The 138,920-nt window shown below is 32.5% G+C and overlaps 9 protein-coding genes across 12 annotated transcripts; 5 read left to right on the top strand and 4 right to left on the bottom strand.

Annotated features, from left to right (window-relative positions):
• The first annotated feature begins 9,509 nt into the window (after positions 1-9,509).
• LOC108914161 (Krueppel homolog 1-like) lies at positions 9,510-14,890 on the top strand. Of its 2 annotated transcripts, none has more exons than XM_018719893.1 (2): positions 9,510-9,730; positions 12,918-14,890. In XM_018719893.1, the coding sequence occupies exon 2, from the start codon at positions 12,929-12,931 to the stop codon at positions 14,396-14,398; it is 1,470 nt and encodes a 489-aa protein (XP_018575409.1). In that variant the 5' UTR covers positions 9,510-9,730; positions 12,918-12,928; the 3' UTR covers positions 14,399-14,890. The 2 variants fall into 2 exon arrangements, with proteins under 2 accessions (XP_018575409.1, XP_018575408.1); XM_018719892.2 differs by lacking the exon at positions 9,510-9,730 and adding an exon at positions 11,834-12,012.
• Positions 14,891-21,175: 6,285 nt separating this feature from the next.
• LOC108914165 (phosphorylated CTD-interacting factor 1) lies at positions 21,176-30,504 on the bottom strand. Its single transcript, XM_018719898.1, has 6 exons — positions 29,661-30,504; positions 28,280-28,599; positions 27,922-28,206; positions 25,455-25,744; positions 25,134-25,403; positions 21,176-24,326 (listed from the first exon to the last, which is right to left on the bottom strand). The coding sequence occupies exons 1-6, from the start codon at positions 30,313-30,315 to the stop codon at positions 24,113-24,115; spliced, it is 2,034 nt and encodes a 677-aa protein (XP_018575414.1). The 5' UTR covers positions 30,316-30,504; the 3' UTR covers positions 21,176-24,112.
• Positions 30,505-30,671: 167 nt separating this feature from the next.
• Positions 30,672-34,485, top strand: LOC108914156 (probable elongator complex protein 3). The gene is made up of 7 exons (XM_018719885.1): positions 30,672-30,877; positions 30,987-31,231; positions 31,286-31,763; positions 33,051-33,220; positions 33,275-33,492; positions 33,695-33,925; positions 33,976-34,485. Exons 1-7 carry the CDS (start codon positions 30,859-30,861, stop codon positions 34,415-34,417), a joined length of 1,803 nt encoding a protein of 600 aa, XP_018575401.1. The 5' UTR covers positions 30,672-30,858; the 3' UTR covers positions 34,418-34,485.
• A 4,293-nt stretch (positions 34,486-38,778) lies between these two features.
• Positions 38,779-39,651, bottom strand: LOC108914154 (alpha-soluble NSF attachment protein-like). Its single transcript, XM_018719882.1, has one exon. The coding sequence runs from the start codon at positions 39,649-39,651 to the stop codon at positions 38,779-38,781; it is 873 nt and encodes a 290-aa protein (XP_018575398.1).
• Positions 39,652-39,787: 136 nt separating this feature from the next.
• Positions 39,788-41,543, top strand: LOC108914153 (cAMP-dependent protein kinase catalytic subunit alpha-like). Its single transcript, XM_018719880.1, has 6 exons — positions 39,788-39,871; positions 39,927-40,079; positions 40,355-40,590; positions 40,697-40,862; positions 40,953-41,224; positions 41,327-41,543. The coding sequence occupies exons 1-6, from the start codon at positions 39,788-39,790 to the stop codon at positions 41,541-41,543; spliced, it is 1,128 nt and encodes a 375-aa protein (XP_018575396.1).
• A 2,644-nt stretch (positions 41,544-44,187) lies between these two features.
• LOC108914155 (proline-rich protein 2) lies at positions 44,188-49,676 on the bottom strand. Of its 2 annotated transcripts, none has more exons than XM_018719884.2 (4): positions 49,322-49,676; positions 47,853-47,986; positions 47,570-47,796; positions 44,188-45,356 (listed from the first exon to the last, which is right to left on the bottom strand). In XM_018719884.2, the coding sequence occupies exons 1-4, from the start codon at positions 49,526-49,528 to the stop codon at positions 44,707-44,709; spliced, it is 1,218 nt and encodes a 405-aa protein (XP_018575400.1). In that variant the 5' UTR covers positions 49,529-49,676; the 3' UTR covers positions 44,188-44,706. The 2 variants fall into 2 exon arrangements, with proteins under 2 accessions (XP_018575400.1, XP_018575399.1); XM_018719883.1 differs by having other exon boundaries at positions 49,304-49,675.
• A 1,105-nt stretch (positions 49,677-50,781) lies between these two features.
• On the top strand, positions 50,782-51,841 carry LOC108914160 (rRNA-processing protein UTP23 homolog). Its single transcript, XM_018719891.1, has 2 exons — positions 50,782-51,069; positions 51,130-51,841. Exons 1-2 carry the CDS (start codon positions 50,950-50,952, stop codon positions 51,760-51,762), a joined length of 753 nt encoding a protein of 250 aa, XP_018575407.1. The 5' UTR covers positions 50,782-50,949; the 3' UTR covers positions 51,763-51,841.
• On the bottom strand, positions 51,760-98,934 carry LOC108914158 (breast cancer anti-estrogen resistance protein 3 homolog). Its single transcript, XM_018719887.1, has 5 exons — positions 98,757-98,934; positions 58,848-59,368; positions 55,189-56,166; positions 54,571-54,739; positions 51,760-54,037 (listed from the first exon to the last, which is right to left on the bottom strand). Exons 1-5 carry the CDS (start codon positions 98,757-98,759, stop codon positions 53,507-53,509), a joined length of 2,202 nt encoding a protein of 733 aa, XP_018575403.1. The 5' UTR covers positions 98,760-98,934; the 3' UTR covers positions 51,760-53,506.
• Positions 75,770-98,809, top strand: LOC108914159 (aquaporin AQPAe.a-like). 2 transcript variants are annotated; one of them, XM_018719888.1, is made up of 8 exons: positions 75,806-75,833; positions 80,227-80,292; positions 83,203-83,393; positions 90,510-90,653; positions 90,714-90,797; positions 95,628-95,765; positions 98,263-98,343; positions 98,566-98,809. In XM_018719888.1, the coding sequence occupies exons 1-8, from the start codon at positions 75,821-75,823 to the stop codon at positions 98,641-98,643; spliced, it is 795 nt and encodes a 264-aa protein (XP_018575404.1). In that variant the 5' UTR covers positions 75,806-75,820; the 3' UTR covers positions 98,644-98,809. The 2 variants fall into 2 exon arrangements, with proteins under 2 accessions (XP_018575406.1, XP_018575404.1); XM_018719890.1 differs by lacking the exon at positions 80,227-80,292 and having other exon boundaries at positions 75,770-75,833.
• Positions 98,935-138,920: the final 39,986 nt, after the last annotated feature.

The raw sequence follows: 138,920 nt of genomic DNA, 5'->3' as shown, positions 1-138,920 counted from the left end.
GTTTTGAGTTGCATACCGTGGCTGGGGAAACCGTGGATAACATCACACAAACTTTTCATTTTTCGGTAATGAAATAAATATTTTATTCGGAATCGATCCTGAGGTACTTTTGCAGCATGGAACTATACAATATTTGTACAATCCTCGGTTTCGACCTATTTAGAAATAAAAACAATGATTAACGAAACTGCCAAGCGAACCACACACCGTATGTATTAACACAGAATGGTATGAGAGGGAGCGCGAGCGCGAGCGGAGTGCTCTGCTAGTCGCCCGTACCGGTATTATGACGTCAGGCAATGGTTGCTCAACGTTTTTCCGCGCTCTGTTTTCATTAATTTATTTCACACATTTCTCGTTGAAACAAAAAATTTATTTTTGGCATACTAACTAATAAAAGGGTAAACTTTTGGAATATGCAACAAAAAAATTCTACTGAATGGGCCTATTATCCATACTGTCTAATAGCGTTTGAATATCTAGCCAGGCCAGCAGTAGTAGCTAATAAATACATGAACACCCAGTACCTAGATAATATCGAAACCTCATCTCATCAGTCTGCCCGTATTTCCAATTCCCACGCGCCAAACGCGGTACATTAAGTTACGTTGAGATTGGTCAAGGTGGCGATAGCAGTCGTCCGCTCTCGCCGAGGCTCGGCCGATGTCGGAAATGCAAACTTTCCCTTTCTCCAGATAAAAATACTCAAATGTCCAGCAAATTTGCGAAACTATTGAAATAAATAGATCCACGAGGCGTTCTTACAGAAAAACAAATAAATGTCGCAGTTTTTACGATAATATCGAAGGATATCAGCGGCGATCAATGTTTTATGCCATAGCCCGTGGCCGCGGTGGGGGGAGCATGTTCGTTGGCCTCGATGGGAGCGCGCGAGGAGGCGAAGCACCAGGGCTTTTCGATCCGGGCACGTGTAGAAGGTTAACGGCCAATACATTGGACATTAAATTTTATATTTATAATTTATTGTTTATAATTTGATATTTTGTAAATTTAGATAGCCGCCCAAAGTGTCATTAATTCAGATTCGGAAAGGTCGGAAAGTTACCAAAACATGGACGGCATAAGTGATTGCTGTTTTTATTTACTTAACATTTCGGATACATAGGTACCTATCAATATTTTTGTTTTATTTTGAATTAGGATGTACGGTGATAAACCAAACGATAAAGGGATTATACACGACGAAACTACGACAATATTATTGTTTATTGCACACGCTTCCAGAAAACAATACCTCCTGCTCTATAAAAAAGAAACAAACGCTTTGGGAAATAAAAAATATCTCAGACAGGTGTTTATGAATACTATTCAGTCTGAAAATAAATAAATAAATTATCTACGTACCAAAATGTAAGTAGGCACTACCTGAATAAAATAACAGAAAGAAAGAGCACCTAGGCGTTTCCAACTCTGAAATTCCATATTTAAAAAAAAATAAAATAGTAGGCCTAGGTACCTATACCAACATTTTGCCAAGCAACGCGAAAATTTTTTAAGAAAAAAATGGATATGATTAAAATCTAGTTTGATTTTTACTTGCCCTACAGATTTTTTTGTTTAAGCTTTCAACGTAAAGTAAAAAATCTGACGTAAAGACAAAACAACATTTCAAATAATAACTCACTCAGCTAGTGGTAGGTACACCTTAGAGATACACCTATACCAGCGTGATCGGTCTATACGAGGAGGCTAAATGTAAATTGATGGTACTGACACTTTGCAATTCATAAATTATTCTTTTTTTGAAGCAGCATTATAATATGTGTATAAGTCAAGATAAAATCGAATAGATAAAAGGAGAATTATAAAGAAGCATAAAAAGTAGTTTCTCTTCACTCCACCGTGCAATTTACAAGTCCATAATCATGCATAAATAAAACGAAAAGAGAATCAATATAATATGCCTAAATAAATACTTATATATCTTGGTTTAAATAAATGAGTAAAAAGTATTGCTCAACATAATTTCAAATTTTAGATAATATCGTCAAAACAGCTTCTACCAGAATAAAAATTATATTTCGAAAAAAAAAATTAAATTTCGATAGTGTCTGCACCTCTATTTCTCGAATATTCGAATGTAGTCCATTATATTATTATGTGTTACAGAACAAATAGAGAATAATATTTAATCACAAAAAAGCCTAATTATACAGACCCACAAAAAAAATGTTGAAAATACCAGAGAGTAGACTCACCTGTCCTTATGTATTTTGACGCGCTGAAACCGAATCTGGAGTCAAAATTGCTCCATCACCCTCCAGTTTTTTTTAAATCGCGAAAAACTACCCCAATTCTCGCTTGGCAACGGGTCCGAAGGTAGAGATAAACGTGAGAACCAGCACAATAAGACTATTTTATACGTATTTTGACGAGCTAAAACTGATTCCAAAGCCAAAATTGCTCCATCACCCTCTAATTTTTTTTAAATCGCGAAAATCATCCCAAAAACACGGAAAATCTTCAAATTCTCGCTTGAGCACGGGTCCGAAGGTTGAGATAAACGTGGGAACCAGCACAATAAGACTATTTTATTAGTATTTTGACGAGCTAAAACCGAATCCGGAGCCAAAATTGCTCTATCACCTCCAGTTTTTTTTAAATCGCGAAAGTCATCCCAAAAATACGGAAAATCGCGTGTTATTGTCTCGGATCTTAACATTTTCTCTTTTTTTATCGTAATGTAGTGGATACCTTTTTCTTTTTCTGCTATCTGGCTCGGATTCCCTTTTCTTTTAAACATCCAACAAAAATCTGCCATCATATTAAGATCTCATCGTCCTTGGTGCCGGCGTTCCATTTCCTTAATGTCTTAAATAAAGATGACTTATGTTACATTTATGGTAAATTTGAATTTTCTAAACAGGGATTGTATCTGGGGATTCGGTTTTAGCTCGTCAAAATACATATAAAATAGTCTTATTGTGCTGGTTCTCACGTTTATCTCAAGCGAGAATTTGAAGATTTTCCGTGTTTGGGTTTCAGCGCGTCAAAATACATAAGGATAGATGGGTCCAGTCTCTGGTATTTTCAACTTTTTTTTTGTGGGTCTGTTATTATTCACTCGAAACCAAATGATCAACACACACCCCGCACATATTAAATTTAATTGTAAGCAGAATCCTTTCCTGATCCGAACGGAATGGAGGCTAGCCTCCCGTCGCTGTTAGAAAGCCATATCAAGTTTGTCCAGTGGCTTTAAATAAAATGAAACATCAGAACGATTTTCAAACCACTGATTTGTTTACCACAAACAGCAACGCTCGGCTCGAAAATCGTATAAACAATTGAACATGAGTTTATAAGCTACATTTGAATATATCNTAAAACAATGAAAGCTAAACATACAAAGAATTATTATCATGAAACATCTATAACCATCTCAATCATAAGATTATATAGAACAATTAACAACAAAGTACTTAAAGAATATTACCTGCTAACTAATACCGGTTAAACCCTTAATTTTCCACTACTTCTATATTTTTCACACTACACTGTCCGCCGAACGTCTTGCTACCTATCTGCACAATGTTCTCACTGCAACTGCCTATCTTCAACTCTTTAGGCTTCCTTCCAGAATTTCCTACCTAAGTGCCTGTTTTTTGTGCTTCCTTCTACCGACCGTATATTACTTTTTCACTGTTATACAACACCTATGTAACAGGTGACGTCGAAGTTGATAAGATAAGTACGGTTTTGCACAGTTTATAAGCTAGATTTGAATATATCGTCTAAAAATATGCATATTTATTAAATTATTTTTATCTGATATAAAAGTTAACGTTCTGTATAACACTGACAGCTTGAATAGCTGATCTTCCATTCAAAAGAAACAGAGTATGTTGAGCATAAATACAACATTGAAGTCAGCGGTTCTCAACAAGTTTCTGCTAAAAAACCGCAAATAGTTATTTTAAATGTTTTTTTATATTTATTTTTTCCCAAAAAAACTATTAATTATATATGTCCCGCACAGTAATTGTATTGGTATTTAAAATATATGTACAAACATCCTGTTAAAATTACAAGAATCTGAAGGCATCAGTTAAGTACATTTGGGCAACTGGTCAACTTGTTTGAGACTTACTAAGTTTGCTCTACTTGCTGTGTCTGAGATTTCCATGTGAGCATCATTAAATGAATCACCCTGTACAGAAAAATTCAAATTAAAGACGCTATTCCCGGTCCAATAATATGTAATTTTAACAGATATTTATAATAATACAATACAACAAAATAATTTTTGTAAATTGAAATAAGCACTTGTTGGTTTACACGTGCCTGATAATTTGCGCATAAATATTATTTTTGCTTTACGGTGCAAGGTGAATAGCAACTAATTCAGGTGATAATACCCATGAAGTACACGTGTAGATTAATAATCCAAAGGTCATCCACACGCTCATGAAAAACTTGTCTTTCAAAATCGTACAGACCCACTGGCTATGCCTGCTCGTCGGCAGATATCAAAAAAAGTTGTTTTGACTATTATGTCCAAGGATTTTAGAGAGGAGAGAGGGTTAAGATTTTTTGGGATGCAAAAGTTATAAATATTCGATAGATACTTTTTTAAATAAGCAGTTTCTTCCGTTCGTATGTTTTTAGGTTATTTTCTACGTAAAATTCCAACGTTTATGTATACAGTGTGATAAACTTGGGCAGCGCGGCCCTCGTACAGGGTGTTTCAAACTCGATATTATGGGCCTACTGTGAGGGTACAGAAAATTTAAATAAAATTGGGGACACGTGGTGTTAAATGGGATGAGCTAAGCTCCATTTTCAATCGAAAGTATTTGGGATTTGAATGAAACAACTCTTTTTTCTAACAATCTTTTATTAGAGAAATGTTTCTGTATTACTTCCCGATTAAAAGTTATAAGCAATATCGTTCTAAAGAGTCTCAAAAAAAATACCACCTAAAAATCACATTTGCTGTGGAAAGATCAAGTAGTCGTTGGAAAATAATTGAATGTACGTTGTTTAAAGTGCATGTCACAAAATACTTGTCATTACTCAATACGAACGTCAAACGTATAACTTTTGTGCTTACAAAATGTTTTCTCATTCAGAAAAAGTTGATATGTTGCTAATTTACGGCGAGTCACAAAAAAATTCAAGAAGAGCTGTAGACTTATATCGAGAAAGGTATCCAGAGCGCCTCATTCCTGATCATAGAACTTTTCAAGATTGGAGGCGACCTTGCGACGAAATGAAGATGCAGTTTCTGTTCGGAAAAATCAAATAATTGACCGAAGGGTAAGAAACAATGTTAATACGGTTACGAATTACGGTTTGAACTGCTTGACCATCCGCCTTACTCACCAGATCTAGCCCCAAGCGACTTCTTTTTGTTCCCTCATCTAAAAATTGCGCTCGGAGGACAGAGATTTTCGTCAAATGAAGAGGCAATCACCTTCGTGAACAATTATTTTGCAGAGAAAAAGGCCGAGTACTATTTGGACGGGTTACAGAGATGGGAGCATCGCTGGGAGAAGTGTGTAGAGTTACAAGGAGACTATGTTGAAAAATAAAAAAAAAATCTGAAAAAATGTCTTGTATTTTTGTTAGGTCGGAAACTTTTCAGACCACCCTCGTATAAACGGCGAAATGTTAATAAACGCAGCACACAAAGAAGTCAGGCGAAGATCGGATATGGGTCTTGAAATGAGGGGTCATATAGAGAATAGATTGTAATATGCATGCAGTATGAAAGCTTACGACTTACTTTTAAGTTTAGTTATCATCACCTTTTGTTTTAAGTGTATTAAAGAATTATCGAGTTTAATCCTTTTATTTATTCTTAATGACATTTATGCACTTTAAACTGCGAACATTCAATTATTTTCCAACGACTACCTGAACCTTGAACCTTCCACCGCTAATGTGATTTTTAGGTGGTATATATTTCTTTTGAGACTCCTTAGGGCGATATTGCTTATAACTTTTAAACAGGAAGTAATACAGGAAAATGTCTTTAATAAAAGTTTATTAGAAATAAGAGAGCTTTTTAACAGGAAAAAAATTTGGGTATGTTTCTGGAAAATATATAATTGATGACGTCATTAGTCATTTCTGTTAAATCCCAAAGATAATACTTTCGATTGAAAATGGAACTTACCTCATCCCATTTAACACCACGTGTCCCAAATTTTATTTAAGTTTTTTGTATAGAGCTCATTGAGTTTGAGACAGTCCAAGTAAGGAGAGACCTAATTAAATATTACAAAAAGGTAACGATTTCGTCAAAAAATAAAAAATAGGAGAAATGTGCTTCTTATATTGGAACACTGTAATTCTCTATTTAGATATATTTTTTTTAAGTTTACAAGAATATAGTCGAATTTTAATAGTACAGAGCCTTTTTTGGAACAGTAATTGTATTTCCCTTATGAAGGCAATTAAATTCCGGTAAAATTAAAACAATAAGATCAAGATTACTTTAAAACACAAACTTTCTGTTTCACCGACTGTTATTGATGTAATTTTTCGCGAGATTCTATTCAACCAATCAGCGATGGCATTATCTCGAGAGTAAACGTAACGATTTGTTCATTGTAAACGAATCATTAATATTAGGGATTTTTCGTTGCCAATACCATCTCTGCAGTGTTGCCTAAGTTCTGCAGTCACGTGACTTGTAAATATTTATGAATGCTCTGTAGACACCTGTTATTAATTTATCTTGCAATTTATACATTTAATTAGATTTACATTAAATAAAACGGAAATTACATTCATTAAATGGCAGTTTTTTTATAAAAAACTGTAACCATTCGACTCAAAAAAAATGCATTAAGAAGCTATTACCATTTCTAAAATGTTGATAGGTCTGTATTAATTTATACATTTAAACTCTACCATTTGCTGTTTATTAATTAACCATGACCTTTCAGTAAAATCCTTTATTTTAAGATAATCATTCAGTCCAATTTATAGCCAGTGATATAATAAATTACTACCTATCTTGTGTTATGCAAAATGCAGTACATTGATTAATATGGAATCAAGCCGACTGAGACTAATGATTATTTATTACGGCATGCAAAATTAAAGCGTAAAATGGAATTAGATATTCTATCTCTAAAATTGGAAATAGAAGCGTAATATAAGATAAGACACTTTTTTGGGTTAATTTTTGACAACCTTTGCCTCTGTAACTTTTTCCCATCAAAATAGTGCAACTGAGAAACATAACAATTAATTTAATGACGTTTTAATTAAATAATTAATTTTAATTCATTAATTTAAATTCTTAAAATTTTGATAAAATTATATCAAATTTGTCGGACAATCTTCTTTGATCCTCATATCGCGGCTATATTTAAGTGTTGGTCTTTGTCAAAAGTGATGTTAGAACAACAAAACAGACATATTTTTTGAAATATTACATTTTTTAATGTAATATTTAATTAATATTTTTAATTTTTATTTTAGATAATTAGTTATTACTATAATATGTTTTAAAACAGTAAACCTCAAAAATAAATTAAACCTTAATTTTTACAAGTTTTTAATCTGATAAAATAATTTTGTGTATTCCCTTCATGGAAATTGTAATGTGCCGTTCATTTCGCATATTGTACCGATAATATTATGTTCTATATTTTATTGTTACAAGTGCCCATTTCTAATTTTGCTTAATGTGTACAAGAAGGGACAGCCTGCTTTCTAGATGTGTAAGTTTCCAGCTTAGGCGTTTTCTTTGGTGTCATATGCGCGCATGTGGGAAAAATGTGTCATGATTTTCACATTTTTGTTATTCCAAGGTGTCTTTAAAAATGGATTTGTATGCAAGTGTTAGAGGTCAGTCTGTTGATAATTAAGGTAGGTAACCGTAAACGAGAGAATTTTACACATGATCAACAATGTTTATCAGGGAATTCGAACGCGAAATCCGGATATGTTGTGTGATGCCTTAGAAATATGTAAATCTTTAAAACAGTGTCAGAAGAGTTGAAAAGTGGTGGAAATGTAAAAAAGTTAAATAATTGGCAGGAAAAAATTGAAATTAACAATAACATCAAATATGTGATCCGTTACAGGAATATTCAGTATTAAAAACGAATGCCTACCTAACATTAAACAAAATACAAATTGCAATCGCAGAGGATGATTTGCTTAGATTATCCCGAAAAGTTTTACTGCATTTATTATGCATAAATGCATGCTAGTATTTAGAAATAATAATAGAATATCGTACTTCGGCAACGAATATTTATTACCATGTCTAGACGAAACATGGATAAATGAAGGACATAGCTACGGTCTCTAAGGTTTAGCAAGATTTAATCATTTGGGAAAGAACCGATATTAGTATTAGTAGTAAATGCGGATTTTTAGTAGATTTATGATTTATTGGTTTTGGTGATTTTTGTATGACCATACATAAATAAACTGGCAAAAGCAACTTTTCCATCGAAAACGCTGGCTGCGTTTCATTCTACAAAAAGAGGCTATAAAATATGCTACTAATAGTTTTAGCATAATTAAAAAAGTACGTGTTTTCCCGTTGCATATTTGGATATGCATGAACATGATATAGGCAGGTGTACAGCTGTTTACTAGATATTGCTGGTGTAATTTAATGCTTGAGGGCATGCAGTCCATAAAGCAATTGTTTCCCGCAAAATCAGTCAAGAATCTTGTCTATGAGGGTATCTTTTGCATACCCAGATTTTTGGCAGGTGTCAAAAAATATTATTTAACTATGGGAGAGGATTTTAGGAACAGTTTTTGATTTTATCTGAAGTATTTTAATACTTTTAATATAAAGTAAAAGTAGCTTAATTACCTAATTTACGATTTTTTACATGAGGCATCTGAACAAACTTCAGCTTCAATTTATTTCATACTTACAAAAGGGAATCTATTGAGCAGCCAACCTGTTTTCCCAACATCAGACCACCAGACTTTTAAAATAAACGAACTATGCTTTTGAATGTGAGCGACTAGGTAGGTACCTACGGCAGATCTTTGCTAACCTGACCCACCCTAGTTTTTCACTTGATTCCTCATTCAGTCAATCTATTATAGTAAACCTAGGAAAGTATTTCTAAAGGCTTCGATTTGATAATGTCGGCGCTTTGGTGTAATGTGGTGAGACAGGCTCGGTAAGTACCTAACAAACCAACGAAATCTTGACCCAGGCCATGAGAAAATTGGCTATCTAAATCGGTTGACGCTTTTTATTTAGATAACATCGCTAGGAAAACCTCGACTATTTCAAGGATCATTATTTTTGAAATTTGCACAAACAAAGATAAAAACAAGTCTAACGAAACTGCCTTATCAAAATTGTAATTAATTTAAAAAAATGTGCTGGAACTTGAAAAACAATAATGGCGAAACGAAACTCCTCAGTCACTCGCCTCCACGTGCCTCCTTGCACGAGCCAGACTCTCGGCTTGGGCCAGGAGGAAGGAGGGCGGGTGTTGCGGGTTTATCGTAAGCGATCGGACTCGGCCGCACCGCCCGAACGAAGAGGAGGTAAACATTTAGTTTGATTTTAGCCCAACGTAAGTGTGGTCCTAATAAAAATTTGTTTCGAAAACTGAACAGTTTACATACATTTATGACAAACATAGACCCTTGATATTGTATATTATTATGAAAATAGTAGTAGTGCGAAAAATTAGCTTGTTAGTTATTTAGTTTTAATTATTAATTTCACTGAAAATGAAATTCTAGTGATCCCGAATCGACTTTGGTAAGTAACATTCTTTTGTTTATTTATGTAAATAAAAGTTACGAACGCTTTTAATTAATTTTGTTTTTGCAAATGCCATTTTCAAATTTTAAGGAATGTCGATTTCAGTTTTACATTTATGTAGGTCATGTTCTCGCGTAGGTACATACGTGATTGTGTTAAATGTAAAATTAGAAATGTGTATTACATTTTTTCCAAAGAGAACCGAGTGTTGGCAAGAAAATTAGAAAATTCTTACCTGTGCCTATCGCCCAAAATAATATCTAGTTTGATTTCGCAATATTTTTGTAATAAAAAAAAAACATTCCCACGTCATATTCCAAATTGAATACCAATCTTCCATTTTTCAAAGAAACCCAGCCGCCAGTAAAAAAAATCACTATAATTGATATAAAATGCCATTAAGTAAATAATATGATTCTCCCGATGGTCTACACGGGTGTCGGCGGGGTGACGGGGGTGACCTAAAGCACGACCTACGTCTCTGTGAGTTGTCGAGGTCGGTGATCGTTGTAAAAAAGCAGTGAGGAACTCCACGTGGAGGCGAATGACTGCGGTGGACACGCTCGTGTACATTAAACATGGACCTCCGTAAGCCGACGCAGCGCGTGATTGAAATCGCCCAGTCACTCGCCTCAATGCATCGCCGCCTCGTGTAGCTTTGTTTTTCAGTTAAAAATCATACATGATTTAAAAATAGACAACGGCTCTCTTGTCGTAAACAATTGATATACATGCACTGTAATAAATCCAAACGCTATTATTTATCTTATTATCAGTGGGATTTTTCAGAATGGTAATTTATTTTTTCATGACCTTAGTTAAGTCGCAGGATATTCGTTGGCCAATTTACGCAATACATTCGCGGTTAAACGACCGACTAGACTGAGTAGACTGACCTGTAGACATTTCAATGAGGTTTTTAATTTTCTATTTTAAAGTAGGACGACCGTCTACTCACGTCCTAGCAATTGTTTATTGTCAAATGGAAACTAGATGTATGTTTTGCATATTGCCTCGACATTTTGCTACAAACTTTTACAGATAGGTACCTAATTAATAAAACCAAGTTTAGCAAATTCCGTTTGTACCTGGGCTGGTACCTAATACACAAGTGTTTATTATATCAAAATATCTGCTTAAAAATAAAGATAACGTTGCAACAGATCAACGTTTCAGGGTTCTTTGACCTGAAAATAAGTTAATAGACGATACCATTTTTTGTAACGTATACTGATAAGTATTAAGTATTTAAACTTCATTACAATTGTTCCGCGAAATAAGAGATGCAACAAAAAGACTGGAATTCGAGAACGACCTGTACTTCACAGTTAACGTTTCTTTGTGTTATTTAAGTTTGGAAATTCCAAACGGTTTCGTATATCCCAAATAATATCCGTCACAAAAACTTCAATCTTTTTTCCAAGAATTAATGTATTTACGTTGTTTTGCTTCCATCCACTTGCCTATTTATTGAAACTTGATAGTGTAATTAAGTTTGTTATACCTACCACCTATCTAACATATCTATAAAAACGGTTTTACAAATTTCGCAAATGGGTACTATTTCGAAAAAAATTGCGAAAGTAATAAGTATAAGGCGACCAATGTAAATCACTGTAATATCACTAAATTTTTTTATATAAGTGAAGTGTCACTGTTTTATTTGATTGTTTAAGAAAGAAAGACCAGAATTAGTTGGGTAAGGCTTCTATAAATTTCGCATTTAGCTCTTTTTGAATTTTATGACGATATCAGTAATATGAATAAATATTTTTCATATTTAAATATATTTCTATTAACTTTCTGATCTATCATCAAAAGTGTCTATACCGATTCTCGGTTATTGTTAGTGTTGCAAAATCATAACTTCTGGTACAGTTATCTAATAAAAACTATCCAAACTGATGGGATTGGTACAATAATAGTGCAGGCATTAATATCAATCGCTTTATCTATACGAGTGACGTTGAAAGTGAGGGTGCAACGACTCCTGGTAGTGTCGGTTCCTTCGTTTTTGGCTGTGGGGTCAAAAACCGACCCAAAGATCTACCCCCACCCACGCACTGCACACGCACAGGGCGGGGCCAGAAACCAACGCACTCTCACACTTGTCAATTCTTGCACTGTGTTGCACTTTGGGGCCCAGCTCCACGTAACTTTGGGTTAGTGCCTTTTTGTCCGCCGTGGTGACGCGATGGCCCAAAACGGCGACAAGCTTACCGAAGCTCAGGAAAACTTCATCAAAAGTCTGCTCATGAGATGTAAGACTGAACAGAATGGTGCGTTTTTTTTTTAATTTGCTCTTGTATTTGTGAATTCGTCGCTTTTTCCGTAGCGCTTGGTCCTTGTTTTCAAATTTGTGGTGTCGATGGCGGAATAGGTTTCTAACCGATGCGTAAATTTCCTCGCGCGTTCTTTTATAAGACTTAAAATTTGTGAAAGCGGTTTTACATAAAAGTTTTTTTTTAGTGAAATAATATAAAAGGAAAACGTAAAATAAAAATATTTGTACCGTTACGATTTTCTGAAGTGTTAATAAATATGGCCGTTTCTTTTATTGCGCAGAAAGGCAAAGGGTTTTTCAGGATTTTGAATGCAGTTAAATTAAAATTAAAAATATTCGCTGGCTATTTATAAGTGCGACTGATAGTTTAAATTATTGCGTGTAAAATCGTATTTATATTAATACCTATATTCAAAATAAAATTTTTCAGTTTATCTATATTTAATACTTATGTACTTAATCCAGTTTATTTTTTAATATCTGAAATTTATTTAAAAGGGTCAATCATTTCATAATTATCACATTAAAATATTAAAAAGGTAAATTATATTTATAAGGGAAATTGAGAAGTATTTCTTTGGGTGTTATGGTACTTTGCAAATTAGATTACAAGAATCAATCGGGGATTGTTTATTACATATTTTTTTTAAATTTGTTTTTGTGACGCAAAATATTAAAAAAGAATAATAATTTTTAACTGTTTTATTATTTTTTTAATTATGAAAAGTAAATCAGTACACTAAACATATTTCAGAAAATAAACTAAAGTTAAATTAATTTACTACATTATTATGCTTGTAAGGAAATGTATTACGAAATTTGAAAATGGCGTTTTATTTGCATGATTCTAGTTTATTTTATTATTGTTTTGTATGTTTCAATTTCCAATTTTTGTTACAGAAACCTGGTCAATGCCAGAAATGGTGGGATATTACAGTGAAGCTTCTCTTCCTGTAGCCCAAGTCCGAAGCACGGAAGAAACCCTGTCTGTAAAAAAACTAGTGTGCAGCCCCGATTTTCCCATTTCCGAATTTCCGGGCAAGATTGAACAAGAGAATTTCCATTGTCAAATCTGCAATAAAATGTACACCTCAAAGTCCGCTTTCCAAGCCCACCAACGGACTCACGCTAAAGAAGCAGAGGATCCCTACCGTTGCAATATTTGTTCCAAGACATTCGCAGTCCCCGCTCGTTTAACTCGTCACTATCGCACGCACACGGGAGAGAAACCCTTCCGTTGTGAATTCTGTAATAAGAGTTTTAGCGTCAAGGAAAACCTGAGCGTCCATCGGAGAATCCACACGAAAGAACGGCCCTACAAATGCGAGGTTTGTTCAAGGGCATTTGAACACTCCGGAAAGCTTCACAGGCACATGAGAATTCACACTGGAGAACGTCCACATAAATGCTCAGTATGTTCCAAGACCTTCATACAGTCCGGACAGTTGGTGATCCATATGAGGACGCATACCGGAGAGAAGCCTTATGTCTGTACGGTCTGCCAAAAGGGTTTTACTTGCAGCAAACAATTGAAGGTACACTCCAGAACGCATACTGGGGAGAAACCCTACTCTTGTGAGATTTGCGGTAAATCATTTGGTTACAATCACGTATTGAAACTCCATCAGGTCGCCCATTATGGAGAGAAGGTCTACAAGTGCACAATATGCAACGATACATTCAATTCGAAGAAGAGTATGGAGGCACACATCAAAAGTCATTCTGAAAATTCTCCTCCTCAACCCCCCACACCACCAGCGTCATCCACATCTGACCTGTCTTGTTCCAGCAGCAGCGACAAGGAAAACTTTAAAGATTCTCCGATTGCAGTGGTGAAAGACCCGAACCCAACCAGTTACGACTCGGATATCCATTACTATCTGTATACAAGGGATCGTTTGTCTCCATCGAGCTGCCCAACTAACTATTCAGCGGTACCTACAACAGGTGTAGAACTGTTAGCAGCAGCCGCATCAGTAACGGAAGATGATAGATTTAGAAATTCCCCGAACGTTGTATTTAATCTAATAAAAAATCCCCAGGAAGTTGTGGCTGCGTTGACTCGTCCGGCCTACTTTACATCCCCTGTCGTGCAATATACCCCACTTAACGCTGGGGATGATATAAGACGACGAGTCGAAGCAGCGCTAGCTGTCGAGGAGAATCATTCTGAAGAAGATGCGATCATAACTCCTCCAAGTTCTAATCCAGTTTCTCCAGCTCCTTCAGTGTCTCCTCCAGTGTCCCCTGCCCCCGACCCAGAGCTGAGTTTGCCTCCAAGGAAGCGATCAAAAATGATCCTAAAATCCATGGAGGCCACCATAGACTTGTCCTGCCCAGTGCGGTATAATTCCGTAATCCAGTATGCTCGAGCCTCTTAACTATTTATTTAAACTAACCAAATATGATCGTACTATAAATAAGCTTTATATTTTTTTGTTGATATAATTTACAGACTTTTATAGGCAGTGAATTCTGTTGTAAAACAACAAAATGGACTTTTGTTTTTTTCTGTGATAAGACTGTATGAAATCAACGTTTTACCTCATGGCAGTGCCTAGGGCTATGGCCTTTGCAATATTGTGTCGCCTGTTTACGTGCAGGTGGCATCCATCTCATATTTTTTATTTTTACGTAATGTTAGTATTTTTATTCTATTTTTCAATGTGATTGGAGAATAGTGTAAAATGTTGTAGTCGTGTTTTATATTGTTTTTTAATGTTTTCCTTTTCTATTATGTAAAAGTGTACTGTACTTCTAAGTCTGAGCTGGGGGTTTTTGAAACCACCGGTATAAATTATTGTATTCCTTTATCATCAATGTAGCTGTATATGGATAACCGATTCATATAATAAAACATATATTAATTGAATTTTTATGTAATTTTATTTCTCCTAGTCTCTTATAAGATGAACAAAGGGAAAAAATTGAGGACAAACAAATTAACAGTTCAAAATATTACTGTCTCAACTATGAACTGCCAAAAATAAAGAACATCCCCTTCAAAAGTGTATTTTTGTGACAAAACAATAGTGTAAATAAATAGCATCATGTTTTATCTTAAAAAATTGCAATTTATTTTGTAATTGAAATTGAAAAAACTTATATTTGAACCTCGTATGGTCTAAAAATTGCACCTTACTTCATTTTAACAAAAAAAAAAATGCAAAATTGCTAATACCGAATTTGTTCTAATAAGTGTTAGGTATAATTTCTATCACTCATAGTTAAAGCAGAAGTGATACAGAACTGGAAAATATTTTCATAATAACAAATCAGATAAAAATAAACTAAAGATGTTTTCCTGTATACAAAAATTTTTACTCTTCACGAAACGTGAAATTAATAGTTTTCACCATTTAACCTGTAATCAAGGCCTATAATAAAATTACCCATGACTCGCATCCAGCCCAAATATCGAATTCATATTAATAAAAGGTTACTAACAAGATGATGATTTTCATCAGTGTAGACATATTCATTGTGAAATTATGACAGATCTTGTAAAGATAGTTTTAAACTTATCACTTAAAGAATTTTTTTGTTAAAATTTATATTTATTTCGTATAAACCGGCAAAAAGTTACTGCAGTTCTTGTACCTACTGTGACGTCTTAGATCTTGGATAACCTATAACCTATGTCCTGAGACTCCTGAGTTACCAGATCAGTATTTATTATGTTGGAACAAATTTGCCAAATAATCTGGACAAAATCTGATCATATTTTTCGAATATCATGTAAGTACCTACTATTGACCCGGTTTGCATGGGCGTAGTTAGGATTTTTTTCTTGGGGTGGGTGCAAGCTCTATTATAGAGGCCTCAAAAATATTTCACGCAATCAGCGACCGATGTAAAATGTCAAAATCTAAACACTGACTCTAAAATAAAAGGTCACGTACCGAAATGAGAAAGCCCANGGCCGCATTTGCGGTCGGGGTAGACGACGGATGGGGCCCACCTACGAAGGCTGTCCAGGCCTACACGAGATGAGGCAGGATAAAGAGGGATAATCCCCCTCGATCCCAAATCATTGAGGCCAATTTCTAGCCATAGAATAATGGCGCGAGGTATAATTTCTATCACTCATAGTTAAAGCAGAAGTGATACTGAACTGGAAAATATTTTCATAATAACAAATCAGATAAAAATAAACTAAAGATGTTTTCCTGTATACAAAAATTTTTACTCTTCACGAAACGTAAAATTAATAGTTTTCACCATTTAACCTGTAATCAAGGCCTATAATAAAATTACCCATGACTCGCATCCAGCCCAAATATCGAATTCATATTAATAAAAGGTTACTAACAAGATGATGATTTTCATCAGTGTAGACATATTCATTGTGAAATTATGACAGATCTTGTAAAGATAGTTTTAAACTTATCACTTAAAGAATTTTTTTGTTAAAATTTATATTTATTTCGTATAAACCGGCAAAAAGTTACTGCAGTTCTTGTACCTACTGTGACGTCTTAGATCTTGGATAACCTATAACCTATGTCCTGAGACTCCTGAGTTACCAGATCAGTATTTATTATGTTGGAACAAATTTGCCAAATAATCTGGACAAAATCTGATCATATTTTTCGAATATCATGTAAGTACCTACTATTGACCCGGTTTGCATGAGCGTAGTTAGGATTTTTTTCTTGGGGTGGGTGCAAGCTCTATTATAGAGGCCTCAAAAATATTTCACGCAATCAGCGACCGATGTAAAATGTCAAAATCTAAACACTGACTCTAAAATAAAAGGTCACGTACCGAAATGAGAAAGATGACATTGGATCTTTTTTTCTGGGGTGAGCACTGGGCCTTCTGGGGTGGGCTGTGTACACCCCTGCCTTCCTATAGTTACGCCCATGACGGTTTGCAAAATATTTGATGAGATGACAATTTCGTAGGGGCACATATCTAACGGGTATGGGACATAACAAATGAAGTGCAATTTTACTATTTACAAAAACTTAAGAGATATATTGATATATTTTATTATTGGAAAAATAAAAAATACTTAATTATAAAATATTTTGCAAAAACAACTAAAACGTGACAATAGGGGTGTTTTATTTATTTTTTATTAGATTAAATCCCAGCTAATCTCAGCTATTCTGAATGCTGATTGGTCGATTAGGTAAGATTAACTGAGATCTCAGGTAATTAAAACACTGCTAATGTTAGCAACGTAATAAGTACCATAAAATAAACAAACAAAAATGCGTGCACTTGCTTTGGGTATCACGGTCAAATATCGTTTGTGACAAAGGTATTATTACCGAATAATATACAACTTAAGTAGAAATAGAAAGTAATAAAAGAAAAATTCCGTGATTTTCTGATATTGAAATAAAACGCGGGAAAGGCAAACTACTGAGTGGAGCAATGCCGCAACGTGTTGCAGCGCGACGCTTAACTTAAGCCATTCTATCACTACCCTCCCCACTCACAGATTATAAACAAAGATCAGTGGAAGCGAAATACTGTCCTGTTTTCCAACATTAAAAATGTCGATAGACCAGTTCCGGACGTGGATAAAAAATCCGCCCGATGTAATAGCTAAGTACCTACCCGGACATGACCGGTACAACCGGACAGTTTTTAGAATTTCTCCATTGAAACTACAAAAACAAAAAAAAGCACTAAAATCGCACAGAGAATTGAAAGTACTAGTAAAACTCAGAACACAATTTTCAACGCCGTGAAAGAAACCACAAAACTCTAAAACAAAACGGAATGAGAAACATTAGATATTCAAAATTATAGAATAGAAAAGTAATTAGAAAAATAAAATGAGAACGTGGTCAAAAAAGGACAAATTGTAACATGCAGCAATCTCTATTGATTTGTGGTGAAACTAAAGGATAGTATCCTATAAATAAATACTTTCAGTATTTAGTCACAGTAATGTAGATAGATAGCGGTAACTTTGTCGGTGAAATTTGCGGACACCCTGTACATGTAGGTAAGACTGTAAGAGACCCAATTTGATGAGCCGCTCGTGGATATAATTTCATATAAGATCATATGAAATAAAAATGGACACTCTTATACTCCACGGTAGAAATTATAGAGTAATTCATCGCTAGCTTTTGGACTAGTAAGGGGGATGAAGCGTGCCGGGAACGAAAATCCATTGGCGTGTCTGCGTAAAAGGCAACAAGATATAGAAAATATTGAAAAAATATAATAAAACATAACATCTAATATTTTTTTACGCTTTGCTATAACCGGCACTGATCCATTTTAATTATTACAGCATTTTAAAACGTCCCAGTTGTGTTTTTTTAATTTATAAATTTATTATAGCCACGGAATTAGACACCTCGTCTACGCTTATGCTATGACGTTTCTCAGGACGGGTAAATCAAGTCCGTTTACACCCACTAAAAAAGTATTTCTCTATTCCCTACCAAGTGCAAAAGACAGAGATAGAATATAGATCGACGTTCAGTGTAACTCAGTCTATAGACGATTAGAGATTTTACCGACGTGCGTAGCGAGCGGCACAACGATAAATAATATTGAACTGTTATAAAAATCATTTTATATTTTATACGCGTTATAGTAATAGTGTTTTTATATTATGTCTGAGTCACTCTCTATAATTTCTACCGCGGAGTATAGTTAGGGACAGTTGTTTCATTTCGCGCCATTATTCCATGGCTAGAAATTGGCCTCAATGATTTGGGATCGAGGGGGATTATCTCTCTTTTTCCTGCCTCATCTCCTGTAGGCCTGGACAGCCTTCGTAGGTGGGCCCCATCCGTCATCCGCTTTGTGGGACCTCCTTTTGTCCTGGCTGGGCCCCGCCGGCTAGGGCCCTTTCTTCTGGCGCTCTTCTTGCTTCGCCTGCTCGTCACTATTGTTTTGTTTTATGCTGTGCTGTTACTGTAGAAACCATGGAGACTACTCAAGGAGTACGAACTGCATGTAAACAAATCAAATTAGAGTGCGCTAGTATCCCACATACCCCGAAATAGTGGAGGGGAGATAATGAAAAGCGGCAGTTTGAATTAAAAATTAATCGTGTCGTTTTTTTGATGTTAAAAATTTTAAAGTAAATAATGTAGTTTACTTTGAATTAGATAAATAAATATGTAATGAAAATGTCAGTGCACAAGGAACACTAGCGACCCTTGTGGCAAAGAGTAGAAGTAATGTATACTATTACATTATCAAATTTTGTCAATTTTTCCCGTACGAGTTCGTACTCCTTGTATAGTCTCCCTGGTAGAAAATTCTAATGCATAATTACAAATTCATGGTAGATCTATTTAGTCAAAAGGGTTGTTTAAGAATTGAAATTAATTTATTTTTAATTACCTATTTTGAAGGTATATTTTTTTAAATGTTTGCCTATACTGCTTCTCCGAGCTTTGTTTCCAGAGCAATCCAAAACAGTTTTCAACAGTTGGACTCATGCACATTCCGATATAATGCTTACATCTGGTTCAAAATTCATTAATTCGAATCAAATGAAATTGCCTTGGTCCATTGCAAACTGTTTCTAATGCACTAGCAACAATGCTATTATTGCCCTACTCAAATCCAAAAAACGAGCGGCAAACATTTCTTCATTTGTGCAACCGTCTAATGTTTGGGGAAATAAGTTAGGCATTTAGGAGAATNCCGTCGTCTACCCCGACCGCAAATGCGGCCGGTGTTGGCGCTTTGTGGGACCTCCTTTTGTCCTGGCTGGGCCCCGCCGGCTAGGGCCCTTTCTTCTGGCGCTCTTCTTGCTTCGCCGGGTCGTCACTATTGTTTTGTTTTGTGCTGTGCTGTTACTGTAGAAACCATGGAGACTACTCAAGGAGTACAAACTGCATGTAAACAAATCAAATTAGAGTGCGCTAGTATCCCACATACCCCGAAATAGTGGAGGGGAGATGATGAAAAGCGGCAGTTTGAATTAAAAATTAATCGTGTCGTTTTTTTGATGTGTTAAAAATTTTAAAGTAAATAATGTGTTTACTTTGAATTAGATAAATAAATAAATATGTAATGAAAATGTCAATGCACAAGGAACACTAGCAACCCTAGTGGCAAAGAGTAGAAGTAATGTATACTATTACATTATCAAATTTTGCCAATTTTCCCATATGAGTTCGTACTCCTCGTCTAGTCTCCCTGGTAGAAAATTCTAATGCATAATTACAAATTCATGGTAGATCTATTTATTCAAAAGGGTTGTTTAAGAAATGAAATTAATTTATTTTTAATTACCTATTTTGAAGGTATATTTTTTTAAATGTTTGCCTATACTGCTTCTCCGAGCTTTGTTTCCAGAGCAATCCAAAACAGTTTTCAACAGTTGGACTCATGCACATTCCGATATAATGCTTACATCTGGTTCAAAATTCATTAATTCGAATCAAATGAAATTGCCTTGGTCCATTGCAAACTGTTTCTAATGCACTAGCAACAATGCTATTATTGCCCTACTTAAATCCAAAAAACGAGCGGCAAACATTTCTTCATTTGTGCAACCGTCTAATGTTTGGGGAAATAAGTTAGGCATTTAGGAGAATCTCAAAAAGGATACTTTTTTCGTGTACTGCAGTATATTTTTAATCTGTCAATACTAAAACCTTAGAAAACCTATCTTATTCAAAATATAAAACAAGCAGTAAAATTACACAACAAATTATCTTGTTACTAGTTAAATATGCTTTTTACAAAGCAAAATATAAAATAACTATATTTTTTTAATACATAAATCTTATACAATAATAAAATTTCATCTATATTTATATATTTATAATACATATAAACTCCTATATACATGAGATATAAAATCGATCGATATAGTAACCGAATAAGATACATTTTAAAAGAAATAAACTGGCAATACTTAACACAAAATTTTCAGGTACCTTGATAATAAGTGATGTTTTGGTCAACTAATGTGTTTTAAATTCTAAAACATTGTTTTGCACTTTTCAAATTACAGCGGTTAATATAATAAAGTATAAATAAAAATTTATATAAAAAAATAAAATTTACTTTTAACCCTGCACGGGAACCATAAAAACTTCCATGAATCACATACTCTAAATATTTTCAGATAGGGACTTTTCGTTACGAGTATTATTAAAATTTCAAGTATCCAATTGTAATCATTTTTGAATATTTACTTAAAAAAAATAATAGCAAAGACAAGATCTTTAACAAATGCTTAAAAAATTAGAAATATTTTCAATTAGTAACATATTTAGTGAAATGTTGTATTATGAACTGCATACTATTCAATATAACATTAATTACATTTTTTTTTAAACATGAACACTATATTTTTCAGTTACTTGTCACACGGTGACTACCTACCTTTAAATGAGCTACAATATATTCTTTAATTATACTTTGCCATCAATAACGAAGTATTTAAGAAATTAAACAAAAAAAGATACTAGTCTTCAATTTCATCAGGATGCATTAGGTACCCACAAAGGAAGACACATTTTGGCCGAACTGATGTGCTGCGGACATTTGTCGTTATGGCAAGATTTTTTACTTGCTATCGTACAATACAATATTTTTTTAATTTGTCGGAGTATTTTGTACTAGCTATAATTACAGGTCGCATCAAATCTAAAATATTTGACCACTAATTCAAAGTGAAAATGAAGAGCTATGTATTTGTAAATCTAATCATTCATAGACCAAGTTGGCCAACCTGATGTGTTAGACTTCGCCAGTCGATGCCATTAGCCGATAATGCCTTTCCAGGTGTGGGTACATATTGAAAATTGAAGTATCACACTATTATAACTTGCCCACCTTCTGACGAAAACTTTAACACGATTTACCTTTATACAATTTCGCAGAAAAAGGGATGATGACAATTTTTTTAAATTAATCACTTCATTAAAGGTCACATTAACATTATTTTTATTTTAATATTTGTAAACAAGCCCAAAATTTTAAATTACAAATTGAACCATAATCAAACTTGATGGTTTGGTAAATTCAAAATACAAATATCCATAATTGATTTTTTTTTTAAATAAATGTTCACTACTAAAAAAAAATATTATGGACTGGAAAAAATTAAGTTAAAGAAATGAATATTGCACAGTTTTAATTGATCGTTTACATGTTGTACAAATTAAATATAATGGGTCTCTTCATATCTCATTTTTTTCTAACAGAGTTTAACCAATGAATAATGATTAAGGAAATTTAGGTATAGTACGTTTTTATCATTGTCCTTAGTTATCCACAATTTTTGTTCCTTCCAACAATATTAGAAAAATCTCTAAAAATATATTACTTATTTTAGAACAATTAAATGTTAAAAATTAGATTTTTTATAAACTTTAAATCGGTAACAATAGCATATTACAAAATAATTCTACATCCCTTATTATCACGTTTTCATACCATGATCAGTTAAGTATGTGCAACAATAATTTGTAGGAAATTTTCATATTTCAAACTTTCCTTGTATATTATACTAAAATTTGATGGCATATTTTACGTTTAGTCAAATATGCTTTAACGAAATGTCGCTCTTTTTCAATCCACACGATGCCAGGGTTTAATAAAAACTTTGATGTTTCGACAACCGTTTCATCAATTAAGCTGAAAACTTCAACGGTCATGTTTTTTAAGGCGATAATTACACTTTATTTAAAAAAAGAAATAGTATATTGTGCATTAAGTGCGCTCATCCGGTCAAGTGGGCAGTAGACAACCGCACGAATTGCACATACTATTTTTTACTACGAATGCGGTGCAATCTTATGGTCCAGGGGCGAAGCCCCGGTAGGGTCCACAGACTTTTATTCAGTTTAGATTGACATAAATAACTGTCATTTAAATGTCTTTTTAAAAATAATATTTTCGAGTGCGTATTTAAATTTTTCGTGTTTTATTGTCAATTCACCGGCGATAAGTGTAATTACCGCACGCAAATAGAGTAAGCAAACTGCTATTTACCGACCTAAAGAATATGTGAAAAGATAGGACTTATCCCTTATGAGTAATAAAAACACTTTTATTCTTTGACGCTGACATTGCCAGAACAGCAGACGAAACTCAGAAGACACTGACGACAACCTGACAAGGTCAAACAAACCTCGGATTCGGACTCAGCGTCCCCAAAAACATATAATAATCATGTATGCCTCCACCATAGGGGATTTTTTCGGTTTGACCTTGAAATGACCTTTAACCTGGCCTGACAAGGTCAAACGAACCTCGGATTCGGACTCAGCGACCCCAAAAGCTTATAATAATCATGGTTGCCACAATAGGGGATTTTTCTCGGTTTGACATTGAAATGACCATTAACATGACCTGACAAGGTCAAACGGATCTCGAATTTGGACTCAGCAACCTCGAAAACATAAGGATATAGTGGTCTAGTTCAATGCACAGAATTTTTTTTTTTTGTGGGGTTGTGTAATCATTGTTTTTTTTTTACTGTGAGCTAGTAAAAAAATTTTAATAAACATTAGTGGTTACATATTTTTTTGTTTGAATTTCCAATATGTCAAAAAACGAAATGTTCAGGTTAGATTTGTTCCACCAGTAAGATGTAACTAGCGTTCTCTACCAATGATATTTATTTGAAATGCATAACTGCTGAAATTTTCAATTTGATTGATGAACAGTTCTTGAAATATCACTAGAATTCAAAGATTTTTTTCAAATCTTTCCATCTTTCTTCTTCAAGAATCTCTCATTCTCAATAAAACAAGCTGAATTTCAGTGTCTTTCTTTAAATGTGTTTCGCACCAATTCGAGAAGAATCACAATATCAAAATAAATTATTACAAAATGACCTTCAAAAATTTACAACATGCGAAACACGACACTTGCTACAAAGCCGCTTTTTTTTTTTTGACTAAACTGATATGTTTTTTAGTACCGATACTAAAATAAAAAATTTAGCATCACAATATTTCTAATTTCTTAAGCGTCTTTTTGTTGTCATTTAACCACGACTGAATTCCTTATACATAAAGAAATGAAATTGTAAATGCGGTAAATTCAATTTCATTCTCAGATCGCAACAGGGTTACTACAATAACGTATAAATAAAAAGTGATCGCAGTCAGATATTTCGAGTTCAATATGAACCGAACATATTAATGTACAAGCACATCCTTGCTGTCAGATGTGCTGCCTTGCCTCGTCGGACTCAGTAGTTCCTGTCTGTCACGCTCTCTCTCCCTCCCGGGCCTGAAGGCCTCCAAGAGCGCCTGGACCCTGTCCTCGGAGGGCTCCCACCTTTGGTGGCCAGCACTGTTCTGCAGCCAAACGATAACCGTGCCGTGCACTGATCGAACGTTTAGCTCTGATCTAAAATACAAGGAAACATAACTCTTACGAAAAAAGTTTTATAGGTAAGGCGACAAAATATATAAAACCACTAAAATCGAAGAAGTCATTTCATCTACGTGTGTTTGATTTTCTTTTTTTTTTGTGCAATTGCTAATAATTAATAACATTTATAACATTGTATATTTATATTCTGTATATTTTCCATTCAACAATTTCAGGATTTCTCCTTTTCTCCATGCAGATGTTGACAATTTTTCTATTAGTCGACTATGATAAGACCTATTATCCATGACAATCACTGTGTCAGATTCAATGAAAGGCAAAACAGATGTAAACAATTTTTAAAACAACCCACTTTTCATATCCTCCCGTTCGTCACGACTCGAATATATTATGCTGTTCTTTCCTAGAGGGTGCATTTAATTCTGTAGAAAATACTTCTAAAAACGCTGGTACCGATGTTTAAATCTTACCAAACTTTGGAGTCTATATTGTTATTAATTATTGGAATAATTGTGAAAATATGTCCCACTTGTACGCTTATGACATGCACTGATACAGAAAATGGGACAGGGGAGATTTCATGAGGTCAAAACATGCAATCCACTTGTATATATTTTTATACATGATAAGCAAACATTGAATTGGCTACGAACAATAAAACTTTCCAAGAGAAAGAGCACAGGGTCAACATATTATCGGAACATTAGTTAAAATTTTGGTTTGATTTGTGACTCACTACCTACTATCTCGGACTTGGAGTATATCAGATGATTATGGCAATGTAAATACCAAAATGACAATTTTAAAATAAATATTACTCACTTATTTAAAACGTGCTGAAATCCGTGTCGAAATTCATGTTCAAAGGCAGGTATAGTCACTTGTTTCCTTTTAAATTGACTCGATTCGAGCCGTTCAAGTGCGCTGGGTGTAGGTTCTCTATAATCGGGCATAAGAACTACAAAACTAAGAGGTTCCGGGCTGTCGCCAAGCAATCGTTCCATGTGATTCACGGAAGCTTCCATCAATTCCTCACTGTAAGGCGGATGGGCCTCGAAAGAACCCGACACGGCTTTCAATTGTAAAAAAGACCTAAAAACCTAATTGAATATACTTGCTTTTTTTTTAAATCATAATCATTACCCCCTACTTCCAAAATATGAATCACAATCCGCAAATGCGGAACAAAATTGTTTGAAGTAGCAATTCAGTGGTGAGGCAAAGCATTCGAATGTAACACCGAAAGTTCGATTGAGACATTCGAATACCGTGACTGGAAGGGATTGTTGAGTGTCCTGAACGTCTGAATTTGCATTATTCGATGACGGGTTTAATCCCAGGAAGGTGGCGTACCTCTTCAGCATGACCCAGACCCTGGGTATGAAAAGTTCAAATTTCCTATCATCGAAGCAGCTATGCCTGTATAAATGTTCCTGAAATGAGGAGTATTAATTTTTTACACATCTTAATTTTTTTTTATTTGCTTATTTTATAATACTGAAAAAACTAGAGCTGCAGTTTTTTCTTTGGGATTTTTAAGATTCTGGAAAGTATTTAAAAAGACAATCAAGGCATATAAAACACTTGTCTTACTAGCAGTAACCAATGAAATAGATGACATCGAATTGTAGTACAGCATTGCTTACTTTACTCTTGCCATTTAGCGCCTTCACCTATTCTCTGTAATCTGTCATGTTACAATTACCAAATTTGGGGCCTCTAAAATATTTGTATTTCAACATGTCTTTAATTGCGTTTCGTTGGTATGTAAACGACAGTGAACAATATGGCAAAAGCACGAAGAGCAAAACAATGGCGTGAGTTTTAAATTTGCCTTAGCATTTTTACATGTGTTAGGTATCGTACCCTGTTAACATTAAAAACTTTATTTATAACTCGAAATGAATATAAAAAGTATCTGTGCCACATTAATATAAATAGGTTAGTGGCGGCTCGTCAGGTGATGCACCACTTCATACAAAATTCCCGTTTGGTTGTACAATATAAAATTATTTTTAATTTTATATAAATTTTATAATTTAGGTGTAATTCTATATTGAAAATGTATTGTGTTTGTTTGTTTAATACGCAGATATAAACAGAATAGTTGGGCGTGAACACCTTCTAAAAAAACATTGCCTTCGTTGTCCTCAATTTTCCAGATGGAAAATTGAGGACAAAAAGGATTTTTTAAATTGCGTGAGACCAATAGACAACGTGTACGTTCGAAAGTATCTGTGATGTTATCTCTTCCACCAACTTCTACCGATACTACTGATTTTTTGGGTTGGAAAAAAAGTAGTAATATAGAATCAGAATAATCTGCAATAAAACGCTGAAATTTTGTACTCTGGTAGCAGTATTGTGGGAATAAAAGACAGTTTTGACTAGTGTTGTGTATTTTGTATATACAGTATGGTTTTTAAAACTTCCCGATAATAAAGGGAGTGATTTTTCAGACAAATTTAAGAAAACTGGCTAATTTTTAAAATACAGTGTTAAATTTTTCCAATAATATTGCAAATATGCAAATAATTCCAAAGATAATTTGAATTGATGTAGATTAGTTAAATAAAGGTAGGAATTCACTGAATTTTTACTACACCGATCGTGGAGCTACTGAGAGAACTGGCATAGAAAATTGTTAGTTGCATTTGCAATATTTCCGAAAAACTGACGTTGGTGAGAAGCATTTTCATTTAGATTTTATAAAAAATATAAATATTAGTTCGGCTCCTTTTTGTCCCCAATTTGCCACCTGGAAAATGGCGTTTCCAATAAAATACATACTGGATCATAAATAGGAAACATTTCTACAATTATTATACAAAACAAATATTACCTAAGAACAGTTACAATCGAGCACTGGGCGACGGGTATTGTATAAACTGGTTAAAGGCAGGCGATGGGCAATGCCGTGATGCCGATGACAATGCTGAATGCTGCTTCAATATCCGCATCACTCGCTCCCCCAAGCCGTAATTTTCTCCCATGTTGGCAGCCTCGTTGCCATGACAACTGCCATAAACCATGCTTCGAAGAGAAGCGGAATTCAGACTGATTCGATCTGCATCACTTGCGTATACTAAACGTTGTACGGTATGAGGTTGATGATCGCACTCAACGAAGGCAATGTTTTTTAGAAGGCGTTCTCCGCGCAACTATTATGTTTATTTCTGCGTATTAAACAAACAAACACAATACATTTTTAATATAGAATTATACCTAAATTATAAAATTTATATAAAATTAAAAATAATTTTAAATTGCACAACCAAACGGAAATTTTAGGTGAAGCGGTGCGTTACTTGCGTCATCTGACGAGTCGCCACTGATATGATCTAAATAACGAATCACCCCCTTTATTAAAAGTTTTGTGAAAATGGAAATAAATCTGCCACAAATTGACAAATTGTCGACAACGTTTAGGACATGCAGAAATTAGATTTTGTTGATTAACTCTGAACTATTCCAAAATTGCATTAACATTTTACAGAAATAGTAAAAATTCAAAATTAGAAGCAATCGCAACTGTAACTATACACACAAATTTGGTTTTTAGACTAGTGGGGGAGCGTACTTCAATTCTGTAATAAACAACGTTACTTACCAATTTCTGCAAGTGTGTACTATTAATAACAAGGGTATCTCCCTGAAATCTAAGCAAAGCTTGATCCCTGTCGGGCAGATATTCAACGACTGGCAGTCTTGGACAGCCAATGGCAAACTGAACGGGATAACACCACACTTTTCGTGTGGTGTGCATTGACATTGGCGGGGGTAACTCCATTCCGTGTTCTTTTAATATAGCGTTGGATTTCTCTTTTACCTTCTTTGCATATTCTACTGACAGATTATATATTTTTAAACAGATTCCTTCAACAGATGCTTTTACCTAAAAATCGTAAAAACATAAAAGTGATGGCCCTGTCTTATCATCTGTTAAATGCGATAAAACGTTTGCTTACGGTTTCCGTAAGATGGGGCTGACACTGCTGTTTCAGATGGGCCAGCCTATCTTGAAAGTCGTCATATGTCGCCCCTACAGTTTTCCTCAACCACTGGAATGTCTCGTCGACGTTCCATTTTACAACTTTCCTACTTTCAGCCTCTGCGTTTCGAGATTCCATAATCTTTTTAGCTGCCTCTGCATATCTTGATAACTGTTTCCTGGCATCTCCAGTAAATTTTGGTCTAACTAATTTTATAGGTATATCATTCATTATTTCCTTGTACATCGATAATGAGACTTCAGGATAACAGTTGCTTGGTAAAAGAGGGTCATAGCCTATAAACAGATAATTTCTAATAAAATGCATTAAACAAGTAGACCAGTAATTATTAAACAATATACTATTTGTTTTATAGGTGTCCATGGCAGCTTTCAATGGCTGGACAATTTCTGGGCTGATTGCCGTTGATGTTGTTCGTTTAGACTTTTATTTTGTCTTGAGAGACATATCTCTCCCTTTTTCAGTAGAATATGTGAAACTGGAAATTAAGTCCCTTGATTTGAATTGAATTTCAGTGCCTGATTTTTAAATATATATCCAAATTCTAGGTAGTTCTAAATATTCCTCTAGATTCAAATTATTTAGACTTTTCTGTATTTCTGTTGCTTCTCTATAGTCCGACTATTTTCTAATGGTTAAGTCAAGAATGAAAGTTATCGTTACCAAGAATATATAAATTCACATTTGACAAATTTCTATACAAAAAAAGTAAATTTTTAACTTGCAATTGAAAAACTATTGAAGTTATGTATACATTTTATCTCGTAATTTTTTCAGTAACAATTTAATTAAATTTAAAACCTTGAAAAAAAATAAGATTTTTTAAATTTCCCAATAGTTTAGCAAGGAAGGTTTTATAATCGTTAGATATACAGGACTAGAGAATCTGTATCATTGTTAACATTGCCCGGTTTTGGTAAACGCAGCCAGGAATAGCGTGGTCAACATCGTCAGATCTAAAAAAGTCTGCCATCGACAGGCAATTTGTTACTTGAACTTTTACAGTAGGGTGATACATGGAATAAATAATAATAAACGCTTAATTCATCAGATCTGAGGGCATTGATCGCAACGCCCCCTGTACCCTGATAGTCTACAAACGTCAAAATTTGTGGGCGTCAGCCCTTACTTTTACCTCTCTAATAATATGTATTACAATTTAATAAGCAATTACTGTCTTTGCAAGGTGTAAGACGTCTTTTTGCATTTTTCAATTCAGTCGAAAAATTTAATCTCAGCTGGGGGACAGAGATTTGGTCTAAAAGTCATATTTCTGCTGAAAATGGACATCTGGCAATCTCAGTAATACTTGTATAATATAAAAAGTTCGTCTAACCTGTATCGATAACTTTCCTTTCCATAAGCCACCTATTAAAGGAGTCCTTAGGTGCATCGATTGATTCTCTAGAATGACATAATTCCTGATAGCACTGTCTCAGTTTGGCAAGCAAACTACATCGATAAGCTTCGACTTCCGGATGAGAATGCATATATGAACATGGAGCTCGTTCAAGTATAATCACATTCGTCGGAACATCTAAGTCCCAGGGTCCCGCTAACACGAACTTTTTAACTTGTGGTCCGCCTATTTCTTCAGAAGCTCTTCGTTTGGCTACGGGAACGGGAACAGAGGTATTAGGCATATGAACAACAGGAATAACAGGTGCAGGGGGAGGTGGAGCACAAATGCCAAGCGGATCGGTTATAGGATCAAAATGTGGCTGCGGTTTAACCATAGGCATTTCCCATAAACTTTCTCCAGTCAATTTATTCCAAAAATAAGGGCGGTTTTCTCTCTTGGACCAAAATTTTTTCCACCCTTGTTGCTGTAATTCAAAGGGAAGCTCATACTCTACGCCGTGGCTTAGAGGTGCTCCTTGAGGAGAAGGAATTGGCATATGTTGAGGAGGTATCTGAACTGCACTATGTTCAAGAGGAGGCCACAAAGGCCTTTCCTCTGGAGTTACTTTAACGTCTATTTCTTCGTTCATTCTTTGTTTTTGTTATAAATCTGTGTTGTTTAATGATTTAATACAAATCAAACGGTAGTTAACATCTGATCTGTTGTGGATTAGATTTAGTTTGAAAAAACATACCTTGGATAGTACATTTCATACAAAAATTTTAAGTTTTATAACACGTAAGAACATTCAGTCATGAGCTAGGTAGAAAAATTTAGTACACTGCTTCTTAGGACGCCATTTGCTAACTGAGAAAAATGCTAAAAACAATCGAGAATTGCGCATCGTGAATGAAGTACGACGGTGGCGACCCTTAAAAGAATGTTTGAATTATCAATTACCTATTTAGAATTACAGGAAACTTCACAAAAATGTGACAACTGACATTTGGTGATGTGATACATTCTAACCTTACTTTATCATAAAATATGTATTTTATGTTGTAAATGAACGAGCCTTTACTTTAGAAATTATCAGAAAGTATTTATGAAATATATTCGTCGTATAAACTGTACAACTAATAACTTTTTTAACTTATCAGCTGTGTTGTAATCATACATTATAAGCACCATCATGGTTCGAAAGAGGAATGGTGAGTTGGGGCTCATTTTTTATATTGTGTGTAAAATTGTGATACATTAAAAAAATTATTATTCAATGTTTTTTTATTAAAATGTAAATGCGGAATTTGCCTTTTTTAGAATTTGATCATCTCACGCTCGAGGAAAGAAAAGTTATTACAGTGGCAGAAGTTGTCCAGGAGCTAATTAAAGCACAACAAAATAAGAAAGATGTCAACTTAAATGCTTTGAAACATAAAATTGCCTCAAAATATGGTATTGAGACAACACCTCGATTGGTAGATATTATCGCAGCAGTGCCAATAGATTATAAGAAACTTCTAGTACCAAAACTAATGGCGAAACCTATTAGAACCGCCAGTGGTGTAAGTTGTAACAGATATTTTGAACCATGTTATAAAATATGCTTTTTTTTGTAGATTGCAGTAGTAGCAGTAATGTGCAAACCACATAGATGTCCGCATATAAATATGACTGGAAATATTTGTGTATACTGTCCAGGAGGTCCAGATTCTGATTTCGAATATTCCACTCAGAGTTACACCGGTTATGAACCTACTTCAATGAGGGCAATAAGGGCTCGTTATGATCCTTATCTGCAAACGAGACATCGATTGGAGCAACTAAAACAATTAGGACATTCCGTTGATAAAGTCGAATTTATTGTTATGGGGGGAACTTTTATGAGCTTACCAGAGGATTACCGTGATTATTTTATTAGGAATCTTCATGATGCGCTGTCAGGCCATAAAAGTAGTTCTGTTGAAGAAGCTGTAAAATATTCCGAGAGATCTAATACAAAATGCATTGGTATTACTATAGAAACGAGGCCAGATTATTGTTTAGAAAGGCATTTGTCTGATATGCTGAAGTATGGTTGTACCAGACTCGAAATAGGTAAGTTTTAGAGTATAAAAAAATATAGTTCACAGAAATATGTTTTGTTTAAATTAAGCTCCAATTAAGCTGCAAAGAAAATTAACAATGTTGAAATACTGAACAACAACTTTTTTATTGCTACTAGAAGTGGCATTGAAAAAACATAAAAGTCTTCTGTCTCTTTTACATGAATATTTTTGTTTCGTTTCTCTGTATACATGATGTTTTGGAAAAGAGTACTATAGAGTAGAGTAGTAGAGTAAATTCAAACGCTGATGAAATATCAGGAAAATAAGAATATACAGTGAAAATCGGTTATAACGACCTTCAAGGGACCGTTTGTTTACGGTTGTTATAACCAATAGACGTAATAAGCAATTATATATATTATTTAAAATTTTTATTGAAAAAATGAGAAAGTTACAATATAAATCTTCAAGTATGTATATGTATTGATTTATGTTCAGATCTCGCTTGCTTCATTTTTAGTGAATTGTTTTTGAATAGACTTTATTTTATTCCTATTCTTCTAAATTATTGAAATCTTAGTGTGACTCGTCACTTTTTTTTGTTATGCTTGCTTAGTTTTTCCGTTTTCTAGTCTCCATATTATTTGTGATTTTTCTTTATTAAACACTGTTCTCTTCGACATTGTGATAGAAAGTGGTAATTAATACATATAATATAACTGTATGTGTAGATAAGTCATAATTTGTCCTAAACGTACTAACTGGTGTCAAAAGCGTGGATGCCGGCAGGGCAGGCAAAGAGCGGTGTATTGGTTTTAAGTTTTAATGCCGTATTTCACCATTGGTCGCTATAACCGATAGATTCTATGGTAAATCCGAGATGTTGTAAACGGTATTGAAGTAAACGATATTTTTAATATGATATTTCTATAGAATTTTATCGGGACCTCCAAATTCAGTCGTTATATCCAATAGGTCGTATAAAGCAATGCCATTATAACCAATTTTCACTGTATTTTCCTACGGATTATGGGCCTATCATCTTTTGTTTTTGAGGTACAGGTCGTCTAAAATAATTTTTTTCAATCAAATTTTCTCCATATCTTTTCCCACAAAACAATCTAATGCAATAAAATTTGATATGGTACATATAAGGTTTTGTGGAGTTTTAAACGCGTCAGTGTTATTAGTTTTTGAGCCTTTGCTAGAGGTCGCTAACTTCAAATTTTAATATTCAATATTCAATAAAGTGACTGATAACAATAAAAATGTTGAATTTAGACAAACTGTTATACTCAATTTTCTTGTGATCGGTATTACCTATATATTTTTTAAGGTGTTCAATCTGTGTATGAAGATGTAGCTTTGGACACTAATAGAGGACATACTGTTAAAGCCGTTTGTGACACATTTAATTTAGCAAAAGATGCTGGATTTAAAGTCGTTGCCCATATGATGCCAGATTTACCCAATGTTGATCTAGAAAGGGATATTGAGCAATTTATTGTAACTATATTATAATAATTTTATTTTATGTTATAAATGTTTGACCTATTATAGGAATTCTTCGAAAATCCAGCTTTTAGAGCTGATGGTTTAAAAATTTACCCCACTTTAGTTATTAGAGGAACCGGTCTATATGAATTATGGAAGACTGGACGTTACAAGAGTTACCCGCCTTCTGTTCTCGTCGATTTAATTGCTAAAATTTTAGCCTTAGTTCCTCCATGGACTAGAGTGTATAGAGTTCAAAGGGATATTCCTATGCCCCTGGTCAGGTAAATGAAAATTATGATAATAGCTTTGTTTGCGGTAGGGATCCTGTACATGTTCGGCACAAGCACAAGCTTAGTCCCAATTTCGAATGATCATATTTAAACAAAGCTTAAACTCATCCTGAACTAGTCCGGGATTGGTACCGCGAACAAAACGAATATTAGCTTTAACATATAAAGATATAAAAAATGATGTTATTTCTAGTTCTGGTGTAGAGCATGGAAACCTTAGGGAATTAGCACTCAGCAGAATGAAGGATTTGGGTTTAAAATGTAGGGATGTGAGAACTAGAGAAGTTGGTATAACAGAAATACACGAAAAAGTTCGTCCAAATGATGTGGAACCTATAAGAAGGGATTATTATGCTAATGGTGGATGGGAAACTTTTTTAAGTTACGAAGACCCTGAACAAGATATTCTTGTGGGGTTATTGAGGTAAAGCAGACCCCTATAATTGTCACGTTTAGTAATTTGATGGTTTTCAGATTAAGGAAATGTTCAGAGAAAACAACGTACCGCCCAGAATTATTAGGAGGTTGCTCCGTAGTTCGTGAATTACACGTCTATGGAAGCGTGGTGCCTGTAAGTGGGCGAGATGACACCAAATTTCAGCATCAGGGTTTTGGAGCGTTGCTCATGAATTGGGCAGAGCAAATTGCCATCAAAGAGCATGAATCTGTGAAAATCGTCGTGATTTCTGGTGTGGGGACGAGAAATTACTACAGGAAATTGGGATACGAGTTAGAAGGCCCTTACATGGTAAAAAGTTTAAAGTCTGGGGAATACAAGAGCTCACTTGAATTAGTTGATGGAGATCGTCTACATCTCAGTGAAAACGCAAATCCTCTGATTATAACGGATGATGAGGATGAGAAATGGTTGGAGGAATTTGACAAAAATTATGCCGCACAGCACAATGTCTCTTAATATATGCGACTAATTTATATGTAACTTGAGTTTATGTTGCAACAATATTTAATTTAATTTGTTTGAATAAAAATATTAATCACATAAATTGCTCAGTTGTTTATACAGAGTGTTTGCAAACTAAGGGTCGTACCTAATACTTACTAAGCAGAATATGTATGGTAGTATAAATGTTTCGTGAAACTACATCTTAAAGTTGGGTTCATACAATTGCAAATTATAAAATGCAAGTATTATTCTGATAGGCTGATTTAACGAGTATTTTTTTTTTTTTTGAAGGAAATTTGAATATGAAGAAACAAAAAAAATCTTAATCTACATGAGTATAATAGGCGAAATATGTAGGGGATTTTGAAAACATTAATTTTTATGTGATTGTCGAGCATTTCAATTTTTGACAAAAAAAGATTGTTTGAAAATGCTTCTAATTGAACACATTGAACTCCTAATGACATCTGTTAGTATTAGAAAAGTTAGAAATGAAACAGTAGCCCATTAGGCTGTATCTATGTGCCATAGGTAGTCATTTCAGAGCAGCCTGACAAGCCTAGAAAAGCTTAGAATTTTAAAGAAAAAAAAAATTCTCCAGGCATAAAACTTTCCCATTTATTCTAGAAACATCAAAGCATCTTTTAAATCGATAAGAAAATATATTTTTTCTGAAAATTAGATATATAGTGATCTTGCCTTCATTGAATTTAATTCGTGACTATATTAACCCTGCTCTTAAGCTATATCTCTTTCGATGTTGAACTTTGATTAAAGGTAAGTTAGTCTAATTCGTAAAAAATATTTAATGAAACTTCAAATTCATCAAAAAGATTAACTTTAATTAGATTAAAATGCTCCCAAATAATTTAGTTGCCTGTAATTGCCAACCGAAGAAGAGAATTGAAATAAATTTTTCTGTGGAATGATTTATCTTACGGATATGCAATAAGTCAACCTTTCTTTATTTAAAATGAAGTGAGGTTTCATAAAATATGTTCATACATATACCATACCAACAAAAAAAATTGTCAAAAAAACTGTTTTAGTTATTATCAGTCACCCTTGTCACTTGTCAAATAAGTCTGTTCTTTTTCGATTGCTCTGAAACATACAAGTTTTATTGAAAAAAAAAAAAAAAATTAAATAAATTTTTTTGAAGGTCTGAATGATTTTAAAGAAGCAAAAATGTGCTGAGAGCCCATTTGTTTCTAGAAACTTTGTTGATGATAATATGAATGCTACATACAGGATGTCCGCAAATTTCACTGACAACGTTTGACTTCATTCATGATGATAAATAAATACGATCTATGAAAAAAAAGTTAAATAAAAACTTTTTATGAAAAAATTATGAAAATTTACAATGGACGGCCCTTGTAAAACAAGATTCGTCGGTACAAAATAATTTTTGAAGCAAATTATTATCTTCTGCGAAGCCATTTACCAATCAACGGCAAAATTGTAAACGTGCGTTGGGATTTAAATTTTCAAGTTCGTGAGCAGGAGCTAATGAAATGGTCGAAGAAGTTGCTTTTTTAAAGTTTTGTGAACATTAGTTTTACAAACATTTAATTGTCTTCATACACTGCGGATACTTCATAATTTGCATGTGTGGAGTGATGAGAATCCTAAAGAAACACGACAATAATGACATTACCTGATAGTCACAGCAATCAACATCTTGTTTTCATCTTCTACTGAATTTAAAGTTTTAAATCTGTGACACTGCTACGCAAACCGAAACATACAGACCTGCAAATAATGCAATTTTTCTCAAGAATGGCTTTCTGTAGGAAATTTTCTAGACAATTTTGTTTTTAAGTAAAACGACCTTCTCAATGTTGCTGCCCGATTTAAAAAATACGACACTGTAAAAGTTGTGATCACTAAAAGGGAGAGGTAACCGGATAAAACTATCACCCAGTATATCAATTTGACTAAAGCTTTAAGACATAATACGCCATAATAGTCCAAATAAATGTGTCAAATTTTAACGCGATCGGTAAAAGGATTATGAAGTTATTAATTAAATTTTTTTATTTCTTGACAACTTTGAAGGCCTGTAACTCAAAAACCAAAAAGTTTTTATTTAACTTTTTTTCGTAGATCGTATTTATTTATTGTCGTGAATATGCAATCAAACGTTGTCAGTGAAATTTGCGGATACCTTGTATATGAATGAATTATCATGGCGTCTCAGTAATGGTTACAAAAATTAAATGATGGAATTTTTGTTCAATTTTGGAAAATAAAGTCCCCATAAACTTATATTCTAAACAATTTAATTTTTAATGTACAGCATGTTAAAGCTTTTGAAAAATATTAGAAAAACAAAACAAACATTTATTGAGTTTATATGCAATTATCTAATAACAATATTAAAAATTTAAAAAAATTATTAGCAAGAGGTAAATTTCTACATCAATGACTTTTTCGGACTTTAAATGAATGCTTATTATTTAAAATAGTATCTTCAAGAAAAAATCCCCACAATGGTTTTTGAATTATTTTCTATATATTCTATTATGTGGCATTTACTTTAGGCTAAAAATAAACAGTAACTCGAAAATGACTTGTTTTACAAATAAAATGCAGGAGATATTTTTTCTTTAAAATATGTACAATAATTGCAAATCAAATAAATTTTTTAAATAAAATTGTGTTGAATTTCCAAAATTCTATGACGTTGAAATTCTGGGTTACTTAGTAATGAGTAATGACGTTTTCTTATATCTCTGCATTATTTTATGTCAAATATCTGTGGAGATCGTGCTTTTGTGCTCTCAAAAAATTTAACACCCTGAATATAAAGAATTAGGCCATTTAGGATATTAGGATACTCATTTTTTTCAACCATTTGTAAGACACTAAACAGGCTGTTACAAATTCGCTTCTCACTACAGGGATCTCAGAAACGGTAAGAGATACGAAGTAGCTCAAATGGGAGCAAAGTTGCATAATCAGGGGATTGACATTATGCCTCCAAAAAATCAAGGCTAACATGATTAATTTTCGAAATATTTGAGAAAAACTGAAATTTTGGAAATCCGTTTTTGTTTCATATCAGCCTTGTTTGAGGTGATATTGAAAAAAGAAGAACACTTTCTCATGGTAACTTTTTCCCCTCTATCGAATGGCATAATCAATTTTTATACGTAACTTCATTTTCTTAAATATGACCCTAAAAATTTTATTACATTTTTTGCAAGCCTGCACAACCCCCAATACTGGCAGCATCCTCAGCCCGAACCAGATTCAGACGTTTTGTCTCGAAAAATTCATCTTCAATGTATTCGTTCCACTATTTTTTTTTTAGATTTCTATGTTTATTGAATTATCGTACACTCTAAGTGTCGTTAGACCCTGTGAAATCCACAGGGTCTAACGATTACATCACATTACAGTAAAACATTATTAGTTTTAATCCCGTGCTCATAGTTATTTCTAGGTTTCTCGAGTGCTCAAAATTGAAACAAATTTCGATCTAATTTTTTTCAGGATATGCATACACATAGATCTGGCATGCTCTTTCACAGTTGCGGTTACAGGTATAATAAATTTCGATCATATTATGCCTATTTTCATTTTCAACATTTGCCAAAACGGAAAAGTTTTTGAACATTTACTGTAATTTTTTAAGTATAATATTCATTTGGAGTTTTGGTTGTTCATATGCATTTTTAAGAATTAATTTGTCATAATGAAATTAAAATTGAAATAATGTTTTAATTTTGACGCAACAACTTATCGAATTATTTATGACCAGGTGATGGAGATTAAAACTCCACTGTTTTATTGTAACGTGTGATGGTAATAGTTTAAATAACTAGGTGGATTTCACAAGGTCTAACGAACTTTCAGTGTACGATAATTCAATAAACATAGAAATCTAAAAAAAAATTAGATAAATTTGGAACGAATATATTGAAGTGGAATTTTTTAAGACGAAATGTCTGAATTTGGTCATGAAGGCTTGCAAAATATGTAATAAAATTTCTAGGGTAGTATTTAAAAAAATGAAGTTGATGATGGTCTTGGAGAGACGAAACGTTACATACAAAAATTGGTTATGCCATTCGATAGAGGGGAAAAAGTGGTCATGAGAAAGTGTTCTTCGTTTTTCAATGTCACCTCAAACAAGGTTGAAATGAACCAAAAACGGATTTCCAAAATTTCGTTTTTTTTCAAATATTTTGAAAACCAATGTTAGCCTTGATTTTTTAGAGGCATAATGTCAGTTCCCTAATTATGAAACTTTACCCTCATTTAAGCTACTTCATGCCTGTATACAATTCTATAAACAATAATTTTAAAAATTTACAAATAAATGTAACATAACTCCAAGGAAATTAAGGACATTTATTAAACATTTATCTCAAGTCTGGATAGTCCATTATTTGATTTTTTATACGAAGTAACATGGTGATATGCCATTGGCTCAACTTGGTAATGGAGTCATATGTTTTAACAGCATTTGCAAATCCCTCAGGATCTCCATGTTCCATGCACTCCAAGAGGCATATAATGAGTTGATATTCTCTTGAATCCTCGAATGCTGGGTGCATATTAACATAAGTTTGCAGTTTTTGCTTGATCTCAGCTTCTGAACATAGCAGACAAATTGCAGCTCGAAACAGGTAATGTTTAGCACAGTACTTTAATATAGAACTTGCCAGATCAAAGCAAGCTATTTCTTGAAAAATGTTTATAGCTTTGTGGTAGTCTGCGGACAGAGCAGCGTACTCGGCAATTTTCTCCAAGCATTTATTGGCGGAGGAAAAATTGCACTCCTGTTTGTATAAGTCTGCCGCCTTTTCGTAGTACGAAATGGCTTCATCAACATCATATTCGTCTTCTAGTAGCTCCGCAATAATTTGATTGTATTTGGCAGCCATCACAAACTTACCTTTATCGCAGTATATAGCAATAGCTTTCAAATAATATTCTATAGCTTTACTCGAATTACATCTCTTGAAACAATTTGCAGCGTCAATATAATTTGTAGCAGCCTCTACATAGTTATCATTACGAAAGTTCAGGTCTGCAGCGTCCGAGAAGGCAAACCCTGCCTGTGTCCAGTTTTTAGCCATTTTAAACAGATTTCCGGCTCTGGTGTAATACTCGATGGATTCTTCTATTCGATTAAAGTTCTTTGAAAATAAAGTTTTGAAAAATCCTCTGGAATTCATCTTCTTCTCAGCTTCTTGGCGAAGTTGCTGGGCTTTTAATTCAATATGAGTCATATTGTTACAAAATTTTTCATTAACAAAAGCTAATGGTGCCAATTTGGATAAATGTCAAATATTTGTCACAATTTAAAAAATCAAGTAGTTTCATCCATTGATGTATGTTTTTGGCAAACTGTCTTAATTTGATGGAATGGAGAAACTGAGAAAAAAAGATGATATCGAACAGTCTGCTAAAATCATTCTGTCTTCAGCTAATGGAGCCCCAGGATTAACTGTTTGTATATTGCATAACTCTTTTTTAATTATAATTTCATGAAAATTTTATTTAGAGAAACCGATACCGGTCTGCCTATGCAGAGGTTTTAGATAAACTGAAACAGGAGTTTCTTGAAAGGTATGAGAAAAAATCGCTTTCATCCGGCGACGGATTGGACAAATATGTTCCTGTTAAGACATTAGGAAAGGGTTCTTTTGGACATGTGGTAAATGTTTCAGTATTCTGTAAGAATTTAAAAAGATCTTAATTCTTTCAGTTAGACATAACTATATCCAGCACTTGTTACTAAAGGCTAGTATTAAAGAAAATACAAGAATATCAATATCAGTCAAAAATTAACAATTGTCGTTAGATATTTTGTTGTTCATAGGAAATAAATTCATTGTTTAATTTATAAAATTTGAAGCAAAGCTCGTGTAAACAAATAATTTAAAAACATTAACTGTAAAGATACTATGAATGTATTAAAATTTGTTTTAGTTCCTTGTAAAATATAAAGAAGGTGACGTGGAGGCTTTCTATGCCATGAAGGTTTTGGATAAAAGAAGAATGATGAAACTCGAACAGGTTGACCATTCTCTAAATGAAAAAAAGATTTTGGAGTCAGTGCGATTTCCTTTTATTGTGTCCATGAAACAGTGTTTTAAGGATAACAGTTATATTTATTTTATCATGCCATTTATTAATGGTGGAGAGATGTTTACTCATTTAAGGAGGTATTTTTTCAACTTTTTTTCAGTTTAGGTAACGTAATTTTTAATGAAATAAAATACTTTCTTAGTAGACTATAAATTTAGTTTCAGCAATGTGTATATTTTTTAGAATGAAGAGATTTACAGAAGTTTTAGCAAAATTTTATGCAGCCCAAGTTGTATTATCATTAGAGTTTCTCCATTACTGCGACATACTCTATAGAGATTTGAAACCTGAAAATATTTTGATTGATCAGAAGGGATATATAAAAATAGCCGATCTAGGATTTTGTAAGGTAATTTTTCTGAAATGTACTAAAATAACTTCACCAAAATGCACGCCTATAAAATGTATACTAGTATTGTTTTTTATCTAATCCCAATAGATTGTAAAAGGACGTACATGGACTTTATGCGGCACCCCAGACTACATTGCTCCAGAGATAATCCTGAGTAAAGGTTATGGCAAGGCTATCGATTGGTGGTCTTTTGGTGTGCTGATTTTTGAGATGAATGCTGGATACCCCCCATTTATTGCTCGAGATCCGATAAGGGTATATGAAAAGATAGTATCCTGCCAGTATAAATGTCCTGGAGCATTCTCCTCAGACTTACAAGATTTGGTAAAAAATTTGCTGCAGCTAGATTTAAGTAGAAGGTACATCTTAATTTTGTGATTTTATTGGCTTCCATAATTATTTACTTAAAGTAAATTCAGATTTTTATAGTTCTAATATGAATATTATATAAATTTTTACAGATATGGTAATTTAAGAAATGGGGTTCAAGACATTAAAACCCACAAATGGTTCAGAGACACCGACTGGTTGGCAGTTTATAATTGTCAAATTCAGCCACCGTTTGTACCACAAATTAAATCGATAGGAGATGTAGCTAACTTTGACGAATCTACAGAAGAAAATAAACTTAGAGTAAGTGAACATATGTGGTATAAGGATGAATTTGAAAGTTTTTAACTTGTTTAAATGTTTTAAATAAATATTTCATTATACCAGTCCCTTATTCCAAAATGGTCAGAAGTAAACTCTTTACTCCAGTGCTTGTAGCCATAAATAAATAAATCAAACCATAATTTTCTTACTTCTTAATCTGACACAATTTTGTGTACTTTTTGCATGTTAATTGTCGTTCATTTCGCATAGTGTTCTACCTGTGTGTTTGGAACATTATATTGTTACAAAAACCTACTTCTACCTTTGTTTATCATGAACAAAAATGGGGAGGACCGAGACTGTATGGTTTAACTTTTTAAAACTCTCTGTGTGTCAGCGGGAAGTGGGAAGTATTTTAGTTATTCTTAAAAGTTGTTAAAAATGGAAGCGGGTGTTAACGGCTGATCTGATAATAATCAAGGGAGTCATACACGATTAAATTTAATAGATCAAGAACATCTACTTTTCACTAAAATTGACATATCTATTGTTCTATAATTAACAACTGTTACACCCATGGAATCAAATTTTCAACGTCTCACAGGTCTATATGTTGAGAATAAGTTACTGTCTATTATTTTAATACTAGACTAAATATATTTTTTTCAACAAAGACTGCTTTGGTATAGTTGTTACGATGTCAATTGGAACTTGTAAATGTTAAAGCACAGGACCGTATGCACTTCTCCTGAAATTTCTTCCTATGCTTTGACCATGATGTGTCTCGTAATTTATACTCGAATAGCAATTCGGCGAGTTCTAGCAAACTATATTGGTCCATTAGGTCGTAAATAATTTTTTTTGTATGATACACGGGTTCACTTAGCTTTGCCAGTGCAGTGCAGAGCATTGGCGGGGTATGTTGTTGGTATAATAGGTATTATTATTTATTAGTTGATATTATTATTTGTTCATATCGTAACCAGTAAAGGGTAATAGTTATTAAAATAAATGTTATATGCAATTATCTAGTAATTTAGCGTGGCTCTCTGGAGACTCTTTGAAGTGAAGGATAACGAAATAACTCCTGAAAATCTCCAAATAGTGGAACCGGTTTTTGTTGAAAGTATCGAAACAAACTCAGTTTTAAAAAAAAAGATTTACACATAAAAAGTCAACGTATTATATTAAATATATATGAATGTTTGAAAATTGAAAATAATGAACAATGTGATAAAAAAGTTAGGAAACAGATTAACGAATTAACTAAGATATCAAAAACGACAATTTATCCCGTGATTAAAGAAGGATTGATCAAGGTACAGGGTGATTCACTATATTTTGACCCCCCCCCCCCTTTAACTTTTTTGTTTTAAGAGATAAAAAATTTTTAAATATAAAAGTTGCACGAGTTTTTATGAATTTTTCGAAAATGATAGTAGAAAAATAAATGATGTCCAAATAAAATGGCCGCGGACTTTGTTAAGTTAAATGGAACACCCTGTATATTTTTACATATTTGGATAGAACGTTCCCTGTTGAGCATAGTCATATTGGGTTTGTTGGGTCCATCTCTAACAATTAGAGAGATACAATTAAAAAACGAAAATAAAGTTTTTTATTAAGAAAATAAGATATTTTGTAATTGTTAAAACCTCTTTCAGGCATTTCTGCCTTTTTCCAATTACGTAAGGATTTACAGTTTTAGTTATAGTATATTTTGACAGATCGGACATTGATATGGTCCAAAATGCGCATAGGTACTTTAACTAAATCTCACTAATTAGGCCGTGAGAGGCCTAATTACTCATGGACAATGTTATATGGTAGGCTGTGACAGTGACAGGTAATGTCATGAAAACAGTGTTATTGTTTGACAGTTTGTAGTATTATTTAATTAAAATGGGTTACACAGAAGTAGAAAATTGAAATATTATAGGAATTAAAATAGAGCAAAGTTCTCCATACTCTATTTTAATTCTAAATAATTTTCTACTTCTGTGTAACCCATTTTAATTAAATAATAATACAAACTGTCAAACAATACGTTGTCAAGACCTTACTACTTGTCACTGTCACAACCTACCATATAATGTCCATGAGTAATTAGACCTCTCACGACCTAATTAGTGAGATTTTTCTACATTACCTACTCATTTTGGACCGTATCAATGTCCGATATATCAAAATATATTTTAACTAAATCTGTAAATCCTTACGTAATTGGAAAAAAGGCTGAAATGCCTGAAAGAGGTCTAACAATTACAAGAAGTCTTATTTTTTAAATAAAAAACCTTTTAGTTTTTTAATATTATCTCGCTTATTGTTAGAGATGAATCCAACAAACCCAATATGACTATGCTCGACAGGGAAGGTTCTATCAAAATATGTAAAAATATATAGAGTGTTCCATTTAACTTAACAAAGTTAACATCCGCGGCCATTTTATTTGGACATCATTTATTTTTCTATCATTTTCGAAAAATTCATAAAAACTCGTGCAACTTTTATATTTAACATTTTTTTTATAACTCTTAAAACAAAAAAGTTAAAGGGGGGTCAAAATATAGTGAATCACCCTGTACAGAGGAAACGGAAAAATACAAAATGAAAGAAAATTGACCATTTTACCAGATGTAATGTGGCCCACAATTTATAATATGTATAAAGAAAATAAAGTTCCTACTGTAAACATGATTCGAGATAAATTAAGTGAAAAATCTTTAGATATTTTACGACATGCTTTATTACAATGCAATTTTAGACATAGAAAACTTGACAATCATATGGTAATTATATGGTAATATAGCTCGGAATATAGTATATCTACACGAGACAGGGCTAAATTTTTCTGGACACCTATGGATTCTGTAGAATTTATGAGTTAAATTTTTTTATGCGGTTCCATTTGAGATCGTAACAACTATAATATGATTTGACATACCAAACGGGAATGGAGGAAAAGTTAATTAAATCTAATTTTAACCGATTAAGAAAAAAATATAACTCAAAATCTGTTTACGAGCGTTTTATTAATTTTAATCCATACAGTCAAATATGTTCTTATTAAGAAAAATTAATCTGAATTTCGTAATTTTAGAGAAAATGAGGATAACAATTTGATGAATCAGAATTAAAAGAACTCTACTGACACAGAATTAGTTCCTTCTTAAATAAAAACTATTATTTTGCACATCATAGCTTAATTTTCACCAGAAAAAAATATTTAAAATAGTTTAACAGAAATTTATTGAGGGTTGGGCTGAGGCGGATAGTTGTAGCCATATTGACCTTGTGGGGGTGGCCCAGGCGGCCCCTGTCCTGCTGGGGGCCTATACTGATAGCCTTGCGGTTGTTGTCCATACTGAGGCTGAGGCGGATAACCGCCCGGTTGAGGTGGATATCCGTATGTATTGGGCGGACCAGCTGGGCCCGGAGGATATCCTTGATTAGGAGGAGGAGTGTAACCAGCATTAGGATTAGACGGTTGAGAGTTGGGAGGGTACTGGGGTTGATATGGCTGAGAAGTAGCGGGTGGCGCAGGAGCCGCTGACGAAGTGACAGCCGGGCTAGAATTGTTTGTTGGAGGACTGGAGAATGGGGGCATCTGAGAATTATTTGTTGCATAATTTTGGGGAGCGGTAGGAGGCTGGTTGGAGTAGGGGGGCTGAGTGGTCTGAGGCTGGCTTGAAGGTGGCGGCACATAGCCTTGTTGCGGGGGATATCCCTGTTGAGGAGGGTAATTTTGAGGTGGAGTGCTATTAGGATATGGGGCACCGTTTGGAGGAGCTCCATATTGCGCAGGTTGATTTTGAGGAGGGGCGTTAGGAGGAGGATAAGGTCCTGGTGGAGCGCTTTGCTGTTGCGGAGCACCACTTGGGGGTGGTGTACCATAACCTGGAAATGCACAAAACCAGTAGATGATATTCTGGAATTTCTCAAAGTAATATTAAAATAGGAGAAAGACAGCTTACTCTACTAAAATGGATAATTAGGAATTTTAACTAAATACACAGAAAACTCTGTAAAGGTACCCAATTCTGCCGTCTAGAGATGGCAGTGCCAAGAACAACCAATAGTAGCAGGTAGTAACTTAGTGTGAATTTAATTGGAAGAAAACACCAATGCAAATAACTCGCTCTACTGATAAATCATAAGCTAGAACTGTTTACGTATATTAGAATTATGGAACAGACTATATTTGTTTTTAGTTATTATAAAAATGTAGTTCTAATGCTAGAGTCCCTATATAGAGAATACCGCAAACCTGTAATTTCAGCTACAAAAAATGGAACTAAAAGATGTTTTATAATAATTATTCCATCGTATTCTAAACAAAAGGAATTTTTTTTAATACATTTTTCTTATGAAGGGACAAATTTTCTAGTCTCCCTGGAGCAAACTATCAAAGCAAATTTGTAACATGTATACAGGGTGTACCATTTAACACTCTTGCTGCCAATATCTCCGAAATGAAGAAATTTATTTTAGTTTCAGAAACTGGGGTTGTATTTTGAAAGATCGTTAAATTTTGAGTAATTTTTGTAATATAAAGTTTTTCCCAATGTTTACTTGTTTTCAAGACATATCCACTTCAATATGCAATGTTTGATGTAACAGGAAAATCTATTTTAAGTATTTAAATCACACAGAGACAAAATATTCTTTTAAAATATGGTTAGAATGACTTTATTCACACCACATACTAACTAACAAACAATAAAGTATAAAAAAAAAACAAATGATCTACAAAAAAAAAAATTGTACGATGGTAAATATAACTAAATTGAAAGTCGCAAGCTGATAAAACTGTAATTATTGGAAAACTAATATGTGTCATCTGTCATATATGTTTTATTGACATGAGCCACCTATGACTGCATTTTTTAATAACATTTGATAAAATACGGTTCGTCTCTGCCTCTTATAAGTTTTGCCATTTTACAATTTTTTTTTCTGCAGTTGATCATTCGTTTTTTTTATAATTTATTGTTTGTTAGTGAATAAAGCCATTATAACAATATTTTGAAAGAATATTTTATCTCAGTGTGATTTAAATAAAATAATAGTTTTTCCTGTTCCATGATATATTGCATATTATTGAAGTTGACATATCTCGTAAACAAGTAAATATACGGACAAACTTTATATTACAAAAAATTACTCAAAATTTAACGATCTTTCAGATGGACTGCATTTCCACGTTCCAGGGATCAAAAAATTTTTTAGTAACGCCACGCCATCTATACAGAAAGATTTGAACTAACAGTTCTAACTGCAATTTAAGCTATTCGAGGGACCTAACAACCCCAGTTTGCGGAACTAAAATAAATTTCTTTATTTCGGAGATATTGACAGCGGGAGTGTTAAATATCACACCATGTATATCATTGCAATCAGAAAAAATAGACAAATAAAAAAAAGATAAAAAAAACAAAAAACAGTTTTTTTATAGATTTCTTTTAAATCATAAGAAAATTTCATATAACCTTGATCTTTACTATTTTATTCGTAGACAGAAAAATAAAAAAGATAGGTGGTGGGGAGGATGTGGAGGGAATGACCGTGTATAATGCACTAGGTAGAAGTACGAAAAAGGGGAATTAATATTTGTTTTATTACATATCTACATTTAAAAATATGTATATATTTAAGAATTCCTCTTTTTTATTTTAAAAGTAGAGAAAACACATTGATTTTTGTTGATAGCCATTTTCTTAGACATGACATCTCTTTTTCAATGCAGAATATTGTCTATTAAAACAAAGATAAAAGAGGCAAAATAAGTCATGCAATTCAATCATTATTCTAAATGATTGTACGTGGTTGCAAGCTATACTATTCACTAATATGGATACAAGTGCAGCAGAAACAGTTTACGCATGAAATTGTCTCTAACAATGAGTGAAGACATTTGTACTTTGTTGTAACAATCTTATTATTGTGATCTCATAATATTATGTTGCAAACAAAGTATTCCGATTAACCTGAATATCTGAATATTTGGATATGACTAATTTTTTAATACAATAATTGCAAAAATATATAATTGAAGGTCAAAACGGTGCAAACTGATAGGATTGTCTGTTACTAAAAATATGTATAAATACCTGGTTGCTGATAATTATTATGAGCAGCAGTTGTTGGGGGTTGTCCATAGTTTCCTTGTGGAGCACCAGCGGGGTAACCTGGTGGTTGATTTGGAGGAGGATATTGGCCCTGTGGATAACCCTGTCCTTGGGGTGGATACTGGTTAGGATATTGCCCTTGAGGGTACCCCCTTTGAGGGTACTGATGTGGACCAGGAAGGCCAGGTCTCTGGGGTCCTGGTTGTTGCCTTTTTTTGAATAAAATGTTTATTGTAAAAGGAAAATATTTCTACTATTATTTTACCTGTATGGGCCTCCTGGTCCTGGTGGTTGTTGCTGATGATTAAAATTGTTCATATGCTGCTGGTCGGTAGTGGGAGGTTGGGGGCCATGAGTTGGCTGAGGAGGACCCCCTCCTGGTCCTGGTGGCTGTATCATCTAAAAATTTAGTTTTTTGTAAAAATGATAACCAAAAAGGGATTTCTCCTTGCTTTCATGTCCAATATTTATAAACGATAATATATAATTTTTTCACAGGTGGTAAAATACCCAAAAAATAGGAAAAAAAAACAAATACACAAATAAATGACTTCAGCCAATACGATAATATATGTTTAGGAACCATTTTAAGTGCTGTTTATTATACAGGATGTTACAAATTTGTAGGTCAATTCATTAACCACATATTCTTTGGAGTAAAATAATGTGATTTTTCTTATGTCATTTTTCATTTCGGAGTCCGGAGTCCCATTTTCAAAATCCATGGTGTCAAAATTAAAATTTAAAAAATGATTTTTATTGATAACCCCGGTGATTGTAGAGTTATTTATTTGAAATTTAGCACATATTTTGATCTTAAGTCGGCACATTTTTGTGTAACTTTGGTTTAGAATATTAAAGCACGAAGGGAGGGGAGTGGGGTTGCAGTACCCATGGACTCCCCATTTTTTTTGAGTATGCCTATGCTGCTTTTTTTTTAGATAAAGCGGCATTTTATTCTATTTATTTCACTCTTGTAAGATCTTTATTTGGGGCCTCATTTACTAGATATTGTAAATATTTGGATACGCGACATCGATTTAGTCAACGTTTTTTTATATCTCTTCCAATTCAAAAGATAAAATGTGCAGTGAAAAAGTACTGGTTCCATCAAGTCTGTTACCGATTTTAACCGAGTTGCTGTGGAAACCAAGATACTTTCAATATTTTATTCACTACTCATAGGTATGTTTTATTTATTTTTGTGCAAATTTACTACTTCGGTAAAATTCGACATTAGTAATAGCTTTAGAGGCAAATAATTTATATCAATAATCAATGTAAACATTGTCAGTATCTTGTTTTCCACGGCAATTCTGATAAAATCAGTAACAGACTTGATTAAACCAGTATTTTTCTCTATGCATATCATGTTGTATGCCATAAATGGGAAGAGATATGAAAGAACCATCATATGATATAAAAAAGTATGTGTGGACATGAAACAAATGATTTTGATAACGCAGTTCTTAAGGCAATAAACTCCTTAAGATGGAATTTTAAGAAGACTGCTCTTAAGGTTTCCCACTTGCTAATCTCCAGTTTTCTTGTAATGGCTAACCAACAGTTCTGAATCACCCTGTATATCTAAAATATTTGTCAAAACTTTATAATGAAAACAGAGTTTTGAAGTGTGACAAAGTTTCCGTCGGGCAAAAGTTCAAATTATAATGTCACATAAACCCTCCAAGAAAAAAAAAAATTGCTGATACTCACAGGCAGCAATGTATTTACACTTTGTGCTGAATCTGCTAGAGTGGCCAGGAAAACCAGATTTCTGTGCAATTGAGTCTGATACTGCATAACTTCTTGAGCTTTTCCTTTACTTTGATATTCTTGTATGGTTTGAATGAGGTGTCCATTTTCGTCTAATAATCTCTGGATTTGTTTAGGATCTGGTGGAGGACGGGGGCCAGGGCGTTGAGCAAAAGTTGCAGACATTTATAAGTAGTTGCTAGTAACAAAATTTTAGTTCAGAAACAGGAAATATTTATAACTTTTATCAAATCTATTCGAGTTCAGGTCACCGATCACATCACACTTTTTCAGTTTTTTCGCAGCGTGCCACAAATAATAGCTTGTTTACATGAATCCATGGTTCACCAAAGCGTGTTGGTTATTGGTTGCAGTTTGGTTGCATTCAGGTTGGAACGGAATTCCGGAGATACTTAATGTAAAATATTTTAAACTGTAGAATAAGGCTGTAATCAATTACATATTCTTCTACCTATAGTATCTACTACTTACACTTATTTCTTCTTTGGCTATTGAACTGAACTTGAATTGAATTGAACTTGAATACTTGCTCACATTCTCTTATAGCGATTTCCATTGAGAAAACTGGTGCACACTGAGTGCACCATTTACGTTCCATTGGTCAAGTCGGTGCAAATTTTCAAATTCCATTGGAAATCTAGAGCAACAGTTCTTGCTCTGAGTGCATATTATTTCGCACGAGGTCTTGGAGTTGGTGCCGGTGTCAGTGCAAGAAAAAATGGCGGTAAATATGGACAAAGTAGTTGCTCCATTATTATCGTTTTTATCAAGTAGTAGTAGTGATGATCATGAAATGTATGTTATACCAGTTATACGCGAACAACTGCCAAAAGTGGAAGGATTAATTGAAAATGTCATCTACAAACTTAAATAAGTGATCTGTTTCGTCTACAGGAATACACAATGTAACTTCCTCGTCGTTTATTTTAAATTTCAAATTTAATTCTTGGTTCACTGTAACTACTTTCTTTAAAAAACTTCAACTGGTCAACTGTTACTTTGACTGAATAAAAATCAAAACAAAAACATAACCTATAATGTCAGAAACCCAAGCAAAAATTGTCATTCCATTGAGATTGCACCAGAGCATATTTCTCATACAACCAGTGGAGTGTCAGTGCTGCCCGAGTGCAGCCCCAGTTTTCCTCAATGGAAATCGCTATTAATTTTATTTGAATATCAGGGAGTTAGCATTAGAGAAAGATAGTAACCCAACTATGTCTTTCTCTCTCTGTCACTCGTCTAGACTGTCGCCGTAGAAGGCATGCCCCCTCCACGTAGTATATGCTCTAAGGTATAGAGATGCAAGGTACAAAACATATCATAGTACGGTACGATTTTTCCGGCTACTGTTTTTTTCCAAGGACGTTTAAATAAAGAATGTCCTTGAGTAAATATAACTGATAATATTCTAAGAAATATAAGGTCTATGGGTAGCTGGCTAAATACCCCCTGGGTGAAGACCAGAAAAAAAGAAGAAGAAGGACTATGGGTGGTGGTGGTAGTAAAAAAAAATAGTAAGGTTATGTTCTATGGTGAAGTGAAAACCATAGTTTTTAAAATAACTAAAATTAGAAACAACGAATATGAAAATAAGACGTTATAAAAAAGTCAATAAACGTTTAGGATTCTACATCAATAACTTTGGTTTCAGACAACCATATCAACTTTTAGTAGACGGCACATTTTGTTACGCTGCTTTAAATGTAAGTTTTGTAGATAAGTTAATACTGTCTCTTAAATAATTTTTTTATTTGTTAATGCAGAACAAGATAAATATAGCAAATAACATCCCAAGATATCTACAAGGTGATATAAAACTTCTAACAACGCAATGTGCTATTATAGAAATGGAAAATTTGGGCCCTAAATTGAATGGAGCTTTGTTAATTTTAAAGAAATATGTCATTCATAAGTGTGGACATGAAGGTAAACCGATATTAGGATCTCAATGTTTCTTGTCTATGTTAGGAAGCAAGAATGAAAATCATTATATTATAGCAACACAAGATCGTGACTTACAAGACATAGTCAGAAATAAGCCAGGTGTACCTTTACTCTATTTACATTCAAAAACTCCAATTTTGGAACAACCATCAGAATTATCAATGAAAGCAGTTAAAGATAAACTTGCTAATTTATGTGAAACTGAAAAAATCGCCTTGGAAGAATTGAAATTAAAGGGTGGTATAGTTAGTAATGAAGAGAAACCTAAAAAGAGAAAAAAGAAGGGACCAAATCCTCTATCTTGTAAGAAAAAAAGGTATAAACCAAACTTGCAGACTGTTACAATTAGTAAGAAAGAAAGTCGACCTGAAGTAGAAAAGAGGAAACGGAAAAGAATTAAAATACCGAAGCATGTGAAAGAAGAATTACTTAAAATTAAAACAAACGAGTAATATTGTTAAATTTTTATTTTGTTTATATATAGGAATATTTTTTAATACACTGTGAAATACACAGAAGTTTTCTACTATACATATTTGTTTACAATTTCCTTTCTACCTACTTATAACTGACATCATAGACCCGTTAATAAATTATTAAACCTACTCTTCTGTTTAATACATGTTATAGTTAGGTAGTATTATATGTGTATATTTGTATTTTAATCAATATACAATAACATCACATTAAAATATGTAAGAAAAATTGTAAAACCATTTTCGATAAAAAATTCAGTCTGTAAAAAGCTGCTAACTGTACAGTTCTTTATAAATAAATTAAAAACAGGCAAATTACACTTGTGATGCAGGTTGGGAAGGCAAATTTATATTTTTTATATTTAGAAATGCAAAGTAACCATAAAATGTAGGTCTAATCAAAATTATATTGAATCAGCGTACAAGACAGGAACTAGGAATTCTCGCTTACTTGTAGATTTATAATGTTTAGGTAGATTCGTCTATTTTGTAAAACTTTGATAGGTAACTATTGTCGCTCATTAAAGTTAAATACGCAACTTTTCTGTCGGTCCAAATTTGGAAGGCACTTGGTCATATTTAGCCATTCCTTAGTTGATACAAATAAATCTTAATAATATAACAAAATTTAAGGAAACATTAAATTCCTTACATCGATCAGTATGTTTAAAAAAAGGCAGAACTGTGTTTCACAAAATAGACGAAACTGTCGTAAGCTAAGCTACAGCCAAAATTTTAAGCAATTTCCTAGTTCTGAACAGATGGTTAACCCTTTCAATTTTTTTGTCAAATACGGTAACCAATTCAGTACGTCATACTAAAACCTATGCACAAGTTTTCATATCAAAATTTTGAAAAATGACAAGAACTTTGATGATTTTGTTACGGGAACTGTCCTAAACCAGTCTGGTGGCACGATACATTAATGGCTTCATGAAAGGGTTAATTTTTTACATAAATTGCATATCATTAAATAGCAATTGCTGCAGTCTTTATATTGTATTGTCAGAAATGTAAAGATAAATAACAAAAATTCTCAATCCGTTTTGATTTACATGTAATAATCTTTGATTATTTCCTTACATTAATATAATAAATGAGCACCTTTTATAAAATTCTAATTCTACTAATTACAGTTTAAAGCTTATTTTTTTACATGACCTAAATTTCGTTTAACCAAGCTGAATGGTGTTATCAAGAGGTTGTTTTTGGTTGTTTCAGCGAAATATCGAAATAATCATAACAATTTTGATATGTAAAAATTAAATCCATTACATAAAATAGTCAAACAAAAATTAGCAAACTTTTTTTTGTTCTATAAAGTCTAACATACATTTACTACCAAATTCTATAAACAGTCATATAGTATTGTGTTTCGGTTGCACTAATTTTATATAAATCTATAACTTGTAGGCGATTCATTCTAGGTATTCATAATATAAATAAAATATTGGTGGGAGTTTTAATTATCTTGAATATCGTAATAATTTATATCAGTTTATAACAAAATAAAAAAGTTAAGAGAACAAAATGATTAATTTTTGTTTGACTTATCTCCTTAACATATCACAAAAGAATTATTACCTAAAATTCTTAAAGTATATTTATTCAGCTTCATTTCATTTAATAAATAATGTTTCTATAAACTCTTTTGTGATTTTTTAAGGTTAAAGTTAATTTATTAAACAACTATATGTACATAATGATCACATTTAAATTTTCACACTTCAGTTTCACTTTTCAAATTACAGTACTTCTCCGCCATCACCGTAAGTACTTGTTCAAATTTGGTATGTCTTTCGTTAGCACTAGCGAAAGCTCCCCTACTGCCCCACAAGAATTTCAGTTGGAATTCTGTTTTAAACATATCTAAAGTCAGTTCATCCAATCTTGCTTCACTCAACACTATTTCGGCATTTCGTTGATAGGTGGGTATAAGTTCCATGTATTTCCTGGCAGTTTCCATGTGGTTTAATAAAGTACTAAGGCCAAAATCTTGAGTATTCGATTCCCACAAGCCTAAGCAACTCGCCGAAAGCTGGCTCTGGTCATTAGGCGCGAGGAAATCATCCAAACTACGTTCCAGCAGTAGTATAAGTGGCAGTAGGTGCGGGATCGTTGTGTTTGGGGCCTGTGGGTTTGAGCAACTGTTCATGTGTTTCAGTGTTGGGCGGAGTTTAGCTTCAAAGTTGAAGGCAGAATCGGTGTATTTTTGTCTTAGCATGTGCCATGTCGAATCCAACTTTTCAATCTGCAAAATAATTTAGAATACATGAATTCAGAAAATTATATTAACTTAAAGAAGTCAGATTATCCCGTTAACATTTTTTAAATGAATTAATTTATTTTCCAAGAAATCATCGATTAATGGTTTTTGAAATTTGTTAATTAGCCCTGTTGATTTTTTGTTATACTGTATAAATAAGTAATTAAAAAGTAGTTAATATTTAACTCATAATAATCATCTAAGTAGGCAGACGTACAAGATATTATTTTTTATTTTTTTGCTCAAAAACGTCAGCAGAAAGGAGAACATTGCAAGAGATAAAAAAGTTTCTTAACAACAACAAACAAGAGATACAAAGAAAAAACAGAGAAATTATTGTAACTTTAACACCCTGTAACATGGTAACAAAGCATTTACGGACATATGTTTGTCTGAACTTTCTTATTTAAAATCATGGGCATATTCACCTCCCTTAATAAAGACATATTATTATGAAACACCTTGTATAGAAAGATATTAAAATAACAAATAAAAAAAGGAATGAAATAAATTTTTACCTCTGGCAAACATAATCCTAGCATAATGCCGCAAAATCCAAATAGATTTCCTAAAGCTGTTTTCGTATCTATTGCAATTTCAATCCATTTATTTAGGGTTTCTGTTCTTTCCGATTCATCGGCACATGTTAGGATCGTTACCGCCACCAGTAATTTTAGGCATTCGGTCCTGAAAAAGAAAATTAAATTATAGAGATTTTCACAAGACAAAATTGGAATAAACAACTGGTTAAATAAAAGTAAACATATGTAAAAAAAATATACTGCTTTGAATCATTTAACTATAATGGAATAATTTGAGAGTAACGTCTGGATTTCCTAGACTACATGATTATTTTTCCATTATGGACGAGCTTAATTTCTGTAGAAGATTTCATCTGAAAAACAAACTCGCCTATAGATATTTAGTACTTTTTACTTTTAACTTTGTGGGAAAAAACTAAAATAATGAAAGTTACTAAAGTCGCTGCATTGTTGCTACTATACGCTAACGAATTCAGTATAACTTAACTTTAACAATTTAAGAAGAGGCTTTATTGTGTTATTCTCGGTACAATACTGGTCCAAACAGGTCTAAATGTCTTTATTTAGCATTAGCTACAATTTACAACCCCTTACCTTTCTATAAGATCGAGCCTAAACCTCTGTCCATGTGCCAGCATGCACATTACCATTCCTGTGGTCAGTTTTGACTGCACGAAATTCTTCTCACTCTTACTAAAAATTAAATCTAAATCAGTCCGTGTTAAATGGTTTGCCAGGATTCTAGGTCCTGACTCGAACAACGTCATTTTGATCCTCCTCAAGGCTTGGGCGTCCAAAGGCTTATTCTCATTAACCGGAAGCAACAAAGTTTGGAAGTTCTCTAGGTCAATCCTACTGGATAGATCCAGTTCAGGTTGTTGCATCTGGAAGAGTTTTTCTTCGGCCACTTGCCAGTCTATCTCGAAGTTCTTAAGCGTCGTTGAGGATTCAGAAGTCGACATGTTGTACCTGGGGTTTTTAATAATCACACCTGAGTTTTTCTGCACCTCGACAGGATCACCAGCTGCAGAGCTGAGTGTGGAATCGCCAGAACCGTTTCCGGAATCTGACCCAGACGCATGGTAGGAGGTGACCCTTTGGAGGCTTCCGTGGGTGAGGAAGCCGCTGTCTAGGCTGTGCCTGGTATCCGTCACATCCGAGTCCCTTGACTCTGTTCTTACTAAGCAAGGAAATCTTGAAGGTTTTGGGGGTGGTGATTCTGACAGTCCAGAATCGTTTTCGTTGAAAAATCTACGTTCAGCACAGGGGGACAAAGTGGAGTCGCTGGTTATTCTGCAATTTCGTCCCAAAGTGTTCGAGCTGCTGGATAAGGACAGTTTATTATGTGGGTTTCTTGGAAGTGAGTGTGTGGAGAATTTCAAACCAGCGGTAGTGGCGTCTGAACCTGCAGATCTCGTCATCAGAGGAGACTGGATCACCCCGTCAGCACTGTTGCATTTTTCTTGAGAGATTCTGTTTACTTCGTTGGGTGTAAGAGATTGGGATCTCTGTTTCTTCGAGGGCAACCTAGGTGGTCCATCTCTGGAAGGACGTGTGGGAGAACTGGAAGGTCTGTAAGAAGAAATTCACGACTTGATTTTCGAACTACTTGACTTGGCTTCGAGGGGCGATCCGCTAAGGAAAAAACGTACGAAGATTACAAAATTTCTGAAATCTCTTAATGTATCTGCAGATTTCAATATCGATTAAAAAAAAATTACAAATTTCATATAAATAATCAAGATTACAATATCTTTCAACCGATTACAAAACATTTCAGGAGATTTCAGAGTTATTTTAGTAGATTTCAATGATTATTTAAGATTTCAATAGGATTATTCGAAATTAAAAGAATATTTCAAAATTTCTTAATAATGTTTCAAGGAATACGGGAAGATTACAATAAGTTTTGAATGTCCATTTGAACAAAAATAATTGAATTAACTTCAACTGTCATTCATTTCATTCATTAACAGTAGTGCTTTGATTAAGAATTTCCAGTATCATTTTTACGCAAAAATTGTAACATTCTGATTAAGTTTTTGTTCGAATGAACGTTAAAAACTTTTTGTCATGACAAAAATGATAACGCCATTTTGAAAGTAGGTAAGTATATATTTTTATTGAAAGATAAAAATATAATAATCCAATAAACTAATAAAAATAAAAAAAAAAAAGTAACATAAAATAAACATTTTCCCAAAAAATAAATAATAAGAAATATTTTAAGCTTTTATTAACACTTGTATTTAATACTTTACCTGTATACAGTGTATTTAAAAAAGACGCGGCAATATTTAAGGGGGTGATTGCCCAGATCATTTTATAAAAAAAAGTTCCTATAAACATACGTCCGCAAACGCTTCGTTACCGATCTACAGAATGTTGAAATTTCATTAAAAAAACAGTAAAAATTAAATTTCTCCAAAACCTCTTGATATTATAATGAAATTTTAGGCCTGTCAATAGCTATGGCAGACGCGTACTTTGCAATACAAAACGATTTTTTAGTCTTACCAGTGACTAGCTATTTTTAATGAAAAAAATAGGACCCCGCTGGTTTTTCTAAAAATATAATTTTTTAATTCCTTGTTCAATTATGAAGAAGAAAGCTTTCCTCAGATTATACGCACCGTACGTCACACCGTTATTGAGTAAAAAAATAAAAAACATTTTATTGCGCACCTAAACCCAATGTTGTTTTAATTGAGAAATTTAAATTATTGAACAAAGAAATTCAAATTATCAAATTTGATTGATTTTTGAAATGTGGTACATACTGTTGTTTGTAGTAGGTAATAATAAGGGGCTGCGTTTTAGAGAAATTTAATTTTTACTGTTTTTTAATGAAATTTCACATTCTGTAGATCGGTAACGAAGCGTTTGCGGACCTATGTTTATAGGACTTTTTTTATAAACTGACCTGAGCAATCACTCCCTTAAATATTGCCGCGTCTTTTTTAAACACACTGTATACAAGTAAAGTATTAAATGCAAGTATTAATAAAAGCTTAATATATTTTTTATTTATTAGTTTTTGGGAAAATACTTACCTACTTTCAAAATAGCATTATCATTTTTGTCATGACAAAATGTTTTTAACGTTCATTCGAACAAAAAACTTAATCAGAATGTTACAATTTTTGCCCAAAAAATGCCTGATACTGGAAATTCTTAATCAAAGTACTACTGTTAATGAATGAAATGAATGACATTTGAAGTTAATTCAATTATTTTTGTTCAAATGGACATTCAAAACTTATTGTAATCTTCCCGTATTCCTTGAAACCTTATTAAGAAATTTTGAAATATTCTTTTAATTTCTAATAATCCTATTGAAATCTTAAGTAATCATTGAAATCTACTAAAATAACTCTGAAATCTCCTGAAATGTGTTGTAATCTTGATTATTTATATGAAATTTGTAATATTTTTTGAATTGATATTGAAATCTGCAGATACATTACAAGAGATTTCAGAAATTTTGTAATCTTCGTCTGTTTTTTCCTTGGCGGATTGCCCTTCGGAACACACCAATCGCACCATATAGGTTTCTGTCGAGGTTTCTGTGGCATTCTTTGGAAAATGAGGTAGGGGGGGGGGGTTGTATAACGACTACATCGACGAAATTCATTAGCTGATTACATAGATTACAGCGAGGATTACAGATAAGATTACGTAGATTACAGATAGATTACATAGATTACAGATAAGATTACGTAGATTACACATAGATTACATAGATTACAGATAAGATTACGTAGATTACATAAAGATTCCAGGGCAAACGTACGAAGATTACATCAGCGGATCGCCCCTCGCTTGGCTTATTTGAAATAAAATCATGTTCATATCAAGTAACAGTGAACGAATCAAGTAAGTCAAGTAATTATATTTCAAGTACTGGTAGATATTTGAAATTTTAAGCAGTTCTTCAAAACCACTTGGTTTTTTAAAAAAGTTTTCAAAATTCAATTTTGAATTTTAATTCACAATTTTAAAAATATGGTGCCAATCTGAAACAGAATCTAAAAAATATCATTTTAGGCTATAAGTTTTCTAATTTTCCATGAACAGAAAATCCAAAAATACTTAATAAAAAAAAGTTACAAGGTGGTAGTGGCTAAAACAAATAATTGATAGTTTTTTTTATGTAAAAAGATGTCCACTGTAGTTTCATTATAATAATAACATATTTTTTGAAAGAGTTTGTTTTTAAAAATACTCAGCCACTTGACTTGATGCATCTCTACCTGTAAGGTTGCAAAGGGCTATGCCGGTAGTGTCCCACTGGAGTGGTGGCTGGCGATGTCAGCCTACTCTGGGGTAAAGGCGTGGGGTACTTAGAGGCATAGAACGACAAGGGGTACATCCTGTTCTTAGGAAACTGTATCCTCGCGCCGGAAGCTACAGTGATAGGCTTGCCCGACCCTACATAGAAGGTGATGAGATCGGGCACCGTGTCAAAGGCGTCCTCCTCGAATTGGTACTGGACGCGTTCGTACACGGTGTCCTGTTGCAGGATAATCTTGTTGATGACGAAGTGCAGTGCGTGTGTCTTCGTGCGGCAAGTCAGTACGTAGTTGCCCGGTTGAGAGGTGCAGTCGCGCACGAGGAAGCCACCCTCCTCGCGGACAATGTCCTCGGCTCTGGAGCGGGGAATGGCGCCGTGATACCACGCGTGCGACCGCAGGTCCCTGCTGTCCAAGGAGAGTTCCCATTCCAGGGCTTTTTTCAGTTCGGTGGCGTTCATGGAGGGGTCCGCCATTGGTTCCTGTAACCAACAGAAATCGTAATTGATACGAATAAAAAAGATTTCTTTAGCGTCGGCAGCTGAGGGTGCAATTTTTTGTATTTTCTGTCGACAACGAAAGCCAGCAGAATTTATTAGAATCATATGAAAGTAAAAGTAAATTCTAGCTTTCACTATAAGCAATGAACGACATTTCATTGTTGATGTGTTTTCTGCCGGTAATGAACACCAGCAGAATATCTTATCTGTCGCAAATAGGCAACCAGCAATACATTTTTATAGCCTTTATTATACAGTCTGTCTAAATATGAATTACTGCACAAATAACAGACTTTCCCCCATTTTAACGTAGATTTTCTCTAGAATGGACTTAGTTTCAAACTCAAATAACGTTTTGGTGTAAAGAAATTTGTAATTTACGATGCCTTTTGTTCAAAAGCGGCAAATTACAAATTTCTTTACAACAAAAAGTAGTTTGAGTTTCAAACTAATTCCATTTTATAGAAAATTTGTATTAGAATGGAGAAAAGTCTGTTATTTGTGCAATGATTCATATTTAGACAAACTGTGTAATAAAATCTATAAAAATGTATTACTGGTTGCCTATTTGCTATAGAGTCCTCTTAACAACCGTAATCTAAGCTAGCGTTTTCTGTCAGCAGAATATTTAAAAAAACTTGCAAATAAGTAGCAAATTTATGTGTTTTTTCACTTTTTTTTACTGTTCATGAAAACCTAGACGACCTATCGGAATATTAGTCATTTTTCACTAATTTGTTAACTGTAAAATAAAGATCGAACGCGGAAATATTAGTTTTCGAAAATTGCGCATTAATATTGCAAAAAACGATGGATGTTGATGACATTTAAGGAAAAGACTGTCAATCCAATGACCAACATGTGTGTCAAACGCCGATTCGATTGACCTGAAATTGTTGCTGCAGCTATTTGTTAATTAATTTCGTTTATTTTTTTTTCAACTAATTGTTTAATTACTAAACGTTAATTTTAGAAGTTAGTGTCGTAGATGCAGGTTTTAATTCATCCAAAGGAACGTTATCGAAAAAGAAAAATTTCAAAAAGTTGAAATTAAATAGCCGTTTACAACTAACAAAGCAGGACATGCAAAGCAGCGTTATAAACAAATTGGCCCAGGGTCAGGCAAAAGCCGCTCGGGAATTGGCTCTTTTTGCATTAAATAGAGCATATTCTTTACGGTAATTAAAAAAAGCGAAATCATCGACGCCTCTTTGTTCCCGAAATAACTTTTTTTGAACGTTAACTATTAATTAACGTATCGGACCGGAATTTTAGAGTCAAGTAAAGAAAGGCTTAAACTTTTATTTTCAGAAAGTTTTACATTAAAGGTCAGGTAATAAACGTGATAGCAGCAGTAAAAGTTAACGTTAATGAATGATCCGCACGCGGGGGAAAGAGTGCCGGGCCTGCGTATGCGCATGAACGTAGCTCTCGTCGCGCGCGAGGTTTTGTGTCTTGAACGTTTCAAATTCGATTAAAAAATCTTGCGCGCGACGAGGGCAGCGTTTACGCGCGTGCGCGGGCCTGGCGCTCCATTCTCCGCGTGCAGGTGTGATATTCTCACTTTACACCCTTCCCCATCATAAATTGCAATAAAATGTCTACTAATACATTTTTTACATTCAAACTTCAGTTCAACTGGAGTATTACCCGTAATCTTGCATACACTTACGGCAGTGAAACGTCGGTAAAATAATACGACGTTCAATACCTACTTATAGTGAAAGCTAACATTTTTTGCAGGTAATGAACGTCAAAAGAATTCTTGAAAACCGTACTTAACTCATGTAGAGTTAGCAAATTATCATTTTTATTGATGTCAAATGTTAGATACTGATTTTTTTAATGAAACGTCCTAATATTTTTTACGTGTTCATACAAAATTTTCTTACAAGTTACCGTGACATAACGTTTCTTTTTCTTAATCTATTGTAAAAGGTATTCAAATTTGTTTCAAAACATATTTTATCAAATGAAGTCGAATAATGTTTTTCGATACCAGAACTCTAAGTATGCAAAATATCTTTTGCATAACTAGATTTTTGGTATCGAAGAACAATGTTTGACTTTATTTCGGCAAAAATTTTGAATTTGTTTGAATTAGCTTAATACTTTTACACTATATAAAAAAGATCTATCCCTAATATCAAGGGAGATACAGCCAAAAGAATGAATGTGTCATTAAACTAAAGGCCTAGTTAAAACTGTGATAATCTCTTTCTAACACATACAGCGATTTGAGCAAAAAACGTCGTGATTTTGGTTTAAAATTATGCACATAAATGATTGAAACTAACGAAAATGAGGAAAATAAATATTCGAATTTATTTTTATTATTACATATTACACAACAAGTTTTCGGTTCTTACATAAGTGTGAAATATGTAATAAAAATGCCGTGAAATCTAATCTACGCTTTCCATTTTACCTTCTCGTAAATAATTCTGCGACATGCATAATTAATTGTCATTTTATCTTATAAAGGTAATAAGCTAAATGTCAGTGTAAATTTTAATTTTACTCTTTACCCATTATGTACTGAACAAAAAAACCTTTTTCAAGATTTTCAGCTTGAAACCGTGGATGTCGGATGTTAAACATTTTCCGACCTACGTTGGGAACTTTTTTATTTTAAGAATTTTTCTAAGTATTACGTTTATGGCAAGCTATTTTGCTTTATTATTATAAAAATATTTTTTTTTCTGTAACGGGAAAAAAGTTTGACATTTTATCTCTGTTGACAGGTAACAAAATGTCACTTTTTATGAAATTGCTGTTTTCCCCGGGAAAAAAGTGGGTATTTTTTTCCCGGATATTTACAATATACATAAGTAAAGATAGATATTTAATTTTAGAATATTTTATTATATAGAAGTTACATTTCCTTTACACCAAAAGTACAATTATTAAATGTACATTGCATAAATGTTTCTTAAACTATTTGGTATAACAGTCGAACTTTCTTGTTTATTTTTTTCTGTCATGGACACAACAGCCGTTGATGTACCTGGTCGCAAATCGGATGTTATTTCAGCACTGGCACACGTTCTAAACATTTTATTAGCTATTTCTGTCCTGTGTGCTACCGATTCATCAATATATCCTTCAGCGACCGTTGATGACTTCCAACCGCCATGTTTCTTTAGTGTCATCAAGTCTCCCCCAGATTCAACTAAAAATGTAGCAGACGATGAATGAATGACCTGTATATGAGTTAGCATTGTAAAGTTGAAGAAAATTAGCTACTGTTTCAGGTACCTTATAAAACTGATTTTTACCCACAACCTGATTGATACATTTCCCATTGCGATATGCATAAAACAGGCGACGATCTTTTGCTGCTGCTGGACGAAGGGTTATGTATACATTAGGTAAAATTTAACATATTCTTCAGTAACTACAAATCTCCTGTTTACATCATTCTTTGTTTGCTTAAGTTTCACGATTAATCTAATCTTACCTGGCTGATTTCACAAATTCGACAAGCTCCTGCAATCCCAAATACAACAACAACCTTGGCCATTAAATAAACTTCATCAGGAGCATTATTTAAAAAATCATTAATTTGTATAATCGTAAAAATCGCAGATTTCTTGGGCGTATAATCTTTCCCATTTTGTTTCAGAAATGTAATTAGTTTGAAATATTTTGAAATGTCTATATTATTATTGGATTTTAACATACTTTTAATCATTGAATAATTCGACCACACTGTTGATGGCTTTTGTTGTTGTGCCAGTTCCACAAAAAAAGCCAATAACACCGTCTCCGAAAAAAAACTGCATATCTTTTTCATCTTCCATTCCATAAATCTTGAATACGCGGTTTCGTAAATTTCGCGCGATTTAGCTGGCAATAATTTTTGTGACGCTACTTTCGCTGCTTCTACTAACTCCGGTAGAGTCAGAGAAAACTCGGAATCAGACATTTTTTAACTTTGTATTATTCAAAATAACTACTAAACAATCACTAAGTTTGCAATTTTTAAATCAAATCACAGAATTAAATTCACAGATATTTGATTAATTTAAAGGTTTCTTTAGCAACGCAGATGTAATTGTCGCTATAAGTATAACAGCCTACCAATTTAAAACTTTAGTGACTAATATATTGTAATAATGTTTTTTCAATATTAAATCGTTGTTTTTTCCGTCACAGAAAAAAATAGTGTATTATACACGGGAAAAAAGTAGATTTTACCTCTCGGTCTTTTGTCTCCCTCCGCTTCGCGTCGGGAGACAACACAACCTCGAGCTAAAATTTAGTACTTTTTTCCCTTGTATAATAAATATCTATTTTTATATCACTGTGGTCCTAAGAACATTATCTCCCAACATGTCAAAATGGTAAAAAAATGTGTGTTAGGTCTGTATTTTAGGCACGATAATTACTTATTGTATTTGGCAATCTTCAATCAATTTGGGGGTTTCATGGAAAAAAACAAGTTTCGTTTATATCTTCGAAATGTAACAACCATCTTTTATGTAGTTTACATTTATTTCATGCTTTCGATGGAATTATCAAACAGATTCATACTAAACAGCGCACTCTTCAAATAAGTTTCACGTCGATATCGGACATTCGCAAAGAAAAGCTGAAGGCAATAGAAAGTAGGCGACGGCAAAAAACGATGAGGCAACAGAAAGTTGTTGTCTGTGCAATCATTTACCCTCCAGATTAAGTTTGCCTTGGCCGGGATATTTATTTGTCCGAAAACATTTGCCGTTTAACTTATAAAATATATGACCCGACCGCGGTTGGCACTGGAATACAAAATAAAAGCTTTTATGGATAGGAGAAGAAATGAGAAGGTCACACGAGGGGATAGAAAATCTTTCAGCGCCACCGGGAATAATGCCTTTTGCCCTGTTGAAACTTTCTAATATATATTTTTAAACGTTTCTATAATTCACTTTTTCATTATTATCAGGTCGATTGAAATTCTGTAGCTGTACCTAATAAGAATTAGTTACCTACCATGACATGACATCTAAAAAGTGATATTTCATCGTCTCAAAATGAGTTCGTAGAACTATTGATTATTATATAAAAGTTATGTAATGGTAGAACCGCATTTTACGGTAAGATCGACGGAAAAATATTTTTCATATACATAATTAATTATTAATAACAATTTCAAAGAGCATCTATGTAGGTACCCAATACCTATACAAATATTCAATTCTATAAAATGGCGAATGCGCCAAGCTCGACGCCTATCGACGTTAAAGGTGCAGTTTTAGTGACTGCTTTCAACAATAAAGTGTCACATTTACTGCCTAGGCATTGGAATCATTTTTATTGCCGCTAAATTAAAAATTAAAATAAATTATAATAAACATTTGTAGCGAAATTAGAACAGCCTGTAAGGCATATCCCTCGTCCTGTTTGTTTTGAAACATTTACTTCGACTATGTACATAGGTTGAAGTATTTTCATTAGTAGATGGTTTATGAACTATCGAATCCTCCAAAGTGGTTGAATTATTAAAAAAATAGCTTCCAGAGCTTCCAGCACTTGATGTACTTGCAGTAGGGAACATTTTTGGCTAACAACTGATTTACATGTTATGTAGCCTTCTGCTACCGTTGAACATTTCCATCTACCGTGCATTTTTAAAGTTTTGATATCATCAGTTCCTGAATTTATTAATAGTGTATACAAGCTGTTACAAATTCGCTTCTCACTACAGGGATCTCGGAAACGGTAAGAGGTACGAAGTAGCTTAAATGGGGGCAAAGTTGCATAATCAGAGGACCAACATTATGCCTCTAAAAAATCAAGGCTACATGACTAGTTTTCGAAATATTTGAAAAAACCGAAATTTTGGAAATCCGTTTTTGTTTAATTTCAGCCTTATTTGAGGTGATACTGAAAAAATAACACTTTCTCATGGCTACTATTTGCCCTCTATCGAATGGTATAATCAATTTTTGTATGTAACGTTTCGTCTCTTCAGGACTATCATCAACTTAATTTTTTTAAATACGACCCTAGAAATTTTATTACATTTTTTGCAAGTCTTCATGACCCCCAATACTGTACTGCCTCAGCTCGAACCAGATTCAGACGTTTTGTCTTGAAAAATTAATCTTCAGTGTATTCGTTCCAAATTTATCTAAATTTTTTATTTAGATTTCTTTGTTTATTGAATTATCGTACATTATACGTTAGACCCTGTGAAATTCATCTAGTCATTTAAACTATTACCACCACGCGTTACAATAAAACATTTATTATTATTAACTATTACCATCACTTGGTCATACATAACTCAATAAGTTGTTGCGTCAAAATTAATACATTATTACAATTTTAATTTTATTATAACAAATTAGTTCTTAAAAATGCATATGAACAACCAAAACGCCAACTGAATATTATTTAAAAAAATTCAGTAAATGTTCAAAAACATTTTCGTTTTGGCAAAGGTTGAAAATGCAGATCAGCGTAATATTATCGGAATTTATTATATCTGTAATTGCAACTGTGAAAGAGCATGTCAGATGTATTTGTATGAATATCCTGAAAAAAAAATAGATCGGAATTTGTTTGAAGTTTGAGCACTCGAGAAGCCTAGAAATAACTATGGACACGGGAATAAAACTCTAATAATTTTTTATTTTACTGTGTGGTCCCAGCTATCAATTGTATCTATTTTCGGTGAGGTAGCATAAATAGCAACAATTTTATTCAAATTGTTTATAAGCGAAAAACGCACGTTTTTTTAATGCACAATTTGAGAATGTTGGTGTCAAAAAAACGGTGATATTTTTTAATAGGTCGCTTAATTACGTCTTTAAGATTACAATGACGCTTTCAAAATCATGTTTGGTTGAAAATTAACGCCTGTACAGAGGCTTAAAGTTCATAACTTTTGGAGCCTCCGCTATAAACAAATGGAATTGTGCGAAAACTATTGCACCTACAGCGCCCACTTTTGACACATTTTTAAATTATGACAAAACCCTCAACTTGCCATAGGTTTTATAAAATTTTAACAATAAATGCGATAGTTATAAACAAATTAAAAATGGGCACTTTTCTTATTTTTTTGCAATAACTTTTTTGTTATTAACCGATTTTAATTTAACAAGTCTCACTTTGTAGATAATTTTACTCCCTACAAGCGGTCTGAGAGTCACTTTTACTTTTCGCTAAAATTGATGGTTTTCCCTGCAAAGTGAAAAAACTGTTTTCGTCACTTATTTGTTTAAATAGAAAAGTTAGCTAATAAATGCTAACATATAGCATGAGATGAGAGATGTCTTGTATTATGTTCCTTTAGACAATTTTACAATAATCTCGGGGATAGGACTTTTTTCGAGTAAAAATTTTATTTGCTTGGCCTATAGGCATTCTCATTTTTCCCGAGAAAAAAGACGGTGGTTATGAATTCCAGAAAAAATAAATAATTTCAACTTTTTAACGAATTTCGTTGATTTGCGATAGAACTCAAAACGATCAAATTTCCATCTTTGTTAGATCAAAATAATTTGATTTGACTGCATAATTAACTTTCATACCATCAAATTAGTTTGGTCAAACTGATTTATTAAAATAATAAAAGTAACTCTAGGATTACCCCAAAAGCTACTTGTTTATTTTTTCTAATAAGATTTTGTTTCCTACTCTACTGTTTTAATTAATCAGAAAAGAACCATCAATTAAAACAGTTTGGTTAGTTCGACAGTTTTATTAAGGTTGTAGTGACGTCAAAATTACATCTTCAAATTAATTTGCTTCGACAAATTTGATGATGGTCTAATACAGAACGACGATGAAAATAAAATTCGGTAAAAATTCCCTAGAAGTTTTCTGTAACATTTCGTTTTTATATTAATAATGGAATATGGTACGACCGTTGTTTTTCAGACTTCGCAAAAATATACTCACATTGGTTGTTACAACAGGTGCCAGATTTTAATACAACTGTAATAATAAATAGCAATATGTTATGTAATCTATACTAGTCCCAAAAATTAAGTAGGTAATATTAAAAAAATCCCAAACCTTTTGAGTGATTTTCAAACAGCTGTAATTTTGGGGGAAATGGTAGTAGAGAAAATAAAAAAAGGAAATTGGTGCTTCAAATCTCTAGTTTTCGGATCTGGAGTTTAACATTTTTTAGCGTCAGCAGTTTTCGAGTAATCATAAAAAATCAACGAAAATTTTTTTTCCAAATTAACATTTTTTGATTAAGAAAATATGGGTAGTTGCTAAAAAAAAACATTTTCAACTAAAGCTATGAATGAAAAGTGGAAAATTACTCGTTATATTGATTTTCAGCAAAAACGATAAATTTAAACATTCCGGGCACTAGAAAAAAAAATGGCAGCGCTTTGAAACTATCAGGGCTTCTTTAGAACACTTTGAGGTTGAAAAGTTATAGTCAATATCCTTAGTTTAACTATTATTTGCAAAGTTATTCATATATTCCTAATTATGCAATTTTTTGCCTTTTTTCCAACCAACATTTTCACTTCGATTTTTTTTTTATCAAAAACCAATAACTATATCTTGTAGAGAATACTTTACAATTTTTAAAACCCTACTTGGATTTTATGAGCATTATTACGAGTAATTTATTGCCAAATTTATGAATGACTTTTTTGCTTTGATCAAAGACAACCAAACATTTGGAAATTTTTTTTTTCGTTGGTTTTTCTTATGATTAGGTGGTACTCAAGTGAAGGTAAATTTTAAGCCCTAGATCCGAAAACTAGAAACTTGAAGTTTCAATTTACTTTTTTTTATTCTCTCTACGGCCATTTCCGTCCAAGTTAAAGCTCTTTGAAAATCACCCAAAAATTTGAGATTTTTAAAAATATTCCTTTATTTTTGTGAGTAGGTAGTGTGTTTGCTGCATAATCACGTTTTGTGAGAAAGTCGGTTTTATTGAAATAATATTAACGTGAATCTGTGCTTATATCTACAGCTACAATTAACAAAAAATAAAAGGGAAACAAGAAATATATAATATATTTATTTAAATGAATGTTAAAATTAACTAACTAGCAGTTTCACTGTTCACTCTGTAGTTCTTCTGGATCCAGATACATAAAATAGGCAACAGTTCCCAAGGCTTTGTGCAGAAGGGTTCTTGAAACGACTTAAGTCCCTGGCTCTGATCCGCTGTTTATAATTCAACGAAAGTATAGTGGAGAGATTTTCCACATTGTTTTCTCCGACCCCAAGTTAATACCTTCCCCACGGTACAGTCTACAGACTTCTCTTTATATACGCAACCAGAAAGAGAAGTATAATTAAATGTATTTCACGGATATTTATTACTTTTATGAATTATATTTAATACAATTTGGAATTTCATACAAAAACTTTTCATATTCCAGTTACATATTCTTATTGGAAGTCTATTTTCCCCCTCACAATTAAACTCCAGTATTTGCATTTAAAATATATAAAAAGTTATTTGTTGCAGCAATTTCATTAAATAAATTGTCAAAACATAAAAGCTTAACCTACCTGTGTTAAGCCCTGCCAAGTTTCTCGAATCGGCAATTCGAGACGACAAATAATATTAGTCGAAGTGAAACGTAATAGAAAATCGATAGGAGCTGTATCATTCAAGGGAGAGATTTGAACTCCCAGTGCGAAGTTCAAAGGCGTCGTGAATCTCTGGAATCCACGGCTTTCTTGATGCGGCACGTACGTATACAAAAATAAGGCAGATATACTGAAAGCAATAAGCCAATTCGCTTGCCCTTATACATGACGTTTTAGAAATTGGGGTACAGAAAAGATATAATATCATATGAAAGAATGAGTATATAACCCTCACATTATTTACATCATTTTCCAAAAGATTAATTTTTTGAAAAATACTGTTGTACATTAAAACTCCACACAACACTTATTTTTAATTAGGACAACAGATTTTGGGAAGCTTTTAATGTTGTCATATTCGTAATTACGCCATTAACCGTTAGAGAAGAGTTTTTAACAGATGCTTTTTTTTCTAATGGTGGCAAAGCATCAATTATTTCACATTTTAGTAATCCCACTATCTGCGTCATTGTACAATAACATGTACATGTCTACCTATGATCTGAAGCTTCGCATCGATCAATTTATTCGACACGTATCTGTCGGCCTAGCGTGTGGCGTGGGTAAATAATCCAGTTTTTTTGCTGAGGGACGTTTGCCGTGCATTTCATTGTCGTTTGTGCCTGTGTGACTGAGTTTGACGCTTTGTTTGGTAGAGTATATAGTACATGTTTTTATGGCAGTCAGTAGCATTATGTTGTGAGCATAGAGCGGGACACGGCTTGGCCATAGATTTAACCTATTTCTACTACTACAACGCGTATTGCCGCTTACTAGTATAATATAAACTCAGCGAAAAAATGAAGGAAGCAGAAACATTGCCAAATTTTTTTAGTGATTTTTTTTTCAAAATTGAATTTTTTTTGAAAATTGATTTTTTTTTCAAAATTTTGAATTTTTTAAAATTTAACGCGAAATTGTGAGGAAAATAACAATTTTTTTTTACATCTTAATCGTGATTAATTAATTGATGTTTAAGGAGCAATAAACCTGCTCCTTTTATTTTTTATAAAACTTTAACGATTCAGGAAAGGAAAACGGTCATGGGCATGTATTGAGTTAAAAAACCCCTACAAACATTGGTACATTTCGCAATATTCGCAAAGTAGTAAATGATTTTCCAAAACAGTAATTCTTTTGCACTTTTTCAAATTAATACTGAATATGCTCCTTTATTTTTTTTTGCTGAGTGTACATTCCTACTGTTTATTTATTTGATTGATACTACAAAGTTTCCGATGTCTAATAATCAGTTTTGGTGATATAAAACATAAAGTCCAAAAAATATGAGATAGGTTAATCTAAAAATTCAATGAATTTAGGGAAAAGCTTCACAAATTTCTGTAAAACCAACAATGACAAAATAAATTTTTCTTTTAAGGAATTTTGAGACTTGACATTATATTGATAATGAGTATTTGACATTATCAGTTTCATTAAAATAGAATAAATACTGTAACAAAAACATTGAATTATTTATTTAATCCTGTTTGCAATAATCTGTATTTTTATCGGCAATCCTTCGATTAAATTAGATATTAGAATGATATAAATTTATAATGGACGATGGACTAATTTTGACGCGACATGGATCAACTTTATTAATATATTATACTCTCAGGAAAAGGTTACTACAGTTCCTATTAAAAGTTATGTAAAGGAAGATAAAAAAAATAACAGCTGGTAATAATCATAAACCAGTACCATTGTTGAATTTGGTAACTACATTTATTTACTTAATAAATAATATATGACGTCTGTTAGTTCACATGTAAATAATGGGCCACGTGAAAATATTGAAATAGTTCCGAAAAGACAAGAAATGTTTGAGTAGAAACTATAAAAAATTTAAAAATAGACAAAAAATTAAAATATCAGCTGTTCTATACAGGGTATTAGAAGTTTGACTGCTTTAATTTTAACAGACGATAGAATACATTAAAATAAACAAAAAAACCTTATATAACATGGGTACAAAAGTTTGATTATAATGATAATTAAGGAATATTGACATAACAGCGTGCATAGGATACCATAAAATACAATGTTTATCACTTTTTTGAACTTTATTAAATTTAAAATTCGATAAAATTCATATCGAGCAATGTGACAACGGCGCGGCGGATAACACGAGGTACTAAGCTGTCCAGCCCAGTTCAGTTGGTATCTGGAATCGGACCGTGTCTGAGTGTTTTTTGCGTACCACTATTTAATTCTCTTGAGGTGTTTTCCAGCGAGTGCGCGCAAATTGGATTCGAAGGTGTCGTGCCTGCATCGAAAATGGTGGAGGACATTTTGAGCATATGTAGTTTGTTTTGTACTTGTGCGTTTAAAAATTACTGAATTTTGCTTTTTGGTAAGTACCTAAACTATTTTTACTACGTATGATCATTTGGACGACTTGAATCTTTGGGTACTTTTTTAAATATTATTATTTAAAAATGGAATGGAAAACAATTGCCTTGAAATTTAACTAAATGTTTTACAATAATAGTTGTTTTATTTACATTTTTTCCGTAAGACAAGTCTGCCGCGTGCACACGTGGTATACACCAGCTGTGTAGCGTTTGGTTAAGCGCTGTTGTCACTGTTAACCTTACGCCCCTGTAATATACAACTTTTTTGTTCATTTATGATTACTCTATTTCATGCTGAAGTAATGGCACTCAAACTTCTTACACTCTGTATATTTGCGATAAGATTACTTACTAGATTATCGTTATATGAGTCATTTCTATGTCCGGGCAAAAAACGTTTTTTTGCTGGCTGGAAATCTGCAAATTTGCAAAGAACCAATATATCATTTATTGGGGATATTCCAGAAGTGTTATTTATTTCTAAAAAAAAAGAATTTAGAAGAATTTTTTTATTTAGTTTATTAAAATGATGGTTAAATGTATTAGATTTATTATTTAGAAACAATCTTTAACGGAATTTTCACCTAACTCAATTCCATTTGTGTCGACTTATGAACTCATATATTTAAAATAAATTCTATTTAATAAATGATTGATACTCTTAATACATCACAGTCGCCATTAGAACATCCAAACTTCCTTGATTTAAGTGTCTAAAGGGCGAGGGAAACTCATTTTATGTAAAATAACGATCCGCAAGCAGCTGCCATCCAACTGGAACTCAGTCAGCACTCCCGTATATCTATCTACCTCTATTTTTCACCGAGGTGTTGGAATATTCGCTGAACCACTAGAGCCTCCTGGAAATCTAATATCCGTCATATCAGTGCCACTTATACCGGAAAGGGACTGAAAATGAAGTTTCCTTTTAACGGGTTTGACTTCTATTGAAGAGTGATTTTATAGATGTCTTTACTCTTATTTTTCAATAGAGTCATCTGCTTTGCGTTAGAATACGATATAGAAGCAATAAAAGTAGATTAAACTTTTGTCGTATTTTTATAGGATGTTCCTTAATGGCAAAAGCCAAAATTAATACAATATATTTTAATGAAATAAGGGTCACTTTTAATTCATATAATTAATGTCTTGAACATAATCTGTTGACTATGATGTTTTTTTAATACTTCTTATACCAGGTGACTCAAATTTATAGTAGCGAAAAATGGGTTGCATAGAACAATTTTTTTTTCATAGCATACAGAAAATGTTAATTTTTTTGTCTGTTGCAAAATGTAAATTTTGTGACATGAAAGAGTGATGATAATTGAAAAAAATATTACTCATGGAAAATTTTGATAACGAATACGGTTTTCGATTAAATTTATACATATGATGTTCATCTGTTCATGTAAATACATGTTTCTGAAGACTTCTAGTCGTAGGTAATCAAGTAGAAGAGAAAAAAATAGAAATATAAAAAAATGTATTATTTAATGTATTATTCTATTTAATAGCACTGTGTTCCTTCTTTAAGCAGTTGATAGAGGACTTGATGTTGAACAAAATTAATGGGAACATGCCATAAATCGCATCTTAATCAAGATACATAGTGACGACTTTATTTTTTTAACTTCTTTTCGTGGCTTTTAAAAAACAGCAAGTAATAAGGAAATCAAAATGGGTCTTTCTTGTGGTCACATAATATGTTTTAAAAATGACAAAGCAACAATAAATGACGAACGTTTCAATACAACTACCAGTGGCGTGGTAGACGGTGCCTTTTTTTAAACAGAATTTATACACCTATGGGTACTTTTTAAATTGTATGACAAAAGGGTTCTGAGTAAATGATTACACAAAATTTTTTGGTTGTTTGGGGTCATAACTTGTCAGGTAACTCAGAAATAAGTAAGTGTTAGTACTATTATTATATTTAGATAAAATGGATAGGCAGAGGAGGTCCTGTATTATGTCCTCAATGGTCATCCGACATTAATCCACTTGATTACTTTGTCTGGGATTGCATGAAGCAGCAATATAATATTAGGAAACATATCAAAGCACGTATTAATAATGGCCTTGTTATTTTTTGTGTATCAGTGGTTTCATTACATTCTCTGAACACATTCAGCCATCTTAATTTTATGCTGGGAATAGTTGGTAGGTAGTTAGATTATTGCAAAGATTAATAAAAAGTAGTTAATTATTTTAAGTAGTTAAACTTAGGTATAAGTACTTTTTCAACAACAATTTTTGAGTATTTTATGTAATTAAAAAAGTAGTTTGAGTACAACTACTTTTTAATTTTAAAAAGTTGCAATTGACCCTTAGTTTTGTAGCTGAGTCAATTGACGGAGGAACATCCTGTTTGGCATTCGAATTCAAGAGACACCCTGTATAACTAATTTACATGGAATTATCTTTAATAAATATCACTTCTAAGTGAATTAAAAATTGTTAAAAATCCCAGTAAGTTTACACATTTGAAAATCATGTCGGGGATAACAGATAATGTTTTAAATTTCTAATATAAAAATTAACTATTTATTTTAAAATTACCTTGAATCTAAGACTACATTGTTGTATTTTTTGCGTTAACTAATACTACTAATCAGATACTTATATTTATTTAGATCCATTTTATTTTATCCAGACTTATCTGGTTTTTCACTGCGAGGAGATATAATTGAACTAATCTTTTAACTAAAGCTCCTATTTCGCTAATGTGTGGGCTCTACAATAAAATTGCAAATAACTGAAATATTCATGATGCATTTGTAAGCTCGTTGCTCGTTCGGTTAACATTTTTAATTAGTCTTGCTGGTATTTAGTTGAAACATGCAATTCAGCTTGTTTTGTTTTATTAGCCCCTTTTAATTTTTATTTATACAGGGTGTTAGAAGTTTGACTGCCTTAATTTTAATAGACGATAAAATACATTAAAATAAACAAAAAAAACGTATATGACATGGGTCCTAAACTCAACCATTTCCGAGAAAAAAATTATTAAAATCTCCAGCTTGTACAAAAGTTCGATTAATTAAGGAATATTGACATAACTGCGTGCAGATAATACCATAAAATACAATGTTTACCACTTTTTCAATTTATGTAATTGGGTAGATCGCTTAGTAAGTATGAACAGTTTTAGTTGTTTTTTTTTTTTTTGTAATTAGCTGTAACAGACAATTCCGTTTTGTTTATTTCATCTTACTGTTTCACTTTATTTGTATTTAGTATACATATAGTGAGTATTTGTTAAACATCACACAATAATTATAGTTTTCTGTTCTTTTTTATTCCTGTAATTGGGTTTTTTATGTTGGAATAATAAATAAGTAAATTAATAAAATACATAAATATGTAAATTAATTTGGAATTTTGTAATAGGGCACAGAGAAAAATGCATGAAGATAGACTCTATTTTTAAAATTACGTGCATTTTGAATGAATGAATAACCGAATCCGACGAGTTTTTCAAAATATCAACATTGATATTTTGGATAATGTTAACACCAGAACAAGATGTACAGCTATGCCTACATCAAGACGGCCGTCATTTTGAAAACTTATAAAATTAAATATTTGATTTATTTTTGTATCTATTTTGTTATTTAATTTTCATTTAATAAATAAACTGTATCGTTATGTTCTATTAAGGTTTTTTTTTTATAAACAAATATGTTGTATAATTCAAAATTATTTTATAGAATAACTATTAACTAATAAAATCAAGTCAAAAAACCATCTCGTGCGACCGAAAATAAAGTTTTTTCAGAAATTTTGCTATATCTTAAAAACTAACAATTTTACTAGTAGAACATGCTTACTAAAAGTTGAATTGGACCGATATGTGAATAAAATAGAACAATAAAATAATGGGTGTTCCATTTGAGAAATTAAATTTTAGAAAACCAAGTTTAAACTTTCTAAAAATGATCGTATTATAAAAAATGCCCTGCAAAAAATATCGATATTAGCTAATATAGGAGCCTTTGTCTAATATTCTTGCTCCATGTGTTGAAAGTTAATACAACTTCTTCGAGGTCATGTTTTTTCCAAAATTCGAAGAATTTTCTACATAACTTGGCAACCTCGCACTAATATGTTAAACTGTTAAAAGATACAGGGTGTTCCATTTAAAAAATGTAATATTTGGCGTGTCCCGTATTTACTCGGGCGTCCTGTATGTTTCAAATTAATTATGTAGTTTAGGCTTCTTGATTCTTCTTGAGTAACAAAGGAGTTAATGTACTTTCTCACACTAATGGTCCGCCAAGTATACAGTTAAAAAACATATCTACTAAATATAACTTGTTTTACAGCTATTACATTATTGTCTAGCGCCACTCTGTATATTTTACCCAGTACTTACTTTAGATTAATAATCCTTAATTTTTAATTTAATATATTTAGATAATATCTTGAGAGATCTCTGTGCACTTCTGTGGCAACACTAAGCCAGGCAGTATTGTTTCAGTGTCTATCGAGAACGATAACATTCGTTATGTCTCAGACAGGTATGTTGAGTTAAAATTAACAACATCCATAATATCGTTTATTTTATAAATATATTTTTTTTCATAACAAGACATCAAAATATTTTTGGAAACAAAATATTGTTTATTAACTAATAAAAAATATGTCTAGTGTTTCTAATGGTCAAAATTGATTAAAAAAGTTCATTGAAATTTTCATTTATGTATACACCGTGTCCACCTAGTGCGCGTAAGTCCAATATCTAGGTTAATAAAAGATATCTTAATTTTTTTTTCTACAGAGTTGCCTACTTTCCAGAGCTGCACAAAATGAAAATATATTTGCATATACAGGGTGTTCAGTTTTTCCTGGGCAGGTACCAACTTATTTTTTTTTAAATGGAAACCTATATTTTTTACGGCATTATCGAATTCTACGTGAAAAATTAACGGGACTTTGCATTATGATCCCTACTAAAATATCGATAGTTTTCGAGATAATCGACTTTTAATTTTTTTTCTTATGTTTTGTCACTTCTAGTAGTTGACATAATTATGATTGTATGACAGCTAGAAATTATTTTTTCTCAGGAACTCTAGAGTGAAGATTGCTCTTTCAAAAAACATATCAAAAGTTGACCTGCGATATGCAGGGAGCAAAAAAAATCGTGCCAAACATGATAATTTAAAATTTGAAAAATCTCGACTTTTTCAAATAGAACACCCTGTGTTTTATGATTTCATTAGATGCCTTTCTGTAGACCCTACAATTTTTTAATAGCTTTCCCTATACCTAAGTTGCCTAGTTTTTGCAAAAAAAACATTTTTATGTAAAATACCGGATTTGTGCCCGTTCCTTTGTCGGGAAATATATTGTAAGGGTATTTATTTTTATTAAATTTATTAGTTGGTTAGCTACACTATTTAAAATAAAAATTAATAACCGAAAAATTTAGATATTTAAGTTTAATAAATAAGTCTAGTTTAGAAAGTTACCATTTATTTGTAAATAAAATCAAAAAACCATAAAATCGCTACAAGTGATTAAGAATTAGTAAAATAGGTATGGGAAATGTTTGCTAGCAGCACATATTTACAAAGCAAATAATCCAAATTTACAAAGATTCCTACTGTTTCGAAAATGTGAAGGAAAGGTTTGAATGAATGCGAATTATGAGAAAACTCCCAGGAGACATGAAAGTAACAACGATAATATTTAATTTAAATTTGTGGTGTTTTCAAATGCTTGACAAATAAAATATTGAAGAAGTTTCATCCGTATCAAATTGAAAATCAAGCACTGTTACCGTAGTTAGGAAAGTTATTAGTGAAATTGGAGATTAAAAAATTTGGATGATTAGAATTTTGAAAAAAGAATACTCCTAGTCGCAAGCCAACATAAAATAAATGTTCAAACTGTCCACCGTTGTTTTCTACACAAAGCATTAATCTACGATTAAAATGAATGTGGACATTTCTTAACATTTGAGGCGTTATAGTTAGAAACTCGTTTTGAATCTTTTCTTTTAAGTCTTGAATATTCGTATACTCGCTCCTTGATATAACCCCACAAGAAAAAGTCCAGACTATTTAAGTCAGGCGAACGTGCGGGTCAAGGAATTGGACCACCATGACCTAACCACTGGTTTGGATATACGTGATTTAGGTGTTCTCTAACCTGAAAGATAAATAGGTAATAGGAAAAGTATAATAACAATAAAATAATCACATTACAGCCAAAGTGGAATGTGGAGGGGCACCATCATGCTGAAACCATTGTTGAACCAAATAATCAGCGGGCATATGTACCTGAAGAAGGGGAAGTTCGTTTTGCAAAAAATGCAAATACACATTGGCATTTAAATTGCCTTCAACAAAGTACGGTCCAACAATATGTTCTCCACAAATTCCAGCCCACACGTTCACTTTGAAACGATGCTGATGATGTATTTCCCTCAATAATCTGAGATTATTGTCAGCGTGGTGAAAGTTGCGACGATTGGGTAAGCATGTGTTTGAAAATGTGGATTCGTCAGTAAACAAGACATGCATAAAAAAGTTTGGATTTTCTTGAATTTTACCCAGTGCCCAGTGGCAACATTGCAGGCGGTTTAGGTGGTCTTGAGGTAACAGTGCTTGATGTTTTTCAATATGATATGGATGAAACTTATACTTCTTCAATATCTTATTTGTCAAGCTTTTGGAAACTCCAAGGATTTTCAACAGCACACGCCACAACATTAAACTGAATATCATTATTGTTACTTTCATGTCTCCTGGTAGTTTTCTCATAATTCGCATTTGCTGTTCTTTCAAACATTTCCTTCACGTTTTCAAAACAGTCAGCACGTGGAATTCTCTGTAAATCTGGTTTGCTTTGTAAATACGTGCTGCTAGCAAACAATTTCCATGAGCTTCTCCTAAGGCATATACCACTAATTCTTCTTTTGAATAGTTCATTGTATGCACGTTTAGTACTTTTTCTGAACTCGCACGTGAATATTCAATAGAAGACGAAATGACATGTAAACTGATTGTCACAAATTTTATTGCTCGACAGGCGCTCACTGCGTTTTTGCCGACAAAGGAACGGGCGCAAATCCGGTACCTATTTTATATAAAAATGTTTTTTTTTTGCAAAAAATACGCAATTTAGGTATAGGGAAAGCTATTAAAAAATTGTAGGGTCTACAGAAAGGCATCTAATGAAATCATAAGTCACAGGGTGTTCTATTTGAAAAAGTCGAGATTTTTCAAATTTTAAATTATCAGGTTTGGCACGTTTTATTTTGCCCCCTGTATATCGCAGGTCAACTTTTGATACGTTTTTTGTCATACAATCATAATTATGTCAACTACTAGAAGTGACGAAGAAAAAGAAAAAAAAAAAAAATTAAAAGTCGATTATCTCGTAAACTATCAATATTTTAATAGGGATCATAACACAAAGTCCCGTTAATTTTTCACGTAGAATTCGATAATGCCGTAAAAAATATAGGTTTCCATTTAAAAAAATTAAATTGGTACCTGCCCAGAAAAAACTGAACACCCTGTATATGCAAATATTTTTCATTTTGTGCAGCTCTGGAGAGTAGGCAACTCTGTAGAAAAAAAAATTAAGTTATATCTTTTATTAACCTAGATATTGGACTTACGCGCACTAGGTGGACACGGTGTATACAGTACAGATTTTTTTATTAATTTTTCATCATTTTTCCACTTCCTCTAAAGTATTATTTCATTTTATGAGTTGATGGAAAGATATAATATACTATTTCTTTTCAATTAATGTTTCAATATATTTAGAACGTAAAAAAGTGTATTGTACATAAATAATTTGTTATCTTAGTAATCTTAGTAATCTTAGTTTCCTTCAAATACTGATTTCAACAACAATACATATTTAATTGTAGATACTTTTTAAGTGTCTCTCAAAGAAATTTTGAATTTATGATCATTCAAATTTGCCAGGCAGTTTGCACAATTTTCTCTTATTCTTCTCATCACTTTTGTCCTTCTTCTTCTTCATATGTACGCCATTTGAAATTCGTTGTTTTCTTCACATTTTTATTATCACATACACTTTTAAGCTAGACTTTGAATATACGTCGAAAATATTTATTCAAACCGTATAAAACTTCTTAATCAAATTTGCTATACGACGTAATATATGCTATCATAAATATTAACATAAATAATTTTAGAACATCTAAATAAAAGAGGTGTGCCGTAAATTTATTAAAGGATTATAACCTCTATGATGATGTTTAGTATTCGTTTATACTGTTAAGATGAAGTAAAAAAATTTCGAATTCTACTTTGAAAAATCATTATAAAGAGATTGCATATATTTCAACATTTTTAAACGTCTGACTAAATGAAGTTTAAATTTTCGACAAAAATAACAACTAACTGATATTAGAGAATTTTATCTAAACTAAAATTATTAAATAACCTGATACCAAAAGTACAATACGGTTCACCAAATGATTATTGGTTATTCTAATATCGAATCTCGCATAGATATACTCTGCTCCAGTATTACTCAAATTAAAAAAGTGTTCCTTTGAATTTTATGTTTGTATAAGTATGTTTTTGCATTTGTTTGTATTGTATTATAGCATTTTAATATTATATGTCTGTTCCCTGTTTGTTTTAGTTATTACGTTTTGTGGTATTTTTTTTTTAGTTTGTAACCTTATCCTGTAACTGGGCATTGCCCGTTGGATATTGTAATTAAAATAAAAAAAAATACAATAATAAACACATATTTTCGAAAAAGTTCATTTAGTTAGTTCATTTACTTTTCAATACTTTCTTCATACCTCAACTTTACCATCACCATATGTATGTTTTAGTGTGTGAGTACTTTTTTTTTCATAGAGTTTCCTGTTTTAAGTTTCGTGTCATTGTAATACTTCATCATTGGTTTTAGTTGAACTGGCTCCAATGACGGGGAATGAAAAATTTCAGGATGTTGAGTATACGATTGCCAACAAAGGTAATTAATAAGTTGACTAACCTGCTGCCGTGTTGTATCAACTAATATCTTCGATTAATTAAAGACGTAATACTACTAATCCTTCTCAATCAGTTGCTGATAGTTACTTCAGATCTATTTTTTTATAATGACACCGATTTATTTTATCAAGTATTAATATCACTTATCGTTGTAATGTTTTCTCAAACACATTTTACGAATTCTACAGATTTTTAGTGAAAAAGTAGATATTTGTTATGTGCTAAGTGAAAGAATTGTCACATTTTTATTTTCTCTGTTATTTTAATTCCGTTGTAAGGCATATTAGCATAAGGTGTTCATTTATCCATACTTATTTCTACAAACATTTCAAAGCGATAAAACAACAATTATTTCTAGATAAACATTATTGAAGGTGGTGATTTTTTTCTCCTGAAAAGGTTTGGGTAAATTCCAGTCATAAATGTGCAATTTCTTGTAAGTTTTAGTGCTATTCGCTGGTTCAGGTGTTCAGGTTGGGATAGGTATGTTTTTATAAACAAAATTAATTAACCATGTAACACGATTGAAATCTACGAGACTTTCTTAAATTTTGTCTTGCTTTTCTTTCATTTTTACGTTAAATATTTTCCTAAAATTCGCGTAAGAAGTAATTTTGATAGAAAACACAGGTTCTTAATTAAAAATTGAAATTTTTTTATTGATTTATAAAGTATACAGTATAGGGTCAATTCTGATCGCCAAAACGGGAAATTACACGACCAGGAAATGACTCAAACAGTAATTGAATGGTTTCGCGGGCCGTATGGCATGTGGCACCGTCTTGTTGTTGTTGAAACCGCAAGTCGTCTACATCCATATCTTGCAATTTAGGCACAAAAAACTGGATTATCATGTCGCGATATTTTCGAAGAAGAATGGTCCGATGATGCGTCCAGCCCAAAATCTGCATCAAACAGTGACACGTTGTGGATACATTTGTTTCTCAAAAATCACTTGTGAATTTTCTGAACCACAAATGCTACAATTTTATCGATTCATCAAGATGAAAATGAGCTTCATCGCTCAAGATGATTTTGTTCGAAAAATCAGTATCCACTTCTTGTTCCAAAATCAATTCAACGAATTCTCTTCGCGCTGCGTGGTCAGTAATCGTCAGAATATCCTGTAAAGAACTTCTCGAAATGTCCAATTCCTGACCATGGTGCGGAATTGATGTTCCTGGACGCTCAGCAACACTCTCACGAACTGCTTCGATGTTTTGTGTTGAACGACTTGTTGAAGGACGGCCAGAGTGTTTAAGATCACTAATTGATCTAGTTTCCCTGAAGTTTTCACTTAATCCTTAATCTCTTCACAGTTGATGAACATAAACCACTATTCCAACCATATTTTGTGCGAAAATTACGAACGCGTTGTTCTTTCGGGTAGTGCTCCATTTTTAATAATCCAGAACTGTCAGTTGTCAGCTGTCTTTTGTCACTATACGCAAATGGCGCAAAATTTAAATCTTGGGACACTCAATACTTAATAAAAAAGTTGTGAAATTTTCCGAAACTAACACCAGTAAACTGAAGATATGGAAAAAACCTATTTGTACCTAATATAATTATAGTACTTAGCGTAATGATACTTAGAGACATTATTACATTAAAATATCTTGAAATATCTGCTTCCTGGAAAATTAACACTCAAAATGACTCAAACATTCAGTAGAAAAACACTTAGTCACATAATGTGTCACATGATTTATATTTTTATAAATACATATATTGATACTAGAGCCGATTAGGATGTTACTAGTAAACGCTAAAACTGATACCATCAACAAAAATGCGGCACTGTAGTTAGATGATCCTGAAATTTCCAGTTCTATCCATTAACACCTTTCTGTGACACAGCTCTATGACAGATGCGTAAATATTAGATGCACTAATAACGATAAATTATTTTTCAAACAAAATTTTACGCAGTGCGTAAAAAAATTGACATCTACAGACAGAAAAACATTTCTTTGGAGAAATTTCTACAAATTCTTTCGCTGTTGAACAGACTTCATCAAAGTACAGAGGGCGACTAACAACCTTTATGTTTTCAAAAAATTAGGAGTTTGGAGTAATCGTTTTTTCATAATTGTACTATATTTTAATTCCTGCTGGGATTTTGAAAATTCTTAAATAATTCTAGAGGTAAATAGTAATGTTTTCTATTCTTGCTCGTAATTTTCTTCTTGACATTTTGCCAAATATTGTATTTCGATTATTACCATAATACTAGGTATATTTTATTCAATTATGACTTAGTCACTAGTTTGTCTCTTGAATGCCCACTCCATAATCTATTGGTTTAAGCGAATGTAAGATCATTATTTATTTTTTTAATGCTAGTTTAAAATGGATTCTAAAAGGAGAAAATTTCGAAGTTTAGAAAATATGAAGTATTAATTTTGTTTGAGTAGGCATTCTACACAAGCATCTCTCTATAAATATTTTCTGATATGACACAGATAATGGCCATCGAATGGTATTTTTGGGACACCCAATACACTATTTTCGACCTTCATACGGTAACACTAATTAAATTGTTAGGAACGTCAAAATAAAATGAAAATTATCTCACTGTTGCTTTGGCTTGTCTTGTGTACGGTTTTTCTAGTACAGCATATTTCCTATGGATTTCAAAACGGCATTAAAACAGGAGACAATTATGTCCAGCAGAGGTAACATTTGTTAAGTATTATCAACCATTAACTAAATGACTATTTAAAATAAATTTATAGCAATTCCTTTCGCGGTAGTGGCGTGAATTTCTGTGATAAAAAAGTCCATCGTCACCCAAAATACGGTTTTTTGTGCCTTCCATTTCGACACCAGCACTGTGAAACGTTACAACGATTGAAATGTTAATGTAGTCTCCTATTTTAATTTCTAGAAAGCGTGAGCCTGCATATTGGGGCCAAACCGAGTATATGGGACCACGTTTTTATAGTTGTAGCGGAATTTATCGGTACGGCGACGCTGCTATTTCTATCATGCATGGGGACAACTATGGGCATCCAGGGTGATATTTCAACGATGCAAGTCAGCTTCAATACTGGACTGGCAGTTATGGCGGTTATTCAGGTATAGTCCATCCAAAATGTGTGTTTTTGTTCCAATATTAAACATTTTTTCATAAGTAATATCGTTCAATTACCGTGCACTTCTATTTGGTAATTTTTTTAAAAACCTTGGATTTCAAGACCTTTTGTTTACGAAAAGCGCCGTGGAAATATGACTAATCAATTTGCTACAACAAATTCATATTAACTTTGAATTTTTGTTGAATATCATTTTAATACTTCGGCTTTTATGAAAATAAAATTGTAGACATGCAACTGTGATATTTTTTCGCAAAAAATAATGAAAAACACCCATAAAATGTTTCAAAGTCATAATTTTGATAATAAAAAAATTTGCTGTTTTTGATTATCCAGTTCATATATAATCATGTAAGTACTATGAACTAAATACTAAGTAAGTACTAAGAATTCTCAATAAAGTTATAAAATTTTATTATGATTAATTACCTTTTCCAAATTAAATGAAAGTAGGAAATTTATTCATTACTATCAATCAACAATAAAAATCTAAGCTAATTTGGATTTATTACATTATGACTAGTTTTTATTTAAAACAAATATGAACATACAAACATATCTCTGAAAACTGTGAAAAGCAATTTCATAGTTTTCATGAAGTATGAATGTATGGAAAACAACTCAAACTTACAAAAGTTGTACAGGGTGTAAATAAATAAGTACGAAAAAATTAAGAGGAAGATTCCCTGTGGAAAAATAAGTTGGGTATTTCACATAAAAAAAATATCATTTGAACTAATAGAAATTAAATGTTGAAAATGAATAACTGTAACGTTACTAATAACAATTAAGTTGCCTTTACAAAATGACAATGTGACAGCCGCCTACTAGATAAATTTCAGTTAAATAAAATTTCTGCCTTATGCTAATCACGCTATCTGAAATGAATTTTTAAATGGTAAGGTATAAGAAAAAAAGTTACGTATGAAACAAGCTTAGGGCTGTCTTTTTCTACCCCTTTTAACCATAGGGAAAGTCAACGAGTTGCTTAGTGAATGCCTTCTCGATAGCAGAAAATGTCAACTTAATTTAATTTCTGTTACTGTTTTGGCATTTCAGAAAAAAATTGAAAACTACTTCTTTCGCATCCTGTTTAAGCGGTTGTATCTTCACAGGGGATGTTTAATTGAGATTTTTTTATATGAAAGACCCACCTTATTTTTCCACAGGGAATCTGCCCGTGATTCTTTTCGCACTTATTTATTTACACTCTGTATACATTTTTTTCATGTTTGTATTTGATACCAAAAATTTAACTTAGCTAAAAAACTTTGACTTTTTTGCATATCTAGCTTTTTAGATATCAAATACAAATATGACTTCATTTGACAAGATTTTTAGAAACATTTTTAGAATTAATTCAAACTCAAATGTTTTATACCTACATATGTTTGTATATATAAGTAATTTGTTTTTTTTTTTCGTGGTAAGGTTATATTAAAATAAAAGGACCCAGTACCAAGTGAGGATACGAACGTTAAAATAACGGTTACTGATAACTTAACCTTCAGTTGAATAACCATTGAAAGGTTTTTCTACACTATGATAACTTCCATTTGAAGCTTCTATATAACAAGTTCACAGTTTGGAGCTACTTAAAACTTTAACTACATACATTTTATTGGTAATTTTTCTCTTCTTATAACATTTAAGATTTACGAAACTTATGCACTTTTTTTAATAAGTTATATTACGTTCCTTTAACGTTCGATTGAAAATTCGCGCTTCGCGCAACTTAATGTTATGCTAACTAAAACTATGTTATTTAATCTTTTATTAAACCATCTTGTCGAGTTATTTATATATTGATAATAATTGACAAATTCTATATTATGGCGAATGCGCTAGTATAAACAACATGAATGCTGTCAGATTAAATGTTTTAATTCCCTTAAATAACAACAGCTTCTATCGTCTCAGTAATGTATTTTAAATTATACCGAATTTAGTAATTATTCACAAATTGTTAAACACCAAATTTACTCATCAATACTGCTAAAATAGGTCCCTACTTTTGCAATTATAGTAAACACTTTGTCAAAAACAAAACTGTTACTGCGTAAAATTTAGTTTTCATTGTTTTAACGTCTAATTATAAATATTGACAGGTATATGGTCATATTTCTACTATAATTATATATAGTTAGAAAAAGACCTTTAGATTAGTCATGGATTATTTATTTTAATTTCAGTTCAAATATCATACTACTTTGTAACATAACTATGATTACATTTTCACCCTTTTAAAAACACCCAGCCATACGTTCGGTAAATATTATTGTGACTGCATGCAAAGGATAAAAGACCAACAAGAAGACAATATTTGGAAAAGGTAGATCGTATACAATATTTGAACATTTAAGATTTTTAGGATAAAAAAAAACTTTTCTACTCTCAAATAATCTAAGGAAGTGACGAGGAGCTATTTTATCTAGTTATTACTCTACGATTATTATAAACGAAAAATATATTTGGCACTTACTATGAGAAATGAAAGTATATTTTTATGCATAGATGTTTTCATTGAATTTATAGGCTATTGATTATATCCAAAAAAACAGGGTTAAAAGGAAAAAGGGTCATTTTAAATGAAAAAACCGCGGTATTATTAAATTAGAGGGTGGAAATTGGAGATAGAGGTGAAAATGCACCCCTTTCTTTTTTTTAATTGTAGCTCGAAAACGAAGCAAAATTTCGCTATAGTTCATAGGAAAAATTATTTAGAGAATTAAATTTCCCATCAAAATGGCTTATTTAAAAAATTTAAAAGGAAAATGTTATTAAAAAAATCGTTAATAAACAATTTGGAAAAAAGCAAAAAATCCGATTTTTTAATTATTTTTACTTTTTTGCCTCTAGTTTGAGTAAAGATAGGTATTGCTTCATAAAAAAAAGTAGATAAAATTTCCTTCAAAGAGAGATGTTGTACAGTATTTTTGGCTGAGAATTGACTAATATGGCCGCTCAACTTTTTACCGCGTTTACCTTTATACATTTTAATTATCATTTTTTGCAAAATAGGAAGGATTCGTTCAAGGATTTGCATCACATGACTTGTTCGAAGGGTTATTAAAAATGAAAAAACCGCGGGGTGCTATTAAATTAGAGGGTTGAAATTGAAGATAGGCGTGAAAATACACTTTTGCAGTTTTTAAAATACCTCTAGCACGAAAACGAAACAAAATTTCGGTATAGTTCATAGGAAAAATTTTGTAGAGAATTTCATATCGAAATAACTTATTTAAAAAATTTCCAAGAAAAATTTTATGCAAAAAATCATTAATAAACTATTTTAAAAAAGTAAAAAATAAGATTTTTTGATTCCGTAATTATTTTTTGCAACATTAGCCTGAAGCCAACAACGGCTAAAATATGTTTTGCTCACTTATTTTTATAAGAATTATATTAGATTTTAATTTTATTATTTTCTGCTTTATTTAATTAAACCTAAGTACGATCCTGACTTGCACGGATCAAGACACCCCTACTATACAGTATGTCTGGGAATTGAGTCTACAAGAGGACAAATGGACCAAAAAGTGAAAGATACGAAAAAAGGCATTCTTGATAAAAGTTTTTGCTTGAAAAATGAATACGGTTCACTTTTTGGTCCATTTGTCCTCTTGTAAACTCAATCCGCGGACATATTATAGACGTACCTAAGTTGTAAGGGACAATAGTTTGTTTTTATTTAATGTACTTAATCTTAATACCCATACACATATTTTTATATTTCATAAATTATACAATATATGAACAGTAAATTAATTACACCATAAATAAACTCTATATGTGTCTAAACATCACACCTATTATTCATACTACTTATTAGAGTGTAATTTCTACAAAAGACTCAATTCAAAATTCTTGTAACGTATTAATATATAACCTAAGTAACAGCTGTAATGGCATTTATTGCACACGTTTAGTGGAAATAAGCAGTATACAAGATTATCTTAATTAAAGTGCAAATAGATTAAGGGGTTATTATACTCATAAAAATAATTATAAAGTTGCTTGACACCTTTTTTGAAAACTCAATATTAACCCAGTTGCATAATCCCAGAAGTAATTTTTGTATTAATTATTATTTCGCCATAACATCTTTTTATTTAATTTTTTCTATGGATGGACCTAACTATACTTGTAATTTTCCTTATTTCGCATTTTAAGGAAAAAAGTCATTCTTCATAAAAAGTTTTGCTTATCGTCAAAAGTCATTAGTCATACTCAGACTTTCAAAATAACATACAGGATGGTTAGCAAATAAGGAAACGTGAATTTGTGCCAAGAGTAAATTATTAGTTTTTTGAAAGGAATTTAAAAATGTTACTGAAATAAGCTGTTTCCAATGTTAATAGTAGTTCAGATATGACATTTGAACGTCGTATTTCAAAGTTGATATTTTTGAGAAAATTATGATTAAAATAATTTTATAAATTTAACGAAAGCGCATAACTTATTGAATAATAACAAAATGATTCTGTGTTGTATCCTTAACAACATACACTCATATTTATTTATAAAAACGTTAAGTCCTTGTCAGAGAACTTTTTAATAATGTTGACTGTAGAACAACGAATCTATTTAGTTAAATGTTACGGTATAGGTGAAATATCGTACAAATATGCAATTGAACTTTTCAATAGAAAATATTCCGAGGTGTAAGTTTCAGTGAACTGCGTTCGAGAGTTGATTTTATAGTTCGATAATACTGGGGTTGTGAAAGATATAAAAAAAATAGAAACGGAGTCATGATGAAAATGATGCTGCTATACCTCGCTTGCAATTGATTCGGTAAGCAATGAACCCAAGAAATCACTAGATTTAAATGTTAATAAAAGTCATTTACAGAGAATTCTGAAAGACAATAAAATACATCCCTACAAACCAGTAAGATTGACATAAGGTTGAAGAAGGGAACGACGCCTTTCGTTTAGAATTTTGTACGTTAATTGGGGAACAAATTATGTTAGATTTTATTCAACATTTACTACGAATGGAGTTGTTAGTTACCAAAATTGTAGGCACTGGTCGGAAGATAATCCATATTTCAGTATTAAGTATAAATAAAAGTCAATGATATAAAAAAAGTAAATGTTTGGTGTGCGATACATTATAAAAAAATTATTGGACCATATTTTTTCGACGCAAACGTAAATCAGAACAGTTACATAGAGATGTTGGAAAACTTTTTAATGCCTGCTCTGGATGATATAAAACAGGACAGAAGAAATCTGTATTTTCAATATGACGGTTGTTCTGCAGTGCAATTTGTGTAAGGAACTGGTTAGATCAGCATTTCCACAATAAATGGATAAGACAGTCTGGTTCTATAAGATGGCCTGCACGCTCCCTAGACATAACTCCCCTTGATTTCTTTTTATTGGGTTATTTGAAGTAAAATGTTTATGCCCATGATTTACAAGATAATTTAAACCTTTTAAAGGAGAAAATATCAGAAGCAATAACCGACATAAACGAGGACACAACTTACTTAGTTCATGAAAAATTTAGAAAAATATTGGAAAATGTGTAGGAGGACAACACAGAATAGTTTTATCATTTTATTATAAAATTATTTTATTCATAATTTTCGCAAAAATATCAACATTAAGATACGACGTTCTTTCATATCTGGACTACTATTAACATTACAAACAACTTCTTTCAGTAACATTTTTAAATTCCTCTCAAAAAACTAATACTTTACTCTTGGCGCAAATTCACGTTTCCTTATTTGTTAACCACCCTGTATGTTATTTTGAAAGTCTGAGTATGACTAATGACTTTTCACGATAAGCAACACTTTTTATGAAGAATTACTTTTTCCCTTAAAATGCGAAATAAGGAAAATTACGAGTATAGTTAGGTCCACAGTATACTAATCAATTATACTGTGGTTAGGTCCACAGTATACTAATCAATCAGTAGGGAAAGTTACGTTTCCCGCGTCTTCCATATTTCCACCATTTTGTTAGCGACTGACAGTTATTACGATTTCCGTACTCATATTTTCATTCATAAATCTAGTATGTTTTCATTATTGTATATGTAACTAACCTCACTTAAACCTTCTTATATCTCAGCTTTATGCATTAAAAACCTTATTTTATGATGTTGGTCGAGTAGTTGTTCAGTTTAGTTATCTTGTTCTTGTGTATTTTATTAGTGATTATTTATTTATAAGTAATACTATACCCAGTAAATAGTTAATAATGAAATAAAAATTATAATAAACTTACATTTTAAAATATGTTTAGAAAATAAATACGCTTTCGTAAGTTTTTGAACAAAATTTATAAAATTCAGACCGATATAATCTAATCTAAATTATTTCTGCTGGAATTCAAATAACTAAACCTGTATTTAACCAAAAAATGTAAACTTCTCTTAATAAAAAAAAACTCAATTTACGTGTAACACTACTACATAGCTAACAATCTCTTTATTACCTCGGATTATAATAATTAATCAGAAATTAATGTATAATAATTAAAAGTATTAAAACCAGGAAAAAGAACAGGTTATGTTTACTATGCTACTAGAGGTAGCATGCCAATGCGAAAAGTGTGGCTGAGAGACAGACAATATCTCAGATATGCTGTCTCACTCTAGCACGCCGCGATTGGTTGAAGCATTCATTTCCAACCAATCGTGACGTGCTAGAGTGAGACAGGATGTACTGATGTACTGTCTGTTTCTCTCGCACACTCAGCCACAGTTTTCGCAATGGCATGCCTCTAGTAGTATATGCTCGAAGGATCCGCCATATTCTTAGCGACTTTTCCTAGGGTGGGGGTACTTAAAAATTGCCATACGGAATTCATTCATAAATTATTTAAGATTCCCTACTGATTGATTAGTATAGTGTGGTTAGGTCCATCCGGAGGTACACAGTATAGTACATTTATTATTTATAATTAGGGCTGTCAGAACTGAGACGCAGGACATAGGCGTACGCATTGATATTAAAAAGCAACAAATTAAATTGTCTACGAAATAAACTTATGAGTATTTCAATGTAAAAAAATAAAATCTGTTTCAATATATGTATAATTTCAGCAATCTTTCAGCTGACACTCAATTTCTTTTACAGATGTTCGGACACATATCCGGTGCCCACGTCAATCCGGTGGTGACTATGTCAGCTTTCATATTAAACGAAATAACCCTCGTGCAGGTGCCGCTGTATGTAATCTCTCAAATTTTTGGGAGTCTCGCGGGTGTTGGTCTTCAAGTGGTAATTTATTTCGGATTTACTTGGGAGTTTATTAAAATTTAAGCCAACTTTAATTTGCAGATGGTGACTCCCAGACGATATATCGATGTCACTGGACATGGGGTTTGCGTCCCGACACCCCACTCGGATATAACCCATTTGCAGGTGAGAAAAGAAAGTTGATTTGTTAGAAAATATTACTGAATTGAATTCACTATATTTTCGTTATTATGACGAGTTGTATAAAATCATCCGGTATTTTTTTTTTTCATTTCAAGCTATACAGGGTATATAATAGTGATGCTACGACAAGCTTTCAGGATTTATTTTTCTTCATTCAAAAACTGGATGTGAAACACAGTTTTTGAACAATTAAGATTTAACAACTATTGAAGATATAGACCCGAAATTAAGAGAGCTCTAGAGTTTTAGTTGTCTAAAAAAAAACCGTAAACATGAAGCCAAACACAGAAAATTATGACAACATGAAAGATACTACACCATTTAAAAATAACAAAATAAAAAATAACCATTTAGACCTAAATGTAATAAAAACAATTTTTCTTTTAAATTTGATTTTCGAAATGTCCGCCATTTGCTTCAATGTATTTTTGACATCTCTTTAAGAAATTTCTTCTAACTGTTACGAATGTCGGAAGGATATGCCTAATATCATTTGCTGCTGCCACTATTCTTTGCCACAATTTATTTCTGGTAAGTTGATTTAAATCACCTAACTTTCATCCAAGACAGCTAGCCTTAAATTATGACTCTTTACCCTGTATAAACCTATAATCTTTAATATAACATAAAAAAAAACATAAAACACACCAGAGAAATGAGACAACCCCCAAATCCAAAGCCAAAGGCTGTGCGGAAGGGGGCTACACTTGAAAAAACGCGGACAAACACCCATTATCCATCGACATTGCCAGTGACGACACCGGGGATCGAACCCGGACCAGAGTAGGAAGCCTGGCCGAGAAATGCTTGCCACCGCACTCTCGACCGACTGCGCTACCGTGGCGGTAGTCTATATGTAAATACTAAATTTTTATATTTTTATGAAATAAGCACGTGACACCGGCTTTACGTATAATCTTCAAGTTAAACAATAAATTAAATTTGGCCCAAATTAATTTTTACTCTGTCGACAGTCCTTTATATTTTTATAACTGGTTTACTGTATTGATTTATGACACTAACTGATATTGTAAATGTGGTGGAAAAATATATAAAGGGCAATTTATATATCTGAACTGTAATGATGACCTATTGGTCGGACACTATTTGAGGTAATTGGTTTGAAATCTGTATATTAAAAAATCGCCGAGAAAAGGACCCTAGTTACCGTTTTTTTTTTTTAGTTTTTTGATAATAACTTTTTTATTTTGCAACTGAAACTTACAAAAACGCGAGATAATGTAATTACCTTTCGATCCTTTTTTGATGAATTTCGATGTCTTGACTTAGGCAGAAGATATACGCACTCGCGTTTTCGACTTTATAATTTTACAATAGGCCGCCATATTGAAATTGAGGGGCCAGATTGCGGGTATTTATTGAGCACCCCAACAGTTATCTTTTCCTGTAGTTTCATCCAATTTCAGTCAAATTTGTTCTTTTTATTTAATTCTGAAAATTTTGCATATATTGTTTTTCACTGTTAATTTTGCAACTTAAAAAATAATTTTCGAGCTTTCACAAAAGCCTACCCTTGCAGCAAATTTCCTCAGGAACAAAATCGATAAGTATACCTCATGTCGATTAGAGACTTAATTTCGGAGATATAAGCGAAAAACTGAAAAAAAGCAATTATTTTTTTCTTTTGTTATAAACAATATGACGCTCGACCTCTACAAATACACAAATTTAGGCTTTTATTCTTAGTATTTTTTACTTAATTTAAGCCCATAAAAGTTAGGCCCGAAAAAACCTAATTCGCCCGGACTATAACCAAAACCTTTGAAACTGCAAATTAATAATAATCAAAGTTGTTAAAATTTATTGAGAACCTCTGGCTGGAATCATCTCCAATATAAAAAGAGGTGAATAGTTGTAGCCGTAGATCGATAAACGAAAATTGTAGTTCAATTTCCATTAGTTCTTCATTAGTTTTTATTATGAAAACGTATGTCTTTTATCATTTCAAACGAAATTATTAGTGAACTATTTAAGTGAAGTCATTTATCTTTTGGATTCTCATTTTAATCCTGTTTTCTTTTTTTAAAAAGACTTCTGTCTGGGGTGTGTGTGTTTTAATAAGAACGAATAAACAAACTAAAATATTATCTGTTTGTTACCTGTTCGTTTTAGATATTATATTTTGTGATATTTATTTTGTTTTAAGAATAGTTTTAATATCTTTCACCTATTTTTATTGCTTTTTTTTTAAGTTTGTAACCTTATCCTGTAACTGGGCATTGCCCGTTGGATATTGTAATTAAATAAAAAAATATAAAAAATTGCTTTTCAGTAACAATGAATGTCAGTAGGACATCGTGGTAACATATGGAGTTGCTAATGAAAACTGCATATCTTTATGTAGTGTTTATTTGTGTAAATAGTTGTAAACAGAGTCTGAATTAAAGTTATTCAATTATTCGATTCAGTATCAAAAATATGTTTTGGTACACTTTATTACTACCACAGATAAAATAGTTATTTGGTTGTTATATTATGGTGTGGTGGTGTTTATTAAATTTTTGACACGCCAAATGAGATCAAACAGAAATCCGTAGTTAAGACATAGTAGATGGAATTTTTGATAACAATGTACATGAGATTTAGAGGTGTTTTTTATCTGGTGCACAAAAACGGAGGAGCATATCATATTTACAGTGAACTGATACTTAGCTACGGAGATATAAAGATTAGTCAAAAGTGCTATTTTCTACGAAACGTTTTGTATCTATGAAAAGAAACGACAGACTGAGGGTTGTTCCATTGTTTATTTGCATTTAAAACTAAAAACATCAGATGCTCGTATGCATAGGTAAATGAACGATAATAATAAGACGCGACGAATTAAAGCAAGTAAGAAGTAATATTTATATCTAGACGAATAATGTTCAAAATGATAAATCAACTATGAAAATGTTGAATTAGGAATCTTATTAAATTCCAAGGTGATAAGTTAGATTTGTTACTGGTCCATAAATCCTTTGGAAGGTGAAACTTCGAGTTACGAATAAGTATATAATTTATTGAAAAACATATATTTGGGTTTCATCATTTACAACATGAGATTTTCAGAATTTTTGAGATTATAATTTAGTAATAAGCAGCATGATTTCTCGGCTCTTCAAACTTTCGATCTGTACCTAATTTTATTTTATTTTCCAGGCTTTTTGTTTCTTTTTTTTTAAGACATTTCGGTTAGTAAGTTTCGCCCTCTCCAAACTTTTTCTGTGCGCCAATGGTAAACAGCAATATGAAAACAAAAATTAAAGTTCTACACTGAAAAAATAGATAAATATATCTACAGGGTGTTTCAAAAATATGTTGACAAATTTGAGGGGGGCTACAGATGACATTGCGGAAGAAAATTTTTGTACCTATATGTTATAAACCCTCAGTCAGAAATGAGCCGTTTTGGCCCTAAAGTAATTTTTGTCGAAAAACGTAATGTTTTTACGTTGACCTCAAAAGGCTTCGATATCTAAGTAATTTTCATTAAGGATAACGCAGAAATAGTAAATTTATAATAATTGTTCCAAACGGCTTCTTTAGTTCGATGTAAAACCTCTCCCTCAATTACCACTGCCCGTGAAGTTCGTGGATGTCAATTTCCTACATCTTGTTGCCTTTTTCTTTCAACCGATGATGGATTGACGAAAATGTTGTTCGGCAAGGATGCTGGCGATTCGGAAAGCGTTTAGCTTCTCTAGCGTTGCATCTTGCTTCGCCACTAAAGATGCATGTCTGCAAATACCTTATACTCTTCGAACGTAAATTGGTCCATTTTAATAACTTAGAAATTTCGTCGCAAACAAAACAAATGTGAAACACTCAATTAGGTCCAATCATATATTACTTGACAGCTCTGTTCATTTGTTTCACTATTCCTCACAGCGTGACACAGATGACATTGCATGGCTAGATTAGATGCGTGCAATAGAGCTTTTATTGTGAATAAAATCAATTTTTACCAACATCGTCTGTAGGACCTGCATTTGGTAAACAATTATCAGAAGAGATAAGCGTGTTTATTTTGTTTCAAATTATTCTTTGCGTTATCCTTAATAAAAATTACTTAAATAGCAGTCTTTTGGGCCAAAACGACTCATTTACGATTATGGGTTTATATGCAAAAGTTTTCTACCACGATGTCCTCTATATCCTCCTCAACACTTTTTTGAAGCAACCAGTATATTATCATAATACAGATATGTATTATCATGAAAAAATTAATACGATATAGTAGAATTAAATATACCTAATCTAAAAATCGTATAAATATTAAAAAACTTATTCAAATATATGTTACAGTTAAATGCAGTGAGTGGCAAATTGCACAAATTCATTGCAGAAATGCCAAAATTTCCAAAAAAAATTCAGACAAATCAATCTTGTTTTGTTTTCCGAAATATTTTAATAAAGCTATACTTTTATTTTTATAAAGAACATTGTCAGATGAAATATTTCGAAAACCGTAGATGTTATGGAAATCGTATTACAGAAGTCGAATTTAATGTTTTTCCATGGTTTGCAATCCCATTTTTAACTAAGAATTAAATTTATATGCATCACATATTTTACAAAACTTACATATATCCTCTGATTTTCGAAATATTTTCTGGAGAATTGTAGAGCTGGAACTATAAATACCTTGAATAAAACAGTTGAAAAAGCTGTACGTTTTCAATTGTTTTTTCTTTAATTTATAAGAAAAATGTAGGGTTTAGTAACATAAGTTCCAATAAGTAGGTACTGACTACTGTCACAAGCAAATGCATGACTCGATGTTAAATGTGGATCTATTTCTGTTTTCAGGCATTCGGTGTAGAAATATTATTAACGACCATCTTAATATTCTCTATTTGTGCTTGCTGGGATCGAAGGAATTCCGATAAACTGGATTCTGTGGCATTAAGGATCGGCCTAGTAGTTGGAGTTTTAAATTTAGCCGCCGTAAGTACTGTATTTTATTTTAGAATAAAATATCAAAATACCGTTTCTTTTTTCGTCAGTGAACAAATGTTCACGAACAAAAAAATAATAATTTTCAGATATAAATCATATATTTTGTAGTTATAACAGTTTCCCTTAAAGTCGAAACACCTCTGTATTTAGCATGGCGTTGGCCGATTTCCAAAATTATTTTTTTTTATATGTAAGTACTTAAAACAGCCTACTTTTTGATAACCATAGGTATTTATTTTTTTATTAACCTCTTTTATTAACCATAGGTATATCTATGTAGTTTCATTGATTTCACTCAAACAGGATGCTCACAATATGTTAGCCAAATTATACAGGGTGATTCAAAAAACCGCTGACAGACTTCTAGGGTAGTAATACATGAAAAATTAAGACGAAAAGTCTTAATAAACATAGGGTCGCAAATGCCTCCTTAACGAAATACAGGGCGTCAAAGTTTTCGTAAAATTAAAGCGTAAAAATGACAAAAAGAAGCTTATAATCTAGTTTACTTAACTCACTTGTACACATTGACATTAGTGACAGGCGATGTTTAATTTTATTTTGAATAGCACAAGCCTACTATACGAAACTAAAATGAATGAAAATAAAATTGGATTTACAAATTTTCTACAAAGGTGTTTCTCTTAAAAATGGTTGCTTTATTCCAAATTTTGCAAGAGACCAATTCTATAGACAATTGAACACTTTACACGAAAATAGTGCCCTTTTGACAAAATTAGCAGTGGCGTAGAAACTATTTTTAAAAAAGGGTCACGTTGACCCCGTCTCTACGACACTGCGGCTCATAAAATTTTGAGCAGTACATCAAACATTGGTCTTAAGATGCTAACTACGCATAGCAAATTTGAAATAGAAATGTTCAGGCATTTTGGAATTATTGCAGACAATGTTTAATTTTACAGAAACTTTGATGCCCTGTATCTCGCTAAGGAGGCATTTGCGACCCTATGTTTATTAAGACTTTTCGTCTTAATTATTTATGTATTATCTACCCTAGAAGTCTGTCAGCGGTTTTTTGAATCACCCTGTATATATATTTTTTATTGTATCAGAAATGAGTTTCACAATGAAATAATATTTAAATATTACTGTTTTCTATTAGTCCTCTGTTTAATAAAAAGAAAATATAATTTGGCTGTCTTATACTGCACTGCATATTGCAATGAGTGAAGTTTGCACCTATTTTGTGAAAACCCTGTAAAAGCTATAATAATTAAATTTTGTATTTAGGGTTTTGAGGCGTGATCAAATCGAAAATGCTATTCATTTCTTTCTTAAAAAAATGCCTAATGTTTTTTAATTTTTGAGGGTCTTTTCTTAATGACAGTAGGCCGTACAAAAGATCACATGTCAAAAAATATATCAGAAAAAAGCCCTTTTTGAATACTACCACATAAAAAAAAGAATTTTGGAAATCGGCCAATGTCATCCTAAATATGGAGGTGTTCCTACTTTAAGTGAAACACACTGTATATAAAAATATGTCCCCTTTAATTCATAATAGCTCATACCTAATAAAATTCGACAAATGCCAGGAGTATATTGGGCGTATGCGAATTAATTTTGGCCGTCGTTTGGAAGCATGTTTATTAGCACATGGAAACAACTGGTAAATAATTCGTTTATTTGTTTAATTTTTGTGTTAATTTTAAAAGAGATTCGAATAAATTTCAGCAGGGTCGGCTTTACATTTGTTTAAACAATCTGTTATTTGTCGCCTTTATTATCAATGACTGTTCATTTTTAATTACTTTTGAGTTATATTTTTATCAAATATGTAAGATTTTGAGAAAATGTAATATTAAATAGAGAGGAAAGTTCACTGTATTTCGCAAAAATTTCGCCGTAATTCAATGGTGATTTCAGATTTGATTTAAAAAAACAAATTATTTTTTGGTCAATTTATAAGCCTTCAGTGTGCTAGTGTTTAAAAGTAACAAAATTGCCCCAATTTGTAACTGAAAAATTTTTTTTGCTATGTAATAACGCTGAGTGATATCAACGTCTAACTAGTGACGGAACATAAATAAAAGTCACTAGACAGACAAGTGGCCGTAGAAATCTATTTCAATTTCAAAATTCTGTAATTTAGAGGCAAATTAATATAGCAAGCTCTTTCAAAATTACCTTTGGGGCTTTCATTAAACTTCTGATAAAGACAAAAGGGTCTAATGAAATCTGATTGATGAATGGGTACTATCCGAAGACACGAGCATTAAATCAAGATAAATTGTGATGAATTATCATTTCGCTTTTAGTTGTGGAATGAAATAAATATACGTGAAATAAAAGCTTGTATTGTTGGTTGCCTGGCATTTAAAACTACGTAAAATACGTATAGAATATATACCCACAAAATACATGCATGTATACGGTTTAATAAATTATTAAGATGAAACATGTTAGTAGTTAGGTTTGGATTATGTGAAATATACTTTAAGTTAGAAAATTATTTTTATTTCAGGCTGCTTATACAGGAGCTAGTATGAATCCAGTACGAACTTTTGGTCCAGCTGTATGGGGGAACGACTATAATGCTCATTGGGTAAAATTTTATAATCACACTGAAAATATAATAATAATATGAATGATTTTGAAAAGTTACAAGTAAACTTAAAAATCTAATGATAGGTTAAAGTGTAAGTTTTTTGTAAGAATATATTTAGAAACAATTTTTTAAATGTATCATAATGGTGTATTTCGAAATAGAAAAATACCTACTGTCTGTTCTTCATCAATTCACAACTATACTATATTTAATTTTTAGGTCTATTGGATTGCCCCAACCATAGGATCTCTTATAGCTACGTTCACTTATAAATACATATTCTTGCGGAAAAAATAATTTTTATATATAACTCCTATAAGATAAGTTGTTTTAAACTATATACTATATATAGGACGCATGTATAGAATAAAAAGAATATATTATAGGCAACATACTTTGGAAGAACTTACCATTATTAAGTTGTTCAAGCTTTTGCTTTGGACGGCCTCTGTGACAATCCTCAGGTCGGTTCTGAAAAAAGAAACAACCACAATTAATTATATCCAGTACCTCTGTTCAAATTTATAAATTACGAATCAACAGTAAAAACTGACTCAAATGAATAAAAACAAATTAGTCTGTACAAAAACAAAGTAAAAATATGTTTAAATAAATTATGTTTTTTTCTACCTATTTCACATTTATTTCACATTTTTTTCACCTGTCACAAGATGACATTACCTATAATGTTTGCAAATTGTTATTTTCTGTAATTAGATGTGACACCTACTGAAAATGAATACATTAAACTAAATTGTAACCCTTAAAATTTATAGATGTGAAAGAGAATATAAATAACCATAGGTCAATCAATAGAGTTTTCAAACAAAAATACTAGTAGCAAACGAACTGTGCCATCATATAAACGACAGTTTACGTTTCCTACTTCAATTTACCATTAATTAATTTTTTATAAACATTTTTATGCAAAAAACGCATTTTATTTCGTTTTTTGTTTATAAAACCTAAACTAATGAAGCAATCTGAATGCTTTAAAGAGACAATTTGTAGAGAATCGAAATACGAATAAAAAGTGGTCGATCGATTCGATCCGAGAAAGTAAAATAACTCCATGTTATTCATAATACAGAAAAAAAGTTTATATAAAAGTTGTACAGTATCAAAAAACCTAAAAGACAAAATTAATTTGAAACAGACAGGGCGATGAGTAAAAACGGGACACGCCAAATATTACATTTTTTAAATGGAACACCCTGTATATTTTTAGACATGGATTTCTGAGAAAATTCTATATATGGCAATATAAACAGTTTAACATTTTAGTGCGGGGTTGTCAAGTTATGTCGAAAATTCTTCGAATTTTGGAAAAAAATGACCTCGAAAAAGTTGTATTAACTTTCAACTACTAACAATTGAAGCAAAAATATTTGACAGAGTTAAAGGCAAGTGTTAGGCAAAAACTCCTATATTACCTAATATCGATATTTTATACAGGACATTTTTATAATACGATCATTTTAAGAAAGTTCTAATTTGATTTTTTTAAATTTTTCAAATGGAACACCCTGTATTTTATTGTTCTATTTTATTCACATTCCACTTCAACTTTTATTAAGTATGTTCTACACCTAAAGTTGTTAGTTTTTAAGATATAACATCATTTCTGGAAAAATATAATTTTTATTATTTTTCGGTCGCACAAACTGGTTTTGGAAAAAACTGTCACATTGTGTCAACTTGTTACTACATAATTTATCATTCCATTTTGAGTTAATTTTATTAGTTAATATTTATTTGTGGTATTCTATAAAATAATAAAAATTAAGTTTTTTCAGAAATGTTGCTAGGTATATCTTAAAAACTAACAATTTTAGATATAGAACATGCTTAATAAAAGTTGAAGTGGACCGATATGTGAATAAAATAGACCAATAAAATACAGGGTATTTGAAAAATTTTAGAAAATCAAGTTTAAACTTTCTAAAAATGATATATGTTATTATTATAAAAACTGCCCTGTATAAAATATCGATATTAGCTAATCTAGGAGCATTTGTCTAACAATTGCCTATAACTCTGTCTAATTATTTTGTTCCGAGTGTTATTAGCTGAAAGTTAATACAACTTTTTCGAGGTCATGTTTTTTCCAAAATTCGAAGAATATTCTACATAACTTGGAAACCCCGCACTTAGATTATAAACTGTTTATATTGCCATATATACAATTTCCTCGGAAATTCATAATTAAAAATATACAGGGTGTTCCATTTAAAAAATTTAATTTTTTTGGCGTGTCCCGTTTTTACTCATCACCCTGTATGTATCAAATTAATTTCGTAGTTTAGGTTTCTTGATTCTGTATAACTTTTATATAAACTCTTTTTCTGTATTCAAGGGAGTTCTTACACTAATGGCCCACCCTGTATGTACTACAATTATGTATAAAGCAGGTGCTGTCGGACCATTAGTTTTGGCACAATTGCAATTTGAATTTCTTGGTGCACTATTTTGCAAAATTTCTGGATGCATTGGAGGTGATCAGATTTTAATTTTTCAGCCGAATATTAAAAGTAGAAGTATAATACTACAAAATGTATATTCTAATTTTTCCATAAAATGATGCGAAATAGGTGAAAAATTCTTCCAAACTTGCTAAATTGTTCATAAACAACTTACAATATGTAATAAAATTTCCTTAACGGTATACAAGGACATCTAAATAAGTATTCTTTGGAATGGAAAAATAAATTTTGTAAGAATACTGTCAAATTCACGTTTGATGTCAAAATTTCTGGTAAATGTCAAGAAACGCAGCAACAAAACAAGGAATGTCCACAGGTTTCACATCATTGTGATTCCGTGTATTCTTACCACTCTGTCACTGTGCATACTAAGTTCGGTGTCAAAAAATCAGCTGTTTCTGGTTGTTGGCAATATGTTTTGTAGTATTATACTTCTACTTTTAAAATCCGGCTGAAAAATTAAAATCGGACCACCACCAACGCATCCAGAAATTTTGCAAAATAGTGTACCAAAAAATTCAAATTGAAAGTGTGCCAAAACTAATGGTCCGATAGCGCCTGCTTTGTGCACATAAAGTTCATATAATTCACTACTTTTGTGCACAGGGCCAGCTCTACAACTTAAAAATGGCAGAATAATGAATTTAAAAAAAAACTTTAAAATTTCCGATTTTTCCTTTTCCCAGTTTTCTTCGTTTCTAATTATCCGATCGGATCGATCAACCTCTCAGTTTATTCGTCGATTAGACAAATTGTCTCTTTATAGCATTCAGATTGCTTCGTTAGTTTAGGTTTTATAAGCAAAAGACTAAAATAAATACTCTTTTTGCATAAATTTTTTTTATAAAAAATGAATTAATGGTAAATTGGACTAGGACACATATAAGCATATATCTACAGACTGTCTTTTATATTATGGCACAGTCCGTTTGCCACCGGTATTTTTGTCACAAACAAAACCTCTATTGATTAGTCTGCCAATAAATTAATACCCATGAGAATTATATTAAAACTTGTATTATTGGTTTCCCAAGCAGATACGAATTTCCATCTGATATTTCTAACATGTTCAATTGCAGCGTAACTCATCATGGCTAGAAATTGGCCTCAATGATTTGGGATCGAGGGGGATTATCCCTCTTTATCCTGCCTCATCTCGTGTAGGCCTGGACAGCCTTCGTAGGTGGGCCCCATCCGTCGTCTACCCCGACCGCAAATGCGGCCGGTGTAGGCGCTTTGTGGGACCTCCTTTTGTCCTGGCTGGGCCCCGCCGGCTAGGGCCCTTTCTTCTGGCGCTCTTCTTGCTTCGCCGGCTCGTCTGTGTAAACCCCGGGGGTAGTGTCATGTTTATGTGTGGTATGGTTGGGTAGGGTAGTGCGGCTATGCAGCCTGGGATGCGCTTTGCTAAGGTGGCCCTTAGGCTAGCGCGGGAGGGGAGGGTTAAGGAGGGTATGGGGGGTGTGTGTGTGTGTGTGTGTGTGTGTCGTTGTCTTCGTTTCTTGATCCTGGCTGTCTCTGAAACAGAAAAGGTTAGCGGGCAGGGGGGGGGTCATTGGGGTGGTCACCCAGGGTCAAAAAGTTGGTGTCTAGGTCTTTTGTGTTTGTCGGTCACGTCGGGTACGTAGTCAACGGCTTGCCTGAGGAGGGGATTGTCATGTCTAGCGGCTACGTCAAATCGTTTCTCCGCGTTTTGTCTTATTGTCTGTGTAGCGTTTGTGTATTGTAAGTCTCGTAATATGTCAGTGTTTCTTACGTACCAGGGCGCGTCGGTGGCCGTGCGGAGGGCTATGTTTTCCACAGCCTGTAATGACTTTAAGTGGCTTTTTGCCGCGTGACCCCACGCCGTGGAGGCGTAGGTTAGCTGCGGTTGAAGTACCACCTTGATAAGCGTTCGCTTATTCCTTAAACTGAGGGTGTTTCCACCTTTGAGTAAGGGATAGAGCCTAGCCCTGGTGGTCTTCGCTCGCGCCACCGTCTCCACGATGTGCGGTTTCCACGTGAGACGCTGGTCCATCGTCACGCCCAGGTATCGTGTTTGTCGATTCCAGGAGATGGGTTCCTGGGATAGTGTCAGTCTGTCGAGGTTTTGTGGGATTTTTCGTTTGGTAAAAAGGATAGCCGAACTTTTGTTGGGATTAATTTTGACTTTCCACCTGTTGCACCAGGTTTCAAGTTGGTCTAAGGAGTTTTGGAGGAGGGAGACGGAATATCTAGGATCTACGGATTGGGATGTGATTGTCAGGTCGTCGGCGTATAAGTATATGTTGGTGTTGGGGGGATGTGGGATGTCGGAGTTGTAAATGGTGTATAGGTGTGGGGACAGGACGGTGCCCTGGGGGACACCGGCCTCCATGGGACGGGTGGTGGAAAGGGAATCTTGGATTTGGATGCGGAATTTTCGGTGGTGTAGGTAGGATTTTATGAGTTTGGTAAAGGATATGGGATATTGGTTGGTGAGCATTTTCATCAGTAGGCCTTCATGCCAAACCGTATCGAAGGCCTTTGCGACGTCCAGGAAGACAGCACCAGTGTACTGTCCCCTGTTGAAGGCCGCCGTGATGTGCTCGGTAAGGCGAAGGATTTGGAGTTCAGTGGAGTGATTGGGTCGGAAGGCGAACTGCTCGTCTGGAATGACTTGCAGTTCTTGGGAGTGGGTTCTTAGACGGGTTAGGATAATTTTTTCTACCACTTTGCTCATAGCCGGGAGCAGGCTAATGGGCCGGTAGTTGGATGGGATGGTGTGATCTTTGTTGGGTTTTGGGATAAGGATTATGTTTGCTGTTTTCCAGCGGGTAGGGAAGTGTCTTAGTCTGAGTGTTGCAGCGTAACTAACAACATGGAAATTAAATTTATCCAACTAGATCCATAATCAGTGTTTCCATATCGACCAGTTTTGTACCTCTTGGGACCACTTGTAGTTTATTATCATGAAACCGTATATTTCCGAAATTATCTAATTATCTTTTGCATTACACCATTCTTTAAACACAAAAATGCAAACTAAAGTGGAACCCAAGGAATTCCAAATTATTAAACACTGGAACAAACATGCAACATCTTCAATTTTTTTATTTCTTATTGTTTGTGTAGTGTAAAATATTTACTGCAGTTATGTGTAATTACCATTTTGTTTCAACTACAGGTATAAAGACTGAAACAGCGCCTCGCTGACCGGAAACGTTGGGAGGCTCTACAAATGGGTATTTACTGAATTATTACTGCTACATTGTTGTCCATTATGCAATTTAATAGGATATAATTGAGCGGAATTACATTACCCGGCGATTTCTCATTAACATCTGACCGCGTGAAGATTATAGAGATGATTGCAGGTGATAAGATTAACGAAGAAAATCTCCCTACTGTTAGTTGGTAAAACGTATAAACACCTTTTACAAACAAGTATAGAAGAGCCTTCTTAAATTACAGCTGTGTTTATTTAATCGTTTGAGCGGTTAACCCTCGGTGAAATTTGATAGAGATTCAGTGAACGATTTCTTTCACTAAATCGACTACATAATTGCGGGAATTGTTGCTTACTAAACAGGCAAACAGATCGATCACTTGGATGTGTCAAATAAATTGCAGTAAATAGTAAGTAATATCATGATTTGATAAATCAGTGAATAATTTTCATAAATATGCGTTTCTAGAAAAATACGGGGTGGCCACTGTCTAATATTAATTCATTCCTTCTTTTAATAAAACGAAATTAAAAGTACCACGGTTTTTTAAGCCAGTTATCGACTTACAATGCACTTCCGCAGCCTTAGCTAGGAATATTTACTTTCCCTTGTTGTTCTCGGGCTAGGTTCTGTGTTAGCGTATCCGCTATTAGAACCTCTAGGTCTGTCCTGATGTCGATTTCGGTTCTTGTTGCTAGTTCTAAGGCCGTTACGGACAGAAAGGCGAAATGTTTGGAAGCATTGGAAATGACTGGTTACAGAGAACGTCTTAAAAGACTACTGTTGTCTGAGGAGCGGTTGCGACAAGACCGAAATGAACAACAGGACGTGAATAAGGCTTTTGATAGTGGGGTTCTGCCCACAGTGCTTAGCCCGAGAACAATACATGTAAGTCGATGTAATTTGACAACAGGCGGTGACCAGGTACATTGGTTACGGCATAACAAAACGAAAAACTATGATATTTTAAAAATCTACACAAGCAGTGAAAGTTTTAAAACCAAAACAAAATTTGTGCAATTAATTAACACTAATATTACATCAAAATAGCTTTAAGGCCATTATAAGAATCCATTTAACCTATTTCACTTCTAAAATTAAGACTTTATGATAACATTGTCCCTAAATCTAATAATTTCAGGAAAATTTATTCATCTATTCTACAATGACATTATCGGGACAATAATTAATAATTTGAATGATTTAATATAATCCTTTGTTTTTGTAATTTACCTTTATGACTTCTGTAAGCCTTTAATTATGTTTTTAACATCAATAAATAATAATTACTATTATCCATTGATCCTTCTGTTTGTTTGTTTATTATTTATATACAAAAGTATTTAAACTAATTAAAGAAGAACAAAGTGATAGACATACAATGTGATTGCAGCGAAATATTTTCAATAATGACTAATAAAATGTAACATGTAAAATTACTAAAATATTTAAACGTTGAATAATTAAAACGTTGTGAATAAAATTACAAAAAAAAGACAAATACTTACAAAATATTAAAACAAGACAGAAAACAATTGTCACCTATAAAATCTCTTATGTTAAATGTTATTATTAAATTGTTATTTAAAACTCATCTTTACAGAAACATGCTTAATAGATGCTTGGCCATTCCTTGTTTTACTCACAATTAATCAAACATAGGAATGTTGAAGCTTGCGTCTATTTCGTTTCTAATAAAATATGAATGCATCTTATTGTTACGCATTAAGTAGTACATTAAGTATTATACAGTTCTGTATTATTCTTGACATATAGAAAACATTGCAGGCTATGTTGAATCAATTTTTTCTGTCAACTGTAAATAAAAAACCAGATTTTTTTTTTATTGCTTTTCTTTGTAAACTAAATACACTGGACGCTAAAGTAGCACGACTCCAGGCTAGAATAGATAGCATAAGAAATTAAATAATAAGATCGTGATAAGCTGTTATCAAAGTTAGTAGTGACACTTGATGAATTAATAAATCGTGAAGCAGATACAAATTATATGAAATTGTATTGTAAATATGTGAGGTTTACTTGCTTTTGTTCAACTTAGGGTCTAAATATACACCTAACAATTGATGAACTCTAGATTTTTTAGCAACATATTACATTTTCGGTTATATTAGGTAAGTTGCATTTAAGTTTAACTTATTAGTTTCAAGAATTATCTTATTCAATAGAAATTTTTGTTCAGTAAACATTTGTGTTTTCAGTAAACTGAACAGTTAATAAGGAGTGATCTAGAGACGTGGACAAATCGTTAACATAAATTAATAGTAAGGTCCAAGCACAGATCCCTGTGGCACTCTTGCTTTGAGAGCCAGACAAGTTCATCTATATTTTGTTAACAGCAACATGTCCAGTATGTGTGACCAGGTATGTTTTCTAAATAAAAATATTTTCTATGTAAGTATGTACTAAATATTATTAAATTTTTATAATCACCAGAATTAGCAAATTGGAAAAATTACCTAAGTATGGAATATAATATTCTGGAAATGGTCGGCTTTAATTCGTTGACAAATTTGTATTTAAAAAAATAGTTTCATTTTTTTTTATTTTCTATTTTTTTTCGATATATGTACAGGGTGATTTCACTTTAAATTCAGAAAATACAGGACTAGATTCATTACCAAAAAATAAGTAGACTTTGCTCTATAAATTTTTTTCCTGCGGAATTCGGTAATGGAGATGCAGTGTGTTTACAAAAAAATATATATTTTCTGCTATATCTTCATAATGCACTGACGGAATTGCAAGACATTTACTACAGCGTATTCACTTAATTAGACCTTTTATTGAATGTAATATTAACATTGTGGCTTTAACCAGTGGCGTGCTACTGGAGGTGCCGCCCCATTTTCTCAAGAAAAAAATATGCCATTTTTAATAGTAGCAGCGCTGCCGTTTAGGAGCTTGTTTTTACGTTTTACTGAATTTTCATTATAAATTAATCCGTTTATTTGATAACTTTTCCCAAGAAAAGTGTGGGGACACATGCCGCAAGTGACCCATTTTTAAGCATTACGTCAAGAGTGCCAGCAGGACGCCGCCGGACGTACCAGCGTTCCAAGAAGGGTCTACTGGCGCCGGCGACCAGATGCGTACCCATATACCTACGACCGACTCCACACACAGGGGCTCTCCAACGAACACTCACCCCGTCAACACGTCTTTTTCCTATACAAGTTAGTTTTCAATAAAATACTTTATTATTACCGTTGAGAGTGCGTTTTATTCTTGCTGTACAGCGAAAGCAACCCTCAAAAGAATACGCCACTGGCGATTTTTTGTAGAAATAATGTTATTTCTGGATACACTTTTGACATCTTCTAATCTATTTATAGAGGAATTGATCATGACATGATTTTCCCTGAGGAGATTACAATTTTCCTCTATTCTTTGCAATAATTCGTCTGGTGTTTATAAACCCAACAAAGACTGTAGCTTCAGCAATAAATAAACAAAGCTAGTTGTAATACTAAAACGGGATCATCGTAAAGCTTACTAACTGATAATGCAGACAAGATTCAATTCTTGCTGATGGATTTTAAACAAATATGAGTAGGTGGACTAAATTTGCGCATTATGGTCATCAAATAAGTAAATTCCTAAATCTCCTAAACGGCTGCTACTATTAAAAAATACAAACATTATTTCTAAAAAAACTACAGTGGCGTATTTTTTTCTTGGGAAAATACCACGAGGTTAATATTACTTTGAATAAATGGTCTAATTACGTGAATATGTTGTAATAAATTTTATTCAAATCGTTCAGCATAATATGAAGATATGACCGAAACTATAATTTTTTTGGAAACTTGAACACCCTGTACCTCGAATGCCACTTCCCCCAGGAAAAAGTTTATAGAGCAAACTGTACTTATGTTTTTGGCAACTAATCTATTGTTGCAGTTTCTGTATTTAAAGTGAAATCACCCTGTATAACATTTTTTGATGAAAAAAAAAAAAAAAATTGATCTTTTCGGAAAAAATACTTTTAATTTAAAAACTTGAATAAAACATACAAAATTTATACTGTATGTAATTGATGTTTAGCAAAGGTGACGATTTCAACCATTCGGATCACAATGATAGGAAAATCGCAGCCGTTTGAACTCTTGAGGGTTTCTTTGGAATGAATACCTTTTGGTTGCAAAAAAAAGCCGAAAATATAATTAGTCTATTGGTTACATTATTTCAAGTTTAGCGAAAATCCTTAAATGCCCAATTTGTTAAATTTTATTGATTCAAGTTTCTTGCATCAAGAATAAATTATCAAAAAAACGATAAAAATTATTAAAATTACTTTACCTACTTTGAAGTTTTGAAAATCCTGTTTAGATTTTTTGTACGATCAAGTCAAAAACGTTATTTTTGCTCTGAACGACGATAACTCAGCGATAAATAATCTTGAATTGGTTCAAATTAAAGAGGAACAATCAAACTAAAAGAGTTGACAGGTGGGATTGCCGAAAAGAAATATTGAAGCCCGTGGATTTTTTTCCCGCTGGATTCCTTATGAGCTCATAAAAGTTATCAAATACAAAAGTATTTGAACTTTCAGATCCTGAATGTGAAACGTCATACTTCAATTTACTTGTTTTTTATTGCTCTAGGCCTATATTTCGCTAAGTTACAGACATTTGAAAATTACCTACAAATTTAGTCTTTCTTCAATCCTTTAATTTTTGTAACTAGTTTATTATGGAATGGTCTTATCAGAGGCAAATTCTAAGATCGTTTATGCGTAGGCTGCTTTAATCAATTTGATTACTCTCAAACCCGGCACCCTGCGCGGCGCCCGTATTCATACATTAATATCACCCCGCTATATCCAACCGTAATCAGACATTGACTATTGTGCTTCCAGAAACCGCCCTTAATATGTTATCATCGCGACGGCGGTGCCTCGCAGCCTAATGAGTCATTCTAGACGTCTCCTACCATGTAATACAAAAGCTTCATTACTGCCGCACATCCTGACGTCTGAGTGGATAATTACTCCACTGGAAGACGGACAAAAAAAGGGAAATTTTCTTCAGGCCATTATTTAAATTATTACTGAAGGCTTTTTGTGTCACTCTCCATGAGCATTTATCCAGGACTCGAAAGGAACGAGTGCTGGAGGCAGAATTTAATATGGGGTCTTTACGCCATTATTTAAGATTAGGAGATGTATTTGAGGGCGTGATGTTCACTTTACAAGCATCAGTTCGACTTTCTTGTCTTGAGTGTGGGAGAGAGAGAGACAGCGTGAGAGAGAATCGGTTTTTATCGACGAATGTTGCTCTATTTCTTATAATCTACATCAGAATTGTAACGTACATTAGAATTGTGTTGATTTGAAATTTTTTGTTCAAAGAACAAAAAATTTTCATGAATTTTTTAGTAATTTTCGAAAGGATGTATCTCATTGAAAAATGGTCGTATCGAGATAATAAAAAATGCTTATTTTGAAGATTTAAGTTTCCACATTCAAGATCTTTAGACATAGCAATCAAAAGAAATATCTGGAGAAACAAATTTTCAAAACTTTTTTTTTAAGACTGTCGATGGCCTCTGGAAAATTTTTTCAAACTCAATAAATACAGAAGTCATTTAGCCCATTTATTTAACTTCAATTTGATTTTTGAAAGGTCTCCATGCGACTATTGGTTGCCCAGATATTGATGGTTGAATGAAAAATAACATTTTTGTCTTTGATCATCGATATCTCTGCAAGAAATTATTGCACAGTAAATTCAAGAGCAGTTTTGAAAACTTAAGTAAATTGACAAATTGATGCATCAAACCGTTTTTCTGTTCCAAGTGATCAACGTTTTGGAAAGAATTAAATTAAATTAATTAAAGGAATGTTACGTAATCATTATCAAAACGAAAAAGTAGAATTTTTCTCAACTTTTTCCACAGTTTTGCATTAGATATAGTTTAAATTTAAGAAAAAAATATTCAGAAAATTAAAAAATTAAAAATTAAAAAAAAAATTTCAAAAATGTTTTGATTTTTTTTTCGTTTGGAAAAGTTGCTGTACCATTCGTTCGTCGCATACCATAATTATACTAGTGCAAAGTTGATACTCCGAAATGAATTTCGACCATTTTCGATATTTTCTGCGAAGTTTACTCAAGTTTCAAAGAAAAATTTGTTTCAAAACAATTGTTTTTTTGGCAAAAAAAATTTCAAGTTTTTTCACAACTGTATAAAAAAAATAATCAAAAGATTTGTACTTATTTTTTTTTATATTTTATCATGATCAGGCAGCTTTATTTGAGCCGTTTAGTGACTATCGTTGCATGGAGACCTTTCACAAATCAAACTGAAGCTGAATTATCTGTATTGATTGAGTTTGAAAAAATTTCCTTCAGTCAATGGAGTACGAAAAAAATTTTTCGAGGCTGAGATACAGCCTTTCGAAAATCACCAAAAAATTAATTGAAAGTTTTTGTTCCTTCAATTTTTTCCAGTAATGTATATTGAAGTCATTGATTTGAATAATTCGTCAGTTTTGAACCAAATTAATTTGAATTGTTTGATGAATTAATAATTAAACTGAGAAAAAAAAATTATTACTGCGCATCCAGCAAAATATCGAAAATTTTTTCTTAAAATTGTACAAAATTTAAATTCTTATATTCATAATAAATATACTTCCATTTATTTATTTCTTAAATATGTATACATCAACTTACAATTAATGTCAAATAAAAAATTTGACAAACAAAACATCTAGAAGCCTTCTATAACTGTTACAATGGTCCATAAAATGAAAAATAATTGTTATGAAAATCCACACATTGCAACACAAATAGGGACTGCTACAAATTGTGTCAAACATTCGTTAATAATATAGTTTGAAAATGAAAATAAACTGTAAGCAATAATTTCACAATAATTGTAAAATAATTATCGTGTAAATGTGGAACTTTCATATATTTAAACAATATCAATACTATTGTGTTAAACAACTTGTAGCTGTTCTTATTTGTGTTACGGTTGTGTGGATTTTCATGACAATGTTTTTCCGCTTAATATAAAAAATTTATGTTTAAATATTTATATACCTATAATCAGTATTTTGTCAAAAACGAACGATATTCCCTTTTTTTAATACAAGTTTCTTATTCATAATTTAGAATCGCACATTGGGAATTATTTATAAAAAAAAACATATCTTGTTTTTATCTCTCGCATTTTTTTTACTCTAAAGGTAAAACAAACTGAAAACATTTTTTTAAATCTTATCAAATGAAGTCAAACAGGTACCAGAAATCTAACTAGATGTATGTGGGGTTGGTTAAATATATTTTGCATGCGTAGACATCTGGTATCAAAGAACATTATTTGATTGAATTGTTTAATCAAATGAAGATTTGATTAAACAATTTTTTTCTGAATTACCTTTCAAATAGAGTGTAAAAGAAACATTGATATTTTCAAAAAAAAAAAAAATTGAACCTGTATGTCTTTTAGATTAGATTTAATACACAGTAATTACATTAAATTTATCTAGATTGGTAATAAACAATGAAATAGGATCAATGACATTTTTGGGAAACTATTAATTGGATTATTCTCTGTACTGTTGTACGTTTACGTTCCAAATAGTAATATTTACGTACATAAACTGTGACCTGCTTAAGATCAGCGAATTAGATTAAGTTTATGTTTTTCGTATCAAATTAATACATAATACGTACCTACTTATGGATTCTCTTAGAATCAATATAATTTATCTATATGATTTATCTCAGTGTTTCTTGAAATAAATTCCTACATAAAGTTAGGTTAGGTTAGGTTAGGTTAGGTTAGGTTAGGTTAGGTTAAGTCAATACAATCAAAGGAAAACTTAACCTGACCTCACTCAACTTTATGTAGATACATATAGTAAGATTAGGTCAGGTTAAGATTTCATTTTGAATAATACATAAAACATAAAGTTAAGTAAGATCAGGATAAGTTTTCATCTTGTACAGTATATAAATAACTGTAGATGTAGAAATTACAATTCCATTGTTTTATATTAAAATTATAACATATTAAAATCAGTCTAATAAAATCTAGTTTGCCTACAGACCTGAATCTAATTTGCCTACAGACCTAAGTCTAATTTGCCTACAGATCTGAATCTAATTTATCTACAGACCTACAATTTGCCTACATAGACATTTGCCCTTACTTCAGGGTATCTCAAAGTTTCTCTAGGGCTAGGGATTAAGTCTTTTCTTTCTATATTGTGAGATCCCTGCTTAAACTAATGAGATCTAATGATAAATTAAAGATAAAACTGAATCTTTTGCACCATTTTTTTTTGTTAACAAAATTAATATTGCGGTCTAATATTTTCCATTTTGAAGACACACAAACACTGATCTTAAATGCATTTCCATTTTTATATAAAAAAGGCAAATGTTCGCATACTAAATTTTTACCAGATATTTTATAGATATTCTATTTTAAATAACCGAGACGTAAGGACCAACAGTGATCAGCAGAAAAAATTCTCCGTATACGAAACAATGTTAGTAGAATTTAGCTAGGTTCGAAAAAAGAGCCTAGACACCTATATTATCGTTTTTCTCTCACTATTTAGCCTGTACTCAATCCACCTTGTAATAATAAATTAATCTAATCAAATTTAATTCTTGTAAAATAATTATTTTCGAGGGATTTTTGAGAAAACATTTTTTTTATCTCCGCGTCTTCACTTGTTTTGGAATACACTGGTTTAATTTTTGATTTCATATATATATGAAATGCATCTGCCAGTATCTGAGGAATCCCAAATATTTTGAAGCGTGGAAAGTTTGGACACGTTAATCGTTTAAGTAGAAAACACTGTTTCCTGGTTATCGACGTCGAAGCATCAGGGGAAGTTTAAATGGGTTTTAGTTAACTCTAGTAACTTGAAGTTGGATAGTTTGGACACCGATGGATTTATTATGTAAGTATACTTACTAGTTATTTATTTATCGTTGTTTCCGTACATGAAAGTGTTTGGGAGAATAATTCTCAGATCTAAACTAGAGTAAAGCAAGTTCTACACAAACAGGGTGTCAAGACACAGTCATGAGCGTAGTTAAAAATCAAGATAACTTTAAATTTTGCACAATTTTCAAATCAACATATTTGTAGCAAACGATATCCTATTTTCAATGATACCTATATCTTTTATGCCAAAATTACACCTTTTTTAGGACACCTCGAACAAAGTGAAAATTATAGCAAATATACTAATAGACATTAAAGTAAGATTTCATTGAAACAAATATCATAATAAAAAAGTACCTTATTTATGAGATAACTTTGTATGATTCCTTTTTTTGAAAATAGACCGCAACCTCTTGGATTCTTCTACATGCCTTTGAATCGCTCTAATTGTAAAGCCATGTCGGCATAAATTAAAATAATAATAATAATAAATTAAATAAATTTATATAAAACCGAAATAAAAACTAAATTAAGTTATTTCCGTGTCCCAAAATAAAATACGACAGATTTTGATTGATTTTGCTATTTCTACAACGTAGAACAGCGCTTTGCTGTAAAAATTCTACCACTCGTTTCAGCAAGTGAAAACTTGATAAGAATGGATGTATTGAGCGATTACGCCTATTCATCCTTCCTTGGATGACCAATATACCCCTGAAACTTTATAATTAAGACAGATGCATTAACCAAAATTTGACTCGACGTTGCCACTTTAATGCAGAACAACGCTTTGCTATAAAAAATTCTAATACTACCGTTTCAGGGGGTGAAAACTTGACAACAATGCATTTATTGAGCGATTAACATATTTATTTTTCGTGGTTGACCAATTTACCTCCTGAAACTCCGTTATTATTATAGATGCGTTCACTAAAATTTGACACGACGTTGACAGTTCAACGTAGAACAAAGCTGTGCTATCAAAAATTCTGTCACCGCCGTTTCAGGGGTCCAAACTTGATAAGAACCGCAATATACCAAATTTGAAGTCTATATCTTTATTGGTTTTGGAATAATTTATCAAGAACTGTGTTTCACTTTAAACCATTGAAAGATCATAATGGTTTTAGTAATATTTTCAGTCGCTGTTACATTATGTAGAAGATACAATAATTTATGTCACTATATTCTTTATTTTTTACACTTAAAATATGACAGTGGATATTCGTTCAACAATTTTAGACATAACTAGGTGGAAACGAGGATGAATTATTATTTTTATGATGTTAAGATTAACAACTGGCATTACATCGCTGGATTCATCAAACCTGTTCTGCGTTGAAAGCTTTTAAAGTATTTCCCTTGGTTTTCCTTCGGAGAATTCGACAAAGGAACGGTCACACGTGTTTAAGTTCACATGGAAGGGAAAGGAATCGATAACTCAGTAATAAACCCGAGGAAAATCCTATTTTTATAGTCATGCAAACCTTGCTTCTATAAATTTAACATACCCCAAAGATAAAGGTCACGGTCGAATTGAAACCGTTTCTACAAACTAAATAAATGATTTACAGCAATAATTGGTGTCATATCTCAATATTTATTTTAAATTTAACAATATGTAATAAAATGGAGTGTTTCTTTGTCCGATTTAAGGCATATTTGAGATACAGGGCATTCATTAAGTACTTGATACGTCGACAAACTTTAAGGCGCAATTCTTTGAGTGATTTTAAGCCAAAATATGGAAATCCATAATTATCGAGATATAGGGTGCTGACATTATAAAAAAAACACCGTTTCTGAGATATCTCTGAAGAATGATGAAATTTAGCCTAATTAAATTCACGGAATTCAATAAAAATCCCAGAAATTCGACGTCACTGGATGTTTTAAAAATTCCATCACCACTGTTTGTTATACAGGGTGATCGAGAATGATTGACCGTGCCGCCTCATACTGATTTTTGATGTGCGGCATACCAGTTTTTGATACCAATACTAGAATCATGAGCGCAGGTTGAGGGATTTTAATGGTAAACAAATAATTAGGTTCAAACGTCAAATAAATTAGGTTACTGTCAAAATGGAAATTCATAACAAAAATATCAATTATTTAACAAAAATCAAAGTTATTTCACGAATTAAGCAATACTGATGGACCAATAAATGTTATTATTGTTATTATTATTAAAGAGGATGACAGAATTAAATGTAGGTTTAGTCTATCTTTTCCAAAATTCTTATTTCATTTACAATTAGAAAAACGTTTAAATCAAAGTTTGATGTAGCTAATTTTGAATAACGACTGTAAGTGCTTCAGCGATTTTATTTTTAAAACTTGGCATCTAAGACGATTCAGCTATACAGCGATACGCTGCAAGCTGCTGTTTTTCATCAAAGCAAACTGCTGTATGTTTATAAGACGACTATTTTGCAGCTACTGCTTTCACACTTCTGAATATCCAGCGCAAGCGATCCAGCCCAAAAATTTATGCTGAACATTTTAGTTAGCTGTCGAAATTCAGGAAAAGTGTCTTAAAAACGTTTGCTTCAAGCAAATGCAAGCAGTTGGAAGTGCTTGATTATGTTAGATGGTAGGATTGTCTGTATGACCGAGAGCAATAAACAACAGTTACATGCAATATGTAATAACAGAGTAATTGGAATTTTTTCACATTTTATTGAATATTTTACCTTAAAATTACATAAAATCCATAAAAATATCTATATTTTTACAATAAATGTTCAATATGATGTCCATTGTTGTTCAAGCAGGTATTAATTCTTCTTTTCATATTATTAAATACATTCTGTAAAACATTTTGTGTAATACTCCTAATTTCGTTTGTAATTGCCTCTTGAAGTTCTTCAATCGTGTGTAACCGTTAAGCAAACTGAATTTTTTAAAAAACCAAATAAATAATAGTCTAGGGGTGTAAGGTCAGGGGAACGTGGTGGCCATCTATCTCGACTAATTATTCGATCATCATAATACTCTCTAATCAACTCTTAAAGTTTCGTTAGAGGTGTGAGCTGTTGCGCCATCTTGCTGAAAGTATCCATGATGGATTTCATCGTCGTGAAGTTCCTCAAAAAATGGTAACAATATTTGCTGCCGATATACCTGCCCAGTTACATTTTCACGGAAAAATTATGGTCCGATTATTCTTCTACGTGACATAGCTACCCAAACACCAAGTTTAATAGGGTGCAGAGTTGTTTCACGCAAAATATTAGGGTTTTCTGTGTTCCAAGAGCGATAATTTTGGGAGTTTACGTACCCACTTAAATGAAACCACGCTTCATCAGAAAAAAATGTTAGATCTAGAATATCGTCGTCATTCAGATTTGTGTTAAACCAATTACAGTATTGCACACGTTTTCCAAAATCTAACGGAAGTAGTTCCTGCACAACACTAACTTTATAAGGATGAAAATGCAACTTCTTAACTGCTTTATGGCATGATCCATATGATATTCCTATAAACAATTTAGGAATAATGATACAAATTTTAGAATAAATATTTGTTATTACCTGTTTGAGCAGATAACCGACGTAGTGATTTGGTTGGACTAGCTCGTAAGCGGTTTTCAACATCTTCCAAGACTTCCTCTGTAAGAATAGACTTTCTGCCTGGAAATTTTCCTCTACAAACACTTCCAGTGTTATGGAAGCGTTCCACTAATCTCTTCACGTGTCTCGAAAAAATTTCATAATCAATTTCATCATTTGGAAATTGTTCTTGAAATCGTAAATGACACGAATTCATCGAATATTTCCAACCATTACCATTGTTTTGTCCACTACGAAAATAGGTCTCCAGAAGAAATTTATCATGTTCTAATGAAAATGCCATGTTAACCTAAATTAAAAAACCGATTAGGTTAGGGAACAACATACGCAATAAATTAATTACTCACGTATAATATCCACCTACTCTAACTGTAGTATTGAAAAATACTGTTTTATAATGTCGCAAAATATATCAGGTAACAACAAAATCTACAAAATAATATTCAAGCCAAAAAATCCGTGCGCCAATGAACAGAACGTCAAATTGTGAAATCGCCACAGAACACTATGAAATCGCACGGAAAAAAAAGTAATTTTAGCAAACGGAAATCAGTTTTGATAGCAATTGAGACAGGATACGTTCAGAATCCGGTCAATCATTCTAGATCTCTCTGTAGAACTTGTAGAAGACCCTGTATAAGAGAAAGATCCTAAATTTGAACGGGAAACATGTTCATTTTTTTTGACACGTTGTCCTGTGCAAAACCATTATTTGCAAATCATTTAACTTAAATATACAGGCAAAGTAGACACATAATAATGAGGTTTTTCAGATCATAAAACCACGTATGCAAATATCGACCGTTAAGCGCTCAGTCCATAAAGTGTATCGTTAGCGTTGTAGCCAATAACATTTTTTCCCCTAGGTGAGTCAGGCATCGCGTTTACGATACAAATTGTCTTTTACGTTTTTTGCTTATTTTAAAATAAAGCCTTTACCTACACAAAGAGCTTTGGATCTCTTGAGAAGCGACAAGAAACTCATAAGCGAACCCATAATTCATTACATAATATCCTTTAATCTTCGAGAGCGTCTGCAATCTCGCAAGTTTAGCATTCCAACTTGTCGGATGACCCCAAATAAGAAGTGATATGACAGTTAACGTTGGAAAAAAGGAAATTGCTGAGACAAAACTCATTCCCAAAGTCGTTATGCGTAGGTAAAAAATTACATAGCTACATGTGAAAGGTATTTTTGATTTAAGAAGCAAAAAGATATGGGTATACAAAATAGTGAGCCTTAAACTTTTTTCAAAGAGACGGTTTTTGGTGGAATTAAAATTGATTTTATTTGGAGATGAATAAAATAGGTGGGATAAAAAGATTGAGAAGCCGCCCTACAACTCACGGCAAATCTTTTCTGAAAAGAACAAATACAAGCAATAAACTGCTAAATCGGGTTCTATTTCTTTCGCACTACTACTCCCCTACGTTCTTCATTATATACTTCAGCTAGTTTACAGCAACCTACAACTCAACAACAAACTTTGCCTATTTCAAGTTAATTTGCTCAAGTATTGTGCTCGAGAACTCTTTTCTATTTCAATGTTAGGGAATTTGTAAACATATTAAAGTTCGAAATCGATAAAATTTTACAAATTTGTGTGAGGTATGTACAAAATCATAGTAGGTACCTATAGTAGGATCGTATTCGATGCAAAGTAAAGCAAAAAAAATGTCGGTCTTTTATCAAAGGAAAATCGTGTCATCATTTTTAGGAGGCGTAAGATGAACCATTTAAAATTTAAAATGAAATTGAATGTAAAATCTGAAATGCCGCTGCATACGCACTGTGTTCTGGTAGTAGCTGTAGTCACCCAGGTGCGAGTGTACGAAGTGGTCGGTTATACGTCAAATACTAACCTGGCGAGCTTGATCGTAAACCAGAGACAAAAACAAGTAAACAACAATGGCGCGTATAGAGGTGAAATGTAGTACATATGTGGAATTTAAAAAACAAATTGGATTTATAATAAATTACATTTAAAATAAATAGTTTACGAGAAAAAAGGAACAAGGGTGCCAGACGTGAACTGATCCCATCGTCCCTTTATAATGTATAAAGAAATTATTCAATTTCTAAACCCCTTAAAACCGTATTGCACTGGATCCCTTGACAGGCAATGATCTATTACTTTGCATCGAATATGATCCTACTATAAGTTTAACTAAGAACAATCAGGAATTTTATAGTTATTGGTACCTACTGTGAAAATTTGTGATAAATATGTCACTGACATCAGGTATAAACTGAAAAACGTATATGAGAAATAAAAAAAATGTGTTGCCTATATCTCTAAATATACCCTGCGCAAATGAAGATATCGATATGAAATTTTATGTGCTCAGTCGTGGATATAAAGTAAGTAGGTAGGTTATATTTTTCTCAAAAAAAATATGACTGGATACATTTTTTTTGACATTTTTTAAATACAATACACATCAAAATTTTATTTTCAATATAAATAGTTACTTTTTTGTATAGCTTCTACCGTTTCGACACAAATTAATAATTTATAATACGTTAAGATACATCAATTTAAAAAATGACAAATAACTATCTAGATTAGAGACACTTGCAAATATTTTTAACAAAAATTGTAGATATCTCAAAAACGTATCATCTTGGCGTAAATGACAAAAACAATGTAAAAAAATTCAAGACATTTTCGTAAACTAAAATCTGAAGTTCACAAAAGAAAAATATACTTTATTTCAATGCCGTGACACAGTGTTTTAGGAAAACCAGCAGACCTTATCCGGCACTTATTTGAGTTGAGAATTTGCATTGCTATTTTTTGCATGTGTTGTGCATACAAAATTTCAAAATTTTCATTCGTTCAGAAAATAGTTAGAGAAGTAATATTTTTTTTCAATTTTAACAGTATCACAAAAATGAGAGTTTTGAGATTGAGTATTTCTTTTTGAAAGATAAATATGTCTTTTTGAAAGATGAAAAGACTATTGCGTCACATGATATTTTAATTTATTTTCAGTTATTAAAACCTAGTTATTACTTTTTCCTTGTTAAAGTTGACAAAAATTAGCACTCAATTCGGTTTGTACCAAATTTCGTAGAAATACTGTTTGTGGATTTCCGCAAGCCAATTTTTTTATAAATTGTATCCTGAAGGGAGGTTATATTCTACTAATCATTTTATTGATGTAACTAACAAAAGCCTGGCCTACTACGATTTTTTAAAAGGGTCGTTTTGCCAGAAAGTGGTATTAGGCATTTTTTTTATTAAAAAGACAATATTACCAGGCTATTCAACACCCATCAAAATACCCACATACCAAATTTGAACAACAAATTTCTATTAAGTGTTTTTTTATGTGGTGCCAAACTTCTAAAAATCAGACAACTAAAAATTATAATAAGCAGGTCAAACATTGCCATGGAAATGAAAACTAGTACCAATCGGACAAAGAAAAATATATAAATTCTATAAATTTAACACATTTAATTGTGGCCATAATAAAAATAATAATTAATGTACCAAAAATGTAGGTAATGAATTATAAATATTAAATTGTTAAACAAATAATTGCAAAACAATCTAAATTAAATTTTAGTTTTCTCGAACTATGGATTTTTACATTTGGGGGTTTATAAAACAGAAAGTTTATAAAAACACACCAAGGAATTTGGATGACCTAATGAATTATTGCATAAGACAAGCTTGTTCAGAGATTACTCCACAACGGCTATGTAAATTATTTTAAAATTTAAGAAGATGATTGGAAAAATGTGTTCGACTGGAAGGATGTTTGGTGGAGAAAACTAAAACTTAATTTAGATTGAAAACTAAAAATAAAAAATGTCACGACGATTTTTTTCATCTATCTCTCAAAAAGAATATAAATAGATCAGATAATAAATATCTTTTACAAGGGCGTTTCCATTTAAAATATCATACTGTTGGTTGCTCCCTCAGAGGAATAAGTTTACTTATTCTTCTCAGGTTGCTCCCTTCTGGATCTCATCGACATTTTGACACTGAACCCAGCCCTGGTAAGTTCAGGTGACAAGAGTATATTAAAAGTAAAAGAATGTTGGCACTAATGTATCCTTGAAATACTTGCTCTGGTCACATTTTGAACGGAAATTCGTTAAAATCGTAAAAGATTAGTCACACTTATCTTCCCTTCCATGTAAACGGGAAACATTACTTGCAGATAAACGGCAAAATTTATTAGTTTAATATTTCATTTACTTGGAATGTGTATCTGAGTAAATAATACCGGTAACGAGGACATTAAGGAAAGTAATTCAGGGCCTACAGGAAACGTTTGTTAATGAGGTTGACATTGGAAAAAAAGCTAAGTATATTCAGAATCAGTTTTATGTACAAAAAAAGTTACCCTAAAATACAGAAACTAGAGATCAAGTAAGTTTTGAGGAGTTGCTAGGAAAGAACTCGAATAGAGGCTTGTGTTTATAAGATGCCCGATTGTATTACAAATGTCTGATAATATTGTTCTGGATATATCCCTCTTTTGTCAAGTAATTTATATTTCAATAAAGCAAACAGTTTAGAAATTTCATAGACCTGATTTACTAGCAGATTGGTGAAAACCAATGATCAATATTTGCTACATTATTGTAGTATGCAAATAATAGTATATTGTAATTAAAAAAAAATTAATTGGATTTACAATTTGTAGTAAATTCGTTATATGAGAAATTAGTAATCGTATCTAACACTTTTTCTAAGAGTAGTTGTACTTGAAAACTGTATTTTATTTTTGGGTTGCTCTAACAATTCTACGCACCTTTAGCATACAATAGTTTTTACCAGAATCTAACAGTTATTGAGACATTTCTTATTTTTTATAATATATGCATATGCATATGCTATTTTGCTATTTTGGCAATCATATTTAATTAGAAAAAGTAAACAATAACGACAATATAACAACATAATAAAAATTTAGTACTTAGTATTTCCCCTTCTAGCTCTGGCGATAGCCTGCATCGTCCTACAGAAGATCTTTAATGATTTCTTGTGGAATTTGATTTCATTTTTCCTGTGCAACAATTCTTAATTCTGCAATTGAGTTAGGAGCTGGATTTCGTGTTCGTGTATGTCGCTTTAGAGTGTACAATATATGTTTTATCAGGATTCACTGGTGGTAACTTTAGAGCCTCAATGCCGACATCCTCAAGGTACTGGATCACTGTCACCATTCATTCTTAAATTTACCTCAACAAACTCCGTGCGACTCTCCCAACTAATGCCTCCCCAAAGTATATAACGGAACCCCCTACAAGTATAATGTTTTGTGCAAGATTACATTCTGTAAAACGTTCCGCAGACCTTCTGTATACTCGGCCATGTCCATCTGGCTTACATAATTGTATTCTTATTTCGTCAGTGAAAAGGACTTTTCTCAAATGATATTCATTCCAATTGGCTCTTGCAAATTTTAACCGTCTGGTTTTGTGGGAGAAGCCTAGGAACTTTATCAGGTCGTTTCGGGTTTAAACCAACTTCTTTAAGTCTCTTTATTACTGTTTTAACACTTACATTGTCTTGTAATTCATTTTCAGATGCGGAGCTATAAGTGAGCGATTTCGCAAAGATTGAATTCTCAAATATTGGTCATCTCTTGTTGTACATCTGTTACGTCCTTGGCCAGGCCGCCTTTTGTATTCTCCAGTCTCATTGTATCGTATACGAGATGAATATTCAATCTTCCCGCAATATCTTCTTGTCTGTAACCCTCGTTAGCTAAAGTAACAATTTTAACAGAAACTAATTCGCTTAAATGTGGCATCTGACCAACCACACCGAAACAAGAAATAAAGCACTAGAAATGTCGTTAGGACAACAACAAACAAAACACCAGTCGTTGTTAGTGGCCAAGGCACCAATGATATGTTTGTAATTTGTAACATTATGCTTATTCAACTATAAAGGCTATGTGTAAACAGTTTTTTAACCAAAATACATCCGTATACTTTTAAAATACGTCAATGGTGGGTATCAAGCAATAAAAGACACACAAATTATTCAAGGAAAAAAATAAAATAAAAATGATTTAAAATAAAATATGCAATATTTTTGTCTGTGAGTGTATCTAATATTTATGTTATTTTTTAAACTCATAATCTTGTTTTCAATTTTATGTAGACGAGATATTAACAAACAAGTATATTAATTTAACACTATTTCAGTAAATAACTTGTATTTGTTGTAGACAGTTTTAGATGTCTAATAAACATTATTTAACTGAATGTGTGTTTCCTGGGAGGACACATCGTATTTTACTAATTAAAGCTTATTTTATATAATTAATCGAACGTTTTTGTTTGTGGTAAATTTACCATTGATTAAGTAGTAGTCTGTTTCAAATATGTACTTTTATCAGTGAAATTGCGTTGTCAGGCGTTATACGTAGACCTTTTTAGTAGTGACGTCACATACGCCAAATAATAGGCAACCCCGTAGTACACATTGTCACGAAGAATTTCTCAGTATTTTTATTAGATCGATTTTCGACCTTATGTACTTTGGACATAAGTGCCAAAAAATGTCTTCTTTGTCATAACCTTAAATATTCAGGATATATTAGAAATATTTAAGAAGTTTCAAACCCCAAATGACAAACTAAAGGAATTATAGAATTTATGTTTTTAAATGTATACAATATTGACATTTAATTAATAAATTAAAATTATATCTATGTTACTGAGCATGCGCATTGCAAAATAATAATAATGGAAGCGTAGTAGCCTCGCAACAGGATATCATTCAAGAAAAGTTTGGTTATGGTTAAGAGTACGTCTATAATAAACCACTCGAAGAAAAAAACATTCGATAAACAGACGGACATAGCACAGCACCAAGAAAAACAGTAAACACACTTGGTAGAACTAGAAAATGCCAAGATTAAACAAAAAACACGGCTAATGTTAAATTTTTACTCTATTTAAATTTAAGAATATTCTTTTATATCGTTTTTTGTAAGTTTTAAGGACATTAGTGTATCTATTTTACGAAACACGTGTTAGCTGTTCTTAAATACTTCTAAATCCTTGTAAAAATAAGTTCATTTGAAGTTGTTCATTTCTATAGTATCTATGTAAATAGTAAACAAGGGTCAGATTCGATCTGTACAATTTCAACTATGACAATTTGTTGCGGGTTGCCTACACACTGAAAGTGTCTATTGACCATGGTCAACGATACAAACCCCTCTTAACTTAACTCTTAACCCTCGACGCCTTATGTACACACCAAAGTGCCGAACTCAAGCAACCATTGAACCATTACAGTAACTAAATAAATTGTTACTATTTTTTTTAAACATTTTGCATTTTTACATTTATTTCTAAAACAAATCGCTTTATTTTCTACAACTAACTGTGTTTCATATGTACAGACCAATTAATTATTTTGCTAAAATTAGTTTACGTTATTTACTATGAAATCGAAAAGTCATTTTGCAAAATTAAAGCAGTACCTATCTACTAGTATCAGTAACCGGCATCATTTTGCGCAATTACAAGAATATTGAAACTTTTTGAGTGATTTGTTTTAAATGACAAAATAAAAAGTCGTTTTTGTTTCGTCAAAGCTTTCAGCAAAATCCAATTTTGAAAACATTTTCCCAGGCCACCAACCAAACGGTTTCAATTACGACAACGGCCCTGGCGGCGCGAGCCACGATTCTATTTAAATCGTCATTTCAGACCACAGCCAGCAATAACAAAGGGATGCGGCCGAAGCGTTTAGAATGTTTATGATAAATGGGAGAGATACCGATACCGAACCCAGGCCGTACCCAGGAGCAGTTGCTACGATGGACGGGTAGTTTTGAACAAGAAACCCGAAATGTCAGGGACATTGGTGTCCCGACTTTAAAGGGTTATCGTGGCATTATAAATGTCAAAAGGTAAAAACATCAATTATGGAGAAATTTGATATAGGTTTAGGTTTATTTTGAAGGGTTTTTTTTATGGTTTTAAAGAAGCACCTTGTTTTAGAACATGGTTTCTAGCCCCCCTCCCCCCCCCCCAGCAACTCAAAAATGATTGTACGTAGGTATATGTGCAAAATATATTTTGTTCATAATCAACTGATCGAAACAATTAGATATTTTTTTTTATTTTTCAGAGAATTTAATTTTTTTCGTAGTTATTTATCTATTTAAAATTTTTCAAATTTTATAATGTTGTAACTTTACGAAAAATAAAAATTGAGAGAAATAATGAAAAGGATATTTGTATTTATCAGTTAATTAGTAAAAAATATATATTTTGCACATATACGCGCAATCGGGATCAGGATTAAGAATATAAGAAAATGACACACAAGATGATTTTTGGGAGCTCTTGACAACCCGTTAACATTTTTATACCTACGCCTATGGTTTACTTTTATCAATGAGAAATTCATTTTTAGATTTTTGGCCTCTTGTAAAATGTTAATATCTGATATGAAACTAATAAGAGTTTATACCTATGGATACAATTCCTAAAATGATTCTTGAAAGTACTGGGTATATCTGTTTAAAAACTTTATACTTCTGGAACAGTTGTAGTAGCCTTGAGAAGCATTTTAAGAAGCATGTTCATATAAACTTTTTTTCTTATTTTTATATTTAATAATCACTTCCCTAAATAAAAAAATGAAATTTATGAATAATTTGTATTTCAGTTTAATCAATTCTGAAGATTTATCTGTTTTACTCGAAATCCATAGTAGATAACAAAATTTCATGAGACGGAAAATCTTAAAAATTTCATTCTGTGTTACAGAAACTACATAGACGTACGTATAAAAATGTTAAGGGGTGATCAAGGGTGTGGAGATCCCAAAAAATTAACAATCCGTATGTTATTTCCTTACGTACTCTTATAATATACAATTACAGTCAAGTAAATAAAAACATCTAGGAACCAACTAAGAAGTGTTAGAGTCCAACTGTTTTCCAATTAGTGTTATTTGAAAAAAATATTTTTTGTAGTACAATTTGAACACCCTGTATAACAGAAACAGTTGAATATTTCGACATATGTTTATAACAAAATCAACTTATTTTCACATGTTCTACCTGTTCACGAAGTTACTCGACCTCTTTGCTAATGTTATTTTATTATTTAGTTTTGATTTCTTCCATAAATAAAATTATTTCTACAAGAAACGGCCAGTGGCGTATTCTTTTCTTGGGAAAAGTTGGCGGACGCTTTAGTAGCACGTCACTGGTTAAAACCAGGTTTTCATTAAATAAGCGGATTAATTTATAAGGAAAATTCAATAAAACGTAAAAATAACCCAAATGTTTCCTAAACGGCTGCTATTATCAAAAAACACCAAGCGATATTTTTCCTTCATTTAACCTAACAGTACCTGAATGTAATATTATTTCTACAAAAAAACGCTAGTGGCGTATATTTTTCTTAGGAAAATGGGGCAGCACCTCCAGTAACACGCTATTGGTTAAAACCACAGGGTTAATATTACATTCAATAAAGGTCTAATCAAGGTCTAATTAAGTGATTACGCTGTAGTAAATTTCATTCAATTCCGTCAGCGCATTATGAAGATACAGAAGAGAATATATATTTTTTTGTAAACTTTAACACCTTGTATCTCGAATACCGAGTCCCGCAGGAAAAAAGTTTAAAGAGCAAACTACTTATTTTTTGGTAATGAATCTAGTCCTGCAGTTTCTTATTGAATGCAAAATCACTCTGTATATCATAGAAGGATACGGTTTTGTTTTTTTTTATAGTTTTTGTTTTGCCTAGTAAAATTAGGTGTGTAATCTTCATTTCTTTTTTATTTAACATTAAACTGAATTGAAGGGATGAAAATGTTGTTCTACAAGAAAAGTTGTAAGTAAATCCGTTGTGCCAAAAAATTGAATTTATAAATTTAGTTTTGCCTACCACCAATAGTGAATGCAGAGAACGCGTAGATAATTCTTCCACTGATACTCAATAGTACACTACAACGCATGACAGTTAACGGTTCGAAATCCTCTCTGTTTTTGTTTTCAAAACTCAAACTAATTTAAAGTCAAATGTATGTAGATAACAATTTTTGTTTTTACGCCGTCGTTACCACCATATGTACATATATCAAAATTTAACGACTAGGTAAGTAACAAGAGAATAAATATTGTATAAATGTTTGAGTTTTGAGAACGAATACGAAGGTTTTCGGAATATTTACGGTGCCATTTGTAGTAGCGCTTATGTATTGAAGAAGAATTATCTATTTTTATAGTACGAGACATTCTTGGTTTGGGAAAACTAAATTTATAAAATCAACCTGATCCTCTAGCGCAAGGGATAAATTTATTCTTTTCAGTGCGACAGAAACACTTAATTCAAAATTGCTACGGTCACAGCAGATGACAAGACATTCGTCAAGTAAAATGTTATCGTTTTATTTCAGTTTTTTAGATAATTTTAGGTATCCTATTGAAGTTCGGGTAGGTGTGCAATTTAGTTAGCTTGTGTTAATTAAGTAAATCATAAATTTGAGGGTTAATTTTCGTCTTAAGAAAAGAAAATAACATTTTTGGATTAAATCGCTTAATGTCACTTTAGTTTCTACTGGGACTTGAGAAAATCCGTAATTTCGCGTATACGAGTAGAAAAAATATGTTTCGAAAAGAAAACATGTCCACAAAAGAAGTAAATGCTATAAATAAACAAATGCTAGTGTTTTTTTTATTATTTCTCGTTCTTTTATTTAAATAAAAAATATACGCACATTTCTGGTACTCTAATTAGTGTTTTCAGATACACTATGTAGTTGGCTTACAGAATCATTCCCCCTATCTTTTCATTGTTAATTCTGTTACTAAATATAGACGAATTAAACACAAGTATCGAATGTCTACTCTACTGCTTACTACAGTCGGCCATTCATAAAAAAATAGAAATTACCTCATTCACACCATTCGACTGTATCGCGGTTAGATATTTCCTTTGTTCGTCTCGAACAAACATAGACGAAACGAAATTAAACACAGTGAAATGAAACAAAGCAAAAACAAACGAAGGGGACCAATGCAAAAACTCACCAGATATAGACCATCCTCGGCAGCGTACTACAACCCGAGCTGATTGAAGCTAAAGCATTTACTCAGATGACCGGGCGAGATTACATGATAAAAGGGCCTCTCGCAGCTGCTCAATTCCAGAATAATTCTTATCGCGGCCACTACGAAGCCACAGTTAATTAGGCACTAGCCGCCGAAGACACCATAAACTTTTAATCGCAGCCGTCCGATGCCGCAATTTATCATCGGAACAACTTCTTGGAAATAGCACTGGCCACTACGCGGCGGTACCCAAAATAATAATTACCCTCCAGAGTACTATCGCTCGCCGGGCCGGACATACACAGCGTGACGACCAATTTGCAGCGGCATCCCATAAATTCGAAAACAAAACAACGTCGTCGCCGGACTCGGCAGTGCTAAGCCGCCTTTGATTTCGGGCCGATCATGCTCTGCTGTGACACACCCCCACTAGTCACACTACCCTCCGTCTATTGATTTTCGAGAGGGCGCAGCCGCCTCTCGGCCGGGGCGCGAGGGGGATCCCGTTTCATTGAAATTTTTGGATTTTTTTCCGCGGCCGCCGCTAGATCGCCGCGGCGGAGGAGGCTGGGAAACGCTTAAAATAGTTCGGCGAAGTAAAAAAAGGTGCCCGAGGTGAAGATCGCTCCTCGACGGCGTGCTGGGATGTGCGCCAGGGTCGAACCGGCCCAGGGCCGGTGCCTGATTAATTTTGGCACCGGGATGAGTCAGCGTTCTGCAGATAATGGACAAGCGGGGATTTAAAAGCATGTACATGTTTAACCCGGCGGTATTATAACGGTGGACGAAACAAGGGCGTTACTTCATGTTTTAACATGGGGGCGTTATCATGGCAATGAAAGAAGTATCCAGAAATTTTTTTCTTGGAGGGTAGGTACCCCAGACGAAATTAAGGTTAAGGTACATGGTAACTTCTATTTGGCAACTTCTTTATTTTGGTAAAACTTGATTGGGCAATTCAAAAATAATGTCCATTGTTGTCTATATCTCTTCATCATTTTTTAAATATCAAAATTAACATGGGTCATATGTCACGTCATAGTCACATCCTACAATAAAATGCAAAATGCAAACAAATAATGCTTATAGACTAGAGAATAGTGTTTGGTTTTGTGGTAAAACGGAAGATTTTGAACTTTTATCTAACTTAAGTTACGACATTAACAGTAAATTGTTGTATATGGTCATAGTAGAATGTAGAACCAGTTTGTCTATTATTTCTGCGGTAACAGTTTAAAAATCACAGAAAAACAAAAAAGAAGTAGTTTCTAGAAGCTGTAATGTGTTGTATTCTTGACACTGAAATTTTTTTCTGCCTTTAAGATGACATTTGTGACATATACTGACATTACATGTATAGGCAATTAATTTATTTCCTTACAAAAATCTATTTAGTATAACATAAAATCTATTCTTAAACGATAATATATTTTCCCTACTTTATTTGAGTTACTTATATGCAGAAAAATACCTACGTTTTATGTTTTATTGTTTTGGACAAATAAAATTAGTTCGAGCAAGGTATCCCAGTGTCAGTATACAAAAATTTACCAGAGGGTAGACCAGAGCAGAATAGGGTTAAAATTCTTATAAAATATTTTTCTGCGATGTATTCTCACTGAGTTACAGGGTATTGTTTAGAAAAAAAATAATAACTTTCCGCAATAACTCAAAAACCCTTTCAGGGATTTAAGTAATTTTTAGGTGAAGTGTACATCTATTCAAGATCATTAAAGCTATATCGTGCTTTTTTCGATCTGGCGCTAGGGGCGGTCTAGGCCAACTTGTCCTCAAGGTTGTGTCTTCATAACTTTTGCATATCCTAGTTTTATGTCATTTGATTAAGTTTTCTTGAATCCGCAATCGATTCTGAACAAGAAATGTGGTCTTGTTTGAGCAGAAATTGTAAACCCTTCGCAAATCAGCGGTTGCTTGAATTTGCTCGGCGGCTGCTTTAATTTTTTGAAATAAATCGTCTCTCGTGTTACTGGGTTTGGCATACACTAGTTGCTTCATGTGACCCCAGTAAAAAAATCAAGCGGGCTGAGGTAAGGGAACCCGGGAGGCCACATAATAGGTCCATTTTTCCCAATCCAGCGTTCTGAAAAATGTAAATCGAGCCATGCAGATATCTGTCTTCCATTACAAGTAGGTGCCCCCTCTTGTTGGTAGTGCATTTGATTTCGCAAAGCTAAGGGAACGTCATTTAGTACGCCATCAATAATATTTTCTAAAAAATCCGTGTATCTCTCTGAATTCAAACGGTCTACAATAATTTGAGGAGGCAGAATGACTCCGTTGAGGATTCCTCCCCAGACATTTATGGAGAATCTTCTTTGAAACACGGAGGGTCATATCACATACGGATTTTCAATGGACCAGACATGAAAATTTTTTTAATTATTTATACCATTTCTCGTAATCATCGCTCTACAATATCTTTTGATGGAAATTTTCGTCATTGTCGATATTTTGTAACAACCGCCTGCAAAATTGTATCCTTTTTTCGGAATCACCAGGATGCAAAGTTTGTAATTTATGTAGGTGGTATGGGTGTAGTTATTCTCGGTTTAAAATTCTCCAGACGCTGCTTCGTGGAATAACTATCTACTTACCTTGATATTCTTCGGACACTGTTGGAAGGTTCATCAACAACATCAGCTATTACATTGCCTTTTAAAATGTTTGCATCTTCCAAATTACATCTTATTCTAGTATTTCCAATTTTAACACTCCTGGTCTCACGGACTCTTTGGAAAATTCGTTGGAATACGTGCTGTGAAGGTTGCCTTCTGTTTGGAAACTTGCGTAGATATTCTCGTGAGGCCGCCAAAGAATTTCCATCACAGTAACCGTAGACAAATACATATCGGCATATTCGTTGTTGGAAAATTCCATAATACTCAATATCTTGTTGTTTTGGAAACTTAATTTCTCGTAACTTCGAGTACCTACTATAATTAATGTTGACATGTACGCTTGTAAACATTTTTATTTTTTATAATGATATATTAGATAACAACAAATAAAATCTTTATATGCATTTTTCTACGAATTAATGCAGTTGATACTTTAGACCCAATTTACTCGAAAACGGTTCATTTTTGAGCTATGAAACAAGTTCACATTTTTTGTTCAGAATCGATTGCGGATTCAGGAAAATTTAATCAAATTACATAAAACTAGGATATGCAAAAGTTATGAAGACACAACCTTAAGGCCTAGGCCGCCCCTGGCGTCAGATCGAAAGAAGCACGATATAATTTTAATGACCATGAATAGATGTACACTTCACCCAAAAATTACTTAAATCCCTGAAAGGGTTTTTGAGTTATTGTGGAAAGTTGTTATTATTTTTTTCTAAACAACACCCTGTAACTTAGTGAGAGTGCATCGCAGGAAAATATTTTATAAGAATTTTAAGCTTATTTTGGTCTGGTCTACCCCTTGGTAAATTTTTGTACGCTCACACTGAAACACCCTGTATGTTATTTTTAGTAAGTTGTGAATTTCCGCAAAAAACCGGTCCTCCCGATCTTTATTGCACAAGTGTTTAAAAGAAGTTTAGAATTTAGAATTTACAGCCAATCCCCACCCTGTCAATATCTACTACGCAAGCGTTTAAATTTTACCTTTAACTCTCGTCTGATACATAGAAGCTCGTGCCCGTTTTGTGTTTTTAAATATTTGAATTCCCCACCAAATTGATTGCCACGCTCTGGTTGGTCACTTGAATATCGCGTTCTGATTGGTTGAACAATCGGAGGGGCGTGGCCTAAAAGTGGAGTGGTGGGGGATTAGCAAAAATGTCCTTACTACTAACAAATTAATATTAACACAACATTACTTATTATAAGTACTAGTAACATTAAAAACACAGTTATTACGATTATGATAAACGATTGTGAGTCGATTAGAGTTAATAGTTTGCTCCTCTCTATTTTCTGTTTTAATGTCATCTTCTGTTATATCTTGCACTGAAAAAACAATTACTTTCTATTAAAGCAATTGGTTGTTTTGAATCCAGTCAGTTTACATTTATGCTAGTTGCATTAAGATAAACCAGTTACATTCTATACAAGTCATTTGATTTGTTTGAATTAAAAAATGAAACAGTTTACAATAGATTTGTCTATAATTAACAAATTAGATTTAATATAACCATTTATGATTTTAGAATATTTGTTAGGCGAATTAAAAGAATAATTTTTTAATACAAATTTATATTCGTTTTTATTTAATAAATATTATTTTATATTGGCCTATCAAACGTTACAATTAAACTTTAAAGGAAAATTATTCCAAATATATAATTTATTAAATGTGAACCAGCTGGTTATAAAAGTTAATTTTTTATATAGTTTAAAACTATTATCAGTTAAATATTAAAAAATATTATTTAAAAATTACTCCAATCATGTGACCAAGTTGTGTTCTCCCCTGACAGTCGTATCTTTGCCATCATGGCGACTATGTGTGCAAGGTGCCTGTAGTGTATTGTGTAGTTCAGTAAGCTAGTATGGACTATTATATCAAAAGGTAGTGTTTCTTGTTGTTCTTACATCATATTCATAATATAACATGTGCATATAGTTACAGAGTGCTGTGTTCAATTTGCTCCTAATTAAAATGGACGCAGAAACCGTAGAAGCTAGGGCCAAACAAGTAATAATCGTCAAAAAGTCAGTTTTAGATAAGGACATGGTGTTGCTGTTGTAGTTTCATAAATTTATAATAAAACCCAATTTAAAAATCCGAAAATTATTTTAAATCATTAAACTCTCAACAACTATGACAAGTAGTTTTGAACGATATATCTTAAAATCTGTCTTAAAATTAATTTTTAGCAAAAATGAAATATTCGAATAAAAGTATCGTATATACTCGTTATGTGCTTTTCTATTAGTAGGTCTCAGCACTATGTACCTTTTCAAATTTAATTATACATATAGTTAGATAAGTTATCTACTTATCAGTTTAATTAAATTTGAGAAAGTACATAATTTTGAGACTAATCAAGAAAGAAATACCGTCCAATATTAGTGTAAAAAAATAATACCTACACTTTTTATAAACTATTGATTTATTAATATTAAAATAACCTATTTTCACTGAAAAACTGTTAGTTCACATTAAGCTAAGATATATTTCTAATAATCTTATGTCATTTACATCTTAAAATATGTAGATTAATAATAAAGAGGCGAAATGTAATATTACAGTAAAAATAAATTAACATTCAAATAAGATTTATTACAAAACTATGAACTTATTATTAGTTACTTTTCACACTATATATGCTAGGCAATATCCAAAACTAGGATTAGTTCATGGCAAACGATATTTATTTAGTCCAAATAAATCCTTTTTTCAGTGTGGTCATGATTAACCTTACTGGTATTAGGCACATATATGTAGTCTTTTTCATAGTTTCAATCATCTGCCTATGATGTTCCACATCCAAATGTAAGACAATATTGATCGGCTGTTACTGTGCACTATAATTTTAAGAAGTTATTGTTCTCCAACCCTCTCTTTGGCCAAATTTGAGACAACAGTCACTCTTGATTGGTTATTTTAACTTTTTTAGTGTCAATTCCCATATCAGAAGTTGCGGACTTAATCCACATAGTTTTTCCCAACTGAATTCCTCTTGAATTTGTTTATTTTAAAATTGGGTTTGGAATTAAAAACAATATGTCGGTCTTAATGCGATTTCCTCTTTTTTGATCAATGTCTTATACAGACGAACAGGACATAATTGAGGATTGTCAGCATTTATAATAAACTATTTACTATCTGCCAATCTTTTGGAACCACTCCTAATCATTGCGATCTGTTAGGTTACCAAGATTCTGTTTCTTTGAAAAATTGATGCGCTCCATGCTAATCCATGTGAAGCAATATGAAAAAATTTAGGCTATTAATCATTTGGGGATATCTTCATCCCAAATTTCGCTAATTCTCTTACATATACTCGTCACCGGTTAATGATGAGGCGGTCCTGTAATTTTCTTCGCATACCATCTCGAGCAGCTCTAATAGCGACCACAGTACCATTAGATCACATCATTTTATATAAAGTAGGCACATCAATTTCTCAATTCCTAAGTATGTTGCACAGAACTTTAATTTATCCAACATTATTTTTCAAAATCTCAGTACGTGCATGCAGTTTAAGTTTGGGACACGCTGTATGCCGTCTGCGGCTGGTACTTTAATGTGGAGGCATCGCAAAAATGCAATACAGAATTCTTCTCCTTCAAGAATATTTCACCTTCGGTTATTTTTTTGTGTTAAAGCGCTTTGAGCGGATGAACTTTTTTGAAGCATATTAAAAACTTAATAAATGAGGTTGCTAGCCTCACATGTGGCGTTGGACCGGACTGACCGAATTCAGGATGGCAAATCGTTCGCATCAGTTCAAGCTTTAGATTCTTTACACTGAACAGATATTTATTTGAATGAATAACAATTTTGTCTATCATCAGTTTCATACTTTTTATAAAAATAATTTGGACAAAATATATCAATTAACCCAGTATGGTATGACATTATATTCAAATAAAAAAAAAACGATTTCCCAGTGAAAAATTCTGATTAATTTGCTGTATTATTTTCGAGTAAGAGAAATACTTCTGCAATAAAATTTATTGTAACGTATAGCTTAATTTGACGTGCGTAACATTAAATCCAGATAGATTAACTAGCTTTCTACTTTAATCCAGAAGGCGCCAATAAATTTATAATCAATCTTTATTACTAGCCTTTAATAGACTAATTCATTTATAGATGGAAAAACAATTTAAACACTTCATGCAAATGCGATATTAAATCCGTGATAAGATCGAGATATATATAAAAATGACAAGGAAATAAAATACGTCATATGGTGTATATGTAGTAGAAAGTCGGTTACTTCCTCGATTAGAATTTTAAATGTATCCTAAAAAATATGTTTCAGCTAAGGCGGATTCTTCCATAGCTCTGTTATTTTAAATTTAATAAAATATGTTATAGGTATAAAAGTTGTCTGGAATTATATTGGACATCCCTGTAAAATAGTTTCAGTTAAAGGGGTGCCCTGTTTCTTCTGGACAATACATAACTTCGTTATTTTAAATGGAACACCCTGTATATGTGCTTTTTCGGATTCCTCGCTAAATTTTAGGTTAACTTTGTTGACTTTACATCACGATTTCAGTTCTGAATAAATCTAAGTACTATTTAAACTACAAGAGGTAGGAACATGCGGTTTGGACAGTTCGTTTCAGCACAAATTTCTCTGTATTTTACTTTTTCGGGAAAAAATTAAGTTATTCAGGATCGGAATTATTAAGACCTATATTTGACAATCATAGAAAACTATTTTAATTGAATTAATTGCTATTGTTGAATGCCAAATTACTACTAATATAGAGTTAGGTAACTAATATACTAATACTAACTACTAATATATAATATACGACTAATATAGGTTTGCCGTATTTATCTCTAACAGTTTTCGAAAAAAATTCGGTTTTATCTAAGATTCCAAAAAGAGTAGTTACCAAAATACAAGTAGGCTTTGCAATTATTTATTGCACTCTTTGACGTATAAGTCAAATTAAATGTCACTTTAGTTTTGATTAGCGTTCGCTAACGAACCGCATGTTCCTAACTTTTAGTTTAGACGCTAACTTATGGGTAGATTTATTCAGAGAGTTGAAATCGTGGCTTTTTTTTCCATAAACAGTCGAATATCTTGGAAACAGCGGGTTCTAGGTACCATGTATGGTCAACAAAGTCAATCTAAAATTAAGGGAGGAATCCGAAAAAGCTTATATACAGGGTGTTCCATTTAAAGTAACGAAGTTATGTATCGTCCAGAAGAAATGGAGTACACTGTATAAATGAAAATATTTTACAAGGATGCCCAATATAATTCCAGATAACTTTTATATATAATACTTTTTTACTAAATTTATCCACCTTAGATGAAACACCCGGTATATGAAAGCTATCATTTTGAAACATATTTATCCATATATTTTATCCTGGTACTTTGAAACCACCGTCATATTTTCCTTACGGATTAGGCGGTAATAGGTATTATAAAATTACGTTCTATTCACTGTCTTGATTTCAGTAGAGTAACCCCAATCACCTCGTAGGGATAATAAAATAGGGAGTCAGGAGGAGAAGAGAACAGTGGCCATCTGTGCCAAAACATACGAGAAAACTTTTGACAGGACATTCTCATTTAAGACTTGTTCAAGTTAATCAAGACGTAGGCTTGACAAGAAGGAAAAAGTAGTTCCGAAATCTTAACAGCTCCCGAGGGCTTTGCACGTATAGGCTGAGTTCTACCGGAAAATCTCTGTCCCTTTGTATACCAAAGACTATTAGATGAAGTATAGCCGAATAATAAACTTTTAATTCCTGAAAAAAAAAAACGAATAAAAGTGATAGCAACTAAACTATAGTAACTTATTTCTTTAAACTCTTGCAGTATGTGTAGTATTCATGTTTAGAACTCATAGTAATAATTAATTTTAAGGTATACAAATTTCTACTTTCTTGGAGTAGAAGTCAAAAATCCACAGTACCCAGTAAACAGTAATATATTTTTTTAAATATTTTCAATAGTTTTAAGTAGTTCAAGTATTTCTAGATTTTTCATTATTTAAAGTACTTGATAGACCAAGTACTTTATAGAACAAAAAGTTTTGCTCTCTTGATTTTGGGCTTGAGCGTCATTATTGTATATATACTGAACTATAGTTTTCGAAAGTTTGATCACTTTTTGTTTATAATTGACATTTTTACAGCAACTTTAAAAAATTGACGTTTTATAGCGTTTTTTCAGTCTCACGGCTTTGTTATTGTAAATTTCGTAATCAGACCACCGCCATTTTGTAGCTATTTTTATTACGAACAAAATCATGTCCTAAGCATTTTTTCGTACAAAGTCGTCCCGCTGAGTTATTTAAAGAAAACTACTAAAAAAAAAAATTTTCACTATTAAATTGTTAATAACTTTTTTTCCTGATAAAATACTTTGGCAGCAAATTAGCCTGTTATTGTACTCATCATTTAAAGTAGGCCTGTGTAGTTATTTCCGGGTTATCAAGGTTTGACACAGGCCGAACTTCTACCAACTGGACTAATCATATTTTGCAAACCATTAGAAACAGTGACAGAGATTTAAAAAGAAGCGACGATACATTTAAAATCGTTTATGTCGAATACGTTATCCCTCACAGTCGAACGAAAAAGGGACCTGGAGCGATGTGCAAAGTACCCTCCACCACGTGGCAAATTGTTACGGGGCTAAACCGAATCTGTTTTTTTTTGTGAAGGGCTTTCGGAAGGGCCACATGACGAGGGGTCGATACCCGAAAGTTCTATTGTTCCGAGAGAGCATGTGGACCTCGCTTTCATTTCCTCCTCTTGCACAATGGAGAAGAGAGTGAGGGTCGGACGCAGTAGCGTAGATAAGGCAGGGCAGACGGGGGCAGTAAACCGATGCTCTAAAGGTTTAAAATATTAAAAATACAGGAATTGAGTCGAAAATATTTTTATTTTTCATTTTACGAGAAAAGCTGTTAAAAATCTCCAAGTACGTTTTATGAAAAATGTTTAGACTAATTTGTTTTAAATGAGGTTTACCTGAAAGAAAATGTATTTCTCTAGTGCAGAAGTTTACTGAAAAGCTTTGTGGTATACTTTAAAATTTGGCTATAAAACTTTCTTGGTCTTTCTCTTCTTGTAGTTACATAGAAGATTTATTATTAATAACCAATAAACTTAAATAAAACAGTTGGTTAAAAAAACCTCAGAAGCAGAATCTGATAGATTCAAGTAATTAGAAAACAGCGAATTATTGAAATAGTTTTTTTTTTAAATGCTTTGTAAAATATTCTGCAGATATCCTGTATTCTCTTTTAAAACCTCCTCTTCTAAGAAATTATTCTCCTTTCAAAATGCACAATAAAGCAACAATTTGTTTATTAAATATATTGTAATATGACCACATATCTTGGTAAAATTATTTCTTAAGAAAATGTCGACAAAAAACTGAAATGCTGTATTTCCTTTCTCATTAGATTAAAACTTAACATTAAAAAAAAATGAAAAAAATTTGCATAATCCTAATATAACGAAAGATAACACAAATTCGGATGTGGCATATAATAATATCAACACCTATAAGCAAGTGAAAAAGACCACAATACGGATCTAACATAAAACAGAATTATATTATAAGGTTCTATTCAAGTACAAATTGATCTATCCATGTCAACATTTAGTTTGTACGTATTTATAGAACGGGATTATTCCGCTAACCGCCATTTCCTTATTGTGTTCCCTTTTGGCAACATGTCGACTATTCTGAACTACTTTTTTATTGAAAACATAGTTAAATATAATTATTTCACAATTTTTTATGTAAAAAGACTTTAATACATACAAATTATATTAACTACTTTTTAGAATCTCAATAATAAAAACATTAAAATATCGGTAAAACAATTTCAACGATTATTTAAGGCAAATTTAACTATTCTAGCCACAATAAAAGTCTCAATAAAACATTACGTTTAAAGCTAAAGACTCTTGTCGTAGGTTTTAGGTGTGTACAGAGACAGTATATAAGTTTTAAAATAGCTTTGACAACCTCTTTAAGATTATTATTATTTTGGTCATTTTAATTTTTAATTTATGATTATAGCTGTTAGAGAGAGAGCCGCACTTCAATGGCGTGCCAAGCGGATCAACCGACATGCGTGAGCCGCTGCCTCAGAATGCTTTTCACGTTCACTTCACGTTAGTATAATGTTGCTTTGTTATCGTGCGGATGTTGCGTAATTAATTCCTATCCGTGGGTGTTTATGGTGGTATATTGTAGACAGGGCCGGATTGGGAATTTTTTTCGGCCCGAGTTCGATTTTTTATATCGGCCCACTAGTGGCTTCGTAATGGCGCCGCAGGCGAAAATTTTCAAGGTCGCGTTTTATCCTGGCACCTTTGAATTTCAATAAAAAGTCCATTTGTACAAATATATAGACTTACACAAGTCATCATTCATCCCTTCCCCCCGGTTTTGCGGCTCAAATGGTCGGTTTGGCGGTATTCATTTAATTTTATATAAAAAACACACGTGCGATAATATTTATAAAAGTACATACGAAAAGTTCTTAAAAAACCTGCTAAATTCAATTTTTGTTGTTGCTAGTTGACTTTGACACTTGATATCTCGGAACTTATGTGATCGATTTGAACCTTCTTTTTTTCAAGTTAAGCGTCTTTCCGAGAACTATTTTTTAGTACTTTGGTATATATT

This window comes from Anoplophora glabripennis, unplaced genomic scaffold (genome assembly GCF_000390285.2).
Source record: "Anoplophora glabripennis isolate ALB-LARVAE unplaced genomic scaffold, Agla_2.0 scaffold610, whole genome shotgun sequence".
In the NCBI taxonomy this organism is placed as follows: Eukaryota; Metazoa; Arthropoda; class Insecta; order Coleoptera; family Cerambycidae; genus Anoplophora; species Anoplophora glabripennis.
This window is presented reverse-complemented; position numbering and strand designations above follow the sequence as displayed.

Coding starts and splice junctions, on each gene's coding strand:
- LOC108914161 (XM_018719892.2), top strand. CDS start 11,928: ATGGCCCAAAACGGCGACAAGCTTACCGAAGCTCAGGAAAACTTCATC. Junction 12,013..12,917: donor ATGTAAGACTGAACAGAATG/GTGCGTTTTTTT, acceptor TTTTTGTTACAG/AAACCTGGTCAATGCCAGAA.
- LOC108914155 (XM_018719883.1), bottom strand. CDS start 49,528: ATGTCTGCAACTTTTGCTCAACGCCCTGGCCCCCGTCCTCCACCAGAT. Junction 47,797..47,852: donor GGACCAGGAGGCCCATACAG/GTAAAATAATAG, acceptor ATTCAAAAAAAG/GCAACAACCAGGACCCCAGA. Junction 45,357..47,569: donor TAATAATTATCAGCAACCAG/GTATTTATACAT, acceptor GTGCATTTCCAG/GTTATGGTACACCACCCCCA.
- LOC108914159 (XM_018719888.1), top strand. Junction 90,798..95,627: donor CGGATATAACCCATTTGCAG/GTGAGAAAAGAA, acceptor TTCTGTTTTCAG/GCATTCGGTGTAGAAATATT. Junction 95,766..98,262: donor GAGTTTTAAATTTAGCCGCC/GTAAGTACTGTA, acceptor TTTTTATTTCAG/GCTGCTTATACAGGAGCTAG.
- LOC108914165 (XM_018719898.1), bottom strand. CDS start 30,315: ATGAACGAAGAAATAGACGTTAAAGTAACTCCAGAGGAAAGGCCTTTG. Junction 25,745..27,921: donor GTACACACTTGCAGAAATTG/GTAAGTAACGTT, acceptor TCCTCATTTCAG/GAACATTTATACAGGCATAG. Junction 25,404..25,454: donor TCATATTTTGGAAGTAGGGG/GTAATGATTATG, acceptor TTAGGTTTTTAG/GTCTTTTTTACAATTGAAAG.
- LOC108914156 (XM_018719885.1), top strand. Junction 31,232..31,285: donor CTATTAGAACCGCCAGTGGT/GTAAGTTGTAAC, acceptor TTTTTTTTGTAG/ATTGCAGTAGTAGCAGTAAT. Junction 31,764..33,050: donor TTGTACCAGACTCGAAATAG/GTAAGTTTTAGA, acceptor ATATTTTTTAAG/GTGTTCAATCTGTGTATGAA.
- LOC108914153 (XM_018719880.1), top strand. CDS start 39,788: ATGGAGAAACTGAGAAAAAAAGATGATATCGAACAGTCTGCTAAAATC. Junction 40,080..40,354: donor AGGGTTCTTTTGGACATGTG/GTAAATGTTTCA, acceptor AATTTGTTTTAG/TTCCTTGTAAAATATAAAGA. Junction 40,591..40,696: donor ATGTTTACTCATTTAAGGAG/GTATTTTTTCAA, acceptor TATATTTTTTAG/AATGAAGAGATTTACAGAAG.
- LOC108914154 (XM_018719882.1), bottom strand. CDS start 39,651: ATGACTCATATTGAATTAAAAGCCCAGCAACTTCGCCAAGAAGCTGAG.
- LOC108914158 (XM_018719887.1), bottom strand. Junction 56,167..58,847: donor AGCCCTTTGCAACCTTACAG/GTAGAGATGCAT, acceptor TTCTTCTTACAG/ACCTTCCAGTTCTCCCACAC. Junction 54,740..55,188: donor AGGCTCGATCTTATAGAAAG/GTAAGGGGTTGT, acceptor TTTCTTTTTCAG/GACCGAATGCCTAAAATTAC.
- LOC108914160 (XM_018719891.1), top strand. CDS start 50,950: ATGAAAATAAGACGTTATAAAAAAGTCAATAAACGTTTAGGATTCTAC. Junction 51,070..51,129: donor TTTGTTACGCTGCTTTAAAT/GTAAGTTTTGTA, acceptor TTGTTAATGCAG/AACAAGATAAATATAGCAAA.